Here is a 139521-nt window from a genome sequence, read left to right as displayed (position 1 = left end):
ACTAAGGAGAAACTTGCATTTTGTGTTGTAGAGACGTGTAACTGAGCAATGACACACCTCATCCCACAAATAGAAGTAAGATTTCGACCAATGAGCCTCTGATTTCAAGATTTCAACCTCTCTTCGCAGGGAATTTTTCGCAGCATCAGTGCTGTTGTGAATAAGAAAAATGAGCCAAAAACATATATAGCAAATTGGTATAAAACTTGGCAGAAATTTGAGCAATACCTTGATAGGATAGGTGCATATGGTACAGCATATGCTGCTAGTCTTGGATCAGAGTAATATTCTTTCGCCTTTGGATGGTCAGCTATAATAATAATAAACAAGTGAGAAAAAAATCACACTCCATAGCAGCAGATTGTTTTACCAACAAAGATGGAAGTGTTACCAGGCCAAGGGCATGTGTATGCTAGAATGCGCATGCTATCTCCCCATCTGCAGAAAAATGGACTGATTCTGTATTGGAGGAGCCACCTGAAGTGATGATCGAGTGCATCATACCAACCTTTGGTCCCATGCTCCAAGCAAAACCGATCTTCAATCACAGTTTCAGATATCTGAGTATAGTCAATGATGAACAAATCCATAAAAGTACAGTGAAAATGCAAATTAATGATGACTACAACGCAAGGACAGCATAGACAATTCAGTCACAAATTCCCAACTGTAGGTCTACAAAGTATGTGCTGCACACCAGAAACAAGCATATTGAATCCTTATTATATCTTAAATTATCCAAACATAACAGAATGAAAGAGAATAGTGCCAGGATACGCCAAAAACAGCAGGTAAAGAAGGTGTCAGTGGGAGAGTAAAATCCCAAACAGTGAGGCTCAACTTCAAACGAACTGCCACATTGTTCATAATATCTTCATCCATCATATCTCCTAATCCATTATTCTCTTGGCAGTCCTGGAATGATGGAAGAGCTAACATCCTCCTCAGTGTGGTTGAAGCAGATGTAAGTCTTTGTACCTAAAAGTTGTAGAAAGGAATATTGATATAAAAATGCAACATAGCATGTCCGAGAAAATATAGCATCAGAATAAAATACCATTTCCTCTGATGACGAGTAGTCTCTGGGTTCAGTGATGTCAATGCAATTTCTTAATTCTTTGTAAAGCTGGTACCTTTCAGATTTTGTCAAGGATTCTCCTCTGGACCTGCCACCATAGTTAAAAGATAAATGCCAGTCAAACGCAGATGAACATATGGGTAGAAATAAAAGAAAAATATCACATGGACAGTTGTGACCACCTCCAAGCATCAAAGTGGACACTGGACATGCATTCTGAATATCGATGTTTGTAACTTAAGCTGTCTTGTTTCAGGATGAGTGTATAAGATAAAATGATTGTTTCATAACCCCAACCACTTCTAAATTTTGCAAACTATTTAAAGTTATATAAGAAGATTACACTAGTTTGCTCACACTAGACTCTGAATTTAGCAGCTCAAGACATACAGTAACAGTGTAACATGGAAAGTTCAATGACTTGGGCAAATAAAGGAGTCTCAGATTTCAAGACACAATAGGAAATATAAATATAAAGCCTCTGATTATTACATAGTTTTCATGGGAAACATGCATACAAAACATTGGTTTTAACTCTGTATACAATAGTGCATATTACTTCGAATATATGCCGTGCTTTTACTTTATTATATCAACCAGAGATACAGAAAGCATGCAATATGGACACTGGTGTCAATAATAGAATCTGATGTTTCTTTTTCATGCCCAAATAATACTAAATACTAATCAGATTATACAATCACTTGTGACAGAGGCACTGAACCAACTTAAAGCATGCAAGCAGCATAGTCAAGCTTACTCTGCTTCTGCCCTCACAGCACTAATAAATATTTCACCCTCATATAGACCCGGCTGTTGTCCGCAAGGAACATTTAGTGAGACCCATATTGCACTTGTCTCTCTGTACAAGCAACAGTAAATTAGCTATCACGAAAAAGAGAAAATGTTGCTGTGCATGAATCATAGTTGCCTAAATCACAGAGGCAATACCCTGGAAGCAGGTTTATTTGTGAATTGAGTGGATCAATTGGCACAAGAGCATCTGGTACACCTAACATAGGCACCACACGTCGCAAGGTTACAGATTGACCAACCACTAACCTGGTACAGCACTGTCATAATCATCCAATGTAGAAGTGTACAAATGAAGGTATCTCTCAAAGAATGGATGCAAGATTTAAATAAACAAACCTGTCTCCAGCGGAAGAGCAAAGATCAGTGCACTGAACCTGCACAGATCCCGCAATACCAGAAGTGGCCCATGATACCTTTGGACGTAAAGCAATTTGAAAACTTTCCCTTTCATTTCTTGCTGCCAAAAGGTTAACCTAAAAGAAAGTAACTTTTAAATACTTTTGGAATGAACTGTGGTCGAAAAATATGATAAAATCATGTACACATCAGCCTATAATGAGTAAATGCTGGAAGAGAAAAAAACACTGCATATCTGATGGAACAGAGAAGTGGTATGGCCTTAAAATATTCTGCATATTGAAGTGTCAAAGCAAGAGGGTTCTTGCACTTCTAGCAGTGCTAATAAATGCAAGTATAACTTACATGTTCCAGAGGTCGAGGTGCTTCTTGTTGGCTAACATTTGCTGTGCTCGGCATAGACCAGACATGCAAAAGATCTGCTGAGTGTATCTTTGTAGGATCAATAGCACCATTACCTAAACTCGACGCCTGTAATCCTCCATCTACCCATCCATAACTAGTCCCTCCTCCAGCTACACCTTCCACAGGTGGTACAGAACTGTTCTGCGTCTTATCTGCTGCGGTCAGAGGAAGGAAAAGGATTAAGTCACTGGAACTTAAGCTCCAAAGATTTATCTCTGATGCATGTAAGTCAAAAACTCAAAATCCTAATAAATAAATAAAATATCTCTCTGGAACATAAAAAAATCTGTATATTAATTGTTATCGACCAGCAATTCTAAAGATGTAGAGGGCTTTTCCAAGCCATGTGATGTGATGGATTCACAACAGTCCTGGTTCTTCTAGCCTGACCGATTTCTTATTTTGCAACTGTCTTCCTATTATGCATTTTCTCATACCTAATCCATCATCCCGTGTGTATGTAGATATGACTTCCAGGCAGACGCAATCACTGCAGAAACTACCAGAAAAGTCTCTTCACTTAGCTCAGAACTGAAACTAGAGATGGGCTCAATCAATTCCATCCATGGGTGAGCTTGAGCATCTCCATCCAAGTTGTGGTCACTCTACCGTTTAACAACACAGAACGGCCAGACCAAAAAAAATCTCAGAACCCTATCCGATTGCCAAATGACAGTCTCGGGTTCCACCGATGACCGATTAACCCCCTACAAGCAAATGGCGAGCAGACTGGCCACATTGGCCCCGAGAACCGCACAACGCGAGCTCAACTGGAGCTCCCGGGCACCTATACCCCCACCTGCCCCCCTACACAACCCGAGGGAGAGCAGCGCTCCCGCTCAGCACGGGCTCACTCGGCAGCACGCGCCAGCAGCTCAAGCGGAGAAAATGGGCAGAGGATGATCCGGGCGGGAGGATCCAATTCCACCCCCGGGTTGGGGGGCGATCGGGCCGCTGTTCCGGACGGCAATCCAGTTCGATCGGGCGGGGGGGGAGAGCAGCGAGGCGAGCACGCACCTGCGGCGGCGGAGTTGGGTTGGCCGGATTCCATGGCCACGGCGGCGCGGGAGGGGGAGCGATCGATCGATCGGGGGGAGGGCAGCGACGACGGCGAGGGGAGCAGCGCTGGAGTGGTAGTGGGAGAGGAGAGGAGAGGAGAGGAGAGGATGATGAGGCGGAGGCGAGAGAGAGAGAGAGAGAGAGGGAGAGGCGGTTTCTGTGCGTGGCCCAAGTCCCGAGACCCCCTCACCAGTCACCACCTCGCCTCGCGCGCGGGGGCCGCACCGGTGAAAGGCGAGGCGAAGGCGATCGACTTGGGGACCCCGACCCCGGACCCCGACCCCGACCCGGGCGGCCGGTCGTCGCACGCACGCCGCAGGATCACGGTGATCAACCTGGCGCGCGCGCGCGTGTTGTGCGGCCGTGTGGTCGTTGCCTCGTTGCACCGTGGCATCGTGGCAACGAGGGAAATGTTAATAGGAGAAAAGAAATCGCGGAGGCGCGGACGTGTTCGCCTCTCCAGAAAACTCATTTCGGTTCGAGTGTTTGGTTTGGTTCAGAGTTCTTTGGATTTGACATGCGTGCTGGAGACCTGGAGTATAAACATTGCAAGTACAGTGTGCAGTTAGAAGATCATAGTCGACACGCGGCTGCTGCATCGCACGGACACACGGCTGAACACCTGTTGTGACCTTGTGAACAAACGTAGCCTTACTGCAGTTTGTCAGGAACGTTATCTTGTTCGGCTCAATCAGACCATTTTGTTTAGTGCTTAGTACCTAGGGCACCTTTTTAACGGACCACACAATCTCATGAGTAACGAAAGACATTAGCAAAACGCATAGCAGCCACCCAGACCACACACTCCTACTCTGTAGTGAGTAGTGACACAAAGATATACTATTAGCGAACGACTGCTCCAGGCCAGGAAACGACAAGATACATTCAGTTCTGAAATCTTAGCTACAGCACTAACACAGTTCACTGCAGCCACAGAGCAATGTTTGTCAGGGTAACTCATCTTATGCATACCACTATTCATCTAAAAGAGCAATGAGTACCAATAATGAACCGTAAAACCAACTCAACTGTAAGCAATACGAGTGACCCTCTCTAGCGAGAGATCGTGAGGCCTCCCTTTGTGAGTTCGGCCGGGGGAAAAACGCGATGATCAAGAGCGTACCTCCACCTGTGACCTAACTACTAGATCGCTCGCAAGTCCGTGTGGAAGACAAGGGATTACAAGGGTTCGGGCCGCTGGAAAGCGTAACACCCTTCTCCTGTGCGTGGGATTATGATGAGTTCTTACAAGGGGTCTTGAGCTCTTGGGGAAATCTAGCTGTTCTTCCTCTAGCGCTCAAGCTATTGAGAGTCGTCCCTTTTTCACAGTGAGCGAGATCATCCTTTTATAGTTCAAAGGGATACCACATGCACCGTTTATACCTACCCCTCCACGGGAGGGGGGCCCACATGACCCTGGTCATATCACTATCCTTTGCTTCAACTGGAAGCAATGCGGTCGCCTCGCTTTAGGTGGGGCCCAGCGCCGTCCCCCGCCTGACACGGGGGACATCCCCGTCATTCCTCATTCATTGTATGGAGACTTTGGCGGCTCACCATGCGCGGGGAGCGCTCCTGGCAGTGTACCGATGGGACGGGGCATACCTGCCCCCACTCCACCTGACACAGGACGGAACGTGGGGGCACTGCCACCCATCTAATCGCCTATGACCAGTCACAGACCGGTCAAGCTCGATTGATATGGGTCAATCAGGCAGCGCCGCCCGCCCGCCCACACCGCATTATACGATTGGGGCGCCGCGCATTGAAAACGCTGAGCGGCGCTCCTGCTCCGCCGCTCCCCTCGCCACGTGGTGGCCGAGCGAAGGCCTCGGGGCAGCGCACGCTGAGGGCCTAGGGAGCGTGACATGGCACCCCGAGGCCCCCTGACCACCTCAGCGTTACCTGATCGCCCCTCGAGGGACCGGGGGAAAGCCAGGCCGCGCGGCCACGTGGCCAGATGGGAAGGTGACTTCCCTCTAATGTGCGTACCCCCGGTCCCATATCACCGACAAATACTCTATCCGTTTCAAAATGTTTGACACCGTTGACTTTTTAGCACATGTTTGACCGTTCGTCTTATTAAAAAAATTTGTGAAATATGTAAAACTATATGTGCATATAAAAGTATATTTAACAATAAATCAAATGATATGAAAAGAATAAATAATGACTTAAATTTTTTGAATAAGACGAATGGTCAAACATGTACTAAAAAGTCAACGGTGTCAAATATTTTGAAATAGAGGGAGTATCGTCTAAGACTGCATGGCATTATCTCCTCCTTCACCTGGCACTTCATTGAACATGTACTGGCTCTGATACTCCATCAAGTACTGCGCCGATCTCTTCACGTCCAGGAAGAGCTGGTAGACCCTGCTTATATCCTCCATCTCCACGATCTTACCCATGTGTTTCTGCCAAGCTAATGCAGCCGAAGTGATCAGGTGGATTGCATACCTCAGGGCCGTCTCCACTCCAATCTTTGTGAGCAATACCTTGGCATATGCAGTAGACATTTCCACATCTTCTTCATCGCACCTGATGTCTAGGACCTTCGGGATATCATCCTCGGTGTAAGGCTGTGTCGTGATGATTAGGAGCCGATTAAGGAAGTCAGGTGGTATCCCATGTAGTGATTGGTAGTTTATCCCACGTATGGATGTGATCCCTCGGTTGGTTGCAATGACTAGAATTGGAGTCACGTCATTTTCCAATGCACGGTTTAGGAAGGAGAAGTATTCGATATCTGCATGTGGACTTCATCAACAAAGAGAACACCAGGGACAATCTCAGCCTTCCCTTCCTCCCTCCACTCAGCAACTTTTGTATCAATCTGCTCCCGAGCCTCTGCACGAATTTCACCAGTGTCACCAGTGAAAAGTGCAAGAAAACCCTGTGTCCTGGACAGCAATAACAAAAAACAAAAATGAGTTTGCGCAAACATAGGCTCACTTAAATTTTTTCTATGGTAGTTAGAAAACCACATCTGAAAGCCAATAATCTTCGTCTAGTGACCAAAAAACTACCAAGCCAGTTATAAGTAAGATTTTTTGGTGATTACGAAATGGAATGTTCAAAAAGATTCACCAAAGAATACTATTTAAAACACATCTGATAGTTGTTTGGTTGATAAGATACTTACAGAGACACAGAGAGAGAGAGAGAGAGAGAGAGAGAGCACATCACAATCACGATCAGTTCATGTCAAACTGGTTGAAACATATTCATGTACCATCTTGGAACATGGTTCATTTATGTGCACATAATAATTGCTAAGTTGTACCAAAGTACCAATAGGCTTGACTAATTTTCATCAAATTATACCCTTAGCAACATCGTGCAGGTCCTTTTTTCACAAGAGTTACAAGAGGAGGCTGCTCTCCATCATTATTTTTCTATGGGCCAAAAGAAAAATTAGATCTTCCGTTCAAAAAAAAAATCTCCGTTCAAAAAAAAAAAGGGAAAAATTAGATCCGATTTGGACGGCTGAATTGTATTTCAGCTCCAAGCCCAACAAGATCATATATGCCATCCAGTAGACCATCTTTTCTTAGTATTAGCTAACTGAGTAGATGTGGCAGTTAGTAGGGACAAACTGATCCAGCTAGGGCTGTCCAAATCCAGTTTAGCCATTTTTTGTCAACCTGCCTTTGACATGTCTGCAGGTGAATGAATGAGATGGCTAGGTGTGATGCAGTTGCTGGAACACTATGGTTAGCTATGATTTGGCCAGTTTTGCTGATGCAGGAATGCTCACCCCTTTTGATCTAGTTCTAGCGCCATTCAATAGGATCTGGGTGGGGCTGAGAATGGGTCAGGGGTTGTACAGTACAACGCAGGGACTGGCAGCTAGGCAAGATTAACCAATTTCAAATTTATTATTTGATTCTCATCACTGCATATACACGTGACACATAAATTATTTTCCATTCAGGCTCGGAAGCAAAATACAAGATTACAAGACAGTTCTTAATTTGGATTTTTGAGCGACAAGTTGACAAGTGATCCTTTATTCCTTTGTTCAGATAGTAAGTTCTAGCAAACGTTAGAACAGATTTTTCAAGACTGACAACAAAAAAACTTTGGTGGCTAAGCTACCACAATGGTAATTAGCAATTAAACATACAAGCAAGCACACAGCACATATGTCCAGGGTAGCTGAAAGTCAATGTGAAATACCAGGGCTGATAGAATTTGAAATACTTGAGTTGATTGTTTCAGTTGTATCTATTTTTCAGTTGAGTAATATGTGACACCAAAGCTCACAGAGTTTCACCCTTTAATCTCTAGTCCTCTACTATGTCAAAACTCAAAATGGTTCAATACTTCCTTGTCAGGTATGAAATATTGCTTTATTTTATGAGATATCTACTCTAGTTATGGAGGATTTTTTGGAAAGGGAATGTGAATTTACCGGCTATTGATGACATCAATTTCATGTAAGGTTGACACAATGCACGACCTCCTCGCGCTTCTGGAGCTCGCCCTCAGGGCACTTGACGGACTTGGTCTGAGGACAAACAGCATCGTAATCCCGGCATCCCGCGACCTCCCAATTGAGCGGCCAAGCTTGGTCACCTTTCCGAAGGCCTTGTCAAGAGCAACCACATCCATCCCAGCTCTGCAACTTCTCTTTCCCCAGGGCCTCAATCATCTTGCCGCCGAGCTCGTCCACGGTCTCCATGTCCGTCGTCTTCAGCGTGAGCCGCCCAATCTTCCCAGCCGCGGCAACACAGGAAGGCGCGGAGCTGCCGCCGGAGACTGGGCGGTCGATTGAGATTTCAACGACCTCGCCCTCGATTATCTCCGCCTCCGCCTTGATGCGGACGCCGATGGAGCGGTGGAAGGCCTGGGTGAGCGCCTCCTCGGTCTTGGAGAGGTCGAGGGAGAAGAGCTCGGACGCGGCGACGGAGGCGAAGGGCGTCTCGGCGCCGAGGGACTCGGCGATGCCCATGGCGAGTGCGGTCTTCCCGGTGCCGGGCTGCCCGGCGAGGAGCACGGCGCGGCCGGCGATCTTCCCTGTCAGCCAGCTGGATGGATATATGAAGACGAAGACGAAAGGGGAAACACGGAGAGGTGTTGCATACTTGCACTTGTGACATATAATGGGCTGTTACTAGTTGGGCCAGATGCAATTCCAATCCTTTTTTAGGCCTGTTTGGAACCAGAGTTTTTTTTTTTTGTTTTGAAAAGTGATTCTTAGAGGTCCTTCTTAGAGTCGGAGGTCTGCAATACTTTGGTATTTTGGGCTTGTTTGTGTTGATGCCTAAACTAGCCGTTCCAAAGAATTGGCAATGCCAATAAATTTGGATGGCATTTAAATTTGTTTGCTATAAAAAAGGGCAATTTTGACAAGAAAATCAAGCAATAATTTAGGCACTTCTAAAAATTTGGCATCAAACAAAACCACTGCCGAAAAAGATGGTAGGGTTTAAAATGGCCATGAACCAAATAGACACTAGCTTTAGAGGAATGGAATTATTGTATTTGGATTCCTTTGTAAAGGAAGCAATTCCTCATTTTCATATGAAAATGAACATCTGGTTTGACAGGGAATTCTTTTATGAGTGGGGACAAAGTAAATTATTTTCCTCTGATTTTTTTAATCGACATTCGATTAGCGTCGATACGCAGCATGTGCGTACACGGGTAACTATATCAAATGCAATTAGTGGAGAATGCATCTATTTAAGCATGTATATATAGGTGTGTTCGGCACCACATGTTCCCAACTCTTCGACCTCGTGTTCCGCGCACACGTTTTTCAAACTGATAAGCGGTGTGTTTTTTGCAAAAAAGTTTCTATACGAAAGTTGTTTAAAAAATCATATTGATCCATATTTTTTAAAAAATTAGCTAATACTTAATTAATCACGTGCTAATGGACCGCATCATTTTCCAAGAGAGGATTGACGATGTTGGTACATTGCATTAAGCACATTTACAATGGCGCCACGATCAGTAGGTAAGACAGGAATATTCACTGCGAAAAGGAAAAGCAACTGGTACTACTAATTGTTACTAGCAAGGTTTCGGTTTAAATGGTTCAGACTTTCAGTACATCCTATACATGGTTAGACCGCCATAGTTGTTGGGATCATTAGTTGGTTAGGTTACTGTCTTATTGATCACTAATTAGTTGAAAATCAAACTTCTCGGCGTCGTGTTCATGGAGGAAACCCAGCTTGATCGGTGAGTACTGTACGACCTTGGTGCATGCAATTTAACTAGTACTATATCATCTTCTTTTGGTCAGTACAAATTGTACCAACCGTTGTCATCAGTACGCACCTCTGCTTCTAATCAATATCTGTCCATCACATGCACTGTTACAATTTTTTTTCCTCTCATTGTCACCATATATATTACTACAAATCATTAACTAGCCAAAGAGTAAGCATATACCAATATGAAACAACCATTTCCTTCGGTTTCCATGAAGTTGAACCATAAATATATTTCCTCTTGCAACCATTTCCTTTGTGATCACATACCAGATTCCAAACGATTGTAATTTACAAATCAATCACCAAGGAAAAAGGCTCGCAGTCGCAGGCTCGCAGCCCTTCATGATAAGCGGAGTTGTGTTTGCAAGCTGGCCGGTGTTCGGGCCAAGCTGCGCAATGCGTGCCAGCCTTTGTACCCCTTTCCTCCCAAAATCTTGCCAAACTCAACCGGCGTCTCTTCGCCGTGCACCAATACACCATGCGCCGACGCGACACATCGTTGCCACGGTGTGACCACTGACCAGGGCCGGCCGGGTCGGCGCCCGGGCGTGCATGCCCTTCCAAGATTTGGAACGTGAACGATACGAGACAAAAATCCGCTTGTCCGCTCCGCGCGAGAACCCCGCCACCCACCATGTCCCACGCCACGCGCGCGCAACACACACGCTGCTTCCGCCAGCGGCGGGGGGCGCCTCCCCCCCCCCCCCCCCCCCCCCCGGTGCCCCCCATGGCCCCATCACACCATCACCGTACGTCATCCACGTCCCCTCCGGCGTCCGTCGGTGCCTCCGTGCCGTGGATTGGAGTATGTATACTAGTACTGCCTACGGCGAGGACCGCATCACCACGGCATCGTTAATCACGGCGACATCACGGGTGAGACCTCAGAGCACCCGTAATGTTAGAGTAAGATGTTATCTATAAAATATATATATCTCAGCAGTAAACTATATTAATATTAATAGTAAACCACTTTAATGGCATGTCTACATGGGTATTTATAGCTCTCTAATTCATTGCCTCTTTTTTCTCTATAGACTATCTCCAGGTCAGTAGATAGCTTTGCTCTCCCTCTTCATTTAATCTCTTCCAAGTAGGAAAACTAGCATGGTGGCCCGCGCAGATTGCGCGGCTAGCATCATTATATTTTCTCTCATATAATAGCATATAGTATGTTTTCTCATTATATTATTCAAATATATTAAAATGACAATATAATTTTAAATTTTGCAATAACTTTACAAAACTATTAAGGTGTAATATTCATATTGTATTTTATATACGTGTTAGTTATTAATTATTTTTAATATCAAATTTTAGTTATTTGTAAATTATATATATTCCTATATGGACTCTAGACTCTTTTTTAATATATTTTTTTCTTTAATTCCGAATTTTCTGTAAATTGTATTTCTAAGACTCTATGCTTTTCTTCCAATATTATTTATTTTTATTTTTAAATTTTTATTATTTCTAATTGTATTTCTATGTGGACTCTAAACTAATTTTGAATTTTGAATTTCAGTTACTTCTAAATTTCTTCCCATGTTTTTCTTAATTTCGAATTTTAGTTATTTGTAAATTATATTTTTATACGGACTCTAAACTCTACTTTTAATTTTATTATGTTTATTCCAAATTTTAGTTAGTTTTAAATTCCTATTTGGACTCCATACCCTACTTCTAATATTCCTTATTTTTTAATTCCGAATTTCTATTTTTTTCGTAATTGTATTTCTATATGGACTCTATACTCTACTTCTAATATTCCTTATTTTTAATTCCAAATTTCTATTATTTTATAATTGTATTTCTATATGGACTCTACACTCTACTTCTAATATTCCTTATTTTTAATTCCGAATTTTAGTTATTTCCTAATTTTATTTGTATATGGACTCTATACTCTACTTCTAATATTCCTTATTTTTAATTCTGAATTTCAGTTATTTCCTAATTGTATTTCTATACGGACTCTATACTCTACTTCTAATATTCTTTTTTTTAATTCCAAATTTCAGTTATTTCCTAATTGTATTTCTATATGGACCCTAGTCTCCTCTTCTAATATTCCTTATTTTTTAATTCCGAATTTCAACTATTTCTAATTTGTATTTCTATATGGACTCTGTTTTTCTTTTTCTCCGATTAATGTGAGAATTTCTAGACCATGAGAGCGAACGTGGAGGCTTCTTTTTCTATTTCTTTAATAATATAATAGATAAATATACTGACATATATCTCTTGTAGAGAGCCTATAGATAACCATTGCGGGTGCCCTTAGTAGCACTTGTCACTACCGATAGGTCGTAACCAAGCAAGCTACCGATGGCTAAGATTTTAGGTTTATTTTCTGCTCGTGATTGGGACATTGTACATACCGATATCTGAAAGTGACGGGTTGTGCATGGTTGGGACTTTGGGAGGGACCTTCTCCTCCTCTTCTTCTTCCTCATGTTTTTTAATATTTGGGCCATTGACTCTTTCCACATGGATCACCAACCACCGAGCGTGTAACAATGAATAAACTGATACCTACCACCGGGATATTCCGTTGCCGACGTTGATTATGTAAATTTGGTGAAGAAAAAACCCTGTTGTGCTGGACATGCGGCTATATATCGGAAAGCACTCCCTCTGTCCTAAATTCGGATAATCCTTTGTCTAGATTCGTTGTATTAGAAAATATCATATTTTTTTCTAAATTTAGTTTTTTTTGAAACGGAGGGAGTAGTCTTGTGGGCAAAGATCCCTGTAGATGCAATCTTTTCTCTGAAATTTTACTGATTGGAATCAACTCTTAAAAATAAACTAGTGGGAGTATAAATAATCGGCGGTAGGCACTTTTGTTAAGGCAAGACATGCACTCGACATGTATCCCTTAATCTACCGTCATTTCAGTTCTGTATGCGTGCAACATGCATGTGAGCTTTTGCTTGATTAAGGAATGTGCTTGCCAAGTCAAATGAACTGGCCACTACTTCACGCTGATTAAGCTAAAATCTGGTCAAAAGGCTCACGGAAATGGGACTCGATCCGAACGAACTCCAAAGACTTTGCTTTCGCAGGTTCTGTAACTCTTGCTCCCGTGTACACGGTCACCGGCCTAACAATTGGTGAAGTGTAACGTGCCAGAACTCTCTTGCCGTGAGAGTAATGGTGGGCCACCACCGTGTCTACAATTCAATCATGTTGGCCATGCATGTACCTGTCAGCTGGCCCTGTTGCTTGACAGAGTGACAAGTGCTCCCAAACGCAGATAATTCCAGTACTTTAATTTGATCTCGAAAGCCATGTTTGAATTGTCGCTCCAATCAGTCCATTTGTCTGATTGGTTTAGATCGGATGACGAGATCCTTTCACAGATTAGCACGCATCATATGCCATCGAAATGGACACCCAACATCCAAGTTCAGAGCCCAATTTGCACACTTTGGCCTGGTTTAGTTTTTAATTTTTTCTTTAAACTTTAAACTTTTGCAATACATCAAAACTTTTCTACACGCATAAATTTCTAACTTTTCCGTCAAATCGATACAATTTCAATTAAACTTATAATTTTAGCATGAACTTAACACACCCTTGTTAAACTGAGGAAGCCGTCGAGCAGGGCACCGGATCTCGAGGGGAGTAGGGCTCACTATGAGCAAATGCTAAAGTAACGGACCGTCTAATATATGAGTATCATATGTGATGCCCCCTTGACAAGAAAAGACTCGAGTTCTTTCTAGCCTTGCTTGCCATGGCAGGAAAGGTTATTCAGTGGCGTAGTCCTAAGCTTCCTGCGGACTAGTATGTGCTACACAATAACACTAAGTGTATTATATCACACAAAGCGCACGCTGAATGGCACATGTACAAGTCATGCATGACCATGACGATGAACGGATTTGTCTAATCGTAATTACTGCTTGGTTGCTGGTGAAATTCAGTCAAATATTTGCTGAAAATTTTAATTTAGTTCAGTTTTTAACTTAGATCGGTTTACCAAGTGGTTTCTCGATACATACTGCTAAATCCCCGACCCCTAGCGGTATAACTTTCAACCAAATTTTGATTGATTTTACTGTTTCAATTTAAATTCTTGAAAACCATCTAAATTTTTACTCAGAGTCTACTTTTGTCCCAATCGAAACTTCAAAATTTCATGGTGTTCGATCGGTTTTTTCCGAAAACGTAGACCCAAAGGCATCTGTCAACTTGTGTCAGATGAAGGTGGAACCCATAACGGTTTTGCTATTTCACTTGTGACATGTTTTTGGACTCTTGTATTTTGATTTTTTGTCCATAGGATCTTACATTAAGATTCGTGTTTGTATAGATCCAACTTGTAGTTACACTCTTACAAAACACTTATACTTGGTTATAGAGCATTTATACTCAGTTACAATGCACCAAAATTAGATTTCACAGCTGCATTTGTTTCCAGATTTACGATTTTGACATATTTATCCTCTTCTTCTATTTAAAGCACTCCATCCATTAAAAAAAAAAAAGCTAACCTCACAACTAGTATAACGAATCTGGACACACATCCTAATACAATGAATCTAAAACCTAGATACACTTTATATACAGATTCGTTGACACATCTTAGTAAGAGGTTGTTTTTTTTTTGACAGAAGGAGCAGACTGTATCCATTAGTTGAAAATTTTAACTCCCAACCTATCCAAAAATCAATAGGTAGGTGATGTTCATTTATCCTGAAGATAAAGATGAAGATTAAGTTTTTTTTGCAAAACGAGATGGTATTAATATATGATTGATTAAGTTTTAAATATTACAAATTTGAAAAATAAATTAATATGATATTTTTTGAGCAACTTTTATATAGAAAGTTTTTACACGAAACACACCGTTTAGCAGTTTAAAAAATGTGACATGAAAATCTTAATATTCATCCAATTTTTATTGGAGAAAAGAACAGGACCGTAGTCACGCACAAACAGTCTGCAGCTGCATTGCACCGCGTGGCTGATAAGACGAAGAGAGGAGAGCCTTGGGCCCCTTTCACCTCTTTAACCCCAGGGGCGCTTTGAATTGAACTGGCCACGGGGCGAGAACTCGGCGAAATCCATCCACAATCCCGCACGGCAAAACGCGCAAAAAGAGGGGAAACTGCAAGGAAAAAGGGGCCAGCATGCGCGCACGCACAGCACCCGGCCGCGCCCAGATCCCGCTCTGTCGCCGTCGCCGCTGGCTGCCACCCTTCCCCCTCCCCTCCTCCCCTCCCCCGCGCGTCGTCTTTCTCCTCTAATCTCTCCTTCTCTTAACCCGCCTCCCCTCCCGTTCTCCCCGCAGATCGCAGTTTTTTCACCGTCCTCCGCCCGTGCAGTTGACGCTTCCGCCTCCCACACTGCGTCTGCGTGCGCACACAGCACCAATTCGAAACCCCTCCCCGCACTCCCTCCCCCTCCCTTCCTTGCCTTGCCTAGGCGGCAACGCCTCCCGTCCTTTATAACCCTGCGGCTCCTCCCGCGTGAGGCACCGAGGCCCGGGTGGTAGACCGCGGGACCCGAGCCGAGCCGTGCCCTGCCCTGCCCTGCCCTTCCTCCGCCCAGGGTCGCAGCCAGGTCGTCGTCGTCGTCGGAGGGGGAAGAGAGCCGCGGCGGCGTCAGGAGGAGGAGGAGGAGGAGGGGCGAGATGGAGGCGGAGAAGAAGCCGCCGGCGGTGTCCGACGTCGGGGCGTGGGCGATGAACGTCGTCAGCTCCGTCGGCATCATCATGGCAAACAAGCAGCTCATGTCCTCCTCCGGCTACGCCTTCTCCTTCGGTACCCTTCGCGCCTTCGCGCGCTCCTCCTCCTCCCCTTTCCCCTCTCCGCAGATCTGGATCCGCAGGTTCGGGTTTGTTCCTGGTGACGCCGCCGCGGGATCTGATTTTTTCTTCTTTTTTTCGTTTCCTCCTTTGGTCGAATGCAGCCACGACGCTGACCGGATTCCACTTCACGGTCACGGCGCTCGTCGGATGGATCTCCAACGCCACCGGCTACTCCGTATCCAAGCACGTCCCGCTCTGGGAGCTCGTCTGGTTCTCCCTCGTCGCCAACACGTCCATCACCGGGATGAACCTTAGTCTCATGCTCAACTCCGTCGGTTTCTATCAGGTATTGTATATTTACTAGGTTGCCCATTTGCCTGGAATGTTTGTATATGCCGTCTTGTGCTCTTGTGTGGCTGAAGGTGCGAAACCTCTGCAAACCTGTAGATCTCGAAATTGAGCATGATCCCGGTGGTTTGCTTGATGGAATGGGTGCTCAACAGCAAGCACTACACCACCAAGGTTATATCGGCCGTGGTCGTCGTGGCGGCGGGTGTTGGGATTTGCACGGTCACGGATGTGGAGGTCAATGCCAAGGGATTCATCTGCGCTTGCGTGGCTGTCTTCTGCACGTCGCTTCAACAGATTGTGAGTTTTTCTCCCCCCTTAATCCTGATACTGGACCTGTGCTGTTATGCATTTCAAATTCCCCTTCAGGATGTTAAAAATACTAGTTATGGATACTGTAATTGCCAACTACTCAAGCGTTTTTTTGTTAACACTATAGGCTTGATACTCTTTTGAAACTGAATCATGTTGCTGAGGATGAAAAAAATCAGTTTTTTTTTATTGAACAATGGTGTAGCAATGTTTTTGTGGTGGCACTTGTTTTTCAATCTTCTGTTAATTTACTTAGGACATTCTGATGTAACACTATTCTGAATTGCGATAGCATTCAAACTAAAGTGTGGATGCTAGAACCTTGCCAATGAGTCCTCAGAATACAGAAAACTCAGAAACAGCCAATCTGAACTGTAGAATAGTAATGCTGGCCATAGAATTGTACATGGAATGTTTATTTTCGCATCATAAGCTGTAGATTTGCAATTCTCACGAGTCGTGATAGACTATTTTTATGTACCCCTTCAGCCTTGATACTTTACATTGTGGAATTTACATGCTAGCTGTGAATCACTTTGAAGATTTATGACCAAGCTGAAGCAACTTTTGGACTATTTACCAGTTTCTAAAACTTGGATCAGGCTGTGGTCCAACTAGGGCAACCGGGGACGGCTCCTTTTAGGATACCACTAGAGATATTTTTTGGGGGTGAAATGGACTATAAATTATTTTATTAGATTGTCCAGCTCAGGATTTGACTTAGAATACGACCTGCAAGCTGCAATATCCATCATGGGAACATGTCAATAGGCAAAAACCAAGCTGGGCAATCACCCCTCTATTGCTAGGATGGGACTATGGGAACTAAAGCCTATATAAGTGTTGAACAGGATCATATAACTATGAGTTGAGATTGGATTCAACATAACTCAAGTGATAATAACTACTATATTATTGAACCGTAGACAGACAGTTTGAAGTGGCAGTCGGACCTGTGAACTGGACTGCAAGTGGTTCACCGGCCAGCTTTTAAAAACTATGCCTATGATGTTTATATTCCTGTAATCTTATTGCATTGGACAGTGATAAATATTTATGGCTCTTCGTACGGTAATAATTTTGATACATAAGTTGGTTTTTGAAATTTGTGGAAGATGATTACTTAAATCTGAATGCTGATGGATCCTTCTTTGTAAATTGTGTTCTTTGGCAATGTCTACGCAGTTTGATAAATTATATCATGTGCTGAGTTCTGACAATGCGTTACTTGTCCTTGTCCCAGACAATTGGCTCCTTTCAGAAGAAGTACAACATAGGGTCATTTGAACTTCTCAGCAAAACTGCACCAATACAGGCTGTGTCTCTTATTATACTTGGTCCCTTTGCTGACTATTACCTCAATGGGCGATGGTTATTAAACTACAACTTCTCAACTGGGGCAACTGTAAGTTCTCTCGCATGTGCATGTCACAATTTTCTATTCATGACAGCACTCTTTCCAAATGAATGATACCTTTGCCATGTTATTGTATCTTCTACTCTAGATTTGTGCTAGTACTATTGAGTATTTTATTGGAATGTTTCATCAATGATTTCTCCCATTCTTCATGTTGAGTGGACATCCCCGCATCAGTACACCACTAGTAAATTGTCAACTTTGTTTCCCATTGAAATATTATTTGTTTTGCCTAATGTTCATCCCAAGAAAATTGTTGAACGATTAGTTTCTATTCTATGACTACAGCACGGTGAAACTGGAATTTACTGCTAACCAAACAGAACAGTTCCTATCATGCAGTTTTCGTGCTGTGGTCTGTTTTAATCATTATGCACTTCTCCTTGTTGCTTTAATACTCCTACTGGGAATTCTTAAAACATGTTCTAACAACTTGCTATGTTAATAACTCTGCAGTTCTTCATATTGCTTTCTTGCTCCTTGGCTGTCTTCTGCAACATGAGCCAGTACCTCTGCATCGGCCGGTTCTCTGCAACTTCGTTCCAGGTCCTGGGCCACATGAAGACCGTGTGCGTGCTGATTCTTGGCTGGATCCTGTTCGACTCGGCCCTCACCGTGAAGAACATCCTCGGGATGCTGCTCGCCGTGATGGGCATGGTGGTCTACAGCTGGGCCGTGGAGACCGAGAAGAAGGCCTCCGCCCCAATCCCCCGGAACAAGAGCGACATGCTGGACGACTCCGAGGACGTTCCCCTCAAGGCCAGGGTGAGCGGCCTCCCCTCGTCCGACCTCGAGGAAGGCGAGATGAAGAGCTAGCTAATGACATATTATTTATTCATTCTTCTTGTTCCTTTCTTTTTTGTACGTGTTCAAATCCATATATTGCCCCCATTCTGGGGGAAGTTCTTGAAGCTATCGGCACTTGTGTTAATTTTGCCTCCTCCCTTGTTCCTGGGGTTCATAGATGATGATGATGCTGATGAACCCCAGCCGGTCTCGACGTAGATGACCATTTTAGAAGCCATGTTCTTGATGGCGTGTTGTTATTATAGATGACAAGACTTATAATGGAATACAGGTGTTTATCCGTTGTAGGATGATTCAGTTGAAGCTGTCGATATTTTTTTTCTTCTTTTTTGCTTGAGGTTTGGCTACCTGTCTGCTTGTGCTGCCATGGTGGTGGTATCTTTCGCCATGAGTGCTATGCGCATCGGCATCGTGCATTTTGTCGGGGTTGCCTGCCTCACATGGGAGATGGTGGGATTGGACAGTGGCACGTGGCGAAGGCCGGCAACGAGGATGTCGACGGCGGCCGGCTGCCGGCCCAGCGAGGAAAAGCCACGGCCAATGACGGGAATACTACCTTCTTGTCTTTCTCTGCATGTGACGTGTGAATAGTTTTGAACTTTAGATGTTTTTATTATACTCTCGGTTTTGGTAGTTCTTTGTCCAATCAACTTTGTAGATATAATTGGAGAATATTCGTAATTTGATGGGTAATGGGTTCTGTGGAGTTCGATTCAGTTGGCTTCTTGTAAAGTATAATCCGCCTTTGGGAGTTTGGGCGTGACAAGTGGCGTAATCATCAACCTTAAAACGTGTAAATGAGTCATGTGTCATGCTATACATAGGGTTCAACCTCTATGAGGGTAGGATAAATTTCAAGTCGAGTTGCCTAATTTTCCAGTCAGGGTACTGGGTAACCCCACCTTCATAAACACCATGATAAAAAGGAGTACTAATTACAAGAATGCACAATCACACACCAGTCCATGCACGCTTTGCACCGGACGATATCACCACATACATGTTCCCCTCTTTTGTTTGCCATCAACTTTGTCCAAACTGCCACCATATGCATTGGAAAATCCCTTGCCTATCCGGTTAGTCTTGTAGACTCCAATCACCTGGCTGTCTTGACACGGAACTCGGATCAAGCTGCTGATTCCGAACATAATTAACTTATTTTAGCGAAAAGTACAAAAAATTAATTATGTTTCACAATACAATTGAAATATATATACACTCTTCGTAAAAAAAAAAACCTAGAAGTAAATGTGATATGTCCGGATTCATTGTATTAGGATATGTCATATACAGCTGTAGGTTTGTATTTTTTTTTTTACGGAGAGAGTATGTTTGATTGAAAATAATGTTAATCATCATCCTATTGAAAATAACAAAATGGAAAGAACTTCTCCAATTTGTTTATTTCTAAAGGAAGACCCCCTTTTTGTCAGCTTCCTTCCTTACCCTTGAATGTTCTCATCAACTGCTCCTACAGTTCTACTGCTATTATACTGCTACCAGTACATTCTTGACAGTCTTTCCACCCTTTTGCCTGCATGTGTTTTGAAATTCTTCATTTCTTCCCGGGCCCGTGGTCTGTGAAGTCAAATTGGATCGTTTAGTTCATCTGTTTTACTTATCATTCACCTGATCTCCTAAACACTAGTTGGTCCACGCATGTATCCCTTTAACTTGCACAGTCGCGGCACATGATCTACCCACTGGGACTTCCAAATGCACACACATACATGTGCTTTGAAAACGAATAGGCGAATAACTAACTCTCCACGACCACGTCTACCAGTACGTACTACTTGATGTTTTTTTTTGCTTTATTTATTTTTCCTCGTGTGTGATAGGATATTGAGCAATCTCATCGTCGGTACTTTGCAGAAATAACAAGGCAATATATATACACGCCGTGTCGTACCCAATTGCTGCCGAATAAAATCGTTGGCAATATCATAAATCGATAGTACTCGAAAATGTGTGATGTGTGGTTGGTGGCTTGGTGCTACCGTGCTAGGATGATGCCAAGAAGTACGGTTTTCTTTTTTTGGAAATCTATTGTTCTATCTGACAAATCGGATTAAATCAAGATAAATTATTTTTCCGACAATTATCACATCCCACGAAATTTCAACTATTACTATTTTACAAATAACATTACAAAGTGTAGCACCCTTACATTGTTTCTTCGGTATAAGAAGTTTTGGCCCTCGATATTTTTTTTTTGTCTTTCTCTTAGCTCTAATTAAAAAATATATATTTTTTGTCTTTAGTGGTTTGGGGTTTTGTGCTATTGGGCCGCACCATTAACTTTTTTTTTACATATAACATCAATGATACTCCAAATCATTTGAAATTCTTTTTATAAAGGTTTTGTGCCACGCCATTAAGCTTTTTTTACATACATATAGTCAATGTTAGCTTATCTGAAATTCTTTTGAAGTGTATCAAATTATACCATCATTTGCACCAAGTAGGTATAATGCGACATCAACAAAAAGCACCATTAAAACCATCCATCATCCATGCGTCAAACATGGTTTGATGGTTTAAGTATCTCACGGGTATTCAAAAGTTTCTTAAACAATGTTACCATACACTATGCAAAATTGCAAATGAAACCAAACTATATAGAATTCAACCATCTAAATTAAGCTGGCCACTCGTATACTCCCTTCGTCATAAAACAAACCAATAGATATGATATATTATAATACTATACAGATTTGTGGGGTTAGATTTAATAAGTCTCAGCACAGCAACTGAACTTTCATCCTTTCGTTCCTACAGTTCTTCAGTTCGTCACTTGTCGCCGAGGGCGACTGGAATGCAAATCAAACGCACACGCCTTGCACGACGCACTCATGCGCACCTGCTCCCCCTATAAATCGAGCACAAAAAGCCTGTGTCTCTCCTCCCCACAGGTAGTGGAACGGAGCCACCGCCCAACTCGCCCCCAAAGTTGCCCATCTAGATAAGAAGAAGCGTCGCAACTCACGGTCGCAGTGCCACGCCCCACTTCATATCCTTCCCCTCCCCCAACTGAACGAAAAAAACAACAAGAAAAACTCCTCCCTCCTCCTCCCCCTCTGAAGCCATGGCTGCCTTCCACCCGCTCGCCGCCTCCCGCGTCCGCATCTCCCCTCTCATCCCCGCCGCCGCGATGGCTGGGACAGCAGGGGCGGCGGCGGCGTCGTACGCGCAGCACCGGCGGAGGTTCTGCGCCATCGTGGCGACCGCGGCGGCGTCACCGGTGCCGGCCGCGGCGGCGGCGGCGGCGACGGGGTTTGATTTTAACGCGTATATGGGTGAGAAGGCTGCGGCGGTGAACCGGGCGCTGGACGCGTCGATCCCGGCGGACGAGCCGCCCGCGGCGCTCCACGAGGCGATGCGGTACGCGCTGCTGGCGGGCGGGAAGCGGGTGCGGCCCGCGCTGTGCCTGGCGGCGTGCGCGGTGGTCGGGGGGCGGGAGGCCTGGGCGATGCCCGCCGCCGCCGCCGTCGAGATGGTGCACACCATGTCGCTCGTCCACGACGACCTCCCCTGCATGGACGACGACGACCTCCGCCGCGGGAAGCCCACCTGCCACGTCGTCTACGGGGAGCCCATCGCCGTGCTCACCGGCGACGCGCTGCTCTCCCTCTCCTTCCACCACATGGCCAGGTTCGACTCCTACCCTCCGGACATCGACGCTGACAAGCACCCCGCCCGCGTCGTCCGCGCCATTGGCGAGCTCGCGCGCTGCATAGGCTCCGAGGGCCTAGTCGCCGGCCAGGTCATCAACTCGTCATTTTCTATTCGATTCCTTATTCGAGCTAATTAAGAAAATACAAATTAAGCAATGCACTAATTATGTGGATCATACTCTTTCCTAATTGCTATGTTTTGTATTGCTATCTGCATACTCCTTCCTAATTACGATGTTTTGCATTATTATCTGCATCGTTTTGACTAGATGTTGTAAATACTCTTAAAATAGAATGTGACTTCGAGTTGTGTCGTTGCTGAAAATTGTTTGTTAAATTTTGGATAGGTTGTTGATCTTGAGATGACTGGATCGACCGAAACTGTACCTCTTGAACGTCTTGAGTACATCCATCTCCACAAAACTGCTGCATTGCTTGAGGCATCAGTGGTTATTGGGGCAATCTTGGGAGGTGGCTCTGATGAGCAGATTGAAAGTTTGCGCATGTATGCGAGGTCGATAGGATTGTTGTTCCAGGTTGTTGATGATATACTTGATGTGACCAAGTCTTCTGAGGAGCTCGGCAAGACAGCGGGGAAGGACTTGGCGAGTGACAAGACGACATACCCGAAATTACTTGGGCTGGAGAAATCACGGGAGTTTGCAGAAAAGTTGCTTTCTGATGCAAGGGAACAACTTTCAGGATTTGATCAAGAGACCGCAGCACCACTTCTGCACCTGGCCAATTATATTGCCTATCGGCAGAACTGAGGTGATGGGTACTCCATTGATTATTGTTGATTTGTAACTTTGTAAGCTCATTAAGATTCAGATTTGAGGAATATCTGAATTATCTTGTGATACGTGCTAGTTGTAGTTTCTTATCTTGAGAAGAATATCTGGTTGACAAATGTCAATTTCCTAGTTAGTCAGTCAAAACGGAATAATGAAAATCAGCCTCTCTGCCCTATACCCCAATTGCTTGATTCTTGACAATTGAACACATCATATCATAAAGGAAGAAAATATTTTATCTTCATTGTTTTGATTGATTATCATAGTTCATGTTCATACCTGTTTTAGTGTTTATCCTACGCAATTGATTTCGTTTTATGTGATTGTATCAGGTTCGTTTTACAATGAGTGTCAATGTAAGCTTTGATTCAGGGATGAGCTTGTCTTGGAAATTGTTCTGTTGAACATGTGTTTCAGTGATGTTCTTCTGTTTACAGCAATTGGGATCAATGTTTCTCTAACAGCTATATATATGTATATTCTTGGTTCCAAGCATGCAGAAAACTTCAATCAGAGAAAGTGTTTAGTTACAGTGCCGTAGTAAATAAATCGGTTATATAATTGATTCCTGTCTATAGGTGTGCATTCAGTCTTTTGGTCAATTCGCTTTGTAGCAAAATTCAGTTAGTCAAAACTCAGGAATGAATTGTTATTGGGAAAAGGCAAGACCGAAATTCGGTTAATCCTGTCTATTGCTCAAAAACCTATACAAGCCTTTCATAGTGAATGTAGCCCCTGCATAAGGTTTCCTGTACAGGTACAGTAGGACCTTGACTAAATGTTTTTCATTGGAATAATGGAATGGTTATAAGCTGCACCTTTCTTGTTCTTTTCTAGCTTCTTGCACAAACTTATTGCTATATCTTCTTGTCTTTGATCTCATTGTTTTACTGAAAGTACTGGGATTCAGGTGATATGGAAAGCACAAATGGGACTAAATTTGGTTCCCCGGTCCAGTTTGGCTGTCCATATATGGTTTTAGTTTCCAAGTTGTTTGAACTGAAAAGAGTAGTCTGAAAAATTTCCCCATCATGCATAGAAGTTGAGCTGCAAGTCAAATGGTCACTGGTCAGTTTGAGCGTGGTATTCTTTTTCCTACCATGTGCTGTGGTGGTCTTCTGGTCACTTTGCCAGTGACCGCTGTAATTTGTAATTTTGTATCATGAGCTCCTTGGCATCCCAGTCCGAGTTCGCTTTCAAGACTTTCCAGTATCTTTGGTCGGAAGAAGAAAACAAAATCATTTGTTCTGACGTTTCCTAGTACTGTCTTCTGAATTTAGTAACCTGATGGATGAAAAAATATGAATCATGTGTTTTGACGTCGAAACATGAGTCCTCGGCACCCCAAGACTGAATTTGCTTCAAGAATTTTAGCATCTCGTTGGAACGAAAAACGAATCATGTGTTTTTGACATTTCCTAATTGCTGTTCTTCTAATTTCGTAACTTGATGGATGGACAATACGAACCATGTGTTTTGACATTTCGTAATGCTGTTTCGTGGAAAGGGCATCGTGATTAGACAACATCTTGGGAGAGAAGTAGGGAGTAGAAGCAGGCAATTAACACTTGATTGAACGTTCTTAATAGTTGACACCTTGATACTAAGTCTGAAAGTCTCCTCAGTTGCCCTAATAAATCAAAGTAAAAGCAAAAATTTAAATTCAAAATTGATTTTAAGATATTTTTAACATAATTATTTTTAGTGCTGAATTTTAAGTTGCTACGAAAATTATATAAAAATTTTACCAATAAATCCATCATGAAACTTGTTCGATGTCCGTATCTCGAACTCTGTACCTTAAACTATTTCATACTCTGGTCGTTTGGTGAAGTTGACCTACTGCAGCAGCAGCACCACCATTTACGGTGAACATACTACTCCTACAAAAGAAAACTAAGAAGTTTTAGGCTGCTTTTCCACCCCCCCCCCCCCCTAACTTTCCCAATTTCTACTCACTTATTTTCTGGGATATTTAACTTTTTATCATTTTAAGATGCGGCAATTAAAAATTTGCCACTCGCAGTAAATGCCATGTTGGTCCAGTGGCAAGTCCTTAATTGTCACTTGTAACCGTGACAAATAGTTCATATTCCCTTATTTTTCACGGGCACGCTCCACAAAGTGTTAAACGGTGCATTTCTTTTAAAAAAATTGCTATATAAAAGATGTTGTAAATAAAATCATATTAATTTATTTTCAATTTTTTAAGCTAATAGTTAATTAATCATTTTCGTGCGAAGAGAAAAACTTCCTGCATCTTTTCTCCACTTTCTTAACTTCTCCTTCATCGTTTTTCACACACACACTTCTCCAATTGCTAAACTGTTTCTTTTAAAAAAATCCATTGGAAATTTGTATAAAAAATTAACATATAGGCAAATTTTGCTGTATGACACTGTGGCTTTATGGTTTTAGGTTTAGGACATGACAAAATTCGATCTTTGGGGAAGACATTATTAAAATATGATTATTTGCTGCAAGACGCCGCATGTATTAATATATTATTTTTTGGTTGAATAGGAGAGATAAATAGCATGAAAAGTCAAAAATGCCCCTGACCCTACTTTATATACTTTCTCTTCATCTTCCTCTTCCTCCTTATTTCCCCTTCCTGACATCGCTGCACGGGCACATCACGAGGGACATCCAAGTTAAAATCCATTAAAAGGAAAACCTTTGAAAGTCTAATATTTCGAAGAACAAATACATGGAAATCTAGAAGAGGAAAAAATAACAAAGCACTAATCTCATTTAGGCCCCAAATAAACGTTGGATTTAAAGTTTGTATGCTAAATTATAGTGGTTTAACATTTTATATTATATCTAAAATAAAAGCAAAATGATTCATCCAAATGTTATTAAAGCAATGACACATCCAGATCTATAGATTTGTGACACTAGAAATATCCAACTTCAAAATAAATCCTAAATCGAAGTTGTGCCAAATAGGTTTACCGTATCTATGGCCATCAAGGAACAAACAGGGTGATGAGCAGCACTACCATCGACTCGGATGATTGGGGCCTGGGGGTACTGGACTACATCCTCCCTCTTACCAGATGAACTCTTTCCAATAATGTGATTGCCGGTGTTGTATCTATATCCGGAGGCTCGTGTCAGATCAAAGTAACCTAATGCTCAACATCATAAAAAAGAAATTAAAATAGTACTAAAAGCCTTTATAAAACATGTGGTTTTAGAAGACCATACGCGAACTAATTGGTGGATGCATGAACCGACGTGTCGATTTTCAAGTATGTATAAAATCAAATGGCCCAACTCAAAAGACGGCGGCCAGAGGTGCGGGCGGCGCGACGGCCTTCGTGGATGGCGGCGGCGGCGCATCCTGGCGAGGGCGGCCGGGATCCGGCCTCCCTAGGCCAGATCTAGCCGGGAAGCTGCCGGGCTAGCGGCGGCTGCGGCTGGAGGTGGCGCAGCGCGGAGGCTGCGGTGCGTCAGCTGCGGCTGCACGGCGTCGGCATCGGCGGCGCTGGAGGTGGTGCGACGTCCGGGCAGCTGGACGACAGCGGTGGTGCCGGTGCCGGATGCGGTGCAGTGGCCGCGCTGCTGGACACCGGTGCCGGAGGCGGCGAGGCGGCCGGGCGGCTGGAGGCGTGACCGGCGATGCTGGGCGGCCCGGGTGGCCATTGGTGGGCGGCGAGGTGGCGGCGGAGCGGTGGCTTCGGCGAGGCCGCCATTAAACCTGGCGGCAGGGTAGATCGCGCTGGCGGCGAGGTCGTCTTCCTTGTGGTTGGCTAGGCGTTCACTGTGTTTGGGGAGCTCCTCCCCTTCTTCGTGGGGAGCTTTTAGGCACGGTGGAGGCGTTGGCCGGCATACAGGGAAGACTCAGTTTGCCAAAGCGAGCTTGTTCCCGTTCCGGTCCCATAGGTTGGATTCGACATGGAGGCCGACGGACGGCGTGGCGGAGGTGGCCTGGGTCAGCGTGCAAGGGAGTGGAGGCAGGGTAAGGGCGCTGGCGGCGGGGTCGTCTTCCTTGTGGTCGGCCAGGCTAATCCTGTTTGGGGAACTCCTCCCCTTCTCTGTGGGGAGCTTCTTTGCAGGCTGGAGGCGGTAGTCAGTCTACAAGGAAAACTCAGGTTGCCGAGGCAATGTTGTTCCTTGTCTGGACTCCCTTGGGCCGGATTCGACGGGGATGCCGGCGTGCAGCGTGGCGGAGGCGGCCTGGGTCAGCGCGCTGGCGAAGGTGGGTGCTGTGGCAGTCTTGTCATTGGCAGGACGGGAAGCCGGCCGGAGGAGGGGCGTCGGTCGGGTGTGGCGGAAGCCATGTGCCGCCGATGTTTAGTTGGTGGTTTCGGATTTGGCGACGGACCATGGCGGTAAGGGGTTCCGAGCGAAAGCTTAGCCCAATTTCTTTGGGCCAATAATGACTTCGCTTTCGGGCGTGGTAACCCTCCTGAGGGCATTGTTGAGGTACCCCTTATCCCTCGACAGGGAGCTCTGGGTGAAAACCTTGTCCCGTTTTTGGGACGGATGACGACGGAGTTTTTGGCGTCGCAACCCTCGTGAGGGCGTCATTTTAGAGTCTTCGCGTTGTGGTGGTGTTATTGGCCCGGTGGCGATCGGTCTCGCATAGCGACGGCCGTTTCGGTGCTCGGCTTCCCTCTCTGTAGCGTGTGTTTGGGCGGTTGGCACACGTTCGGGGTGTGTGCTTTGGTGCACTTCCTTCCTCGACAGCCAACTGTAACCTTTTCTTCCAATCTTAATTATATTGAATGATCTCCTTTGGTCATTCCGGCAAAAAAAGATGGTATTTACTTAGCCTCGGCAGCCTACAAAATGTTCTTTGAAGTCATCTTTTCGTAAGCTGTTTTGGAAGGCAAGAGTTCTAGGAAAGTGTAAACCATTTATGTGGTTGGTGAGTTAGGGAAGGTGCATGCTTGATGGCAGATAATCTGCAGTGGCGCGGCTGGCCTCACCAGGCCCTGTGTTCGTTGTGCCAAACGGACACCGAAACCTGCAATAGTGCAATGTCATGGGCTTTGAGCTGGGAGTCCTAGGCTCAATGGGAACGATATCCCCGTCCCCGACGATAAGTACTTAGTGGATAGAGTTAGATCACTGTTAGGATCAGATTAAGGAGTTTGTTAGGATTAGGTTAAGGAGTCCTCCATTGATATAAGGAGGGATCATATCCTAGATCAGTTAGGTATTAAGGGGTTGTTTGGTTTGCAACTAAATTTACCACATCTAACCTTAGGCAAGCCATACTTTTAGTTGATAGTGTTTGGTTCCTACCACAACTTTATATTGCCTAACTCTTAGCCACCTAGTCCACATGTCATAAACTCTATTTTCTTGCCTAATTTTGTCTAAGCTTAGTTTGTCATTCATCTTCATATTGTTTGTCACAAAAGTGTGGCAAGACTATTAGTCACCTTAGTAAAAAAAGAATGTGTGATAATATTAGTCCCCAACCAAACATACTCTAAATCAAGATTTATCTTAGTGTCCATTGACCCTGTCTTCTCGGTGCGACGGAGAGCATCGCGCTGTTTAGGTTATCTGTTTCTTTCTCTATTATAATCCAATCTATTCCCTTCACCCCGTCTCATCCTAAATAATCCCAGCACATGACAACGTGGTACTAGGTCGCTGTGCCTTCTCGTTGCAAATTTGGTTGAGAATCTGCCAACGGATAGGAACGGTGATGTTTTCACAGGAGATGGTCTCTTTTGCTGGGTGATACGAAGTCCGGAAGAAGGTTCACAAAGAACAGAGAAAACTACTTGACTCGATGGTGATCCTCGTCGCATGGGAGATTTAGAAAGAGCGAAATGCCAGGGTACTCATTCGTATTTGGAAAAGAGTTCAATACGTGGAAATTAGCTGGCTTAATCCGGTCTTGAATGTATAGCATTAGTAGTTAACTGTTCTCACTACTAGGACCGGCTACTCCTGGTGATCAGCTTGTATATATTTTGTTGTTCGTAGCACCTATTTTGTGATGTACCCTTCTCTCCTTCCGCCGTTCTGGCGAAAAGAGAAGGTAACACACCATTTATTTTCAGAAGTTGTCCATACTCCTTTGCGAACTAGAGCAACTTTATGTAATCCTTGGAAATAATATGCCCACTAGAAAAATGTTGTACCAAAAGGTACGATGACTGAATCACGCCATTCCTGTTCGTTCCTAAGAACCAATATACTACGACATTGACAGGAGCTCCATTTCATATACAACACAGAAACCTCAAATGAGTGTTATAGTCAAGCGATCAGGTAATACGTTGAATTTTGCTGATAGACGACTTCTGATGTTTGGTATATAATGGAGAGCCACAGGAGATCACAGCACATCAGTATCCAGCTTTCTGTTTAATTATATCAGGTGCTATCTCTGAAGATCTTTTAGCCTTTTTTTTTTTTTTTTATCTTTCGAGTCACTAAGTCAAGTTTGGTGGGCGGCTTTCTTGCTTGTTATCCTGATCTGAGCACATTTCATCAATTCATCTGTGTGTCTGAAAGTCTGAATGTCTGATTCGATTCTGGAGATACACTGCGCAGGGAGCACCGGCGGGATGCCCTCCAAGACGGGTCCAACAAGCACATGCGCACATGCCGGCTGATTTGCCGATCAACTCCTGGACTTCGAACCGTACTGCCATCGAATATTGTTCATAGCCACTGACCACTTCAGTTCTTCGCTAAGTCAAATGCCAGCAAGTCCAATCCTGGTCGTAGGATAAGAGAAAATGATGGAACCCCAGCTCTGCTGTTCATGTTACTTCACTTAACGTTCGCTCAGGAAGATGAAACAGCGAATCATATGTGTTTCTCCTGTCCGTTCGCTCAGGCTTTCTGGACGCAGATCAACGTTCAACCGCAAGCTCAAGACGTCACGCAGTTCCATCGTTTGGGTCCAACTACGCAAGTTCCGGCGCTACACTGGCAGGTCTTCTTCCTGCTTTGCATGTGGGCTATTTGGAATCATCGACACCATGTTGTTTTCCGGGGGAAAAGCCCCTCGCTAAGAGCCTGCCTACAACGATGCATCACCGAGGCAGCTCTCTGGGCAGAGAACTTAACGGAAGATGATCGATTTGTAATCTCTGTTTGGAAACAAATCTTCTCCTCCCCCTTACAATCTATCAATCTTTTGTAATGAACTTCGTACCTCTAATTGCAATGACAAATTCAAGTGGGGAATCTCTCCACCCCCCCCCCCCCCCCCTATTTAGTCAAAAAAAAAAAACTTCACTTAACAGATCTGAGACAAGACAAGTGACTCATTGCAGAATCGTTGCAATTCTCACACAAAGGATTGCAGGGAAAAAAAAAATAAAATTCTAGGTTTTAAGGTAAGTCGATTGGGGTTGCAAAATTCTAGGTTTTAAGGTAAGTTGCCTCGTTTTAATTTTCCTTTCTATGTTTGGCAGCAATGGCGGCTGCCAAGGTGGTCGCCAACTTGCAGATTCTTGGCTTGTGTTTGCTCCATCTCTGCCTCGCCGCGTCCGCCGCCGCGTACTATCCGGACATGTTGCTGGAGACGTCGTTCATCCCACGCGACTACGCCCGCTACGCCGACGTCGCGCGGCGATGCCGGTCGGCGCTTGCCTCGGCCGACGAGCTGTCGCCGTTCGATCCCGTCGGCGCCGGCGTGCTGGCTCGCGATCTGTCCTTCGCCAATGGCGACTGGGGCCAGGACGCCGGCCGCGCGCCGCTGATGCCGTCGCAAGGTGGCGACTCGCCGTTCCTCCGCCTCGCGACCTTCGCCGTCACGCACATCGACACCGACGCGTTGCGGCGGCGGCGGCCCGCGATGTCCGCCGTCAACGTCAGCGGGGTGCTCAGCTTCACAATCACCCGCAACTGCTGCTGCTCGTCGGAGTATGCGGTGCCGCACCGGCAAGTGTCGCCGGAGTTCAAGTTCCTTCCCGGCGCTTCGAGGCTCACTATACTGTTCGAGGGCGTGTACACCGAGACGAGGTCGCCGGGTAACGACGACGACATCGGCGGCGGCGAGAGGGTGCTGTGCATGGTCGGGAACGGTGTTCTCCCCATGCGCGGCGGCGACAGCGCGGACCCGTGGGCCTGGGCGAGGAATGCCGGCGACGGCAGCTTCGAACCGCCGGTCATGGCCGACGGCAACATGGTGCTCATGCTACGGTACCCGAAGGTGCACACGTTAACGACCCGAGCGGTGCGTGGCGAGCTGACGAGCACGAGCGCCGCCTCGCACAATGCTTACTTCGACGCAGTCCGGCTGGTGTCGCGGATTGGCCAGTACTCCAGCTACCTGTTCCGGCCAGAACACGGCGAGCTCGCGGCCAACGGGTGCAGCACCAGCACGACGCGTCCCTTCGTCTGTGACGACGGCGTCGAGGGCAACTGCGCCGGCGACCTGCACGGAGGCGCCTCGTTCTGTGACATCCTCACCGAGTTATCTCCCGGTGACCATGGCGTGCTCGCCGTCGTCCCAAACTGGAACTGCAACTCCACCGACGAGTTCTGCAGCCGGCTAGGGCCGTTCCAGACCGGCGGCGGAGCCACGAACACGACGGACAGGATGCTCACCGGCTTCGCCATCGCGATGCAGGACCTCCGGTGCGAGCCGCACGGCGGCGAGAAGCCGGCCGCGAGGGTGTCGGCCGTGTTCCGTGCCGTGTCGCCGTGGGAGGACCAGCAGCTGGCGGTGAGGCGGACCGGTCTGGGCGGCGCGACGCTGTCGGCGGAGGGCGTGTGGAGGGCGTCGACTGGGCAGCTCTGCATGACGGGGTGCCTCGGCGTCATCGACGCCGCCGCCGTCGGCGACGAGGCGTGCCACTACCGCGTCTCGCTCCACGTCCCGACGACGTTCTCGATCCGCCGCCGCAGCATCATCGTGGGACAGATCACCGCCGGCGACGGCAGCCACTTCCCGCTCTCGTTCCACCAGAGCGTGCCTCCCAAACATCCATGGAACCGGTTCGGCCGCTCCGAGGCGTCGCTGCGCGTGGCGTACGACTACACGAAGGTCGAGAACGCCGGCGAGCTCCTCCGGAGGAGCGAGCCGTCCGGATTCCGGAGCAGCTCCATTGCAAAAGCACTAGTAAGCTATCCAAGGCAAGCCGGCGCCGCCGCCGCCGCCGCCGATGAGATGATGAGTCTCTCCGACCTCGCCGACGACCTGAGCCTCCACTTCCAACCCGGTCCAAGGCTGCCGTTCTTGCCGGAGCAGAAAGTGTGGCCGCAATGGCCGGTGTTACACCTCGATATGCTCTCTGTCGGGCCGCTCGTCGGAAGCTACTCGCCGCCGTTGCGGACATTGCCTAGTACGCCGGTGGCACGGGCTGAGATTGACGGCGGCGTGGAGCAACAGCAGCATCAGCTTCTGAACGTGTCCGCCGTGTTGAGCTTGTCCGGGAAGATGTTCGGCTGGAGTCCGGTGATGTCGCTGGAGGGCGTGTACAACCAGGAGGACGGCCGAATGTACCTGATCGGCTGCCGGAACGTCGAGGCGCCATGGCGAATCGTGTCGACGAGCAGAGACCTCGAAGACGGCATGGACTGTTCGATCGAGGTTAGGGTGGAGTACCCGCCGAAGACGACGCGGTGGCTGTTCAGCCCGACGGCGACGGCGTGCATCTCCAGCACGAGGGACGCCGGCGACCCGCTGCATTTCAACACGACCGAGCTGCGCACGACGCCGATCTCTTACCGCGGCGGGCGCCGCGACGCGCCGCCGGACACACTCACGGAGCAGACCATCGAGGGGCTCGTCTGCATCGCCATGCTGTCGGGCACCATCGCCGCCGCCGTCGGCCAGCTGCGCTACATCGCGTCCCACCCGGACGTCGCGCCGTACGTCTCCCTCGTCGCGCTCGGCGTCCAGGCCGTCGGCTACACCGCGACGCTGGTCACCGACGCCAAGATGCTCCCGGCGTGGCCGACGTACAACTACCGGATGTACGTCGGCCACCTCCACTGGAACATGGACTCCACCGTGAAGGCCCTCACCCTCGCCGCGCTCCTCCTCACGCTGCGCCTCGCGCAGAAGGTGCGGCGGTCGAGGGCCCGGGCGAGCGCGCGGTCGCCGGCCGAGCCGGGGCGCGTCCCGAGCGACGGCGCCGTGCTCCTGCGCAGCTCCGGCGTCTACCTTGCCGGCCTCGTCTTCGTCCTCGCCGTCCATGCCGTGGCCACGCACACCAGCTCGACGTCGAAGCAGGAGGTGTTCTTCGTTGAACAGAAAGCGGCAGCGGCGTCGCACGCGCCGCCGTCGTGCATGCGCACGAGGGGCGCCGTCGTGGAGCGCTACGTCGGCCTCGTGAAGGAGTGGTTCCTGCTGCCGCAGGTGATCGGCAACGCCGTGTGGCGCGTCAACTGCAAGCCCCTCAGGAACGCGTACTACGGCGGCGTCACCGCCGTGTGGATGCTGCCACACGTCTACCGCTATCTCCGGCCGCCGGAGGTGTACATCTACCGGCCCGAGGTGCAGGACGACGCCATGGCCTTCTACGCGAAGGCCACCGACGTGGTGGTGCCGGTCGTTGCTGTGGCGCTCGCCTTGTTGATCTACGTGCAGCAACGCTGGAACTACAAGATTGTTGGTTGGTCGTTGCTGAGAACGGAGCAGACAAAGGTGCAGCACGTCTACTGATCATGACAAGAACAGTGGTCTTTGTCGCTGTAGATTGTTTTAAGAATCGTCTAGAAGTAAAATAATTAGTGACTGTTTTTTTTTGTCGGGAATGCTAGGGGACAGGATACCGTTCCCCAACGGGATAGCTCCTCTCCATACGCGATTCTTATCCATACACTCACTTGCTACCGTCGTCGTCCCCCGCCGCTGCCGCGCCCGTCCCCGTCGCCTCCTCTGCCGCCGCCGCCGCCGTGCCCGTCCGCCACCGCCGCCACGCCCGTCCCCCGTCAACGCCGTCGCTGTCCCCCGCTGCCGCCGCGGCGTCCGTCCCCCGTCGACGCCGCCGTCACCGCCGCACCCATCCCCTACCACCGCCGCGCCCGTCCTATGCCGCCGCCGTCGCCGTCCTCGGGGTGCTCCTCTCCCAACGGGATGCCCAACTATATTCAGTAGGAATCACCTGATACCTGGTAGGTATCATCCGATACCTCGCAAGTATCACGTGATACATGGTAGAAATTATCTGATACCTCGCGAGTATCATGTGATACGTGGTAAAAATCGTCTGATACATAACAGGCATCGCATGATACCTCGTGAGTATCACGCGATACGTGGTTGAAATTATCTAATACTTGACAGGTTTCACATGATACCTCGCGAGTATCACGTGATACATGGTAGAAAATCGCATGATACCTGATAAGTATCACATGATACTTGCAGGTATCACATGAAACGTGTGTAGAATCGTCTGATATCTGATAGGTATCACACCTGATACCTACTCGGGATCATCCTGTTATGTAGAATCGTCTGATACCTGATAGGTATCACACCTGATACCTACTCGGGATCATCTAGTTCGAAAACAGGATACCGTTATATAGCAGCCCCTTTTTTTAAGAAGAGAATTAGTGACTGTTAACGACCCAAATTATGTCTAGATTTATGCCGCTATAGTAACCTTAACTTTGTCTCCTTCCCACCCCTCACAATAAGCCTTCGTCACCCTTGACTTGCTAGCGCCGGCAAGATCACAATGTCGGCCTCCGTCCCTCCCCCTCCCCCTCCCTCTCCCAACTCCTTCCTAACCTGGCAGTGTTCGATACTAGGAGTTGGGAACCATCACCTCCGCACGAAAAACGGAGCAATCCATTAGCGTATGATTAATTAAGTATTTGCTTTTTTAAAAAAATAGATTAATTTGATTTTTTAAAACAACTTTCGTATATATTTTTTTTAAAAAAATGTACCGTTTAACAGTTCGAAAAACATATGTGTAGAAAACGATTGAGAGGGATTGGGAACCTGGTGAATCGAATGCGGCCTCAAGCAGCAGTGTCAAGGTGTCCCTTCCCCGCTATCTTCCCATTTTCGGGCAGCTCTCGCCACTAGAGATGCCACTACCACCATCACCTACTATATTATAACCATATACTCTGACTTCTGTGCCAATACCCACCGCTCTCGTCTAACCCAACAGCTCTGGTAGGGCAACGCGCTCTCTATTTGTAGTATTATATTACTTGGGGGCCTCTGCAACTCTCGTTCCACTTCGATTCTATCTTTACTCCAATCAATTTTTTTTTGGAGTGCGTATCGCGTGGTTGAGTCTTTAAATATTGGCTAGAGACGATCGTGCAGCATGTGGTCAGAGATTGATCATAACTATCTTCAATCTCGGCTTAAAGATTCGGAGAAGATCATATCAGTAGCTCTTCTCGTTTCCAAGGATAACATGCTGCAGCCTGGAGAAGTCATAAGACAGCTTCAATCTTTCTTGGTGAAAGATTTGGAGCAGATTATGTCAATGTTCATTTGTAAGGTGTCCAATTATCCATTGTTATTTTCATCTCTCATAAACCCCAAAAAAAAACATCTTGCGGTTGCAGCAACAAGATCTCCGGAGCCGTCGATATGGGCACAAATTTGCTGTTTCTTCCAGAGTTCTTGCTGTATACGTGCATGATGGCATCATCATGTTTTGCTTACCAGTTCAACCCAAGCGAGGAAGCAGAGCACAGCTATCTTCGCTTTGCCGACGTCGAGCGGCAATGCCGGTCCGTGCTCACCTCGGCGTCCGAGCTCGCCGATAACGCGTACCGGGTCAAACGCGTGAAGCGTGAGCTATCCTTCGAGAAGGGCGACTGGCGCCAGGACGCCGGCACGGATCCGCTGGTGCCATTCGACGGCGGCGACGCGGCGGAGGATGGCCGCCGGCCGCCGCTGGACCCGCTCCGTCTCGCCACGTTCGTGGTCACGCATGTCGACGACGATGACGAGCGCCGTGCGCGCAATGCTGTCAACGTCAGTGGCCTCCTCGTCCTCACGATCTCCCGGACGAGCGCTTCACCGGAGATCGGGTACCACGTGCCGGTCGTGTCCTCGCCGGTGTTCGAGCTTTTGCCCGGCAGCACCAAGCTCAGGATTGTGTTTGAAGGCGTGTACACGGAGGCAGCGAGGTCCGGCAATGGCGGCGGCGAGAGGGTGTTGTGCATGGTCGGGGCCGGCGTTCTCCCAACGCGCGGCGCCGACGGTGCCGATCCGTGGGGCTGGGCCAAGAACTCCGGCCGTGCTGGCTTCCAGCCGCCGGTCGCCACCGACGAGAGCATGCTGCTCGTGCTACGTTACCCGAAGGAGCTTACACTGACGACCCGAGCGGTGGTCGGCGAGATGAGGAGCACACGCGCCATGTCGGACGCCGCCTACTTCGACACGGTGAAGCTCGTGTCCGGGTCCACCTGGAACCGCCAGTACGAGTTCCGGCGCCCCGAGGAGCTTGCTGCGGCCGCCGGGACGTGCAGGCCGCTCACCTCGAGCGACGACGGCGGCAACCGCGCGAGGGATCTGTACAAGGGCAGGCATCTGTGCGACGTCCTGGAACGCTACATCCATGGCGTGATCACCGCGCGCCCAACCTGGCGCCACTGCAACTCGACGGCGACGGGCGCGCCGTGCCCGTTCGAGATGGACCGCGCAGAGGACGCCGCCATCGTCGGCATCGTACTGCACGACCTCCGGTGCCTGGGGTACGACCTCGACATGGCCGGCAACCCCGGGGGCGTGAAGGTGTCCGTCGTGTTCCGCGCCCTGTCTCCACGGGAGCACTGGTACACGGCGGTGCAGCGCACGGCGCTGAGCGGGGCGACGCTGTCGGCCGAGGGCGTGTGGAACGCGTCGGCAGGGGAGGTGTCCATGGTGGCATGCCGCGGCATCGGCGGCAAGGCGTGCCACTTCCGGGTGTGCCTGTCCTTCCCGGCGACGTTCTCCATCACCGGCCGCGACATGATGCTCGGAGAGATAACCACCGTCGACGTCAACGAAACCGGCGGCGGCGCACGCTCCTCGCTGTCGTTCCGGCAGCGCATGCCTCCGCCACGGCTGCAGAGATGCGTCTCCGGTATACTGCCAGTGGTATACAGGTACAACTACACGAAGGTCAAGCTCGCCGGCGAGTTTCTCCGGAGGAACTCGTCGCCGTCCGACTTGAGGGAGATCATTGCGAGGTCTCTACCCTTGAGCTATCCAAACTGCGGCGGCAATGGCGATGGCAAGAGAAGCCTGGCCGACCTCGCCGACAGGCTCACGCTCCGGTTCACGGCGATGCCAAGCTTGTTCTCCCCTCCTGGATGGATGGAGCGGCCGGTCCTTCACCTCGAGGTCTTCTTCCTCGGCCAGCTGATCGAACGATTCATGCCAGCATCCGACGATGCCACCACGAGATCAAGCGCAATACCCGGCGATGAGCCCTGCTAGCAAGAGCAGCGGCTACTGAACGTGTCGGCGGAGCTCACCATCTTCGGCGACCTTCGTGTTGCGAGCTCTGCGATGTCGCTGGAGGGCGTGTACGATCGAGAGGATGGCCGGATGTACCTGATAGGCTGCCGGGATGTCCATCATCTCCCATGGCGAAGCTCGTCGGCGAGAAGGGAACTCGAGCTCAAAGAAGGAATGGACTGTTCGATCGAGGTGAAAGTGGAGTACCCGCCGCCGACGACGCACTGGTTCGTCAGGTCGACGGCGAGGGTTCAGATCGCGAGCACAAGGGTCGCCGGCGACGACCCGCTGCACTTCGATACGGTGAAGCTCAGGGCCCAGCCGGTCCGATATCCGCGGCGGTGGCCGGACTTCGTCTCCAGAGCAATCGTCGACAGTGTCCTTTGTGTCGTGTTGCTGATGGCCACCATCCCCGCCGCGCTCTGTCAGCTGCACCACCTCAAGCACCACGCCGACGTCGCGCCGTACGTCTCCCTCGTCATGCTCGGCGTCCAAGCTCTCGGGCTCGTCATGCCGCTCTTCGCCGGCATGGAGGCGCTACTGGCACGGGTCACCTTGCAGCCGGAGCTTGACACCACCAGGCCGCTGCCTCCCCCGGGTTCCTCCTACATGCTCGATTACAACCCGCCGTACCAGGCCGTCGACCGGACGGCGAAGATCCTCGCCGTCGCCGCGTTCTTGCTCACCCTGTGCATCGCGTGGAAGGTGCGGCGGTCGAGGGCGCGCCTGCTGGCCCGCTCGTCGGGCGAGGCGGCGCGCGTGCCGAGTGACGGCAAGGTGTTCGTCTACTGCTCCAGCGCGCACCTGGCCCTGTTCGTGGTCGTCCTCGCGCTGAACAGCAGCCGCGACGCCACCGTCGAGCAGCACGTCGGACTGATGCAGGACATGTTCCTCCTCCCGCAGGTGATCGGCAACGCCGCGTGGCGCGTCAACTGCAAGCCCCTCGCGGGGAGCTTCTACGTCGGCATCACCGCCGCGCGCCTGCTCCCGCGCGCGTACGACCTCGTGCGCCCCACGCCGGTGGCGGACGTGTTCTCCGACGACGTCCACGCGTCAGAGACAGCGAGCGCCATCAGCCGGGAGGGCTTCTTCCCCAGGGCCGGCGACGTGGTGATGCCGCTCGCCGCCGTCTCGCTCGCTGGCGCGGTGTTCGTCCAGCAGCGGTGGAACTACGCCATTGTCAGTAGGATGGGCAACTCATCACAGCAGCAGAAGTTGCATCACATCTTCTAATGCACAGGAGACATCACTTCTTGGGCTATATATGAGCCTTAATGGGCCCAAAATTACTGATGGGCCGTAATGAGCCGAATAATACTGATGGGCCAACAGATTACAGTATGGGCTGGGGTGACATGGCATGTGTTTTCCATGGTCTCCGGTCAAACCTCCGAGCGGGGGATCCGGCACACGGTCAACGGCGGACTAAAAGCAGGTACAATAACGTGATTAAGCTGGCTCCAAATTTTCTCTCACCTTTCTAATTCTAGATTAAGCTAGCAAAATTGAAGAGAGAGAAAAGAGCAGGCGCTTAACCTGGCGCCGGGCGATAGCGCTGCATCCGATGCCGTATCGCTCGCATGCAGCCCACGAAGGCGATTAAAAACGCGTTATGTGGGTTCCACAAGAAAAATCCCTGATCCCCTCCTCCACCGCAACCACCGAAAATCCCCTCGCTCCGCCGCCCCTCCCTGTGCGTTCCTCTTCTCTCCCTGCGAGCGCATCTTCTCCGCTCCTGCGCGCGAAATCTTCTCCACCCCCTTGCGCGCGAAATTGCCGGCGACGCCTCGTGTTCCTCTCCCTCTTCTGCTTGTGCGCGCGAAATCGCCGGCGCCTCGTGTTCTTCTTCTATAGCCCCGCCGCACGCCAGCCCTCCGCCATTGCCTCTCTCTGATCCCGCCAAATCTTGCCCCCGATGCGCGCGAAAATGCCTCCCTCCTGCCAAATCGAAGCCAAATTGATGCCCAACAATCTCCCCAGCCGGCTCCACGAAAACCCCCATTCATCATCCACCCCTCCCAATCTTCTAGTTCTTCCTACCCCTCCCAATCTTCCTATCCAGTGCTCACAAAATCACCGCCCCCAGGCTCGCTGCCTCTTTTGCTCCGCCCGCACGCCAATCCCTAGTTCTTCAACCCATGTCTCGCCGGACAAAGAGGGAGGTTGCGCCGCCTCCTCGAACCACCGCAAGCTCTTCTTGTACTCGAGGTGTTCCTGCGTCATCGGCAATACCATATCCATATGGAGGTCCTGTGCCATCTGGAGTGCCATATTCATATCAGCCGTCGAGCTCCTTTCCGCCTGGTTGGTTTGCCACAACACTGTCACAAGCCATGGCCAGCTCATCCGCTGATCTGATTGGTGGTGGCATTGGTGCTTGCCCTCCCCCTGCAGCCGGCGTGATGGATGTGCATCCTGATCTTGAAGGATGGTAAGCAATTTATATAAGACGAGCCCTTTTAATTTTATCTGTCAGGAATTGCTGTTGTTTGTATGTTTGGTTGTCATATATAGATATCAATAGTTGGATTTGTTGACTGTGAGATTGCAACTGCTATTAAGTAATGTGGATTCTCAAGTTGATTAGTATTGACAGGGGCGGATCCAGTATTTTTGATCAATGGTGTCAGCATAAACTCTAATAAGAAGCTTGATTTCTAAGTTATTGATCGATTGTTGAAATTAATTTATACTACACTGAATTAAATTATTGATCAATTTCTAAGTTATTGATCGATTGTTGAAATTAAATTATACTACACTGAATTAAAGTTATTAGATACACATGTAAAAAAATAGCACCGCCACTAATTTGTTTTTACTTAACCTGATGCGAGGAAGAAAATTAGAAGCTCCAGGCCCTGGCAAGCAGTTGCAAACAGCTAAACTGCTAGCTGCAGCTGCCTACCTATGTGGGTGTGTGGCCAACTAAATTAGTTAGAGTAATTTATGGGCAGAACAAATGGTGGCTCAATTACTGGCTACTGCTGTTTTCGTGTGAGTGTGATGTCAATTGGTAAGGTGCACTGGTGTCACTCATGGTAGAACAGAATTGGTGTTAGCTGACACCACAGCTAACACACTGGATCCGCCCCTGAGTATTGATCAACTTTCTTATACATACATACATAGATATATTTGCTGGTTGCTGAATATTTTTGCTTGGATTGAGTTGCCTGTTGGACTAACCTGGCAAGATTAGTGAATATAACACCTAATTACAAAGGAATAAAGTGAACTGATAATATTTGTAATAGTCGGTAGACAAATTTGCACATAATTTGATCAGCATTTGCATGTTCATGTTTTTATACAGGGGAAGGGAATCTCGCCCTCCCGGTGGTTTTGTTAATTATATCAAAAGCCCATCAAACTTTGTACAACATGTGTTAGACGGGAACCAATCGCAGCCAATCAATGTTGACGATGCTGAAAGTGAAGGTGCCACTAGGACTGAGAAGCGCTTGGCATGGACTAAGGATGAAGACTTGAGATTGGTAAGTAACTTGTTCTTTATTTGCTAATGGATAAATGTCAATAGCATTACTAGTAACAATAACACACTTTTGTTAAAATTGTAGGTCAGCGCTTGGCTGAACAACTCAAATGATCCAATAGAATCAAATTACAAGAAGAATGAACAATATTGGGGGGATGTTGCTGCTGTTTATAACAGCACTACCCCAAAAAACCGGATTAGACAAGTTAAGCAAGTCAAGGATCATTTTGGTAAAATCAAGAAAAAGGTCGGCAATTTTTGTTGTGCTTGGAAGGAGGCTAATTCGTTATATGCTAGTGGGGAGTCTAAACTTGACCTGATGGACAAGGCATCGAAGATATATGATGATGACTTCAAGGATGGGCCATTTATGTTTATGCATTGTTGGAATGAACTAAAAAACCAACCGAAATGGCATGCATATTTGGACCAGCTTGACAAGTCTAAAAAAAGGAAGCTAGATATCAATGATGTCATTCCCCTTGATGATGATGAAGATATCCCACGACCAATTGGAGCCAAGGCAGCTAAGATGCAGCGGAGTAGCAAAGGAAAAGGCAAGATGCAAGACTGCAAATTTGAGTTAGAAGATGACATCCGCAAATTTATGGATGCACATGAAGCAGCCAAGGAAGGGCAAAGTGAAATGTTAGAGACTCAAAGACGTGTTTCTAGTGAGAATCTTGAAGCTAAGAGGCTTACTCGTCAAACAGCTATGATTGAAACCTATCGGGAGTTAATGAACAAAGACACAAGGGAGATGCCTGATGATGTGAGGTCTGAGTTTCTGTTCATGCTGCAATGCATGAGAGAAGAGATATTCACAAAAAACAAGTGAGGTATGCATCTTTATATGTTATTTTTAGTAGTAAATCATGCATATTTTCAGCAGTTCAGCAGGAATTTCTCCATATTAAAATGCAGTCAAATGGATTTAATTTGAACTAGTCCAAAAAACCATGTAGTCAATCCAATTTTCTATGCAATATTAATAGCAGCCAACCCAAATTAATAGCTAGTCCCCTATTTCATGCTGATTAACAGCAGTCACTCCAAATAACCATGCAGTCACTGCAAAGTTTCATGCTGATTGCAGCTGGTCCAAATAACCATGCAGTCAACACAAAATTTTTATTGCAATCAATCTAACTGCAATCAGTCTAACACATCCATCTATATATACCATTATCTTCTATTCTGAAACTATCAAACCAATCCATCCTATTCTGAAACTACCATGTCAGACTCATCCTCAAACGCATCCTCTTACTCAGATGACCTAGACCCATCCAAAATTCTTGAGAAATACATTTCTGATCAGAATGCCCTAGATTCCTTTGCTACTAGAATCATAGAGAAGATCAAGACTAAGTTTGCAGCCGGGCTCCTCAAGCGCCAAAGTGGATCAAGGAAGACCATTGCAAGGGATCATGGAGAAGGTCACCGACGTTTGGTGGCTGATTACTTTGCAGATCATCCACTCTACCCTGAGAGAATGTTTCGCACACGATTTCGTATGCGAAAGCATCTCTTTTTACGTATTATGGAAGCCCTAGGTCAGTGGTCTCCTTACTTTACCCAAAGAGAAGATTGCTCTGGTCGCACAGGCCTTTCTCCACTTCAAAAATGCACAGCTGCGATCCGTATGTTAGCATATGGCACTCCTGCTGATGCCTTAGATGAGTACTTACTAATTGGTAAGAGCACTGCCTTAGAGTGCTTGGACACTTTTGCACAAGGGGTGATTGAGGTCTTTGGAGGGCAGTATTTGCGACGCCCTACAAGTGATGATATAGAGCACATACTGCAGGTTAATGAGTCTCGTGGCTTTCCGGGTATGCTAGGGAGTATTGATTGCATGCATTGGAGGTGGGAGAGTTGTCGGAGAGCTTGGAGGGGGCAATTCACCCGTGGTGACTATAAAGTCCCAACAATTATCCTTGAAGCGGTTGCTTCTCATGATCTTTGGATTTGGCATGCATTCTTTGGTGTCGCTGGTTCTAACAACGACATCAATGTGCTGAATCAATCTCCTTTGTTCCTTGAACAAGTGAGAGGGGAAGCTCCTCGGGTTCATTTTTTCGTCAATGGGAATGAGTACAACAATGGGTACTATCTTGCTGATGGTATATACCCAGAATGGGCAGTCTTCATGAAGACTATATCACTTCCACAAATAGAGAAGCACAAGTTATTTGCTGAACGTCAAGAAGGGGCAAGGAAAGACGTGGAGCGGGCTTTTGGGGTATTGCAAGCCCGTTTCAACATTGTGCGCCGTCCAGCAAAGAAGTGGAAACGAAAGAGTGTTGGGAGAATCATGCTAACTTGTGTGATTCTCCACAATATGATTGTTGAAGATGAGAGAGAGGATGCGATATGTGACCTTAACCTCAATAGAGTTCCTAGGACATCAATAGTTCTGCCTCCTGAAGTAACTACCGGTGATAACCCATGTTTTACCGATGTGCTACGTAGGAAATCTGCTATTCGTGCTCGTTCAGTGCATACCCAGCTAAAAAAAGATTTAATTGAGCACATTTGGAATCGGTTTGGAAATATGCAACGTACATAATCATGGTAGGCTAATAAGCATATCATCACTTTATTTTTTTTGTCATATATAGAGCATTTTAATTTACCTTTGTATCTGTTTTTTTCAGGATCACTTGTGCTCTGTTGTCTACTGAATGATGATGCACTTCTTTCAGGTAACCATCCTAAACTCATAGAAAAGGGGTCAAACAATCCAATGATATGTTTTAAAACCTGAGAACTATGATCCAAACAAGTAGCTTTCTTACTTTGTCCACTTCCTGAATCATCTAAAGTTCTGTGCATCATTGCCCCAAGCAACAAATTGTTGTGGTTTGGACTATTTATTTCCAATGTCTATGCTCCAAGCATTTCCTTTAACTTTCTTGTTTGAGCATCTTGATTTATTCAACTCTATATTTCAGGTGGATGCTATGTCCTAGATGCTGATTTTGGTTGTATTATTTGCAGGTATGCATTTATAAATGTTGATTTTATACGTTGTGCACCGAATCAAATTCTTAGCAATTCATCACTTCTTCCATCAAATTAGTAGTACTGGATTATCATATATAATGGCGACCTGAACAACCATAGCGTGTCATTGTTGCAAGAATTTGTCGTACATTCGAATTGTAGCTGTGTAGATCATTCACTTGTTCATACAAAGTTATTGCTATGTTGCACAATAGAGTTATTAATTTCACAAATACCTTACTGGAATTAGCAAAACAGTATTACCATGACAAAAAAAAAAGACCAACATATTAACTTCCTAGAATTAGAAGTACACTTGTATTTATTTTTACATATATAATCTTATATTCTGCCACTTGTATTTATTTTTACATATATAATCTTATATTCTGTTCAATTATTCCCTACAGAGATGGCAGTTATTAGAGTCGTTGGCGGCAATAGAGCAAGATGGCAGTTGTTCAATGGAGACCAAGAACTTTTATCTCATTTTAGTTGTCCTTTTGTTAAATGTGACGTTGTCAGTATTCCTGCAAATTTGGCCAGTGTGGATATTTAGTCTTTAATTAGATCAAGAACTTTCATCCAAGTGTGACTTGTTTTCAGTATTCTTTTTGTTAAATGTTATGACTTTTGAATATCTGTAACTGTTTGGTTTATTGTCTGAAACCATTTTCCTGAGTTAGTATTGATCATGTTGCGTGCATTTGTTGGTGCACCAAAATAGCCACAAAGATAGATGTTACTACTGATCACAACAGTTGTTGTATCCATGCAATATTTAATGTTTGTATGCTTTAACCAAGGCAGCTTATAGCTAGCTTGTTGTATGAGTTGGCTCCTTAAGTTAGCTCTACCTTAACATGACAAAATTTTGGAGCTTGCTGCTAGCTGTACTATTGACCTTGCTCTAATGGTCCCGTCTGCAGCCTAAGAGCAAGGATAATAACGTAGCCAGCAGCCGGCTGAAAGCCACTGCCATGTCATTTAGCCATGCTCTAAAAGCTCACATGTATAATGGGTTGGCTATAAGCTAACTGATACATTACCTAATTGAAACATCTAAGCAATAATATATGCATGTGCAAAGCATCTGTTGTGGAGCAGGCGCCGGCTCAATCGCCAGCAACGGGCTGGGAGCGAGCGTTTCGCCTCGGGTATGGCGCTCCGAGCCAGCGACTCGCGACTCGCCCATTTCCTTCTCTTTCTTGGTTTCTCACTTCTCCACGTTGGATTCGGATAATGTAGCTGTTGATTTTGCCAGCTGACTGTACATTACTATACTTGCTCTAATTACCCCCTCACTATCGCTCGCACGATTTTTATTACCGCCACGGACGGCGTGGCATAAATAAGTGGGGGCTTATAGCGTGTACAGTACGTGAGTTCTCCTGCTACGTAGCAGTAGATCATGAGATTTAGCACCGTCCAGTCAAAGCAAACCAAACGCAGAGCTTTGAATCGTGGCTACACTGATGATCACTGTCACCTGGGCGACCTCCTGAGCCCCCCCTGCCGACCCTGTCTCCACACCCATTCGAGTATAGTATAATCGGATTAAGCCCCGTGACTAATTAAATCGCACACGTATATTGCACTAACGTCCAACACATTGTTGCGGAGCTCCAGGCGCAAGATGAACTTCCACGCCGTGTGCCGCTGAACGCTACGAGTACTAAACCGTAGCTGGTACTATCGTATCAGCCGGGAACGAGAGCGTCATTTCATCCGTTAACTCCCTCCAACGCCGCACTGAAACACAGGCGTATAAAACTACTGCGCCACTAGTAGTAAAAATAATTCTACTCCACACTGTCCACAATTACTGCGAGCCCGCAACGCACCAAAAGCCCCTACGCGCCACTCGCAGTTTAGCACGACTACGAGATGAGAGCACGTAGCATCTACGAGCACATGCCACGCATGCACCACAGTCCACAGTGCTACGTACTACTCCCACCTCACCCACCCGACGCACGCAGCGGCACAGAGCCAGCCAGCCACCCACAACACACACATCACACTGGCCGTCCTCCTCAAAAGCCGCGCCCTGCCTGGCAAGGCGGAGGAAAACGTGGGTCCGAAGGTGGGGACGCCACCACCACCAGTAGAATCTAGCCAATCCAGTTGCAATAAAGTATGCCCCTCCCGTACCCTCCTCGTGAGCTCGCCCACTGCGTCCCCACCACCCATACACACCGAAGCCCCACGAGAGGGAAAGCACGCTACTGCTACTCGTCACCGCAGCGCACGCCACTAGACTAGCTAGAGCTAGCTGGCTACGCTACTCTACTCTCCCCCTCCCTCTCATTAGTCAATACTGTAGCTGTAGTAGTGGTAGCACCCAACACCTCGCCATTAAAGAAACTTGAGCTCGCCAAGTGGAGAAAGGAGAGGTGGAGGAGAGGAGGGGAGGGGAGGGGAGGTGAGGGACGGAGCTGGTGGGTATGACGTCCGGGGCGGCGGCCGCGGCGGCGGCGGCGGGGAGGACGCCGACGTGGAAGGAGAGGGAGAACAACAAGAGGCGGGAGCGGCGGCGGCGTGCCATCGCCGCCAAGATCTTCACGGGGCTCCGGGCGCTCGGGAACTACAACCTCCCCAAGCACTGCGACAACAACGAGGTGCTCAAGGCGCTCTGCCGCGAGGCCGGCTGGGTCGTCGAGGACGACGGCACCACCTACCGCAAGGTCAGTTCATGCTTGCCCGTCTCGATCTGGTCTGGTCGTGTTGCTGTCCATTTCTTGGATCTTGGATGTGTAGATCTGGCCGGAGCTGAGCTGAGCTCGTGTTTCTTGTTTTTTTTTTGGTCGTTGCAGGGATGTAAGCCGCCGCCATCGTCGGCTGGGGGAGCGTCGGTGGGGATGAGCCCCTGCTCGTCAACGCAGCTGCTGAGCGCGCCGTCGTCGTCGTTCCCGAGCCCGGTGCCGTCGTACCACGCGAGCCCGGCGTCGTCGAGCTTCCCGAGCCCCAGCCGGATCGACAACCCGAGCGCCTCCTGCCTCCTCCCGTTCCTCCGGGGGCTCCCCAACCTCCCGCCGCTCCGCGTCTCCAGCAGCGCGCCCGTCACGCCGCCGCTCTCGTCGCCGACGGCGTCGCGGCCGCCCAAGATCAGGAAGCCGGACTGGGACGTCGACCCGTTCCGGCACCCCTTCTTCGCGGTCTCCGCGCCGGCGAGCCCCACCCGCGGCCGCCGCCTCGAGCACCCGGACACGATACCGGAGTGCGACGAGTCCGACGTCTCCACGGTGGACTCCGGCCGGTGGATCAGCTTCCAGATGGCCACGACGGCGCCGACGTCGCCCACCTACAACCTCGTCAACCCGGGCGCCTCCACCTCCAACTCCATGGAGATAGAAGGGACGGCCGGCCGAGGCGGCGCGGAGTTCGAGTTCGACAAGGGGAGGGTGACGCCATGGGAGGGCGAGAGGATCCACGAGGTCGCCGCCGAGGAGCTCGAGCTCACGCTCGGCGTCGGCGCGAAATGACGGCCATTATTGCCGAGCAAAAAAGATGGTTCCTTTCGTGGACCTCGAGCACCAGCTGATCATGGTTGTTGTTAGATCAGTACTGGTCAATGTGTATGATCATGACTACGCATCGATGCTGCGATTTGGGCGATTTCATTCTAGCCTTAGGTTAATCTTGTTGTTCAATTCATTCTTCCTGGACTTGGGAAAAAGGAAGCAGGGAAAAATTTTTCATCACGGCTGATTTTATTCACGGCTTCACTGTTCATCTCTGTGTTTCTTCTTCCCGTACCTGTCATGTGCATCTCCACAAAATGTGTGACATCTTAGCTTGTGAGTAGAGTGAGGTAAAAAAATGCGGGGGGAGATGATGTTCAACTTTATGGCATGATCGCTTTGACGTACCGTTAAACCAGTACAGTGAGCTCCCGGTTTACTGTCTCTTTTAACTTATTTTCGCTTACTTTTGCTTTCTTTACAGTTTAGTGCTACGTAGAAATGTACGACGGCCAATGGGACTATACGAGCAAATTCAGAACGAATCCATCAGATTCGCCACCGTCACTCCAACGCAAACAATGGCATGTCTGCCGCAAGCACGGGCATTTTGTCCGCTTGCATATCAATATTCACTGGCTGGGAACAAGCCTTGCAGGTAGTTCGTCTTTTATCTTGAAGGGACAAATTTTGATCTAACTTATCCATTATCTGCTGCACTACTACTAATTAGACTGGCCAGTATTACTGCAGGCTGTGGATGGTTATTGGAATACCAATTAGGGACAGGAGGTATTGCACCAAGCACTCTTGCATGCTTGATGTGGCCGTGGGGATTGGAGGTGCCGAGGGAGGGGTATCTCCAAATAGTGCCATTGTACAGTGGCGCAATGGGCACACACGGTCGCACGGACGGCCGCTTTCTAGGGGCTAAAGCTGGTCACCTCAAATCAGATCCCATCCACTGCGCCTAGTGTTTTTTTCTCTTTCTGCGACGCCATGCGCTTCGGTATGGACTCGTGGTTGCTCGTTTCGTATCTACAGTGACCATATGTGGCAGACATAATTGGCTCGGGCTAGTACACATCTGTAATAGCGGACAGGGCCACGGATACACACACGGTCTAGCTAACCAAAGATCAAATGGCCCAATGATTTTTCGATATAAAAACGGCTCGCGACTGCCTAAAATGGCACGTTCTGTAGTATATCGTAGTACACCATACGCGTCCGAGTCCACGGAACCCCAACCAATCTACTACACCGTGGTTTGTGCGGTGTCCGCGCGTGTGTGACAGGGCACCCACCCGGGTGTGCGCATGCGTGCGCGCAGGGAGACGAGACGGGGACGGGGAGCTCGACGCATGGGACCCTATACCCCATGTCGACTTGTCCCGGCGATGCTAAGCCATCGCGCGCAGCCAGCTTGCAGCACGCCGCACGCACCGAACGGTGCGGCGCGCGCGCAGCGGCGCAGGACCATTTTCTCGGGGATACTATTTGGCAACGCGTACTACTACGTGCAACGTACCGACCGTGTTCAACTCGCCGCTCGTGCGTCGGCGGCGACGACCCACCCGCCTGCGGTTGGGAGCGGCTGTTGGAGACAAAAATACCGGCTTGGAGTGTAGCAGCAACGTACGCGGCGCGTAACGACCGGCGACTAGTTTAGGTCCCTTTCTTGGTGCGTTGTCTATTCGGTTTGTTTGTGTTTTTGCAGCCTTGATCCATATACGATTCGAGTACACAATCATCAGCCAATTACAGCCCTAAAGATTCCGATTTCCTCCGTTTTTTGAATTTTTTTTAGGCTAATCCGTTGTTTGACACGTCGCCTTAACAATTTTTATACTCCTTTCGCTCGTTGATGTGACCGGCTTCAGTTGATTATCCGGTTGATGGCTCCGCCGGCTGTTTCGTGTATCCCTCTTGTAGCCGGTTGATGCGCATCTTGTTCCTGGTTTGGGTAGAGTGTTTTTTTTTTGTTGCAAAGGGGCCCTTGTGTTCTTACATAATAGCGTGAAACCCTTTTAACACGCTGAGATTGTGAGTGGTTATTTATGTACAACTCCTTCGATTTCTTACAAATATAATGTGAAAAAGATAAAATTCCGTTTTATAGTACAATCCGGTGTGATCAGCAGGCTAGCAAGAGGGTAGCTAGTTGATTGTGCGGTACACGAAAACATGCGAGTGTATGTATTCAAGATTTAGAGTGTGAATGTAAATGAAGTATAGATTGATAGGGAGAGAGATATATATTGAGCGAATGATTCATCTTTTTTATAATAAAATGTATTCCACTATTCCAACCTTTGCGAGTTACAACTAATTGTCAAAAAGTTGTAGTTCAAAATGACTACAAATTATAAAACACAGTTAAATGGGAAAAATATAATTAACTGGAACACCAACCTAGGAACAAAGCTAGCATCCTGTTGCTAAACCTGTAAAATCTGAATATAGTTCTCACTACTACAGAAAAAAAATTGACGAGAGCCACTATAAGTTACAGGCGGACCGTAAGACCATAACTGGTTGCGCATGTAAAAATTAGCATGTATTTTCGCATTCGGCTCATTAAAAACTCACATAAAAAAAATCAATTTTCACGAGTGGGTCTCTTAATGGCTAGGGTCTAGGCTGGTGACTGGCTATGGTTTGGGGATGAATCGGAGAACTAGGGTTTCGATTTTTGAATTTTTGATATTTTTATTTTTGCATGCATGAAAAAATCGTTATGTTCGCAAACCTTTTTGGGCAGACAGGCAGTCCAAACGCATGGAAAAGGAGGTTTTTGGCTGCGACGACGTACACTGAGGGATGAAAAACCGTACATGATCAGTGAAAAATTGTACTCCCTCCGAATTTTAATGTATAACGCCGTTGACTTTTTGATCAACGTTTGACCATTTGTTTTATTTAAAATTTTTGTGCAAATATGAAAATATTTATGTCATGCTTAAAGAACATTTGATGACAAATCAAGTCATAATAAAATAAACGATAATTACATAAATTTTTTGAATAAGACGAATGGTTAAACGTTGAACAAAAAGTCAACGGCGTCATACATTAAAATATTGAGGTAGTATATCTTTTTAAGTAGATTAGGTTAGATTAGATATCAGTAATATTTGAAATCAGTATACCACTGTTCTCTTTTCACGATTGCAACAAATTTCTGTCATGATCCCGTTTACCACTCATGAGCTTTCAATTATTTGGGCCAAACACTACATCATCAGGCCTTTCAGCTCACCAGGCGCAGTGGCCGGCAATCCTCCGGCGGCCCATATGCTTCCAGGCCGCCAGGGCGTGGCGCTGTGGGAGGGTGCCACCTAGGGGCGCCACGGCCATTGCCTGGAAGCGGGAGAACACTTTGCCGGGAGTAGGAAAGCCGTGTCCGTGAGGTACTCGGATACGCGAGTATCTATATATTCAGATTGAGCCGCGGCGGCAGAAGGCAACGCGCCTTCGAATCCCTAACCCCTCAAGTTCGCTGTCTTGACTCTGCTATCGAAACCCGCATAGCTTTCGCCTTTCGGATTCGAGGGCGAGGCGCGCGCAGGGAACGCGATCGATCGTAGCCATGGCCGCCGCCGGAGAGGAGAAACCGTTGCCGGCGGAGGAAATCCAGGGGATCAACGACGAGGCGGAGCCGCATCCCCCGAGTCGTAACAAAGACTTCCTCCACAACGAGGAGTTCCAGCGTGTGATGCGCGACGTCGTCGTCGGCCCGGATTACGTTCCCGGAGGTACGTGACCGCTCTTCGATTGCCCCCTCCTCTTTGCCATGTGAGAACCATCATCCGGCCGGTCCGCGTAATTGGCGAATTAGTCTGGCTAATCCTTTGCGAATCCGGCCGGTCTTGTGCAGGATATGCGTTGAGGATTCTCACAGACCCAGCTACTGCGTTCGAAGAGCTCCTAGAGTACTACCGTAAGGCCGGTCTGATTGAAGGTGATGTACCCTTTTCCCGTCTTACTCTCTCTGTCTCTTTATTTTTCATCCCCGGAGTTTAATGCTGAGTCCTTGCTTCTTCTTCTTCTTCTTCTTTTCTTAATTCCCCAGGCCAAGTCTGAAAGCGTTATAACATCTTCGAGGAGGTGGAGGGGTTGGATAACTCGCAGTATGAGATAAAGATGGAGGAAGAGCCGACGAAAGTGGAAGAGGCCGTTCGCTGCCGAGGCAGAGACGCGACCCCTGATTGCCCCAATGAGGTGAAGAAACGGCGCTTGATGGACTCAGATCGCGAAGCGGTGCCATGCAACCTCCCTCAGGAGTGCCTCAGCAACTCTTGGTATGCTGCCGTTTGAGCTGTATTAACTCGATAACTGATGATTTGTTATCGATGATTGTGACTTCTGTTAGCATCCACAGATAATATTTTGGTATATGCGTCTATTCCCTATCGTATGATTATATTTCCAAAACAATTTCTTTCTATACTTACCTATGTTCCAGACTGACCCATAATTTGTACTCTGTTTACAACTGTGGTTTATTGGGTTCTTGTGTGGAGTAAACTGATTTCTAGTTCACAAATCACAACGACATTACTAACTATTTTTAATCCAATGCCATTGGCCAGTTATTGTGAAGCTTAATTTGAAATGTAAACTTAATTTTAAGCTTGTGAGGATGAGTGAAACCAAGATACGTGGAGTGAACTTTCTGCTTGTTTGAAGTTGTTGGGTTGGGCAGGTGACAAATCACAATGTAAGTGTCGGGCGATTCCTAAGTATTTGTCCTTTGCATGCACTGAAATGAGATCATTGGTAGAGTGAGCTGATGTGACTATCTGGTCTCGTGGCTTAATTATCAGTAACTCAATAATAGACTTACAAATTTAGTACAAACCAGGAAGATGAACACAAATTGTGTAGATTGTATTGCGTGACTTAATTTTTCATGTTTAATGTCCTGAGCAAGTTGTGTCAGTTACTCCTACCTTTGCTCCGCTGTTAGTTTTTGAGTAAGTCACACTAGGTAGTAGCCGTTGTTTATTTTTCTGATCAGTGAGCATCTGACAACAAAATACAGTCAATCATTATTTCTTTGGTTAGCTTCTCCTGTGCTTTTTTGTTCGAGATGTAAACTTTTATGATCATTTAGGAGCTCTGGACAGTAATTTCGATATTGTGTTTAACTTCACTACATTTACATATAGGCAGTACATTTACAGCTAGCCCCCTACAACAACGAAGAGTGGTAAAAGAATTGTAATTTGCCCCTTCGTGTTACGTACCACCCTAAAACCCACAAAATCTCCAAATTCCTCGCCTCCCTCATCGCTATTCCGTACTTCACCACCACCCACCGCTCCCTCATCGCTACCCCGTACTTCACCGCCTGAGTCACTAACCCAAGCCATCGGGGGAGAAGGCGAGGGATTTTATGGGTTTCAGGGTGGTACTGTAGCGTGAAGGGTAAATTGTAATTCTTCCACAACTCTTCACTGCGGAGGGGCTAGCTATAAGTGTGTTGCCTACGTGGAATGCCACATCGGCCACATCGACGGTCAGCTCTAGTCAAATGAGGTTTGGACCGGCTATGGTTCATTAAACCAAGATGGTGGATCTAGATGTGTAATTTTTAAATTTACGGGCCTAAGTGACACCGGCTCTCAAATTTAAGGAACGGCCATGTATTTTACTTTAAAAAAATCTGTCATGATCCCGTTTACCACTCTTGAGCTGTCAATTATTTGGGCCAAACACTACATTATGAGGTCTTTCAGCCCACCAGGCATAAAATGCCCACCACCACCAGGCCCAGCGAACGGCAATCCTCCGGTGGCCCATGCTTCCGGGCCGCCAGGGCGTGGCGCTGTGGCAGCGTGGCCATTGCCCATTGGCTGTTCCCCCTATGGCCTGGAAGCGGGAGAACACTTTGCCGAGAGTAGGAAAGCCGTGTCCGTGAGCTACTCGGATACGAGCCGCGGCAGAAGGCAACGCGGCTTCGAAGCCCTAACCCCCCAAATTCGCTGTCTTGACTCTGCTATCGAAACCCGCGTAGCTTTCGGATTCGAGGGCGAGGCGCGCGCAGGGAACGCGATCGATCGTAGCCATGGCCGCCGCCGGAGAGGAGAAACCGTTGCCGGCGGAGGAAATCCAGGGGATCAACGACGAGGCGGAGCCGCATCCCCCGAGGCGTAAGCGTAACGACGACTTACTCCAGGACGAGGAGTTCCAGCGTGTGGTGCGCGACATCGTCATCGGCCCGGATAACGTTCCCGGCGGAGGTACGTGATTGCCCCCTCCTCTTTGCCATGTGAGAACTATATATCATCCGGCCATTCCGGCCGGTCCGCGTAATTGGCGAATTAGTCTGGCTAATCCTTTGCGAATCCGGCCGGTCTTGTGCAGGACATGCGTTGAGGATTATCAGAGACCCTGCTACTGCGTTCGAAGAGCTCCTAGAGTGCTACCGCAAGGCCGGCCTGCTAGAAGGTCAAGTCTGGAAGCGTTGTAACATCTTCAAGGGGTTGGAGGGGTTGGATAACTTGCAGGATGAGGTGAAGATGGAGGAGACAGTGAAAGAGGAGGAGGAGGAGGCGACAGGTTGCCGAGGCAGAGACGCGAGCCCTGATCGTCCCGATGAGCTGGCGAAGAAACGACGCTTGGATGGGCCTTGAGCTGGATTATGGATGCAACCTGCCATTTGAGCTGAGCTGTATTTAGTAACACTGTCAATTTTTACAACAGTAGAGAGATTCATTCAGTAACTAGTGATTGTTCTGCGTGATAACGACCGCAGTTACCATCCATAGATAATACTAGTATAGCTAGCAATACTGGTGAGCCACAATCAGCAGTAACCCATGTTCCAAATTGACCCTTAATTTGTAACTTCGTTTACTGAAGACTGAGGTTTAGTTGAATAGTTGATGTCATAGCTGGTCTTGTGGCCTATCGAACCTTGTGTGTGTTTTGTTTTCTTTAATGAAAGCGGGAGGGGTGTGGCCTTCTCTTTGGGAAAAAAAAAGGGTCTTGTGGCTCACTAGCTCTCTAGTATTCTAGTAGTTACAAATTTATAAATCAGGATGATGAGCACAGCACATTGCTGCATAGGTTTCATCCTATTTGAATTACTTTGGAGTATTGGGGATGGTTGGTTCACTTGAGAACAGGGATATTCCAGGTAATAGGCTACAATTTGTGTCTATTGCGTGACATAAATTTTCATGTTGAATTAAATTTCGTGCCATGAGAAAATTGTGGCAGTTACTCCTACTTAGAGCAGGTACAATAGCAGGCTATTAGCCAGCTATAAACATATTTTAATGAGATAAACGATGAGAGAGAAGAATAGCGGGCTACAGATTTGTAGCCAACCGTAGCACGGACTCCAAGACGCAATGTGTGTATGACAGGTGGGACCATATATTAATAGTATAGTAAGCTACTATTGTATGAATTGGCTATTAGATCGGCTATAGATGAATTGGAGCTAGTAGTGGGCTATACTATTGAACTTGCTCTTAGGCTGTGTTCGCACATAGGTGTTTCCATCCTGAATAGTGATTACGGAAAACGGAGCGGTCTATTAGCGCGTGATTAATTAAGTATTAGCTATTTGTTTTTCAAAAATGGATTAATTTGATTTTTTAAGCAACTTTCGTATATAAACTTTTTGCAAAAAACATACCGTTTAGCAGTTTGAAATGCGTGCGCGCGGAAAACAAGGGAGAGGGGTTGGGAAGAGGGGATACCGAAGAGAGCCTTAGCTTTCTTGCTAGCCTTTGGGTAAATCGAGTTTTAAGGCCCCGTTTGGCATAGCTCTAACTCCCAACTCCAACTTACCTGGAGCCGGAGCTATGCCAAACGGTTCATATCCTCCGTTTTTAGGAGTGGAGTTAGCAGAGCTACTCCTGAAAAATGAACTATGGGGGTGGAGCTGGGTTTTTGCTGCTTCATAGCTCTACTCAATCTAAGACTCACTACCCTCTAATTTTTTAGTGTATTTACGCAAAAATGCCATTGAACTACCCCTTCCTACTCCTCTCCTCTTGTTCTCTCTCCTCTCTATCTTCCTCCCTAACCTCCTCCCGACAGCCACTTCATCTTTCCTCCCAACCTCCTTCTGACGGCCGCCCGTGTCGGCGCCTGCGGCGGCAGCATACGGTGGCGGGGGTGGCGGCGCGTCGGCGCACGGTCAGCAGTCGACGCGCGGCATCGGCATGCGGCTACGTCGACAGTGGCAGCGTCATAAGGCGGCGCGGGTCGGCGATGGGCGTGCGGCGGCACGTGGGAGTAGCATCGGCGGCGGCAGCGGAGGGCAACGCGCGCGTGCTGAGCAGTGGCGTTGGTAGCGCGAGCTGAGCGGCGTCGGCAAGGCGATGCTAACGAGGTGTTGGATGAAATGCCAACAAGGGATGTGGTGGAGTGGAGCTAACCAATATAGTCAAACACTTTTATATCCACTTTAGCTGCTATAGGAGCTACTTCCTCCGTTTCATATTATAAGACTTTCTAGCATTGCCCACATTTATACATATGTTAATGAATCTAGACATATATATGTACCTAGATTCATTAATATCTATATAAATGTGGGCAATGCTAGAAAGTCTTATAACCTGAAACGAAGGTAGTAGCTCTCACTGGAGTTGAAGTTTAGAGTTAGGAGTTGGAGTTTGGAGTCCTACCAAACAGGGCCATAATTTCACGTCATATCAAATATAATTTCGCATATCAAATACACAAGCTGCGTGGTGACTAAGGTGCTAAGGGCAGCAGGCCCATTTGGCTCAGGTGGAGACCGGCTGAGGAGCTGTTCCAGACTTGCAGTTGGGGGCTGGGCAGATGGCCCAGCCGGCCCAGTGAGGAGACGTGCAAAGCTGGCCCATCTATAAGCTAGCACGTGCGCGAGGAAAATTGGATATGAATTTTTGCGCGAGGACGATAAGAAAATCGGAGATATCCTTTTTTTTTTTAATCTCGGACGAATATTTTTTTACGGACGAAAATTTCTAGCCATCTAGGTCAAGCCGTCAACTCCCGTGTCGTCTCCCTTCCTTCCGAGTTCGCCCACCCCTTACGCCGCCGATCTATCTCGCAAGCAGGCCGCGACGCCGGCCGTCGTCCCGCTGCGCCATATCCATCCTGGTAAGCAATCCCATCCGTTATGCACATCCTCCCTCTCTCATTCATCTCTCTCTGACACCCACTTAACCCTAGTGTACCAAATCCCAAGTTAGACTGGACCCAGGTCCCAGGTTAGATCCGCCTGCTGATATTTAATTAATCAATCTAAGAAAGACATATCGATGGTGCTGACGAGTTAATTCTATTTGCTGTTCTATTTGAATTATGTCGGTCTAGTTAACTACTACAGTTAATTCCTCACGCTTTGCTGCAGGATATATGTAGATGAATACATACTATACGTTATAAAAATAGTAGATGTATATGTTTAAAAAGTGTGAAAAAAATATGAAGATAATGATTTGATATTGTTTACCTATCGAGTTCTAAAAATATAACAAAATTATAAATGATATTTCAAATATTTTAAATAATAATTGCTAGTGGATGATGGTGATAATGTGACACACTGTCATATTAAGTCTTAGGAGCTAGTGGACATCGATCATATAGTAAGATAGGACTGATGTCTCAAGTAGAAGATCGGTACGCATACTCTACTGGAGATAGAGATGCAACCGATCTGGTATATCTTTCTTGTATCATTGGAATGCTATCTTCACTGAGTGAGACCAGTCTCATGGGAGATTTTTTATTTCTGTAGTGGCGACTGGAGCGTACTTCGTTGGGTAGCTTTGTCATCACAATTTTTTCCACCTAGTACTTGATAAAATCAATTCGCCTAATGTACAACCTGACTAGAGGGATCAAGATAGGATCCCCCTAGCTTTTTTTTTTTAATTTTCGATTAAACTAAATGACTAGTGAAAGAATCTTAAAGCAAGTCTTTTTTTTACTAGCAAAAATACATGTCCGCTGCAATAGGTGAATATAATTTTCATGATTGATAAAAACTCGGCCAATTCAAATGATAAAACGGAACAAGATAAACAAAACAATGAAAAACAAAGTTAGAAATCATATAGCATTGAATCCAGTTGCGCTCGCTTCATGCGTCATCATACGAAAAATCCCTTATATACACCTTTTAATAGCCTCACAAATCGATCGGGCGGCTAATCCATAAATTGATGCATGGGTATTTGCTATAGATTGCTAAAGAGATATTATCATCGACCAAAGATTGAAATTTTGATCATTCAATTTGTGAAAGGTTTTTTTTACTGTAGATTGGGCATTTGCAAAGTAACATCGTACCTACCTTAAACAACGATAATTTCAAAAGGAAAGTATTTATGAGAGATATTGGGAAGAGAAAAAAAAGAGGAAAAAAAGAAAAAGAGGATAATGGAGAGAAGATCAGAAGAAGAGGGACATGATCAGGATGATTTTTCGATGATTGGAAGAAAACGGAGATCAGAAGAAGAGGGAGAGGATCAGGATGATTGGAAGAAAAATAAAGCGAAAAAATGAAGAGAAAAAAGGTACTGATTGGGAGAGGAGCGCAAGCGGAGCGGCACTATGGTGTGGGTCGGTTGGGCTAGGCTAGGAGGAGGATATATAATAGTTATTCACGTTAAACTGGATACAGGCAATGCATCAAACGGCTGATAGAAATATCTTTAATTTTTATAAAGATAAAGATTTGATGGTAAACATCTATTATTGTTTCTCTTTTTTTTTTTGTTGTTTGTGGCTTTCGTCTTGTTATTTTTCTATTATGTAAATGTTTAGCATTGTTTCTCTCTTTTTTTCGCTTACTCACTATAGTAGCGTCTGTATATATGAATTTTTTTCTATGAGAATAGTAATGCGAACATCCAACATCAGTGTGAAAAAAAATGCATCTGTGCAATGTTCAATGGATGTCATGTGTGTTCTTACCAAGGGGACCTTTTAGCTATATCAAATATTGAAGCACATTGCTAAATTATTATTTTTTACTATGTTTTGGTTCAAATGGCCCTACACTTCATAATGATTCACTTCAACGCGCGAGATCTTACAACGTGAAAATCTTAGAGAGTAAATGGTATTGTTGGTACACAATAACACAAAAACTTATCAAGTGGGTGGTAATTTTGTACATAATCTTGCAAACGATAGTTTTGGTTCACGAATTCGTCTGATGCGTGTTGTTTAAGACTTCAGCTCATGCCCAGATTATTATTATTGTTTTTTTTACCATGCAATGGTTATTAATTAATCGATCTCTCTGTAAGGCATGCTGATGGAGCATGGTTAATTCTAATTTTCTGTTTGATTTGAATCAGATTGGTCTAACTGTTTGCACATTTTTGATGCCTCGAGTTTGTGATCGGACGGCGCTCTCGGGAGGTAGAGTCACCGCCGAGCTGTCATGTCTTTCTTGCTTCGGTGGGGGATGCTATCTTCACCGAGTAAGATCATGGGGGCTTCTTACTTGTGTAGTGGCATCTGGGATTGTACTTCGTAAGATCACTTTGTCATCACATTAACTTTTATCACTTAGTGCTTGATACTATCAATTCACCTAATGCACGACCTGACCGAAGGGCGACAGGTTACGTCTACTCTTTTTGATTTTTGACGAAATGAATGACTTGTGAAAGAATCTTAAAGCGTCAGCCTGTTTTATTGGATGGTAAACCTCTAGTATTGTTTATCTCCATTTTTTTAAGGCTTCTGTCTTGTTATTCGATTATAAACATCTAAAATATTTGTTTCTCCATTTTTTTTGGTTGTTGGCTTACTTGCTTGTCCGTATATATGGAATTTGTTTTCTGTAATGCATCCATGATCCATCCAATGCCATTGAGAAAAGATATTGCGTATGTCCAATGTTGTTCTTTGGATGGATATTACCAAGTAGATATTACTCAAGAATGGAAAGGCACTTGGGCAATTGGGCTTGGGACAGTCTATGAGTGCTGGGGTAGATCAGGGGCTAAGGGCATCTGCCTCAGGTTATTGGACGGTGTTCCAACAACATCCAAAGCATGATGTTGTTATTAACAACATCCACATCTGGATGCCCTGAAACATATACATAGCACCCATCCCACATTTACAAATTACTTCCTCCATAAGAAAGTATGTGATATGTACTTTTAAAAATAAAAAGGTATAAATCTTTTGACCAACAATTAGTTAGATTACAAATACACTTACCAACAATTAATCAGATTATTAACATATCTAGATGCCCTCGCTCTGCCTCCCATCCCACCTGCCATCGCGCGCTCCCCCCTCAAGTTGCGTTGCCCCGCACAACCGCTCAGTTCGTTGATGCCTTCTTCCTCTTGGACCCTCCGCCACACTGTTGAGTCACATGATCTGGATTGGAACGTCCTCTATCTCCGCAAAGCAATAAAGGCCATGGCTGCCAACCTACTAGCCTTGTGGCACCCCAAGTAACATTGTTTGTCTTCCTCGGCTCAAATGAGGCGAGCAAAGGAGAGGAGCACTGTTTGGGTGATAGTTTTGGTGATGGAACAATAGCAACGTGATATGGCGGGACACATCTCATGGTGCGGCTCGCCAAGGAAGGCCACTCCTAGTTCAGGGAACAATGGAAAAGCGGAGAACAGCGTGGCGAAGCTTGAGATCTGGCATTGGAAAGTATCTTTACCCAGTCTTTTTACAGCATAGCTCTAGCAAGCAATGGCGTGTATGTCAACCATGGACCAGAAGTCCCTGAACTAGTCGGGGATTTCGAAGCCATTGGTAGAGAAGAGCGCAACGACGAGCCTACCGCTGCTGTGAAACAGCAACTTCGGAGACGTCGGGACAAGAATCAGGCAACACCAGGGCATCCTTTGGCTTGGTTTGCCATCGAGCACCTGGCGTGCGTGGTGAAACAACGCCTCCGGCCTCTCTCCGCGGCCGCTCTGGCGTGACCTCAAGCGTGCACAAAGAGTACAACTCGGGAGGTGGAGATAGATGAATAAAGGGGAGTTGGGGAGAGAGGAGGAAGAAGAAGAGGAGGGGTGAGGATAACATGTGGGGCCCATGTGGGCCTCACCATTTTTAAAATATTTTTTGTGTAACTGACATGTGGGCCCATAATTTTTATTATCTTCCAAATCAGATTGCCATTTAAGCTCCACGTCATTGTCACGTCATATGAAGACCGAGTCAAATTAATCACATAGGCGTCACGTCACCGAAAACCGTTGTCCATACCGTCATGGGACCTGTATTGCATTGGTTTTGACTGTTGAGGGACCCGTTGTATCTGGTTTTCGGTTGAGGGACGAACATCGGATTCGTTGACAAGTTAAAGGACCTCAGATGAACTTATTCCTAGGTGCGCCGATTGAGTTGGAGGGATGGAGGCCTTGTCAGAAGCCCACGTACGTATGCCGCGCCGGGCCAGGGGCGAAATGGGCCTGGCCTGGCAGAATCGCGTGGTGGTGTGTTGGTCCAGGTTGATCCGGAATTCTCTTTGGTCACGAGTATGAGTTGGATTTTTCACATTCTGATCGTTTTAGAAAACTTATTCTACAAATAGATCCTAAAAACTTATTCTTGAAATGACGCGACTCCAACATCATTAGTGTCAGGCAAATTTTGCTATAGGACATCGCGACTTCGTGGTTTTAGCTATGAGACACCGCACGAAGTCACTTTTAAGGGAAGACACTCTCAAAATGTGATTATTTGCTAATGGACACCGCAGACAATAAAAAATAATTGCTGGTTCAATAGGAGAGAAAAACAATGTAAAAGGTCAAAAATGCCCCCGGGCCCACTTGTCATATTCTTTACCCACAACTAACTCCCTCTCGCACTCCGGCCATAGCACCACGTCCGGTCGTCGCAGGCGACCACCCCGAACCTTCCTCCTTGCCTCATCTACCCCCACCGGCGACGTCGTCCTCACCCCACGCATGGCCACGAGCGACGAGCTCGGCGCTGGGATGGAGACTGGAGACATCACCTCTGCAAGGAGACAGGAGTCAGAAGAGCGAGAGAAAGAGAGAGAGAGAGAGAGAGAGAGAGAGAGGGAGGGAGGGAGGGAGGGAGGGAGGGAGGGAGCGCACGCCGACGGCGCTAACCTGTGACCCCGAGTAGCCTCCGCCACTGCCCGTTGCCATCCAGCCGCCAGTGCCGTCCAACGCCCTCCTCGGCGCTGCTCGTCACCGCCGCATCCTCCCAGCGCTTTGCCATTGACGCAGAGCCGCGGAGCTCGAGGGGGCGGCAGACTCGTCAGCATAGCCCACCTCCTCCAACACCCTTGTCGGCGCCACCCGTCCCCGCACGCCGCCGCCCACACCCATCCCCACGCACCGCCGTCTTCCGCGTGTCCCTACGCGCTACCGCCCATCGCCCGCGCGCCGGCGTCTTCCGTGTGTCCCCGCGCGCTGCCGCCCACGCCCGTCCCCATGCGCCGCGACACCTTAGTAGCCAACCCCGTCGTGTTCTTGACTGCTTCCCTCACTGGGAAGAGTGAAAGGAGGGAGAGAGAGGAAGAGAAAGAGAAAGAGAAAGGAGGGGCAATTTGGTCAAACCATGTAAAAAAGTGGGCCCCTCTCGCTTAGTCAGCACAAAAATATTAATTTAATGGATAGAGTATCCCCTGGCAAATAACCACATTTTGAGAGTGTCTTCCCTCAAAAGTGACTTCATGCAGTGTCCTACAGCTAAAACCACGAAGTCGCGATGTCCTGTAGCAAAATTTGCCTTAGTGCCATGGTCCAACATGACAACGCTAATGACGTTAGCGCTGTCCCCTCTGCCTCTCCGCTAGAAGCTAAGTTACCAATGAACAAGAATGGTGTTGAGGATTACAATATTATGCTATAAATTTGATCAAACTTAAAAAAAAAGTTAAGAGAAAAATTAAATGACTTATACTATAAAATAAGGGAGTATAAGCTAACAGTTATATAAGAAATCCAAAATAAACTCGTACATATAATGATACCTTCAGACTTGTATATATACCACGTAACTGCGCCGCCATATATTATCAAATTTGTCATCTACTAGAAAAGATGCCCGTGCATTGCAATGGGTAGAGCCAATTTAATTTGTACATATGTGTAGTGGATAAATAATCACGCCCATTATTTCGTTTATCATGTGCCTATCCAAATTACTTGTTACCAAATAAAAGACTATTTATGTGCAAATCTCTTATATACATGTTATTAGCGACGCAAAGTAAATGCTGTAAAATAAAGTATGATAAAAAAAGTCATTCCGCCAAGAAGAAATTACTACCGGGTTCGTTTTTTCATTATAGAATCGGAACCAAAATGTCGAAATCAAAATTAATTTCTAAAATTTAAAATTTGGCTTAGAAATAAGCATAAGCCAAACAATGAGGCCTTCAAACACGAGCTTGATTTGTCGTTAACCTTTATCTCAAGTCGGGCAGGAATTGATGACAAACGGAATCAACAACTTCGATCGTCCTTTATTTTGATTAGCATGTTCTTTTCGAAAGTTGTTGACGAAAAACACGAGGCCTGGGAGATCTGCTTAATTCCAATGCAGGTCCAAAACTCGCATTCGGGTATGCTAGCGTGCCAGTTGATTTGATCCTGCAATCAACAAGAAATAAAGACAAAGAAACCGTGGTTAAATCCATAAACGATAGCCGATCGGCTAGGTGCTGATGACATATCATTTATCTTTGAGCCGATGTCATATATGCATCGATCGACAAGCATTAATAAATAAAACAGAACTAAATCTACTCGATCGGCTGTAGATATTAACGATATATAATCCTTATATCGATATATACTTAAATCAAGTGATTGAGATAGATCGGTCGCCATGCCGAGACAGTATAAATCACTTAGATCGAAATATATATTAATAATGAGATTATATATGTTCATAGCATAGCCGATCAAATAGATCTAGCATGTATCGGCTAATACTCCGATACTGCTCTATACTAAGATATCAAAGCAAATAGAATATATCAAACAAAAGCCTAATATACTTAAATGCAACAAGATCTTAACATAAAGAGCGGATTCAACATATCAATGAAGCATATAAAACAAATATAGTTAAACTAGGTAAGATCGGCTGAAATCCCGATACTACCCTAATCGGCAACCAAGAAGCAAGCTAGAGATTGAGACTCTAATCACGACTCATAAGATCAAACTCAACTGATGCAGCTATAAGTATGAAAAGAAAGACAATATCTAGACAATTAAGCCATTGGAAGTTTCATAGAGTGGTGGATATCATATATAATCTAAGCCAATATTGATATTTAACCTAATCGGCTGCCCTCTATTAATAGACGTTAGCCGATTGTAGATTAAATAGCGATATTGTCAGAGATTATATAAGATATATGATAGCTCGACGAATTACATAAACAAGATTAGAGTATCATAAAGATGGAAGCACTAATCCCGAGAACGCAAGCCGTCATAACAAGTTTTACCTCTTGTTGAAAATCGAAACCGATGCAGCTCAACCCGAAAGCAAGAACTCGTCGAAATAAAACTAAAGCAAAAAGGGTGGTGATGCGCCGAGATTGTATTGAACGTGTGTTAAATTGATTACATAGGGCTTGGGGTCTATTTATACCTGAGAATTACACAACATATCCATATCGGACACGACTCTTATCCCTAACAAACTCTAAGATACCATAAGCCTTTGTGGCAGACTTTTGCCCAAACATATCTCTAAGGAAATTACATCAAATATCCTAATTAATAGATACAATTGCCTTCTCAGGACTCTATCCGTGCATGGCAATCATCTTGAAGCATATCAACTCAACCCGATGTCGTACACCAAGTCATATTGTCGGAATCGGCTGTATTACCCAACCCAGTCTGACTTGGACTTAGCCGATCCCGATCGTAACCGATTTGGACCCCAGCCGATTCTTACTCTGTTTCCGCGACGATCTTCATCTTTGATTCCGCTTCGATCTAGTCTTCTTCTCCGATACTGATATTACCAAATTTGGTCGTTAACAAAAGTATAACTGATTCTTATGGATTAATGTAACTAGGGGTGAAAACGGTACCGAAACTTTCCGGATTCCGGGCCTGTTTTCAGAAACGGAATCAGCCGGTCAGAGTTTTTTCAGAATTTCTTGGAAATAGAATTGAATATGATATTAGCAGTTTACGTTGGAACTCGGAATAGGTCGTAAAAATTCTAGAATATTTGTCGGAATTTCCGAAGTTAAAAAAGGCCCATAGAATCAATAGTCTATAAGTGTCCCCAAGTTCCCAGCCCAACCCAAAATCGCGGCATCTACCCAAATTAGAGCAACTAACCCTAGAGAGGAGAGAGACATACACATGGGACACGGCATCGCCATCGCGAGACCGCGAGCCGGCGGCGAAGCAGCGCATCCAGATCGGGGCATCGCGCTCCGCCCACCGCCCGCGCCCACCTCCTACGCCCATCGGCTCCTCGGCTACTTGCGACCTCACCCCCGCTGTCTTCGCCGTCTCATACCGCCGCCGTCCCGCCGTCCCACGGCGCCCTCCCGCCCTCCCGCGGCGCCGTCCCGCCGTTTCGTCGCCACCACCATCACTGACGACGACGCCACCGCCACACCGACGAGTCGACGACACCTCAAACCCCCCTAGCGGCTCTTCCTCACCGCCGCCGATGCCTCGCCTCGCAGTCGTAGCAGCCAGCAGGTCTGATGTGTGTTGTTGTTCTGTGATGACTGATGATTGATGAACTATGTGCTGATGAATGATGATGGAGTGATAGCAGTATAGCACTGAATAATAGTGTATACTGTACACCTTATACCATGGTGTTTTGCTGTAATTTTTTTAGAATATGTGTTATGCAAATTATTGTAGCGCCCGTTCTGTCGTGGCGCCTAGCGAGAAAATTAAATTCTAAAAACCCTAATTGCGAAATCTGTTTCTTTGCTTGTTGTCAGTCTCCGTGCCAATCTCTGATCTCGAATCCCCGATCCACCGCCAAATTCAAATTCCAAATCCAAATCTCTCCCAAATTCCGTCCCCTCTAAAAAAGTCTAGTTTGCCTCCCTCAGGTTCGGTGGGCCGATTTCCCTCTCGACCCATCTCTCTTTCTCTCTGTCTCTCTCTCCCTCAGCTTTCCCCTCGCTCTGCCCGTGCGCCGCACGCGCGTGCGCGTGAGCCGACGCCGAGCCGAGCGCCATCTCCTCTCTCTCATTCTCTCGCTCTCCCTCTCCCCGTCTCTCTCCCCGGCGACCCCCCGTCCGCGAATTTCGAACCCGTGCGCCGTTGCTTCGCGCGCGCGTGCCCGCGCGTCGCCGCCGTTGTCAGCCACCTGCTGCCCGTGCCTGCGCCGTCCGGCCCCGCGCCCTGCCGCGCTGCGCCGCCTGCGCCGCGCCCTGCCCCGCGAGCCAGCATGCGTGCCCGAGCCGCGCCGCTCGCATCCGTCCAAAACCCGGAGGCAGCGCCTCCTGCTCCCATCTCTCTCCCTCCCCAAATCGGCATAGCGAGAGCTTCCTTTCTCCCCCTCCATTTCCCGCCTTCCTCTCTTGGACCGACGCCTCGCCCTCCCTCCGTTCCCTCGCTCAATTCCAGCGCCTGGACGCAGAGGAGCAGTCGCGCCGCGCCAGCCGTCGCCCATGCCGTTTGACCCCGCGCCCGTGAGCCCATTCCTTCTCCTCGAAGCTCCCTCGCCCCAGCACTGCCCCAAGGTCGGTTCCCGAACCGACATAGCCACCCCTTAAAAGCCGCCCCTCCCCCTCTCGCTCGATCCCCCTGTTTCGCTCCAAGCCGCCGCGCCGTTGCTGCTCCCTTGCCCTATTTCATCATCGCCGTCCGTTGCTGAGCGTGCCGGAGGAGCCGTCGCGTTCGTGGACACGTGACGTGGACTCCGGGCGCTCGTCTCCTTCCTCTTCCTCGGCCCGAGGCCGAAACGATCACGTTTCGCGCCGTCGGCCATCGTCACAGCGCCCTCCTCTGCAGTGGTAGTGCATCCTCTCCGTTCTCCTTCCTCGCTCCATCTCCTCCCCTTAGACTCGGGTAGTAGCACGAGTAGACCCCCCGTAGCTAGCTGGCGCCGCCCCAAGCCTTGTCGCCGCTCGCTGTGTGCTCGTCGCCGTCACCGCCCGTGTTCGGTAGCCGCCTCTCGTCGTCGGCCTCTCCCGTAGCGTTTCCGATCAATCCGGCGCAAGGTATGGATTCCTGAGGTTCCCTAGATGCTCTAGCCCCTTTGAATCCAACCCTAGCCGTCTCGTCGCCGTTTCCCTCTTCTCTCACCGCCAGTTGCCCCCACCGCAATCCACCGCCGTCGATCATCCCCCGGCGAATCCGAGCCGTTGGCTCGTCCCCTCTCAACCCGTGCTACCTCCCGGTGTGCTCGCTTTCGCCTGTATCGCCGTGGTTCGCCCCGCCGTTCGCAGCCGCCGTCCGCCGTCCGTTCCGGCCGACGCCTTCTTCAACCTCCCGCCGGCCCGCATGGCAGCCACGTAGGCGCCACGTCGGTGCCACCTCGGCCGTGACCGGGTCAAGCTGACCCCGGTCCGCCGCTCCCCTCCGCCCCGCTCGGGCACGTGGTCCACCGCGAGTCGTGAGGCTGCGCGTGGGCCTGCCGCATCCGCACCCACCGCGAGCCGCGCGCGTGCACCGCGTCCCTCCCCCAAACCCTAGCGCGCCGCCGCGTGCTCCCTCCGCACGGTGAATCGTGTCACCGATAAGCGGGTCCTACTCGGGGCCACGCGAGGTGAGCCCGGTCCACAGGCTCCCTCTCCCCTCCCCTCCCGTGCGCCCTGATGGGCCGTGTCCTCTCGGGCTGGCCGGCCCATTTAGCTCGGCCGAGCCGCCCTCTTCTCTCGGGCCGCGCCCTAGCCGCCCGAGGGAAGTCTAATCTCCCTCCCTCCTTCTTTTCTTTTTCAAAAGGGTTTAATTAAATCCTTTTTCCTTTAGACCAAAAATCCAATAATCTTAGAAATTCAATAACTTCTCAACCGTACGTCCGTTTGACTCCGTTCAACTTCCAAAAATCCTCAAATCTCGAGATCTATCTAATGGCATGCTTAGAGGTCAATAATATGGCTTTATTTTCGCCGTTTGTTGAGTTGTACCGTTTCACGTGTAGTTTCGGAGCCCGAAGACCCGCAGTGCGAGGATTTCGAGGATCAAGCTCAAGATCTCGAGCAAGGCAAGTCACCTTTGATCATCTTGCACCTATAATTTAAATCTAAGTATTTCTTTTCTACAAATATTGCATGAATAGGATTAACACGAGTAATTCGGCCACGGCTTGCGAGATAGCCTGTCTGCCCCAATCCTAATTGCTGCAATTACCCTCCTTGAATTATTGAACACTTAAACCTCCTTTGTCAACTGTTGTGCTTCGATGCACGGGCCTTCGGACACGCGCATCGGAACACCTCTCCTCAAATTTAAAATATCCAACGGTGGGTAAAACTTGGGGTTTTACAAAAGACTTGGAAAAACCCGACACCTGGGTCGGTGCTTGCGAACTAAAATGAATTTCCAAAACCGCGGACCGGGGAACATACCGGGAGTACGGTTTCCCGCTCTTGCACTTAAGGACCGTTTCCTTGGAATTTCATTCAAACATAAGGCAAGTGCGACCATATGGGTGGAATGGGACACCCCTGGCTGAGTAATTAGCTAATCGGGGGAACCATGATGCCAAGAGACATGTGGATTCAACGGGGTGGTGCCGGGGAGAACCCCCGGGTTTCCTGGCACAGTATGGTCTGGGACCTAACCTGGTGTTGGTCTAGGACCCCTCTCGTTGGCATATAGTGAACCTGTGTCGGCTTTCGAAATGCCTTGTCATGAAAGCCTCAAGGTCTCCAGACGTGGCTGTTCTGCACGGGCTGGGTGATCCGGGTTAGTAATGTCGTGTGGGTAAAGTGTACCCCCTCTGCAGAGGTTATTAAACTGTTCGAACAGCCGTGCCCACGGTCATGGGCGGATGTGAGGTGATTCCTAGCGTAGTTTTGTTTGACTACTGCTTGTGAAATTACTGTTGTGGAATGAGTTCGATGTTTGGAAAATCTGCGGCTGATAGGATCAGCCAGGCCCGGGTGGCCGTTTGAAAGATGTTGGCCGGGTGCCAACCTTGAATCAAATCAAAGACTGATACATTGCACATACTCCGACCGGACGAGACGCACTGTCTCATCCGTGTCGTTGAGAAGCACTCACTTAGTTGTTTCAAAAAGGAGTTTAGATAAAATCAATTGCAAAGACAACAGCCTTTCCTTTGAAGCCCGCATTAAACACTTAATTCCCATGACTTGCTGAGTACTCCTGTACTCACCCTTGCTCTATATAAATAATCCCCCCCATTTGCTGAAGAAGATGAAGTAGATCCCGCTGATGAGGAGTTCTTCCAGGAGCAAGTCGACTACGATGAGTTTTAGGGTTTCGGCCTAGTTCCCAAATCACGCCTGTGATGATTGGTCCAAGTCTTGGCTTCCGCTTTCCCTTTTGTAATGCAGTTATGAGCTCGGGATCTGTCCGCAGCCCAACATGACTATACTCCTACTCTGTAATAAAGAGACCTCTGTTGTTGTGATATTCTGTCTTCCTGTGATACCAGCATTGTTTCCTAGGACTGGTATCGATTAACAGGTTAATTTGGAGCGTCACGGGCTAGTACCGTTCGGGGCTAGTTCGGGGCGTGACAATTATATGAAGTTATAGAAGAATATATTTTGCTATTGAGACTTAACAATTACACTTGATATAATTGTGTTTTATGATGAATTGTTGACTGCTGAACTTGAGAATTGGACTTGACAAAAGTTTGAAGCTCAGTTTGAGGGGTTTTTGTATTTCGATAAATTTTCGTTACCGTATCCGTGCCAGTTCATTTTCGCTCCATTTTCGGTTTCGATAATATTCGTTTTTGTTTTCGTTTCCGGGGTTTCCGATTCCGATTTTGGAATAAATATGAAAACGAAAACGAAAACGATAAAGGTTGTTTCCGTCCGTTTCCGTACCATTTTCACCCCTAAATATAACGGTATCCCTGGGAGTATGTACGAGCATGTGTGAAGATCGACATGAAATCATGCTAACATATCCTAGGAATCGTGTTGTGTAGTACGAAGAATCATATGATCTGGGCAACGACGTACGTGATATCCACACGGACTCAGCGAGTTTCATTCACTTGGTATCCACATCAAACAGAGTCTCTTTCGTAGTTCACTCTCGAGTCGTGACTTCGCAAAGAATATTATGCATGACGGGAATCGGATACGGACGACATACCATAGTTTTGACAAAACATCTTCAATTTTTAAATCGCGGGCGAGGGCGATGCAGTCCCAAGCGAACATGCAGCAAGGGCAAATCACACGCGCGAGGGCGTCGCGGGCCCAATCGAGCATGTGGAAAAATCGCGTGCGCGAGGACGTTGCGGGTCTAATTGCGGCGGCACGCAAATGCGCATGTGGAAAACGGACTCAGGCGCGGGCCTGATTGCTGCATGCGGCAAGGGGTGCGTGAAAATGTGCGGGCCCAATTAATTCGAGCGTGTCTTAGATAAGGACACTCTAGCGTAAGAAAAAGAAAAGAATTTGACAGAAATATAAAATTGAAACCAATTCAAACATGGATGGCATACCAAAATTCTAGCGGAAACATCTTTAATTTTTATAATAGTAGAGATTATGAGAAAATATAAATATAGAAAGAGTAGAGAAAAATTTTATTTTTAAATCACCAAGAGAAGAGAATATGGTTGCCATTGTTTTTCGTCGCTTTTCATGCTACGTTTCTTGAGCTGAGGCTGATCTGACAGCAAAATACATGCAAGAAATTATTTATTTGGTTAGCTTCTTGTGCACTTATTTGTTCTTCACCTTCTTGAGATCTTTTAGGAGCTCTGCACTCTAAACCAAAATTTTGGTTAGCTTCTTATGGGGTTATTTGTTCGTTCTTCACCAATTGAGATCTTTTAGGAGCTCTGCACTCTAAACCAAAATTGCGCTAAACTTCACTGCATTTTCATATGCTGTTTGTTGACTTCATCCCTTATGTTGATACTGATATAGTTCTGCAGAAGTTACTGAAAGTAGAATTTGTTTCTACCTGAATCTCTGGATGGATGGGAAATTTTGTGTTTTTGTATTGATATGATTATGTCAGTATCAAATCAGGATTTCTCAAGATATAATATATCCATCTAAAATGTGTTAGTCTAACAAGATCGATGTTGAGGGCCGAAAGTCACTGAGATCAGTGCATGTACTAAAACTCTTGGCTGTTTGTGCAAGGGAGAGAGCAATCTAGCATATCTCGGAGACGACCGCACAGGTTACAGTGGGATCGCGCTATTGCGAATTGGTACACGAGGGGTGATTATAGACGAATAACACCACAACGCACAAATAGCATATGACGGATGAAGGAACGAACAAATACGACACCGATCAAGATGTGATGGAGACGGATGCCATAAACGTTATGAATCTTTTAAGTAGGTAAAGATTTGGGGAACTTAAATTAACAAGTGTATGCAATTTATTGTCATAAAGTTTTTTGAGTCGTAAAAGGACATATATGTATTCTATAAACTCGTTTATTTATGAGTAAAGTGAAAGGTCGGTCCCTAAACTTGTTAGCCTTTCTAGATTTCCATAATTTTAAAATGCAGATTTAGGTCACAAAATTTAAAGTATGTCATTTTGGTTAGGTCTGTAAAAAGCTCGAGGCTTGCGAGCTACTCGAGCTCGACTTGTCCTAGGCTCGATTCGAGCTTAACAATATATGTGTCTTTTTAATCTTTTATATAATAGGTTAGTTGGGTCCATGCCGATATAAATCTCATCGTTTTGAAATCTACCAATACTATTCGCATAATGAGAACCATGTCTCAAAAAAACGTCCAAAATCAGATCCATGCCACCCGCCTGATACGTGTGAAACACATTTTGAGGCCCTCACAGATCTTGACGAGTGCGGTAAAGAAAATCGGGCGAGTCAGGCGACGAGCTTGATCGACCACACCGAGATCATCATCAAGGGCGTCAACATCTACAGCACCTTCGGCACCGTCCATTGCGTTGTCTATGAAAGCCACGCCGCCCTCCATGTCTATGAAGTCGATGGCCGAGCAGATCCATGCTGCCCTTCGTCCTCCACCACCAAGATCTTGGCCTCTTCCCACATCAGTCCGGGGAGTTGTGGCCAAGCCCATTGGAAGACAACCGCCCGTGCTCCCCCTCGCCATCTTCCTCTCTTTGCCATCCGAAGCCTCTCTAGCTCGCCTCGCCATGCTGTCATCGCCTTGTGGAGCTCAGCCTCCCCGACCACACCGGTGAGCTTGCATCCTCCGCCACGTCGTGCCATACCCAGCCCCACAATGGAGAGGCGGTGATGGCCTTTTCACCAAGAGCCCAAGAGAGAGAGAAAGAGGGGAGTGAAGGAAGGATAATTACATGTCGGCCCTATTAATTTTAATGTTTTATCTCTGAGCTTGCATGTGGATCCCACCTATATTTAAAGTTTAAGTTTTATTTTCTTCATTATGGAATGTCATGTAAGCACCACATATGCAACATACCATATTAAAAAAAAACTACTCGTTTCATATTATAAGTCGTTTTGACTTTTTAATGTTTGTCTAAGTTTATAGAAAAATATATCAATATTTTTAACACAAAACAAACATATTATCAAAATATATTCAATGAAGCTAATTTGGTGTTGTATAAGTTACTGAATTTTTTTTTTATAACTTTGGTCAAAAACAACTTATAATATGAAATAGAGGGAGTAAGAGACATACGCGCTCTCGCGCCGCTCTCATGCGGGTGGCTCGGGAGCGAAACCCTAGCCGCCAGCGCCGCCCCCTCCCAACGCCTCCAGCTGCCTCGCCGTCGCCTGAAACCGTGCGGCTGGCCAGGAAGGCGGCGGCGGGGAAAACGCGCCGGCGGCGGAGCATCCCCTCGGCGTGGGAGGCAGCGCGACGCACGCAAGGTGGAAGGCGGCGGCCAGAGCGGCCGGCAGGGCGGATCCGGCCTCCCCGGTGGAGGATCTGGCCCCCTGGCGGCCAGATCGGGAGAAGTGCGGCGGCGGCGCTGTGAGACGGAGGACGGCCTCGAGCTCGCGCCGATGGTGGCGCGGCAAGACGGCGGGCGGCCTCGCGCTCGCGGTGACGGCGGCGCGACCTCGAGCTCGCGGCAGCGGCGGCGCGCCTCAGAGGGACAGCTTGCGACGGCAGCGGCCGCGACGGCACGGCATCGCGACTCGGAGGAGCAGCTCGGCTGGCACGCAGCGGAGGCTGACCGGCCAGACGGCAATTGGCGATGATGGCGCGGACGTGCCTGCCGTGGTGCTCGTGGCATTTGGCGGCGGCGTCAGCTGACAACAGCGGCGGAGGACATGGCGGTGGCGTCGGGCTGACTGCTTGGTGGTGGAGGGCGACGGCGCAGCGGTTTGCGGAGGCGGAGGCTGGCGTCGGTGGCAGCGGCGACTGCGGCCGTGGCTGTGGAGGCGGTGGCGACGCCGGCGGATGCGGGTCGCTAGCGACAACAACTGGAGGCGGGGAAGGAGTCGGGTGCGAGATGAGGATGGCGGTGGCAAGGTGACCGTGTCTGCGGTCAGCGGAGGCATGGCGGACTCGGATGGCTAGCCGAGGGCGTGGCAGACGACTGCTTCTGGCCGGCGCGACATCGTTTGGTGGAGGGGTCGGAGACCGGCTTGGCGCAGAGAGGCGCAGCCGATGGCAGCGGAGGTCGGCTCGGCGCGAGAGGCGCAGGCGGCGGAGATGGAGGCCGGCTTGGTGCGAGAGGCGTGGCCGATGGAGGGAGACCGGAATGGTGCGAGAGGCGCGTCTAGTGGAGGAGGCCAGCTTGGCGCGAGAGGCGCGGCCGACGGTGGAGGAGGCGACCTAGGTGTGAGGAGGAGTTGCCGGAGGGTGTGGCGCAGTCTTCGGCGCACGAAGGCTGGCTGGCGGGGGACGCCGGTGTAGGGGTTCCACATGTCAGCGGAGCTTGTGTGGTGGTAGAGCATCGATGCGTCAGCCGTGGATTCGCAGGTGGTGAGCGGCGGGTGAAAACCTAGTCTGGCCTCGGCCGGACCGACAATGATTCCCCTTCCTGAGGGCGTTGTCGTGCTGTCTCACCCCTCAAGGGTGGTTGCCGGGCAAAAGCCCAGTCTTGGCTCCTTTGAGCCCCGATGGACGGCGGCGGCGGTTTTTCGGTCGCTTGTCTTCTTGAAGACATCGTTTGGCATCCCCTAGGGGAGCGATCTCGTCTGTGTCCCTTTGTTGGTTTAGTGGCGGTCGGTCACGCTTAGCGGCGGCCGGTCCGGTGCCAGCCTTCTCCTGGGCTTATGTGTTGGCGATGTCGGTGTGTGGGTGGTGGTATTTTTTTTTTCCTGGTTACGACCCTCCAGGTTGTAATCTTGTATTTTTTTTTCTTGCGCTATCAACAGAACTTCGTACCGTCTTGTGCGAGTCGTTCAAAAAAAATAGAGGGAGTAGATTAAAGTGACACATAGAACGAAACCACCATCAAAACATCGAGGGATTAAAATGTATCTCTTTTTTTTTAACGGTTGAGGGAGCCTTTACCTTTACCCAATTTTACACCCTGTTTTGCAGTGGAGGGACATGAATCAAACGTGCCTATAGTCGAGGGAGTCTAGATGGACTTTTTCCTAATAATCTCGGTGAAGCATCAGCAGCCCACGCAGCCCGTATTGAAGCCCACCCGATAAATCTGGCGCGAATCATAAATGGTGAGAACTCGGGTAGATTGAGCCGCGCGCGGCGGCAGAAGGCAACGCGAAACCCTAATCCCCAAATTCGCTATCTCTTGGCTCTGCCATCAAAATTCGAAACCCGCATAGCTTTGGAGCAAGCCGAATCTGCAACCAATCCATCAGATTGGAGGGCGAGGCGCAGGGAAGGCGATCGATCGATCGAAGCCATGCCCACCACCGCAGAGGATCAGAAACAGTGGAAGGTGGTGGAAGTCCAGCGGATCAATGCGGAGTCCCATCCCCCTCCTCGGCGTGACGATAGGTGTGACGACCTCCGCAACGACGAGGAGTTCCAGCGTGTCATGGACAACGTCGTCTTCGGCCGGGGTTATGATCCCACAAGTACGTGATCCGATCCTCGATGTCCCTTCCATTTGTGCCATGTAGAGCTAGCTCTTCCTGCACAGTGAGATCAAGTCTTCCGATCTGGCTGATCCTCGGTATGTTTTGTGCAGGAGATGACCTCAGGATCAGCACTGACCCTACTGCGATGGTCGAGCTCATAGAGTACTACCACAAGATGGGTCTGATAGAAGGTAATTGAACCCTCTTCTCGTCTTCCTCTTTTGTTTTTCATTCCAGGAGGTCAATATGAATCCTTTCTTCTTGTTTCTTTTTGTTCGCTCAGGTGAATGGGTGGCTTACAGCTTCTTGGAGGGGGTGGATGGGGTGGAATTGGAGGATAAGACGGCGATGGATGAGAAGCCAGTGATAGAGGAGGATGATCCACTGGTAGAGAAAGAGTTTTTCCTCCCGGTTGGTAATCCCCTATACTTCCGGTTTTGTAATCGGGAGTAGCAATCCGGGACTAAAGATACTCATCTTTAGTCCCGGGTGAAATAACCGGGACTAAAAATGTATCTTTAGTCCCGGTTGGTATCACCAACCAGGATTAAAAATGGCGATGGCAGCGCCAGTTCCGGTTAGCAACTGGGATTAAAGATAGCGATGGCAGCGCCAGTCCTGGTTAGCCACTGTTTTTTTCCATTATTTTTTCCCAAATTGAGTTGGAACTACACAAATCTCTTCCCAAATCAAGTTGCTCCCTGTATCCCCAAATCAAAATCAAAGTATCATCACAAACATAGATTCACATCACAAATTCTCAAGAAAAAATACATCAAGAAGAGTTGGAACTGCACAAATCTCTTCCCAAATCAAGTTGCTCCCTGTATCCCCAAATCAAAATAAAAAATATCATCACAAACATAGATTCACATCACAAATTCTCAAGAAAAAATACATCAAGAAATACATCATGTTTGTACATCACATAATGAATCACAACTTCTAAAAATTCTCAGATCCAATGAATCACAACTTCTAAAAAATTCTCAGATCCATCACAAATTCTTAAAAAAAAAAATCAAGTTGCTGCCGGCCGGCAGCCGCGCGCCACGCTGCCGCCCGCCACCCGCTAGCGCGGCCACGCCGCCTCCCTCCCATCCGCCGCCGCCCGCCCGCCCTCCGCGCGGCCCGCCGCGCCAGCCGCCACCGCCCGGACTCGGCCGCCTGGAGAGGATGAGGTAGGAAGGGGTAGGAGAGGTGAAGGGGGAGGAAGAAGGAGAGAGGAGATGGGAGACTTCTGAGATGGAGATCTCTAGAGAGGCCGGCTGTTAATTTAATGCAAAGAGGGGAGAGGAAGGGAGAGGGGGATAAGATCAATGACGACGACTGTGGACTGATACAGAGGCGGGCGGCTCGGGGTGAAGTTTAGTCCTGGTTAGTATAAACAACGGGGACTAAAAATCAGTCCCAGTTGTTTATACCAACCGGGACTAAAGATAATTAGGGCCCTGACTCGTCCTGACAATTTTTTGAACCGGGATTAAAAAAATGATCTTTAGTCCCGGTTCGAATAGGAACCGGGATTATTGTGGATTTTGGACGACCGACCAAAAATGGTTTCTCTACCAGTGATTCTGTAGTTGACTGCGAAGGTAGAGACGACGCCACCCCTGATAGCGCTGATGAGCAGGTGAAGAAACAGTGCTTGATGAGCCTCGAGCTGGATATCAACCGTGACTGGGGTGCCTCATCAACTCTTGGTACGCTGCCATTTAAGCTGTATTCACTTGGTAACTGATGATTGCTATGGATGATTGTGACTTCAGTTAGCATAAAAGGGGAGTGGATTTTCATCCCTGGAGGGGATATCCCCTTCGTTATTTGCATGTCGCCCAAATAGTTATGAAAAAAATAGAAAAACATTGAGAAGATATATTAACATGTGATATATCACTCTACAAACATGCAAGTTCAAATTCAACTGCTACATCTGTTTCAATTTGTTTTTTTCGTTGCGAGATGTAGAAGTTGAATTTGAACTTGCATGTTTATGGAGTGTCACATGTTAATACATCTTCTCAAATTTTTTTAATTTTTTTCATATCTATTTAGTTGACATGCAAACAACGAGGGGATAATCCTTATCCCCTCGAGCGATGAAAATAGTTTCCCACAAAAGTACTGGTTTCCTTGTGTGCTAAAATTTTTTCAATTCACTTGCCCATGTTCCAGACTAACTGACTGACCCATAATTTGTAGCACTTTTTTTTAGATATCGGATTAAACCGGCCTCGGGCCTCTACATGGATGTATACAGCCAAATAATTTATAGCTAAAATTATTGGGTTATTGTTCTACTAAACTGATTTTTGGCTAGCTATTTTGAAGCTTAATTTGAAGCCTAACTTAATTTGAAGATTGTGAGGATGACTAAAACCAAGAGGCTTGGAGGGAATCTTCTACTTGTTTAAAGTTGTCGAGTCGAGTAGATGACCAATTACAATGTAGAAGAGATGGGCAATTTTCTGAAGGAAAACCTTTGCATGCTATCTGGTCTTAGTCTTATGGCTTACTGGCCCTCTATTCAGTAGTACACTATTAGCTAAAAATTACAAACCACGAAGATGATTGTATTGTTTGACTACATTTTCATGCTGAATTAAATTTAGTGCAATGATCAAGTTGTGGCTGGTACCTCTAGCTAGCTTTATCGCTAGTTTTTGGGTAAGTCAAGATTTAGGTAGCAATGGTTTGTCGCTTTTTATGATACTTTTCTTAAGCTGAGTCTGACAACAAAATACAGATAAGAAATTATTACTTTGTTTAGCTCTTTGTGCAAAATCTGCTGAACTTCACTGCATTTACATCAGCTGTTTGTTGACTTTGATTTGTGTTGATATCCTGCAGAAGTTGCTCAAAGAGGACTGGCAATTGGCACCTGAATCTCCAGATGGATGTGAAATTTGGTGTTTCAGTATGTCTGTATCAAACCGTGACTCCTCGAGTCTATCGTATTAGCATAAAAATATATATATGTAGAGTATATATATCTTGTCTGGGATGCTAATTGAGATCGATGTTGAGAACCATGTATAATCAATCATTATAAAAATATATGTATGTGCTGTTGAATGTATTTTGCCAAGGCAGAGTGAGCCTGAGACGTAAAACTAGACAGCCACGAAAACTGTTATCAAACAAACGGGAGTGAATTCTAATATTCTCTCGTATACCTTTTTCTTCCAAATTCGATGCAAATAGTTGTGAAAAATTCTGAAAAAAATTGACAATGTACAGTATAATGATACCTACTAGTCCACCAAAATTCAAGTTCAAATTTAATCTACACATCGAGAAACAAAAAATACAATTTTAGATATAAACAGTACGCTACTATTCGTGCGCTTAATTTGTCTTTTTTATATCTCGACGTGTGAGTTAAGTTTGGATTTAAGATTTTGTGGAGTTGTATATATGTATTGTATGAATGTTGTTAAATTTTTCCAGAATTTTTCGTAGCCGTTTAAATGGTTTTTAAGCAAACGAGGAAACATCCCCTCGAGGGATTAGAATAGTTTCCCTCAAACATTTCACAAGATACCACTACTGGTGCAGTTAGCCCATTTTGGTGCCTGTAGGCAGTAGTAAATATCCTTCGGATGCCCATATATATATTCTTCCCTGTCATTTTTTCATTTGCGCAATTCAACTACTTGTAACAATCAGAAATAGGTTCCCTCTTACCCTCCTGGTTTTACCCATGCTCACAAAGCTTCATTAACTAGCAGACAACACGGGATAGAAATCACCTGAACTATTTCAGGCCTAATTAAGCGGAATACATGACACTGGTCCATGAATTGAACTATTTTGGGACTATACAGATTGGGGGCTCCGGAGGCAGGTTGTTGATCCTAGCGTAGTTTCTTCACCAGCTCATGCTGTCTGCAATCAACAGCCTAGTAGCCGTGAAAGTCTTTCTAGCACCTAGGTGCTGCGGCACCTAGACTAGAAATCACACGATGGTTTAAAGATTCGTGCGTCAGATAGTATACGGAGATGTTAGGATCGTATTTCTTTTTTTTGAGCGCACGCTCGAAATACAGCGCTGGCCCACCTGAAGATTCATATGGGAGGGGGGGGGGACCAATACGTGTGTACGACGTCTCCTATTCTCGTCCACATAATGTTCGATACATCCCCAGAGTCATGGGGACCGAATCGCCACCCGCCGCCGCCGCTGTTCGCCGGCCGCCGGCCGCCGCCAGCCGGCCGCATCCCTGTTGCATGTTCCTTTGGCGGAAGCGGTGCTCCATCCAGTCTCACCGAGCCTCCGACCAAGGACTTCCATCAGGTATGCTCTAGGAATCCCCTCTTCCCCAACCCCCGCTGCCCCCATCCCCCGTCCCCTCCTCCATATCACCCTCGTTGAGTCATCGTCCTGGACTCCGACGAGCTTCCATCGCCGCACATGGAGGCCCTGCTGGCTGCGGCGGCTGCGTGAAGCCTCCCGTGTCAAGAGTTGCCTCCGCTCACAGACACCGGCGAGCTATCACGGGCCAGCAAACAAGTTATACCGCCCCATTCGCCATTCTTGAGCTTCTTGAAGTGCAGTTTTTCATCCGTGCCGTGAGCGGACGCCGGCGAGCCGAGACAAAGAAACAGCACGTGCTTCGTGAGCGGACGCCGGCGAGACGACACGAGCTGAGCCGAGGCAACAATACGTTAAGGTCAGCAAAACAATCGATGTTTTCTTCTCCCCTGCCGCACAAGCACGCATTCTTTCGTCGCCGCCGCCACGGAAGAACTCCAGGGCTTTCAATTCTTCTTAGCAAACGGCGAACGATTTTGTCCATGGTTGTTTTTTTTTCCCTACATTTTTCTGGAGGAAAGAAAGAAACCACACCAAATCTTATTTTTTTTCACATTTTGATCTACTGAAAATGATTTTTCAATTTCTTTTGCATGATTTATATTCTCATTACATGTTTTGTGGGGAGATTGGCAGGTCTTGAGAAGAGTGGTTTACACCAACGGATCCATGCAGCTGTGCTAGCAGAAGCTGAGTAGCCCATAGGCCATGGCGGCGACGAAGACTGTTTTTTTTTTTGTCATGGAAAAACTCACACCCCTTTTCTATTCTTTTTTATAAAAATTAATGATTATAATTAAGACCAAAAGAGCCAATTTTTGGGATGAGGAAAATTGGTTCGAACTTAAAGGAGGTCTTGTTTTATCTGAGCTCTGGGCTTCGCGGAGTACCTCTGTACCTGCTTTCTCTGCTAGCAAAGGAGGATAGCAAGATGAAGTTGGTAGAGGAGACTTCAAACCAAATACCTCTTGCTTCTTTTTGGATGTAACTTCATCTAAGTTTTCCGATATTTTTCCTCTCTCGAATACTTTTAATAGCAAGAATGTATAGAAAAGCTGAATAAGATACAAAAATTTGGGGACACTATGGACACACTGCAGAAAGTTGCAAACTTTGTCATTTAACTAGCTTTTGTTCAGGTAGGAGGAACTAGGATGTACTGATGATTGAACAAGCAGCTGCAATAGCTACTCCAATGGTATGGGATGTTAAGCTCGACCATTTGAGGTGTCAGCCTAGCATGTTTTTTTTGTAAAGTGTATTGGCACACTATGGCTGTTGTATAGTATGCACTTATCTGAAAAAGTGACATTTTTGGAGTACATTAGAACAACAATGGGGCAGCGCACAGATGTAAGCTGTTCGAAATTCAAAATCTTACCAAAACAACAATGCTTTTTACGTTTCATGGATTAATGTCAATGTTCCAGTGCCAATCTTTTTTGTGGCAGTGGATGTTGGAATTTTAGTCTTTCTTTATTACAAGCGATTGATGTTGTCTGGGGTAAACAATAGTATGAAGAAAAAGTCCAATGATCCGATCTTTGCTTTGATCAATTACACACGGAAGATGGATCCAATAACTGACCAATAAATAGTCTGTTTGCTCATCTAGTTCAAGCAAACAAAAAGAATCCAAATACAAACAGATAATAGAACACCTCTGTTATCTCTCAACCGATCATGAACAGAAGATCTCTCTCCTTCTCCCTCCCTCTCTCTGTCGTCTCTCTCTCTCCCCCGGTCCCCCCTCTCTTAGGCTTTTGGCAGATCATGAACAGAGAAGAAGCACTTGCATTGGCAAAGCGAATCAGAAAGAAATCATGGAAATTACATGTGCTCCACTTCTATGTTGGTCAAATCTAGTACATTTTATGAATTGTACTCCCTCCGTCCTATAATATAAGGGATTTTAAGTTTTTCTTGCAACGTTTGATCACTCGTCTTATTCAAAAAATTTTGAAATTATTAATTATTTTATTTGTGACTTACTTTATTATATACAGTACTTTAAGCACAACTTTTCGCTTTTTATATTTGCGAAAAGAATTTGAATAAGACGAGTGGTGAAACGTTACAAGTAAAAACTGAAAATCCCTTATATTATGGAACGGAGGGAGTATACTTCTAAATCACCTTGTATTACCTCTAGGCCAAGTGAGAAAAGCAAGTAGCACTGTGTAGCAGAGCAACAGCAAAGAAGCGACTACCCTAGCAACAGCAAAGAAGCGACTACATACGCTCACAGTAATTAATTAGATATTTAGATGAAACACATCCTAATATATTTCGATCCAAAAATTAATTATTTTGCTTTGAGATTAATGAGCAATACACTAAAACATGAAGAGAAATTTGAAAAATTGATGATAAATACTTGAGCTGGAACATGCAGAACAAGATCAGCAACAATAACACTAGCAAAGGTTAATGGAAATCTCTAACAGCTCGGTATATAGACGTCCTCTGCCCGAAGGTGTCGATGGATTTCCTCGGGACGGCTCCGCCCGGCGAATCCACCCGCCTGTTCTCCGACGACGAGCTCTCGGCCGCGACGACGACGCTGCCCCCTGCAGTGGATGCCACCGACCACGTGCTCATCGATAGCGCCAGGCTCTGCCCATGCGAGCTCGCCGTGCCCCCGGCGCCGCCGCCGCCGCCGTTGCAGCTCCCCACCAGCACGTCGGAGCACGCGTAGCTGCTCGCGCTCGCATCGGTGCTCATGTCCTGATCAGCGTGCTGCGGCGGCGATGGCTGCGGCTGCGGCTGGTTGCTCCAGAGCCACGTCTTAATCATGGACAGTTCTATGGTTCCGCCGCCGCATCCGCCGTTACTGTAACCACCGGCGCCGTTGACAGTGCTTCCGGAGTAGAGGTATCCGCCGGCGGCTTGGCCGTGCACGTCGGAGAATAAGTTGCCGTCGAGGAAGTTCTCCAGCTTCGGCGCCTCGCCACCGCCGTCGCCCACCGTCCTCCTCCCGCCGCCGCTCGAGCCGACGAGCATCGAGAGGTCGGAGGAGCCACCGCCGTAGTCCAAACCCCTCAGCGCCCAATCTGCAAAGCACGCCAGGGAGATCACCATGCACGACTCCCCCAAAATTCGCTGCTTGCGGCTGCAAAATCCCCATCAAATAGCTATACGGGTATTCTCCCCTGCCAACAATTAATAAAACAGTTTTCTCTGCTCACCACCAAGAACGGAGATTGCGAAACGAAAGAAAATACAAGAACCACCAAAAAAGAACACAGCTCGCTGGCTAATACGGAGACTCATTCGAACAGCACGGGGAAGAGAACACTTACGAGATTTCCACCATGGGAGATCCGGAGGACGAGCCGCAGCTGAGGATGAGATCTGTGTAGGACATCGAGCTTGCAAGGTGGTGTGCGGCTGTGCGCGGGCAAGTGGTTGGACACACCAATCACATCTGCCGCCGTGTTTCCATCGCGGATGGGATCTTGGGGAACAGACGGCTTCCAGTTAGACTGCCGATTGAACGCCATGGCCGCCGCGTCGGCGAGCGGGGCGGGTGGTGGGTGGGGGGAGAAAGTGGCCATTGAGCTCGCACGATCTTGTTGCGCGAGCATGTTGTTGGTCACCACACCCCCATCCACCGTCGTGCATACCTCGCCGGTGGGATGTTGGAGAACTGCCGGCGTGCACCCCATCGCCGCAGGAGCGGCGAGGCGGCGTGGTTGGGGCGGGGGTGAAAGGGGGAAACAGCCGGCACTGCGCGTCGTCGAACACACCGGCGAGATTTGTGTTCGGCAATAATTGGGAGGGGCCAATAGTACTCTCTCTCCAACGTGACGCGCTGGCCCACGGATCGTAAAAGTAGTACTTTGTATACCCAATACATACGGTCAGCGCAATATATAGATTGAAATACGTCCCGACCACTTTACAACCCGCACCAATCGCGGGATGCATCTGACGGCTCCCAGCCTACTCCTCTTTCAGTTTCACCTGCTGCTCCTCCTCTTTCACCGGCTCCTCCATTTTCATCTTCATCTTCCTCCATTTTCATTTTCATCTTCATCTCACATTCCAACTCCAACCCCTCCACACATCCACTCCCTTGTAGTCGTAGTAGATGTCATAAATCTTCCATTCACTTTGGGATTTTTTTTTAAAAGACTCAAGTATATATGAACCTCGGCAACACGGTTTATCCTCTCCGGCGGCGGCCATGGCCTTTGATCGATCGATCGCCTCCCCTGCGCCTCGCCCTCGAATCCGATTGATGTATTGTCGATGCGGCTTGCTGGATCGAATGCTATTGGATTTGGGGATTAGGGTTTGGAAGCCGCGCTGCATTCTGCAGTTTTGCCACCACGGCTCAATCTAAAGACAATCCAACGGGTACTATACATTGGACTTCCGAATTCCGATCGGACGACGGACGAGATAAACCTATTGACTTAGTCAAACGCGCATCTCTTGATCTCTTCTCCCGCCTTCCCCCGTCTCCGACATGGACATCGAAGTACGGAATACGGATCAGAAACGACTTGAAGCGCCTCCTCCTCCTCCTCCTCTTTTAAGCAAACCGGCTAGCGACCGAGCGAGCTCTGACCTCTGAAATCATCGCGTAATCAAGTGCAACTACTTCCTAATAAACCCTATAACGATCCGATCCCCTAGCGGGAGCAAGAACACGTGAACCCTAGGGCGATCCGATCCCCTAGCGCGAGCAAGAAGACGTGAGGACGATGAGCATAGCCGTAGTGATGAACAAAACGAGCACGGTAGCCATGGAGGATCGCCGCTCTTATGCGATCCACCGCACTCCGGCGTTGCCACGCATCGTCAGCAATTCATCCTCTGTCGCGACGGCAGAGGACGCCCACAGAGGAGGTAATTACAAGCAGCGGCCGATATGCCGGGGGGACGAGCGGTTGCCGATGCCGCCGCTACACAGCAAGCGCCGCCGCGACGAACACCACCGCCGGGACTACCACTACGACGACGACGACTACGCCTATCGTGCGAGCAAGAAGAAGAAGCAGCAGGCGGCCGCTGAACAGGCGGCGCGCATGCCGAACAACAGGACGACCAGACCGACGACGCGGCGCGCGTCGTCGTCGCGCTCGCGCGCCAAGGAAGAGAGCCATGCCCGCGGTGGTGGCGCCGCGCCGCGACGCGAGAACAAGGATCGCAAGGACGGCGCCGGCGGGCGCAGCTCGCAGCGGCGCGCACCGACGATCAGCGGACCGCGCGTCCCGCCACCGGCGCCGCCGCCTCCGGCGGCGCTACCGGACTCGTTGACGGCGCAAGACGCGCTGAGCGCGGCCGCGGCGAGAGCGAGGGAGATCTCGCTGATGCGGGAGGAGGCACGGCGGGAGCTGGCCAAGATGGTCAGGACCGTCGAGTTCAACGATCCGTACATCTCACCCATGGACGCGCTCAAGCCCTGACCATGGCGTACGTACGCCTGACAATTTGTTTTAGCTCTCCTTAGGTTGTGTTTGGTACGAGGGGTGCACGTAAAACAGAACTACTCATCACCGATGATTAATTAAGTATTAGCTGAAATACTTAAAATTAGATTAATATTATTTTTATAACATTTTTTATATATTTTTTAATAAACATACCATTTAGTAATTTAGAAAATGAATGAGTAGCGCTGAATTCAGCCTTAGTGTTGGACACGCGTATATGTTAATTCAGCATATCAATTTGTTTAGCCAATGGCAAAATTTAGAAGTCCTCTGTTGAACAGCTGTACTATTTTTGTGAACTGAACGATTGGTCTGATCTATCTTTGAAAGAAAAGTGCCGATTTATTTTTGTGAAGCTTAATTAGGTTGATCGATTGGTCAGAACTCGGGTGTAATTCAGCGTAGAGTTGAATTAGGTGATCATCAGCATCACTAGTTCAGTACTTAACACCACGCACATGGCACATGCTCCTCGAATAAAAACCTGCATGAAAATTAAAGCACATCAATGGTGGGGATTAAAAGTGGATTAACCGAGCTTCCGATCGAACGGACGAGATCAAATCAACCAACGGAAATTTGGCAAACGCGCTACCCCCCTCATCCAATTCTCCCGCGCGCGCGAGACAGCGAGACCGACTCCGACTCGAAGCGCCGCCTCCTCTTAAGTCTTAACCCAACTGGTTTGAGATCTGCACCATCCTTCCCTTCGCTTCCCATCCACTGCCCAACTCCCTCTTCCTAAACCCTGGAGAGCTCGCGATCCTCCACTACTCCGATCCCCTAGCGCTAGCAAGAAGCAGCCATGAAGATGATGAGCATGGCGCAGACCATGAGGAAGACGAGCGTGGTCGTCCTGCAGGAGGAGGAGGATCTCACCTCCTCTGCGACCCACCGTGCTCCAGCTCCGCCGCCTCGCGAGGTAGTACGCGTCCGCCTCCGCCTCACCCCCGCCCCTGTCGCCACGGCGGAGGACGCCGCCAGGGGAGGCAAGATGCCGCCGCCGCCGCCGCTCCCCACCAAGCGCCGCCGCGAAGTCGTCGTCGTCGACGACGACGACGCCTCTCGTGCGAGCAAGAAGAAGCATGTGTTGAGCAAGAAGGAAGAGGCGGCCCTTGCCCGTTGCTCCTCCGCCGCGGCGCGACGCCCGATGATCAAGAATTGCAGCGGCGGCGGCGAGCGCTCGCAGGAGAGCGCGCCGGCGCCGTCACCGTCGCCGGCGAGGCTGGGCTCCTCGACGGCGCAAGACACGCTGAGCGCGGCCATCGCCGTGGCCCGTTCGGTCATGGACAAGCGGAGGGAGGTCTCGCTGTGGAGGGAGGAGGCCCACGGCGGGAGCTGGCCAAGATGGTCAGGACCGTGGAATTCAACGACCCGTACATCTCACCCATGGACGATCTCAAACCCTGATCGAACATGGTGGTGCCAAGAATTTTCTTTCTTAAGCTCTTGTTGGGGTTCGAGATATGAAATTATTAGCCATGTGTTTATTGTAGTGTTTAATGTCGAAATCATTGGCAGTTTTGTTGTGAGCCAGTGGTTTAACCTAGAATTCTTTTGTACATTGAAAACAGAGCAAATGCTCTGCTGTTAGTAGTAATTATGAACTGCATGTAATATCAGATGTACTTAACAAACATTATCTATTCTGAACTGAAGAGTACTACTAAGTTTTTTTTTTCACGATTGCAACAAAATTCTGTCGCGATGCGGATTACCACTCATTATGAGCTTTGAATTAGTTGGGCCAAAACACTTAGTTCGTGGGCCTCTCAGCCTACAAAGGCAGGCACAAGCTGCCCAGAACCAGAACCAGAAGGCCCAGTGGCTAGTCACGCACAACCCCTAAACCCGGAGGGCCTCTCCTCTCCGACGGCGGTAGCGCGGCGTGGGCGGCGCGCGCGGTCCGGCGGCCAAGGCTACGGCGCCGGGTGCAGCGGCGCGGGAGGATCTGGAAGGGTGCAGCGCGGGAGGAGCACAGCCGCCGAGCCCTTGCTGCGGGCTGCGGCGCGGCGGCGGCGAGGCGGCGAGCCGCAGGGCAGGCCGGCAGGCGGCAGGCGGCAGGCAGCGGCTGAGCGGCGGCCAGCGTCGGCGTGTGCGGCGGCGGCGGACTGCGGCCTGCCGCCTGCGGGTCTGCGGCGCGGCGGCGACTCGGCGTCGACGCGGCTTGGCGGCTGCAGCAGGCGCGGGCGCGGCTTGGTCGCTTGGAGGCTTGGCCGCCATCTCGCCATCTCCGTCGACCGTCGGCCACCTCGGCACCTCCTTGAATTGTAAGATTTCTTCCCAATTTATTATTTTCTATCATTTTTGTATTTCATATGTTGGCACTTTGATATGTTTACCAATTAGTATTTCTACATATTTACCAATTCTATCAATGTGTGAACTTATGATCAATTTTATGTTATATACGCTAAATATTGTAATTATATGTGAAATATGTAAAATTATATGTATACATTAAAGTATATTTAACAATGAATCAAATGATAGGAAAAGAATTAATAATTACTTAAATTTTTTTGAATAAGACGAATGGTCAAACATGTTTAAAAAAGTCAACGGCATCAAATATTTTGGAATGGAGGGAGTACTATACAAGCTAATTTTTAGGCTATTAGGTGTATGAACAGATTTTTTTTACCCCCTTGTCATTTTGAATACACAAGTTCAAAAAGCTAGGCCCGCCGCTGAGGAGGAGCCGGCAAGCCTTCGTTGGTCCAGCCGTCCAGCCCGCTAGGGCGCGGCAGCGTGGGAGAGGGGTGGGGGGGGGGGCGCCAGGTATCAACTCCTAGCTGCTAGGGCGCGGGCGCTGCGGCGTGGCCACCGCTCGGAGCCCAGGACGTACCTACGGCCGAGGACCATCTGATTGTTGTGAGAGTTCTGAGGTGAGTGGATGAAATCCGTGAATCCCCCCCATTCTCCAATTGAAAATTTGAAAAAAATGTGTAGTCCCTGAATGAATGTTACGGTTGTTCATCAATCCATCTATCTCCTGTGATAATTTTCGTGTCATTGTGGACTGAAATTTTGATCGGTGGTGTTGATTGTCAAATTGTGCAATTTTAGGATGATGACATCATTTCTAGATTACAATGCATGACAAAACACAAAGTTAAACGGTACTCTCTCCGTGAATTCACAATGTAAGACTTTCTAGCATTTTCTACATTCATAAAGATGTTAATGGATCTAGATATTCATATGTGTCTAGATTCATTAACATCTATATGAATGTGGATAATGCTAGAAAGTCTTACATTGTAAAACGGAGAAAGTAGGTTTCTTAATTATTTTGTAGTTTGTTAATATTAGTTGAGATTCCACTGATACGAACTGTTTGTATTTTGATGTATGATACTGTGAACTTTTCATATTGAATAATACCTTGTTACTTCGAATACCCAGCCGTGCAATTCTACATCCACTACTGGCTGTTGAGAAACTTGGTAGCAATCACAAGAAAGAGCATCAAGAGGCAGTTGCTGGCACTGAAAGTGAAAAGTAAGTTCTGAAAATCAATTCGGTTTTTCTTACTAGTTTGTTTTGGAAAAATGTGGAGGACAGAGGACAGAGTTTAAAGTTGAATTGAATCACTTGTTACCATATCATACTCACAATTGAGCCTCTCACTCTGCACGAACAGTAGGTAGCACACGAAGCTGACAACTGGGCCTTGCCTTCAAGTTTTCTCACCGGATGCTTGCCACCCCCACCCACTGCCTGAGCTGACACTCCGGTTGTAGAACCTCGACCTGCTCTTCTGATTGCAGTCAGCTCTCATCGGAGCCACAGCAACTGCTACATAATGTCTCTTGCTGCGGTTGCTTCTCCACATTTCCCACCGTCATGGGCCTATCAGATCCGTATGGCTGCTTCCCAGGGCCAATTTCTCCACGCCATCTCTCTCTTCCTACAAATGCGTGCCTCTGTTGCGCCCCGATCATCTGTTCCGGCCTCCCTCCCTGCTGCACTCAAGTCCTGCGCCGGCCTTGGCCTCTGCACTCTTGCTGCATCTCTCCATGCTCTCGCCATCCGCTCCGGTTCCTTCGCTGACCGCTTTACCGCCAATGCCCTCCTCAACCTCTGCATCAAGCTCCCAGGTTTTCATCACCCCTTTGGGACAAATGGGCCTTCTGGGGAAGGAGGCCTGGAATCAGCTGCATATGAGAGCATGCGGAAAGTGTTTGATGAAATGCTCAAGAGGGATGCCGTGTCTTGGAACACTTTGATATTGGGATGTGCAGAGCACAAGAGGCACCAAGAAGCTCTGAGCATGGTTAGGGAGATGTGGAGGGATGGATTTATGCCTGACACGTTTACACTGTCAACTGTGCTGCCAATCTTTGCGGAGTGCGCTGATATCAAGAGAGGCATGGTGGTCCATGGGTATGCTATCAAGAATGGATTTGACAATGATGTTTTTGTTGGAAGTAGCTTGATTGATATGTATGCTAACTGCACTCAAATGGATTACTCTATGAAGGTGTTCGACAGCTTCTCAGACTGTGATGCAGTTCTGTGGAACTCAATGCTTGCAGGTTATGCACAAAATGGGTCAGTTGAGGAGGCTCTTGGAATATTCCGTCGGATGCTGCAAGCTGGAGTGAGGCCCGTGCCTGTGACTTTCTCAAGCCTAATACCTGCCTTTGGCAATTTGTCATTGTTGCGTCTTGGGAAGCAGCTGCATGCCTATTTGATCCGTGCCAGATTTAATGATAACATATTTATATCTAGCTCCCTTATTGACATGTATTGCAAGTGTGGGAATGTTGACATCGCTCGTCGCGTTTTTAATGGGATACAATCACCTGACATCGTATCATGGACTGCGATGATCATGGGTTATGCATTGCACGGTCCAACAACAGAGGCTTTTGTGCTGTTTGAGAGAATGGAGTTGGGAAATGTGAAGCCTAATCATATAACTTTTCTAGCAGTTTTGACTGCATGTAGTCATGCTGGGTTGGTGGACAATGGATGGAAGTATTTTAACAGTATGTCTAACCAGTATGGATTTGTTCCATCCCTTGAGCATTGTGCTGCACTTGCAGACACCCTTGGTCGTGCAGGAGATTTAGATGAAGCATATAATTTCATCTCTGAAATGAAAATAAAACCAACTTCAAGCGTCTGGTCCACCTTGTTAAGGGCTTGCAGGGTCCATAAAAACACTGTTTTAGCTGAGGAAGTGGCCAAGAAGATCTTTGAGCTTGAACCTAAAAGCATGGGATCTCATGTAATTTTGTCAAACATGTATTCGGCTTCTGGGAGATGGAATGAAGCAGCACAGCTGCGGAAATCTATGAGAATCAAAGGTATGAAGAAGGAACCAGCTTGCAGTTGGATTGAAGTGAAGAACAAATTGCATGTGTTCATAGCTCATGATAAGTCCCATCCCTGGTACGATAGGATTATTGATGCACTGAATGTTTACTCAGAGCAGATGATTCGTCAAGGATATGTGCCCAATATGGAGGATGTTTTACAGGACATTGAAGAAGAGCAGAAGAGAGAGGTGTTATGTGGCCATAGTGAGAAACTTGCAATAGTATTTGGTATTATTAGCACGCCACCTGGAACAACAATACGTGTGATGAAGAACCTCCGAGTTTGTGTTGACTGCCATACAGTAACAAAATTTATTTCAAAGATAGTTGCAAGGGAGATTGTTGTCCGTGATGTAAACAGATTCCACCGATTTAAGGATGGGAATTGTTCATGCGGAGATTTTTGGTGATTCAGGATGTCTTCAAAAGATTGAGTGCATGCTTATGGTCGATATCATGCTTGAGCACCCCTCTCCAGGGCATTATGGTCGATATCATGGTTGTGTTGGGTCTTCTTCAGTCACCATCTAGTGCTACATGTACTACTCTGCAGCTCCCATTTGCCATAGGCACATGTTTGCAAGTGATCTGAATGCCATTGCCATAAGCAGGGGCAGCCGCCACTCGACGCCTCTGCCATCTACAATTCTTCTCTCCGCCACTTCGAAATCAGGTAAATCTTTTCTTTATGCACGCAAGATGATCAGCTAAATTACCAACTGACATGCACAGGAATCTAACTGACTCTGATTCTTATTTCCCTTGACCTCTCCCAGTGATTCCAAGTTCCCCTTGCATTCTATAAGCCTGTCTTATGACAACTTGGCATGGATGTTGGCGCTGGTGGAGATCAGCGCTGATCTTTGGTCAATACGATCGGCACTCCAAGGGACGGAAGAGATTGGCTGCCTTGTTTATTTCCCTTGTGTGATCAAGCTTTTTGTTTTGGAGGAATGAGACTGTGGGGGTGAAGTTGGAGATCAGTTCATGTACACTTGTCCATGGCGCTATCACCTGTACTGTCTAAATTTGGTAAGAGTATTTGCAATCCACTGCATCACCTCCTGTGTAATCTTCTAATTTTCTTCTGTTAGATTGAAAATTTTGCGCGACACTTGCATCTGTTGTACGCATGGAATTCATTTAGTTGAGCTTATATAGTAGTATAAATGTTCTTATATAGTCAAATTTGTTGAGTTTGATTCATTTCAAATAGATCTCATGAAACACCGGCAGTGGTTTCAGTGATTGGGTTTATTGTGCCCTTTTTCATATGAAATTTCTCTTACTGTTTAACTTGATTCTTCAAACACATGGATGTACAACCAAACAAATTTGAAGCCTACATTCCTTCTGTGTTTCTCCCATTTCAAATTCCAACAAATGCCGATTTTATTCATAGTCTTGACGAAAAGATGCCAAGATGCCGTTGAATTTATCAGAACGGTATTTCTCCCGCTTTCCCCTGCTCTTCTCCGCCTCCCCGGCGACCGGCGACGCTGTCAGCCGTGTCTCCGCGGCATTCCGTCCCGTGCTTAACGACCACCATGCACGGCCTGGATGAGGTACCAGATACCTCGTGTGGCATATATGATCAGAACAATTTTTTTGATCATGAACAGGAAAATGAAGGAATTCCTATATTTTGATCACCATCTGTAGGCACGAGCACATGATCATCTGAATTTTTTTTTCTTTGGTAAGATACTAATTGCGTTCAGACAAAACAGGACAGAAGTGAACTAATGCTCAAGCTTGTCAGAACAAAGCAGACTTTAGAGTTTTCTTTTAAGGGGTGTGGGGGTAAAGTTTTAGCGTGTCACATGGGGTGTTCGGGTACTAATAAAAAAACTAATTACAGAATCCGTCAGTAAACAACTAGACGAATTTATTAAGCCTAATTAATCCGTCATTAGTAAATGTTTACTGTAGCACCACATTGTCAAATCATGGAGCAATTAGACTTAAAAGATCTGCCTCGCAAATTAGTCGTAATATGTGCAATTAGTTATTTTTTAGCCTATATTTAATACCTCATGCATGTGTTCAAACGTTCGATGTGCCAGGGCGTAAAATTTAGGGTGGGATCTAAACAGACCCTAAATTTCATATATTCTTCGTAGCTCATTTTCTTTGACGTGTATTTTTGTGTCTTACATGTAAGGTCGTAGCTCAATTCACAATCCATGTTTTCTTCTCTCTTCAGACCGGTGGTTTGTTACTCAAAAAATATGCAGTGCTAACTTGGCAACGCTTCCATAGTTCCATCCGGAAATGGAAAGCGGCAAAGCGCCGACTTGAAGCATCAAACGTCTCCTTCCCTTGTATATAGGCAAAGGCGCAGGGGTGGCAGCCATCTCTACATCCATCAATTCGCGTGAGCTCCCTAAACCCTCGAGAAAACCCAGAGATCAAGAAGCGAGGAGCAAAAAGCCTTGGCTAAGAGAGACACGAGCATGGCCGCGCCGGCGCCGCCTCCGCCGCCACCTCGGCCGCCGTTCAAGGTGCGCATCCGCATCAAACCCGCCCGCGCCGCGAGGGCGGAGGAGGACGCCGGCAAACAGGAGGAGCGGCTTCCGATGGATCACCCGCTCTCCACCACCACCACCAAGCGCCGCCCCGAGGGCGAGGAGAGCTCCGGCACGGCGAGCCAGCCGGCGCCGGAGCGCGTGAATCCCTCCGGGACAACCACGCCGGCGGCGCGGGCGGCGGCGTCGTGCTGCGTGAATGAAGAGGCCCTGGCCAGCAGCTCCCACGCCGGCGGCCGCGACGACGGCGCGAGCGCGATCAAGAAATGCAAGGACGGCGAGGGGAGGCAAGAGGACGCCAAGAACGCGCAAGAAAGCTCGGGGATGACAAGCCCGGCCGTGCATTCCGCCAGGGCCACCTCACCGGCGCCGCCGCCGTCGCGCACGAAGAAAGAGACCCCGGTCCGCGCCCATGCCGCCGTCCGCGACGACGACGCGACGCCGCCACGCGCGATCAAGAGCTGCAAGAACGGCGAGCGGGGGCAAGAGAAGGACGCCGAGAGCGCGCAAGGATGCGCGAGGACGAGAAGCCCGCCGGTGCGTTCCGCCAGGGCCACCACACCGGCGGCTTCGCCGTCGCGCTCGAAGAAAGAGACCCCGGTCCGCGCCCACGCCGCCGTCCGCGGCGACGACGCGACGCCGCCACGCGCGATCAAGAAGTGCAAGAGCGACGAGCGGAGGCAAGAGAAGGACGGCGAGAGCGCGGGACAGTGCGCGACGACGAGCAGCCCGCGCGTACAGCCCTCACCGACGCCGTCGCCGGCGCCGGCGGCGCGGCCGGATCCCAGTGCGGCGGAGAACTCGCTGCGCGAGGCCATTGAGAGGGCCCGCCCACACATGCGGAGGGACATCGCGCGGCAGAGGGAGGCGGCGCGACGGGAGATCGCCAGCATGGTCAGGACCGTCGAGTTCAACGACCCGTTCATCTCACCGGAGGACGTGAACAAGCCATGATCATGGCGTCCTCCTGACAAGGTCTTTTGTAGCTCGTTTTAGGGTTCGTGATCTCTAGTTGTTAACCATGTGTTAGGGTTGACGCCATTGGCAATCGGCTGTTTTTGTTGTAAACCAATGCCTCAGTTCATGATTCTTTTGTCGAACCGAGCAAATTGCTCTGCTGTACATTGCCTATTCTGAACTGAGTGACGTAATTTCAAAAGATGAATGTCACTATTTCCGTTGAGATTGATTGTTCAAATCAGTAGACATCGTGAACATTAACTGATTAACAGGAGTGTTTCGTCCGACCAGTTAATACAGTATCTACAAACAAATTTTGCATGCGCTGAATTCGGTGAAGTATCATGAACATGTGGGCTAGAGTTTAGGGCTTCAGAACTGCCTGAGGGGAGCAATGGGCCAAACCAAACTGCACATATTCAGGTCCATAGTCCTCTATGAATATATATTGAACTTATTGTATGTTTGATCAAAGTTGTCATTACAATACGCAGACAAAATCAATTCATATTCAGAATACAGATACATTGCGTAACAAAATCACTTGATCGAAAAATTTCTCAGCTTTGGTGAAGCATTATCTAAAAAAGTGTTGTTCAGGGAAGAGAGGTTGACTGTCAACGCAAAGCAGAAACCAATCAGCTCAATTATATCCTCGCCAATGCTGCAGGACTGATTGGAATGATGCCAGAGGATGAGACCAGAGCATCAATAGGAACATCTGTTGAGTTGACTGGGATGATGCCTTCCTCCAAAATTTGCACCGAGTATGAAAGCGCGACTTCAAATAGAAAATCAGGCCATTAGTCAATCATTTAGCAATAATAGTGCTAGATCGGATTTCATCATTTAAATGTAACTATGAACTGCAACGCACAAAAGTGTGCCCACTAGGTATACGTATTTCATGGGCATGTAGAAGTAAATGAAATGCAATTACAAGCTTTGGTTCAGTTAAATTATAATGTAACTTCTAGTTGACTTGTTAATTCACCACGTGATTAAGGAACTAGTCACCACAATTTAGTTTCTGGTTGGACCAAGAATCCCTGATACCCTTCATAAAAGAATCTGAAAGCTTGTTGGGATCTGATTATGAAATTTGGTTCAGTATTGCGGGCCAAACCAAATAATCATTGTAGTAGAAAATACAAAATAGCATGTTACATCAAGGAACCAACAGAACATATTAGGCTACCAACAGGTTGGCCCCTCTGTTCATGGTGTTGGTGCTACTTCAAAACAGCTCACTTTGGTCCTGTTTTTGACGTTAAGGGACCAATAGTAAACTTTCCGTAACTATAATCAACTAAAATGACATAACATGTCAACGATGTGTAATAACAAACAAAAAGAGTCTAAAGTAAACAAAAACAACTGAACTTCTGGAAATCTGCACATCATACCTAGAAGAGGCTGATCCCACCCTTTCTCTTTAGCAAGTTCTTGATATCTCATCAAGAATGTGTCATAGTACCTTCGATGAACAAACATACAAATATATAATTTAGATGAAGGAAAAATTTCAGGCTTTGGTCTAAACAATACTAAGTCAAACTGGCATAAATGAACTATTGGTGACAGGATGGCATTAAAAAGATTTGAAGTTCATGTGCCCCTTGCCATTATATGCATTTTAGATGCACTTGACGAATTGTGGACCATTAAGCAGATTGTGTTAAATCAAATGAGATACAGCCAAAGCACAAAACTAATATGCAGAGACATCATATACTTTCTCCCTAACAGAGGAAATAAAATGCACATCATAGAGCTGTGGAGGCTATACAATCTAAAAAAGAAAGCAAAGGCCGCACCCACACGAATAGCCTGAGTTCTTCAAACTAACAGCGAATAAAGCACAGAAAGTAAGTTATGAATCTAATTGTCAAGATGCCAACCCAGATTCCACGACTTATGTTTACACAGTTTAGTTTCTAAATCCACACGCTACACTGCAACCATTCAACTACCAGCTCTTACATTTCTTAGATGTTCTGCAGATGTTGTGACAGGTATTTGATTTGTGCTGCTAGACCAAGAACTTTCATCCATGTGGATCACCCTACAACGAGTTTCTGCATCTATAAAGTATGTTTAATTTCCACTGTGGTAGGTAACTTTTCTCTATTACTTGGGTCTGCTAATACACTAGAGCATCCTTGGACTTCATTTTGGAATGCTTGCATGCCAAATATTCAGAGTTAGCAAAATCATGACATGAATAAGTTGTTGAATAGGACCCAAAGTTAGCAATTGAACCACTGCATAGATATTGGATGAAGATGACACTAACAGTATTTGGCAACTTCAATACAGGCAGTTATTAAAGTGAAAGATAGAATAATGTGTAGACCTACCCTCCACCACGTCCTAATCTTCGTCCAGTCCTATCAAAAGCTTGTCCTACATGAATAACAATCATTATTCAATTGAATGTTCAGTGATGGATGCAGTGTATTAAGAGATTGAAGGGCTTACCAGGCAATAGAAAAAGATCGACAGGGGAAGAGGTTGACAACACTGTAAGCATTAAAAGAGGATCAGTGTAATGCATATAAATCATATTAGCTACCCAGTGATGCACTAACTTAATCAACCGAGGAAAAGTTTCATTGTATCACCTAGATAAACTTCATACCTTCTTCACGAGCATTCCCACTAGCATCAAGTGGTGATGGTTCTAGAATGTTCATTGAATTTTTAACTAAATCATCCATGGTAGTGATTTTGAGCATCCGCATATTGCGATTCTTATCTTCCACTCGAGGAACATAAAGATCCTTTGCATGTCCATGTTCTGAAACAAATCAAATTGTTAGAAGCAGGAGAAATCAAGGGGGCATATCTGTATATAGTACTCACCAGAATTTGGGGATAAAACTTCTGACAGTACTTTTGATGTATCAACTTCCCGCAATTGTGCACAGCTTATATAAGCACATAACCGCTTGCTTTCTTTGAACCAAGAAGAGTTCAAAATTGCATTTTGAATAGCCTGGTCTGGAAATATAAGAAAAAACACATCCATAAACTTCGCAAATCAACACAAACAACACCTGTTGTGTTCCAGCAACAGAAGCATAAGTAGCACTGACGTCCGCATTACACTTCAGGTCTTTGAAGAGAAAAATTAACAAAACAAAAATCTACTTCGTTGCAGTTACAGAAGATGGGGGGGGGGGGGGGGGTGGAAACAACACAACCAAATATAGTTGGTCCAGCTACAGAAGCAAAGGTAGCAACCCTTTTGTCTTGGTGTCCTTCTGTGATTTTCTCATGACAGGCAGTTCGATTCAATTGTTAAACGACGCCTGCCATCAGGTTGGAATGTCCCTAATGTGATCCTTCTAATGCTAGCTACTGATGAGAGATTGAAGTGTATCGCCAAGTTAAATTTTGCTTGCCTAATGCTTATTCAGACATGATTTCATCATCCTTTTCTGTGAGCGCCAATACTAATAGCCAACACAGTAAAAGCAGCAGCCCTTGTCGGCAAATCGACGAGCAGCTGGTGGCCAACGGCTCAATCGATTTACATCAGGGACAGCGGAATCAGATGCTTGGGCCATATGAGCGAGAAGGGGGATCACCTTCGCTGGCGCGCTGCTCGGGGGTGAGGGCCCTGAGCGCCCTCCGCACCTCGGACCGCAGCGCGCGCTTCTGGTCGGCGACCTCCTGCGCCGCCGCGGCACTCGACATGGCGGCGGCGGCGGCGGGCGCCGGCACTCGTAGCCGGAGCGAGGGGAGGAGGGCAAGGTGGTGGCGGCGGCGGGGGTAGGTGGGGGCGGATGCGGCGCGGGGCAGGTGGAGGAGGCGCACCATCAGCGAGGCCGCGCCATTTTTAATCATTGCCAGTGTGTGTGCGCCTCTGCCTTGCTGCCGTGTGTGTCTCTCACCGCGCGGTCATCTCTGCCGCCGCAGCGGGTGGAGTCGGAGTGGGCCGGGCCGAAGGTAAGGCCCAGCTACGCTCGACGAAACCTGATTAGAATGGAAAAAGTACACCAAGGTCCCTCAACTTGTCATCGAGTTACGAAATCGTTCTTGAACTGCAAAACCATATACAACACATCCCCCAACTTACAAAACCAGTGCAAACAATATCCCACGATAGTTTTAACTCCGGTTTTATCCTATGTGATGGCTAAATCAGCGTAGGATCCACGTGGACCCCACATGTCAGGGTGGCCATGTCATCGTCTTCCCTCTTTCCTCCCTTCTCTCTATGCCTCTCTATGATTTTCGATGAATGACCCTATGGTAATGCTTTTATCTCTATTCTATGGACCAGTCAACTTCACTAATGAAAACGGATTACATCTTTCAAAATATTATTTAGTACTACCTCCATCTAAAATTCTTTATATTATTGGATAAATGGAGTATAAAATTAGGTGATAAACATGAATAGTATTTTATGTGTGACTAATTTTTAATTTTTTATAAATTTTTTAAATAAAACGGATGGTCAAATGTTAGACACGATACCCATGACGACACTTATTTTGGGACGGAGGTAGTAGTAGTAGTAGGCTTGTTCTATTAGGGCAAGTACTATAAGCCCTTACATACTGCTCCTAAATTTGCTACATAAGATTAGATGATGAGGTAGAGGAGAGAAGTTAGGAGAGAGAGAATGAGCCACGCCTCATGTAAGGAGTAACCTCTACACAATCTCCAAGAAAAGTGCAAGATGATGTGAGAGTAGACTAATATTGGAGTTTATGTATTATATATGATATGTTGTATGTGTTACCTCTTAATTAATAAGAATATGACATGGTCTAAATTAGATATGACATCCACCTCCACTATAAAACTTGCCCTAAGCTCAACGATCCCCACAACGGATCACGCTCCTATGACATAAAGTCATAGGGACGTGGGTCCCTGACATGTGGGCCCAACCCTTATGGGTCCCATATGTCAGTGACAATGTCCCTCTGACGTAAGTCAGAGGAGACTCATCCCACAACAACATGGACTGGGGTGTGGAAATTCCATTTGGATTTCTTTACTACTAGGGCCTTGTTTAGTTCTTAACTTTTTTTTTCAAACTTCTAACTTTTCTGTCACATCAAACTTTCCTACATACACAAACTTCCAACTTTTCCATCACATCGTTCCACTTTCTTTAAACTTTCAATTTTAGCGTGAAACTAAACACAGGCTGTGTTTGCAACCCCTTGTTCCCAACCCCTCTCCCTCGTTTTCCGCGCGCACACTTTTTAAACTGCTAAACGGTTTGTTTTTTAAAAATAAATTAATACTTAATTAATCATGCGCTAAGAGCAAGTTTAATAGTAGTATAGCTAATTACTAGCTACAATTCATCTATAGCCAATCTAATAACTCATTCATACAATAGTTACATACTAGACTATTAGCTACAAACATATTTTAAAGAGATAAATGAGAAGAAAGAAGAGTAGCGAGCTACAGATTTATAACCAGCTGTAGCATGGATTTCAAGACACAGTGTGTATATGACATGTGGGTGATTCGATTTCTGGATCAATATCCACTGCAGTTACAGTACATTTCTTTTGTTATGGTTAGCTATATGAACATTGGTCACTGCTATACTAGTTGCAACTGTGCCTACCAGAATTTCTTTTGTGTTGTAGTGATTTTAAGTCCTCTGTGCAATTATACTGATCTGTTGGGCATCCTTTTGTGCAACAATATAATACTAGTCCCTGTGGCTTAATGGTTTTGTTTCTAGTTCAATGCCCATCAGCCCATTACCATTAGTGTGCATCTTTAATTTTGATCTATTTTGTGGCTTCTGTGATTTTAAACCCATGCCTAACTGAACAATTGATGTGATTATCAGTTTGTTCATGTCTCAGGGGCGGGCGCTTCTAACAAAGTTGGGGCTCTCTCAAATCGGCGTCATGTCTTTGGTTTCGGTTTCAATCTTTAGAGTACTTCTCCTCGGCTACGGTTGTGTTACTTTGGCTAGCTGTTCGCATGTTCTGATACGCTAACGTTCTGGTCTTTTACTCTTTTGCAACAACCCTTGATGGAACATTATATAGGAAGTAGCTGCTGGAGTAGTATTAAGAGGCACTTAGTACCATCTGAGATCTGAGACCACCTTAGTTGGAACACTATTAGGAAGTACCTGTCGTAGTTATTACACTATTACTCCTAGTACCATCTGATAACTGCGATATGTGACTTTACCTGTTTTGATGCTTGTCAAAACTAGTAGTAGTACTCTATCATATATGTGCTGAGATGAACCATTGCACCATATATGGTGCAAGCTAAACAGAACATTGGAGTGCAGTCTGCTTTTTCTTATGCATTTTTGTCAAGCTGAAATGATGCATGTTCTCCCAGTTGTCCACACCGCTCAATGTACTTGCTGTTGTCGCTTGTGTAATCAGATATTACCATGTTCTCCCTTGAAATTAAGGAATTAGTCGGCCATATCATTTATGTTGGTTCAAATGTTGAGAGGGATTGAAGCGGTAACACTTTGTTTGGTTTTGTCACTATCCACAAACTAATCGGGGGCTCGGGGCATGTTTGGTTTGTACTATATGTTGTGTTACAAAATCTGTTATTCTTTAGGGGAAAATTCTATTGAATTGCTCTGTGGTGTTTAGTACACGAACTATGTTTATACCGGTCCAAGCTCTAGGTGGGCCTATGAAAAACCTGGTTTGTTTTGGGCTAAAATCCCTGTCTGAAGTAACCAGGAATAAAGGTGTCGCGTACAAATGCTGTACTAAAGTAGAGAAAACTAAATCATTTCTTTAAAAAAACACAGTATAAATCGTTCCCAAACGCCCGTGTGTTTATCCTATAAACATATACTCTATCCCTATGAGCACCTCTAGAATATTGGACTGTTATATTTTGAGATTGACGAAGTTGCTGCAAGCGTCTCATTTGGACTCATTTGGATATGTTTGGGCAGATCCTAGTTTATTTTTCTCTGTTTTAGGGTGGGTATTAAGCCTTACATAGGATATGTTGAAAAGAAAAGAAGAATAACAAACGAAAAATAGTTCAGAAAACGGGTCATCGTTGCGATCGAACTCATGACCCCTTTTCGCATGTATAAAGGTACGATCATACGATAAATTCGTATGTTATATATCACATTAAAATATTAGTACTGATAAATTCTACAGGTCTTTTAAATACTCATGAAAAATCTACAGTTAGACTTAAATCCTATTGCCCTACAAACGAAGCAAAAGGTACCACAAATATCGGGTCTCCGCTCGGTAAAAAGATATTTAAACACGATTTCCTCGGTTCACAATTATAAGACCAATAAAGAATATATTAGAACGGAAATATTTTGGAATTTTATTACAAGACAAGTTCATCCACGCTATCTTTAAAAGTTTAATCGAGAAATTAGAAGATACATTGATAGTCAAAGTTTAAACACCTTAATAGTTCGCGAAACGATACTTTTTAAGAGGAAGTATATATGGGATCCGGCTAACAAAGAACTACTCCCTCATTCCTATTCAAATTCGTGGTACTAAAAATGTTACACCCGATCAAAATTATTATAATATGCAAAAGAAAATATTAAAAAAATATTTGATCTAACCATGCAACTAATAGGTGTGACATAACATAGTAAATGCATATTTGATCAAACCTTATAATCTGATAGTATGTTTTTACAAACTAATGATTATAAGTTTTTATTTCGACGATACAGTACTTGAACAAACAAAACAAGTAGATGGCTTGCCACAGAAGCAAACAACCGAATTTTTCATTTGTAGTAATATTCTTTTCCAAAATTAATTAAATAGTAATTCTAAATAGGGATTCTGAGAAATAGGAAGGACGCCAGTTAGAAGAGCGTCCAGATGCGGACGCTTGGGAGGATAGCGTCCAGTTCGGGACGTAGTTTGTAACAGCGTCCAGCTGTTTGGGCCAAACACAGCATGGGCCTGCGTCCATGTGCATGGGAGCACACAGTAAACACTTATATAAACCAAATCTTTGAACATCCACGTGGTGTTTACTGTTTAGCTTATAGTCCATATAATTTGTTTAGAACAATCTTATACTAACAGATATTGAACAAATTTAGTACTTCCTCCGTTTCACAATTTAAGTCATTCTAGCATTTTCCACATTCATATTGATGCTAATAAATCTAGATAGATTTATATGTCTAGATTCATTAGTATCAATATGAATGTGGAAAATACTAGAATGACTTACATTGTGAAACGGAGGGAGTAGTTAATTTCAGTAGTATGCATATTGGCTTCGGTCCTTTAATAACGCAGTAGTCTAATAAATCCATGGATAGTTTGTAGCCATTTTCAACCAACAGATAATGTCAACGAGCTAGCTATCAAGAAATTCCACCAGCAACACCACATGACAACAATAGTATAAATAAAAAACCCAGGGTTTTTCCTCAATTGCATTAGCATGCATTTCATTGAATTGTGGTGGATTATCTTTTTTTTTCGAACGGTCAGGCCGTTGCCGACGTTTTATATAAAGAAGAAGGTGTCTCATTTTAAGGAGAAAATGAGACCAAACCTTACAATGCATGGTTAATTAGGGAAAACTGGGTGAAAACCTCAACACTCAAACCTAAGCTACCAACACCGCGAAAAAAGAAAAAATGGCGGAGCCCAAAACAGCCATCGATAAAGAGCTTGTTGAAAGCGACACAAAGGCTTCGACTTCGCGAGGCAAGTGTTATCGTTGCCGAGCTTGTCGCCTAGCGACACAGCAACTTCGACTCCACAGCTATCACATCATCGTTGCCAAAGGCATCGCAAAAAACGAGCAAGACACCGAATGTCCACTTTGAACATCAGCCCAAGCCACTTGAGCACTACTACTTGTAGATAGCTAACACCAACCTCCCTCGAAAACTGCAACGTGTTATCGTTGCCAAGCTTCATCGCATCCCAATAAAGCAGCTTCGACTTCACCTTGAAGAAAACGAAGAAAGTTGGATGCTTGCCACGTCCAAGAGCGGCACCCAGGAGACGAAGGCCTCGCCGAATAGCTAGGCTTATAGAGCTTCGACATGGGGGTCCATTGTAAAATCAAAGGTGTTTTTGATTATTATTCTGTGATGAACAATTGGCATCGGAGGTTATTGGTTTTGTTATTTGGAATTTATTCACGAAGTGGTTTTGGAGATGATTGGATTTTACAGGTGAATGGCTCCTGGCTCTCCTCAAGCTAAATACCTGCCAAACTCTTTTTTTTTTTTTACCAAACTCTTAATTACAGTCCAAAGTAGCACACAAGAGTTAAGGGTGTGTTTGGTTGGGCGGACGCGCGCGGCGGCAGATGCGAGCGGTGGCGGCGGCGGACGCACTGCGGCGTGCGGCGGCAGACGCGGGCGGTGTGGTGAGGAGGAGCGGCGGCGGATGCGCACGGCAGCGGCGGCAGACGCAGGCGGCGGGGCGAGGAGGAGCGGCGGCGACGACGAAGTGGGGAGGAGGAGGAGCGACGCCCGTGGGAGAAAAAAGAAACGCGAACCGTTTTTTGTGTAATGGCAGAGGTGGGTAATTTTTCCCCCAAAAGCAGGTGAAAGCAGGGGGTAGAGGTGATTTTGATTTGTACTACCTTAAAAGCTGGCTTTGGGCAAAAGCAGCTGTAGCTTTTGGGCGCTTTGGTTGGCTTTTGGCTTTTGCAAAACCAAAAGCAGGTTGAAAAGCCCAACCAAACACACCCTAAGGGTGCATTACGAATTGATTCTCGGATTGGCTACTCCCTCACCTATCATAAGCACATTATCCGAACTGCTAAAGGATATATTTTTTCAAAATAGCATTTTATATAAAATTACTTAAAAATTAAATAAATCTATTTTGTTTGTACTAGTTAAGTTTCGGGTGTCATTGAAAATATGATCCGAAAACTCCAGGATTTTCGACTCTGCACTCTCTTTTATCTCAATGATTCTGGAGTTCATTCTCTTAGAGGGTCATCTGTGGTCTTTAGCTAGGGTTGCCACTTTTGGGAATTTCTTGAGAGCGTAGCGTGTCTCTGCCCCTTTCTGTTGTTATGAGTTGCGTTTAGCCGCCTGTTAACGCCAAAATTTGGTAAGCCCAAAGTCATCATCGGTTTAGAGTCAGTATCGGCTTTAGAGTACTGAAATCAGCCGATGGGAGTCATCAAGTCGCCAGCAGTCGTGTTCTTGATGGAGTCGGATCAATTAAAGGAAGCTTATTTAAGAAGAGTCCGAGTTCAAGGAGGATGCGGCATGGCAAGTTATCTATTAATTAGGAATAGTTTGTTAGTTTTCTTTTATCTTTAAGAAAGTGTGTTTAGTGTCCGATAAGGACTTTATGTTTTCCTTTTATCTTTAGGAAAGTTTTTTTTATTGTCCTGCAAGGACTAGTATCTACCCATGGGTATAAATATGTACACCCGGGGTCATTGTAATAAATCTCTCGATCAATACTACTCTCAGCGCATCGCCACCCTCTTTACCGAGGTTTTTACTTATCTTCCGGCGGAATATGGCACCTGACGTGGAGCTGCATCGGTTCAGTTCGATCTCCGGTGAAGGGGTAAGTCCTACGTTCCACCGGCCCTGGTGAATCTGTCGGCTACATTAGTGTTGTTCAAGGCTGCATTGCTTCGATCTCTTAGATCCCTCTGGTTTGGTTGATATATTTGTCTACATAATATCTCAATTCTATTTCTAGTTGCATTGTGTTTAGAGACGCATCGACTTAGTTGTGACTGTCTTGGTTAGGTCCGATCTTCTGTCTTAGCCGATATATCTCTACAATCACAATGTTGTTGTAAATAGATTTGTTATATCCATCACATTAGACAAATCTATCGGCTCATCGAGTATTAGATTATCATATACAATTTCGTGCTGCATCGGTTAGGTTCGACCTACTAGATTATTGTTGATAATATAAATCTTGTTAAGCCGATAGGTTCATACTAGTGTTTTATCGGGGTGCTAGCCGATAAGTTATCCGGACGTTGCATCGGTTTATAAGGATCGCATGTACATATAAGATATAAGTTGGATTTAGCCGATCACAACAAAGGTTTCATTGATCTATCTAATCTTGTGGATTTAATAACATCGGACCTCCAGCCGATGTATGCTTTAACCTTCGGATCGATGCTCATCTATAGTATATCACATTGTTAGCCGATTGGTTTCTACCGGATTATATTATTGTTATATTGCATCATCATCAGCCGACTGTCTTTATATCATTGGACATATTGCTGATAGCTCAAAACCCTATCTCTATCGGCTGACATCGGCATCGGCTAGAATTACTCCATCGGCTTGTCAGCCAATCGGTTGTTTGATCTGTTGTTTACATATCTTGTCAGTTGCAGGATCAAACTGACGGGCACGCCCACATCTCATCAACGTCTTGGACCTGCACTGGAGCTAAGCAGATCTCCCAGGCCAGTGTCTGATTTTCGCATCAACACCGCCATAGTAGTTTTTTCCTAAGCTTCAGTTTCTGTTTTGTTTTTTCTCCCTTCCCTTGGCATAAGTTGGTATGGCTGATTGTGTTGTGTAACAAAAACTCCTTTTCTTTTAATATATTGACGTGCAATCCTTTTGTGCGTTCGCGAAAAAAATATGATCCGACATGCATATTTAAACGAGAAATTTGCATATATACCACGGTTAAAAACCGGCTTCACTATAATACCATCGCTCAAATGGGATTCACCCAAACGCCATTCTCAAGATGTGGGCGTTCTCTACAATGCCATTTTCACCATTTGTTGCATTTCCAAACCATTTTCCACCAAAATAATATTTTGGCGGACCGTTTTGCCCCTGGAATTGGTTGAACCGAACCACACACACGAGGGACGCCGCTGCCGCTGCCCAGACGTGCCGCTCGCCTCTCAGCACGATGATGCGGCCTCCTCCCCCGCCATCCGCGCCACCGCCTTCCCCGCCTCGCGCCGTCTTCCCCTCAGCTCGCCGCTGCCTTCCCTCACCTCACCGCTTCCTTCCCTCAACTCGCCGGAAGCGGCTAGTGACGGTGGCCAAGCTGGCGTTCCCAGCCGAGTTGAAGGCGCACACATTGCATCTCGTCGACAACGGCGGCGAGCTCATGCTCGTGCACCACTGCTTCGGGACGACGCGCCGAGGTGCGGGCGGCGGCGGCTTCAACCTATTCAACGATCGTCTTACGAGTTTCTACTACACGCACCGGGTAGATCTAGACGCGAAGAGGAGGAGAGCGCTACGCGTCGGACGTACAGCACGAGACGAAAAATCGGACACATCCACGAGCAGTCCGATCCGCGCGCACGCCATCAGCCATCCAACATCATCAAGCATGCATGCATGCAAAACTATTTTTACCTACCTTTTCTCTTAAATTATTTATTCAAATTACGATCCGATTGTACCATTAAATTCGTTGCAATTAAATCTTTAAAACAAGACCACATATGAATATATTCCGGTGAAAAAATATTAGCTTATTATTGAATTATTTTTAAATGTTGCACGCTGTTCACCAAGTATATCGGAATTGTTTCACTAGGTAGATCGAATCATCGAAAATGTTTCAATCGTTTAAATCGGACGTTGTTTCACCTTATATAAAAACATTGTTTCAGCAAATAGCGAAAGAATGTTTCAAGTCACTGCAACATTTGATCTATATAAAGTGAAACATTTTTGGTGGAACAAAAAATAAAACGAATTCTCTTAATAGATTTCCATAATATGTGGGTGATTTGTTGCAAAAGAATTTTTTAATTCACTACAACATTAGATCTATACATAAATATTGTGAGTACATTAGGTGAAACATTTTTAGTGGAACATTGTGAGCACACTAGTGGATACTTGTTGAAACACTTAACCAACATATATATGTAACATTTACGAATAAACCAGTGAAACACAATAAACTACTTACTAAAACATACAAATAGTACCATGAGATATATTAAGGAAAGATATATACATCGCGACACTAAATAAATATGTGCAGCATAATAAAATTTCAGCTGAAACATCTAATTTTCATATGTGAAACATTAAGTTTAATTGGTTGAAACATATGTGTGTTTTTTATTATAATATAGTCATGTGAGATCTTGTTGTAAAGATTTAATTGTAACGAATACAATGGTGTAATCGGATCGTAAATTGGATGAGTAATTTAGAAGAAAATCATTTTTCAAGTTTGCTAAAAGGGTGTTATGTACATGCAAGTAACCTTGTATCATCTCTCTGACGCATATTAATACCCAAAAAGAAAGCACATGTAACAGAGAGAGAGGATCTGACAGCATGCAGCAAAGTCAAAGAAAAAGGTGTCCGATTTTTTTTCTCAAAATCAGACGACCGGATTGAAGCATTTTCCCGAAGAGGACGGTGTCTTGCCGTGGGCTGGGCGTCCGCCGCCGCGCCGCGTTCCTCGGCAGGAACCGCACGCTGTCCGTGTCCGCCGAGGTGTTCCCCGCCATTCGCGCTGACACCATCTATCTGCAGGGGATGCCTGAGCAAGAAGAGGCTCACCTGAGGTCGTATGCCTGAGCGCTCCATTGATTGGGCCAACCCGGCTGGCATTGTTGACTATCTGTGCAGGTACGTCTCATGCTTCAGCTGTGGATGAATTCATTCGTTTGTTCGCAGCGATTCTCTGTCATCGCCATGAAGAAGCAGCTGCAAGACGAGATACAGCAACATGAAGAAGCACACGCAGGTGCTGGGCTGGAAGCCTGGAAGTGGAAGGGAAGGCCGAGGGGAGCTCGGGCTGTTAATTCCAAGTATCGTGGGCTGGAATGGGCCATGTAATAGCTAAACAATAGGCCCAGTAATGTGAGAGAAAGAGTGGTTATCACATCCCGATCCCGCACCACCGTACAACAACAGCAGGATGCACCACAGGATAAGGGTGTGAGCCGTCACTTGCGAAACAGCAATACCAATCCCTGTTTCAGGGTATCAGCCCAAACGTCCTGCTTAGCCTTTTGTAGCTAAAACTTCCATTATGCGCCAGTTGAACACCAAAGTGAAAGCAAGAAAATTATTGCATGTCCAATTATATACTCCTAGGTTGGAGACTTGAGCATATAACCACTCTGAACCTGAAGTGTGACTTGAAACTTGTACCAATACTAATGCCATCTGTGCAGTGTACATGTTATTTTAAGTTCTACAAGTGCCATATGCCACAAGCTAGTCTTCTGATGTGTTCCTACTGCTGTCAGTAAATGGCCAGCATACTACTAGTCTTGGTCAAATTTTAGTCACGTGGTTGAGGTTCACATTTGTTTTAGTACAACCAAAACAAAAATGATACTTCAGGTTTATTCAAGAAATTCTGCCATTGGCTGATGCTGATAACTAGTGCCTAGTGGCTCGGCAGTATTATATTTTCCTGATGTTAACTAAGAGTTCAGCATAAAGAGCATATGGTATACCTTTTGCAAGCAACACACAATCGAAATAATATCCAACCAAACGTATTCTAGTTTTTCTTGTACTGATTGTGATACATGCAAGTATAATCATGATATGACTGAACAGATCAGTTTGCTGTTCGTGCAGATTTGGCGAATCCAAGGCAGGAATTTCTTACACCTACACAATGCCCTTTCCTTAATAAATTCTAATTGTAGAGATTTTGTTCAGATCATGATAAGATCTGCAAGTGCCACTCTGTCCGTTGATCTTTTCTATATAGTTATGATCAAGACCATTTCAGATGTGGTATTTGGCATCTAGATTGACAGAATTTATGGGATTGACTGTGTTTCTGACTGGTCTAACAGTGGAGTGGATAAATGTTTATGCTTGGATCTATTGCATGACAGTGATATCTAGGCAGCAATGCTTCCAAGTTCCAACTGTCTCAGAAAAGAAGACAAGTCAAAGTCTGAAACCCAGTCTAAAGAAGCAAAGGAGCCACAAGAAAAGATGCTCCAGCAATAATGCCCCATCCCAGCAGTCAATACTCAATAGAGTGGAAAACTTGAGGAATTCTTGACAAGAACTAATACAGGTATCGAGGAACAACTCCAAAAATGATATTTTTCAGCTGTAGTATATAGATTGTCTGAAATAACTAGACAAAAGGTGAAAACTGTTAAGTCTTTTGTCCATTCTGAAAAGCACAGACTTTTCTCTTAGCACGTTTTCTAGAAGTATGAAAAGGATGAAGGGCTGCATCCACATAGTACTCCTTTTCTCTTCCTTGAGGTGCATGAACTTCTATATTGGGCATGGCTCAGACTTAAGATGCTGTAGAAACTTTTATACGTGTGTTTTAGCAATACAATTGCCAATGCTGAAAAATAAAATAGAAAATGTAGGATTGAATCACAAGAACTAAGCCAACCAGAGGGGGGGTGAATAGTTGGTATACCCAAAAACCGAAAACTTTTAGCGGAAATAAAAGTTATCCTCGAAATCGACGGATCGCGGTCTGACCGAAGTTGTCCTGCCGGTCTGACCGCCTGGTTGCCGTCGGTCTGACCGCGGTTATATCTCCGGTCCGACCGCCGAGATCAGCTGATGCTCGCTGTCGCCGCCGCCGGTCTGACCGCCATGCTCCCGCTGGTCTGACCGCCGAAACCCAGTAAACACAAATCGAAGAACTCTTAAAGTAGATGATGACTTTATTGATTCTCTCTGTGTTTACAAAGTGCACCAACAGCACTCCTTACAAAAATTTCGACTAAACTCGAAACCCTAACTCAAAACTCAACTCAATTGCTCTCAAAAGCGATACCGGGAAGCCTCACGCTCCCCCTCTATTTATACATGAGGTAGGCAGCCTAAAGCCACGAACCAAACTCATACTAAGAGTCCTAAACACCTTAGGAAACCCTCTAGTACAAGAAAGAAACTTTACATAATCAATCGTACCAAATTTGGACTCCTTCCAAATTCGACTCCGCATCCCATACGCACACAATAACTCCATCGTATGCCATATGGAATCTCCATCAACCACGTGCATCAACTCTAGCCTAAGTATCTCGCATGATCTCTGACCACCACGGACGTCGTCTTATCCCCAAGCCGACTCCCGGTCCATCACCGCAAATACTCTCCCGAGACATCGAGTCACCTACACATGGAACAAACAAAGAAACCATATTCCGAGACCAAGCTATCTCCAACTTGACTCATTAGCAGCAAACAATAGTATTACATACGTGTAGTATCCATCTAGAAGTCATAATCATAAAATAAACTCGGATATCCAAATAAATAACCCGAAACCGAAACCAACACAGTGTCGGCCGGTCAGACCGCGGGCTGCGCCAGTCTGACCGCGCATTACACGCCGGTCTGACCGGCTACCAGAGCCCGGTCTGACCAGTCACATGAAATAATGAATCCTGCGATCACCTGTGAATCCAATCATCTCCAAAACCTCTTTGTGAATAAATTCCAAATAACAAAACCAATAATCTCCAATGCCCAATTGTTCATCACAGAATAATAATCAAAAACACCTTTGATTTTACAGAAAACATCAAAATCAACTTTAAAATTAACTTTTAAAATTTAAATTTTGGATACGGCTGATAGAAAAGATGGAACTGACGATGCAATTGCCGTTCTTGCCTCTATCCCTATATAAGTGCATTTTTAACACTCTAGTTTTTTGTCAAAATAAGTCACTTCTAATGTACTACATATCCTATCAATCACTTCTTATTTAAATTTCTCTTCTTTTACCCCCAACCAACCAACACTAACATCCCTTATTTAATTAAAGGGCATATTAGTCATTTATTTTATCTATTCCCTCTGTCTCAGAATATAGCAATTTAGAACCGGATGCAGGGGCGGAGGTAGAGTATGGAAGGGGGGGCACCGAGGAACCCGGTTAAAAAAATTTTTTAGTTATAACTCACCGATTTTCACCATGTGTGCACCCCCTCAATATAAACTTAGGCACACGCATCAACTTAAACTTGATCTAAAGTAAAGTAAATTAAACAAGAGGCACCATCCTCCATTTCGTTCTAGCTCCGCGCGGATGTGACCAAACAACGTTGAAGATTCAGACTTGCATGCTGACATTTGCCTCATGACATCACATTACCCGGTTCAATCCATCACGTGGTGATCCTCACTGTCACCAATGATATGCAAGCATCTAGTAATCATTTTCTTCTCAATCGAGTAGAAATGGTACCAATCAACCTCCTAAATCCTGCCCTGTGCATGCATACCCCCAACCACCAGTAAGTACTAATTGTGAATAAAAATACTTCTGAATAAAACCATTTTCAATATGGCAAGACTAACTCAAAGAAAACAGCATAAACATTACATTATTGCCTGAAGATTACATACATGATTGTGAAATCCAGCCATATCCAACAGCAATATCATTCATTTCTGTCCTCCTAACCAAACTAGCATTACTAAGTCTTTGGAGTGGTCAAGTTCATGAATGTGAGGTACGGGCTGCATTATTAATTGAGAGGCCCTTAATTGAGACGATATAGTAACAGTAGAAATTTTTCTGATAGACCAAACAAATGAACAATCAAAAGCTACTAGGGAAGAGAAAAGGTAGGAAAAGGGGAATCAAAGCAGAACAAAAGCTTGAAAAGATAGTCGAGTCATGGTGCACGAGGAGCAACAATTATTTTCCATCCTTCGTTAATCCTCACGCAGAATAATCGTGTAAGAAAAGACCAAGGCGTAGAACACCAGAATGGCTCTTCACCTCGTTGTTGAAACTCTAAAACATTTTTTGATAGTGTTCAAACCATTTGAGAGGAACAGGTCGATCAAACCTATATGACAGCACTAAAAAAACACTTATTTTCTCGCCGGACCACAAAATTTTACTTTTATTACTACCTTTTCAGCCATGTTTCAGTATCATGTAGGGAAATCAAAGATTATGAGATGAAACAAAAACAGTTTCGTCTGACAGGTAGATAGGCACAGCGTTGTTGACCATGGACTGCTGATTTGTCACAACTCACAACCCAGCGGAGAGCCTTGCTCTATGCAATGAACTGGACACAGAGCGATCAACAATTAACAAAAGAATCTAAGGCAAAAAAGAGACGAAGCATCAAAACTTGAGGAATCCCAAAGCCAAAATGGACACAAACAAGAGCAGAATCCAGAGCGCAGAAAATTATCGTGTTCACAACCCTCTTGCATTTATTTTTTGGAATAAGAACAACCCTGTTGTATTATCCATGTACTACATGTTTTATCTAACATCGTAGTCTCGGTTAACTGACAGGCATTGACCTGCAGTTTAAGGGTTCAGAGCGAATGCATGAGCTTTGGCCGGTCAAAGCCTGTCAGTGTCAGATCATTGCATACCAGGTTGTCATGGCTGGACGCTACTTTGCCATCCGGTGTGAATACGCATCATCCATCCATCATCACATCAGTAGAAATGGCCGCCCCTTCCTCCTCTCCATCCTCTATATAAAGGCATGTATGTGACTGCAGATTGCAGAAGCACAGAAGAAGATACTACTACTACATAGTAGTACATAGCACTAGTATCTTCAGAGAGCAGGAAGAACATAGTAGATAGAGACATAGAGTGCGCTATGTATATCTGCAGTCTGCAGAGATGAGGGAGGATGTGTGTTCTTGTGGGGGGTTTGGGCCCTGTGATCAGGAGAGATGACACCGACATCGCCGGAATTCGTTCTTGGTCTTGTGCCATGATGAATTGATGGTCCGTTTGATGCAGGTGTCATCTCCCCTGAACATAGGACTGACTGACCCTGAATGGATGTGTACCTCGATGATTCTTCGGTTTCTTCTGTTCTGTTCTGTTCTTGATTTGCTTTTACAAGGTAATGCCTGATGCTAGTATGCAAATGTCAGCTTGTCTCCTCGATTGGTTTCTCTTTCCATGATTATCTGCAGGTGATAAGAGTTGATTATCCAAGCTCTGACATAGACGTGTGAGAAGGACATAGGTTGCGGAGTCAACCACAAGGTTTGCCATCCACTCTTGCCAGGGCAGACAGTAATTTAGGCGTCACTTAGCTGTAAAAACGGGAATACCATTAACTACTGCCCAGAAAAACTCGGTGTCTTCATTGACAACACATGGTGCATTCTTTGTTTGCTGCGTGGTCAAATTTTTTGTGTTACCTCATACGGTTTATCCCATCTTAGGTAACTTCATATCCCTCAAGAACATGGCGCTCTATCTATTTCGTGTAGGTTGTCTGTTAAATTCTGATTTGGTTTTGCACTTCTGGTTGCAGGGAAGAACAGAATCGGAGAATCCGCAGGCGAGACCGCACCAACCCGAGCGCTGCTTCGGTTTGGGCCGAAACGATTGAGCGGCCACCGTTCAGCTGCGGCCTGCGGGCCTTCGGGCCACACGGCGAGGCCGAGGCCCAGCACACGCGTTCTGAAGACTTCTCACGGGCTGTGGCCTGTGGAGGTAGCAAACTGAATGCCGCACCGCACTTTGTACTGTTAGCGCTGATTAATGGTGTGTCATGGATAAGTGAATATTTTGTAAAAAGAGATTTTTCTGCGAATTCAAAAATCGTACTGTACCACGTTATGTTTGTTAAGTGCAGAGTGCACCTAAAATCTTTAAAACATATGGTAGAACAACATGAATGAAACTACTGAATTCAGTGGAAAACCATAAACGTCAAATCCGCCGTGCCCGATGGCCTGATTAACGGGTTCTTATTTGTTTCAGAATAGTGAATCAGTTTGAATGTAAGAAAAACATTTTTTTTAACCCCGCAAAAAAAACATTTTTTTTTAAAAAAAGAGTGGTGAACAGAAGTTAGCTGCCAACATTTAGAATTCCCATTGATAATTCATTAATTCATCTCCCACAAGTATATTATTCTTCATCTCTCACGACAGATCAACCCATCAACATTTCATCAGTTAGTTCCACATGAACACCACAGGGCTCCTGACCTGATGCTTCCGATTCTCCCACGAGATGTGCCCGACATCCCAGCTCTGGTTGACGTGTCCTCCCGCCACGCTCGTGAACTCCACCGTGTAGCTCTTCTCCTCGTTCTTCTCCTTGAACTCCAGCGTCGCCGGCCTCACGGTCACCTTCACGCCGGCCGGCGCCGACACGGCCACGCTGTACGTCTCCGGCTTCTCGTACACCTTGGTCACCGTCCGCGTTAGCGTGCGGACGCGTGTGCTGCCGTTGAACGCGACGACGAACGACGGGTAGTTGAGGTTGGCCGGGCCGCCGCCGGGGAGCGCCGGCGCGCACCCGGCCGTGTCCGGGACGAACACCCGCAGCTGCTCGACGGTGTAGTTGAGGCTGCAGAGGAATTCGACGTAGTCCTCCACGCCGGCGTCGTAGACGAGCCCCGGGTCCACGGCGAGCTGCGGGCGGACGTGCCCCGCGCCGGCCGCCAGCGGCGTCGCGCTCGTGAACGTGGCGTTGGCGGCCTCCTGGACGCCCTCGTCGGTGATGTCGCGGCCGGTGTTGTCGAGCGTCGCCGCGGTCGTCATCATCGCGGAGCGTATCATGGCCGGCGTCCAGTCGCCGTGCCTCTTCTTGATCAGCGCCGCGACGCCGGCGGCGTGCGGGCACGCCATGGATGTCCCCGAGAGGATGTTGAATTCGGATCTCCTCGTGTCCATGTTCAACATCGACACCGGGATGTCGCGCGGCCAGGCCGCGAGGATGTTCAGCCCCGGCGCGAGAACGTCGGGCTTGAGGAGCTCGGGGACGACGCGGTTGGGGCCCCTCGACGAGAAGCCCACCGCCGTCGGCGCACGGTTCTCGCCGGTGACCGTCTCGCAGGCGAAGCTGAACGACGCCACCGGGCTCGCCGCCGACTCGAAGTAGTCCATGAGCTTCTCGGCCTTGGAGTAGCTGAGAGTGAGAGCCGGGAGGGTGAAGGCGTCGGCTACCACTCCGTCGCCGTGCCATTCCTCACCTTGCATGGAGACTAGCCCGGCGCCACCGGCGTTCTGCAGCAGCATGCCCTCGTAGACGCCGGCGAGGCACACGACGATCTTGCCCATGACGACGTCGGGCGAGAGACTCCACTCGTCACAGGAGTCCAGCAACACCAGCGGCGCCATGGTGGTGCCCGTGGCCATCTTGGTGTACAGGGACTGGCCGACGAGCACCTCACCGTTGCCGAGCGTGAGGTTAGCCGGGAACAGCCGGTCCACGGCGCCGGCGCCGACGGTGGTCATCCACGGCGCCACGTTGGTCACGGTGTACGGCCGAGGGCCGCTGTTGCCGCCGGCGAGGGCGACGAACACGCCCTCCCGCTGGGCGCCGAACGTGGCGATCGCGAGGCTGTCCTCGTAGAACGGGATCGGGAAACCGCCGAGGGAGATGGAGATGATGTCCACGCCGTCCTTCACCGCGGCGTCGATCCCGGCGATGATGGCGGCGTCGCTGCAGCCCCAGTTGCCACCGCACTTGTACATGGCGATCCTCGCCTTGGGCGCCACCCCCCTCGCCGTCCCCCGCGCGAACATGAAGAGGCCGGCGCCGTGGACCTCGGAGCCGGCGGCCGTCGACGCCACGTGCGTGCCGTGCCCTACGTCGTCCCTCGGGGAGGAGGCGCCGCCATACTCGGCGGCGGAGAAGTCCTTGGCGCCGACCAGCTTGTTGTTGCACAGCCTGGCGCCGAGACCCACGCACCCGCCCTTCCAGCTGCGGCGGACGGCGGCGAGCCCGCTGTCGTTGAAGCTCGGGCTCTCCGGCCAGATGCCGGAGTCGATGACGCCGATGATGACGCCGTCGCCGAACTCCGTGTCGCGCCACAGGCCGTACTCCGGGTCGAGGCCGATGAACCCCGGCGACCTCGTGGTCTGCGGGTAGTACATCCTGGCCTGGTGCACCGCGGTCACGCCGGGGGCGCCGCGGGACAAGCTCCGGGCCTCGTCGGCGGCGAGGCGCACGGCGAAGCCGTGCATGACGGTGTCGTAGGTGTACAGGATGCGGCCGGCCACCGCGGCGGCGGCGGCGGTGGCGTTGGTGGCGGCGCGAGGGGAGTGCGTGGCCACCATGGAGATGTACCAGTGCTCGAGGGTGGCGAAGCGGGACGGCTTGAGGAGGTGGTTGACATGGACGATGTAGGTGTTCGACAGCTGATCAGGCTTGTGCTCGGTGCGGTTCTTGGGCTTGGGGATGAAGGCTGAGTGGGCGAGCTGCGCGAGGAGGAGGAACAATGCCAAGCACTGCAAGGGTTTGGAGGTCGTGGACGCCATTGTTGATGGGTGTGTGAGCGAGCTTGTGGTGAAGGAATGCATGCGTAGTAATGGCTTTTATAGAGGCGGGATGAAAATCATTTAGGGCTTCTTGCCAAGTGCCAAACTGTCACTAATCACTGTCACACATCCCTCAGAAAAAGGGAAAAGAGGACACTTGAAAATTGAAAAATAGTGTGTTTGTTTCACTGAAACTGCATGTCAGTATGTCACCAATACTTCTCCATGCATATGCATGTGAAACAACTGAGATATACTATTATCAAGGGGTTAAATGATTTTTAATTAGAGCATTTAATCATCTAAGTGAGAGCTGAGACAAATTAAAAGGCACCTAGCGTTGAAGTATCTACTCCATGAGAGAAACTAATCAGATCTATATTGTTTGAAGGTTTTTCAGACAAAATTAAGGGACCTAATGTTCAACTGTCATTCTTCTGAAACAACCTAAAATAAACTTTTGAAGTTAAACACCCAGAAAATTTGAAGTTAAGCATTCATAAATTGAGATTGTGGAAGTTAAACTTCTAAGTATTTATTGCATGTTTGTTGTCTTGTCAACTGCAGGCAAAATTTGAATTTTATAACTTGATTTTTAAATTAATTTAGGTTTTTTCATCATAGACTATTTTCGAACATGGCTTTTAAGCCACTAATGACATAGATATAAAAGCTATCCATAAATTATTTTATTTGCTCTGTGCTGTTAATATACTTGCTGGATGAATTGGAGGAGGAAGCAACGGTGAACGCTCTGGGCTGTGAAACAAAGTCAGTTGGAACTAACTACCACACTTTGGCAGGGAACATGGCAACAGAAAACCAGGCCATGCTTGGCAGATCATAAACATTTAGATAGCTCTAAAAAACTCCAACAATTTCGATTATATCATGGTGACTAGGCCACATGAAGCAAAACTTCTGTCATTTTCCGTTTCCTCCTGGGATAGATAGAAATAAGCTTGTGAATAGCAACTTCTGCTCCATTATTCAGGACGAAACGGGCTCTCCATTGTTCAGAATGAAACGGCTTTCTCCATCCTTTTGTCTTTTCTTAAATTTTGACATGCTTCAGTTGTATTGCGTTCAACCAGTTGCATAAAGTATGTACATTCCCAGTATTCCTGTGCAAACTGACTTTCTGTTGAGATACAGGTAATCTTCAAACAGCCAGCAATAGCACCTCAAAGCTGTTTCAGGTGCTATTTACCACAAGAAAAAAATTAATTGGATTCTATTCGTATCTACATTCTACAGAGTCTAAGACCATAGTTATGTAAGTCTCATAGTGATGTTGCAGTCTTCCAAAATCAAAACCCCAAGTGAAATGCGAAGCAATAAAAAGACCAATTCATTATCTAAGTAAAAATAGCTAAATGGTAATTCAATTACATCCAAAGTGAATAAATATAAAATTAGCATACAAGCTATGTATTCTTGTGAACAATGCGGCTAGGCTACATTTGTAAGGGGATTTTGGATTAACTTACACAGGATTGTACTCCCATGCTACTTTTGGTACATACTCAACTCGTTGCTGAGTACCTTTCACTGTGTCATCTATAACTTAATTCAGAATTTCAGACCAAGTCAAAATGAATTGACAATGTCCGAGTTTCTTTCCTTCCGAGTCGTATAACTGTACTGTTGTTAATAGCTCCAGCCTCCAGCAGTGGAGTCATTGGCCGTTGGACATATATACAGTTGCAATGGAAGTGCTACCAGCAGAGTTATGCGAGAAGAGGTTCAACTAAAGGTCTTCGCCGAGTGTCAGGTAGGTCCATCGTATAAGCTATTATGGCTGAGAGCAGTGAACAGGCAGCTGGGACTAACCCCAAACCAAGTCTTGTAACTGAATAACCAAATGCCAACTCTAGGTTCTGTCTGGTATTGGTACTTCCTGCCATGCAAAGTTTCAAACTCTCAGCATACTGTAAAAGTACCATCCCAAATTTTTTTGATGTATCAGTGCCATGATAATAGTAACAGTCATTACCTTGATAGGACTCAAGAATATACAGAGCTAGTCCGCATGACACTTTGTCAACAAAACTTAATGAGCCATACACAAAAGCACAACCATTTAGATCTTCACCTACTAAAATTCCTTCCATGCTGATACTTGTTACCTAGTATCAAGAGAAACAGTGAAAAGATGTGAACGATGAGAAGAGAACTCCCAGGCATAACATGATTATGTATGGCATATGGAAATTTGGACAAATTTAATCACAAATTTACATGATAACACGCTACTTAAAATCAAGCAGCTGAAATGCTTCCCAATAAGCTAACCAAATGCAGATGATTGACATACAGCTTTGCAAGGTTAAAAACTACACGATGGAAAATACTTCTAAGCTATATTATAGGCTAAAAATTTGCCATAGAAATGTTTTAGTATATTAACTCTTTAAAATATAAGCAGAAACTGAAGTTTAACAACTTACTGTCATAAGAGCATTGGCAACTCCTATTGTGATTGATAGTGCATACATGAAGTTGTGCATTCCACTTGGTAGAACAACAATTCCAACACCAGACAATATCCAAAGCATGGCCCCAGCAGAAAAGTAATTTTTTAAACGCCAACTTGACCATCTAGTTTCCTAGAAACAATAAAAATTATGTTAAGTTGAGTAGCAAAATAGATAATTAAATACTAAGGACATGCTCTGACCTGTAATATGACAGATACTATCAAGCTGCAGACATAGATAATAGCAGGTACCTGAAATATGAAGAGCAGCGCAAATTAATTCGTGAAAATCCATATTATGACATTGAACACAAAATCATCTAAAATGGTTAAAGTAATAAATGAACAATGGTCTAATGTCGATATAATTCAGATTATTTTTTCTAGTCTCAACCATTGAAGTCCCAGGATTGACCACCTAGTGAACTGGAGTTTATACATAGCTAGCTTAGTTATAGCATATGCAGTGAGCTTCAGCCAGATTAGACTATTCATAGTTCAAAAATTTGGCACATTAATTAGTTATATTAGACTGATTTTACTTATTTGGGCTGACGGTGGCGGCTGGACGGTGGTGGCTGGACGGGGGTGTCCGTGGCGGTGGCGGTGGCGGTGGCGGTGGTGGCTGACGGTGGCGGCTGGCGACGGTGGTGGCTGTGGCTGTGGCAGTGGCGGTGGCGGCTGTCGACGATGGTACCTATGGCGGCGATGGTTGAAGGCCATCATCCGGCTGACGGTGCGTCGGCGGCGGCGGCGGTATGTGGAGGCGGGGAAGGGGTCTGGCGGCGGGGAAGGAGGAGTCCGGGTGCGGACGCGCCGTCGACGGCGGGAACAACTGTGGGCGGTGGCCTTGGCCGAATCGCTGAAGGGACAATGTTGTTGACCGACGACGATCCTTCTTGTGCGGATTGGTGGTGTGGGTTTGGACAGGGAATCGCGGGCGAAAGCCTTGCCGAGCCATTTGGCTGGCTGACAACCGCGACGCCATTTGGCGTCATTCCCCTCCTTGGAGGCGTTGTTTTAGCATACCCCTTTCCTTTCCCTACCATATTCTCCGGGTGAAAACCTTGCTTCGGTTCCGAACGAGCGGTGGCGGCGATCCACGTCGCATCCTCCTTGGGGGCACCGCTTTGGAGAAACCTCTTCGTGCAAGGATATTGTCATTGGTCTATGCATTGGCTTCGAACTTCAGTCCTAGGCCTTGACGAGGCCTTCTAGCTCCACATTTTGTTTTGCTTTTCTCAGTTTGGGTCCTCTCTTCTCTTGTTTGGTGTGTTCAACTTGTCTTGAACTACACTCTCTTCTGGAGTGGATCTTTGTAATAATTGGTTGTAGTTCTTTTTGAGCAAAGGCCGGGATATTATATTCCATTATCTAAAAAAAAACTTGTTGTACAATTGCATGCGAACAACCATCCCAATGACATATTCAACACCAGCGCTAGTGTAATACATGAGATAAATTAAATAAAACAACATTTACAAAGCAAATATATGAAAAAGAACCTTACCAATGCTTTGGATGATTGTGGCATTTCCAAATCATTTATGACGTAGAAAGCAAGAAGTGCCTGACCAAATACAGAAACGTTATAGTTGATGTGTCCTCTAGCTATTAGTTCAAAGCATAAACAAGAGCATTGTAGTTTAAACCTAGTGAAAAAGGTAATACGTCAATATACACAAATACTGCACAAATAATCAAACAAAATTCCCATTATCCAGTAAACATATTAGAAACAGAAAAATGCTAATGCATCGTGAGAATGTGCTTCTATAGTATGTCTCAAAATTAGTATGTTAGTAGAGAATTTCACAGAAAAAAGAATCTAGGAAAAAAAGAAATATATAAAGTTCATATATAATATCCACCACCATATTTAAGCATGAACTAGTCAATATTTCATCCCAAAACATACAAAGTTTTTGCTGCATAATAACCTATGCGTGAATTTGGAATTACATGCAAAAGAATTTACTATGTTCCACCATGCCATGGTCCATGGAACACAGTTAACAAGGTAAACTATTTTGGAGTACAATACATTAGTCTCTACGAGATATCCTTTGTCATACAGAATAACCATATGCTTGAAAATAAACAAGTGATACAAGGCCATTATATACATGGAACTAAAAATGCATTATATTTTTATCAAAGGAAAGAAGATTTCAGTCCCATAAGAAAAATAGGAAAAGATTATAGATACCTGTGAAACATTGGTAACCAATCTAGTAAACATGTATACTAGAGCAACTTGGTAGTACAATACTTTCTTGAACCAGTGGGTCCATGAAATCCTGGAAAGTCTCTTATTCTGGCAATGCTGATTTAACCTAAAAAATTAAAAGTCATTCAAATACTGCAAAAATGAGGAAAACCTAGTGGAAGAAAAACCATCAAAATTATATGGCCTTTAAACTATGAACTCCACAAGTGTTTTTTATCTTACCCTGGCTCTTCCGTTCCAATCAAGAACACAACGACGAAACAAGATCCAAGGGCAATGGACACATATGCTATCCATCGATACTGAAATAGGATTCCAAAATTTAAGATAAATCCAAAAGATCAGGCAAATAGTAAAATATTATCTTAAAACAAGAGAGTACCTGAACTATCACGCTCACTGACTGACGTAGACTAAATATCAACAAAGCAATGCCATACAGGCTAAGATTTGCGATCTAGCATGAGCACAGAAAAGGATCATCAGATTCAGCTCTTTTGTAATACCTGAGTTAAGAATAATTAGATTAAATTAATGTTCTAACCATTGTGAAGGCATTACGGCAGCTTACTAATGCAACCCGACTTGTTGGGTTTGATGTCATGCAGTTCACCATCGACCTTAGAAAATACGCAGATGATGTACACAAGTCAAATGCAGGAATCACAAGAAAAGAAAATGGAGATAAACAATGAAAGGAAGAGGCATTACATATGAGAGACCTGAGTAACTGCCCAGCCAACATTGAAAATAGCAGCGAATGTGCTATATCCAACAGTCTCCATTGTAGATGAAATAGTTCCCGTAAGTTTGCAAGGCAAACAGCTACCAAAAACAGATGAGAAGGAAATTGCTACTAAAATGGATCCTCCTGCATGCCACAGTTTAAAATGTCCAAAGCGATCAATCTGGATAAAAAAAAAAAGAAGATAGAATTTACATATCTAGTTTGGAACTATACACAATAAACACAGGAAAACTAGTAGCGAACGTCTAAGAGAAGATAAGCCATGAGAATATGATGTCACAGCTTTATAACAATGCTTTAGTAAACAATCATGTTCTTTCTTAGGTCGTACCAGTTCTCCAACGAAGATTGTTGCGAAGCCATCTGCCAATTGACCAGAAAGCATGACAACAGCAGCATCACTGAAAAGGTGAATAAAAGGTAAAATGTCTAAAAGAATCCTGAAGCAGCACGTAATCCTTTCAAACTTCCAATGTTTCTCGTAGAAAATTTCTTTCAGCATCTCTGATAGAACATTTCTCGAGATACGAATACAAGTATAATGTTCTGATGATCTGGTCCAACAATTCCATACTGTATGCAGTCTCTACGGCATGTCTTTGATCATAAATGAGCCAATAATTTCCAAAAAAAAAAAATCAAAGTTGCTAACTTTGCTATAGCCGCAACAGTTGCTTGGACATCATGAAGTTGTGGCTAGTCTTAACTCTTAAGTGGCACAATACCAATAATGATGCAAAAAATTCATCCGAAAAAAGATGACCAATCGTTACATTCATTTGCAGGATATCCCGGTGAAATATCTATTGCACCACATTTAGGACATCCTGACTTTAAATATGAACCTATGTTTTTGTACAATTCCTCATCAAGCAGAGTGGATTAAGTGTTTGAAAACAACTAAAAAAAGTGCACTAATGGCTTCATTCAATATGATTTAGAAATATGTGTAAATAACATGATACAAAAATTAACAGAACAAATGGACAACAAAATCTATCCCTCAAAGGCACATACCTTGGACTAAGCCCAATATCCGTCAAGAAAACCAGCAAATAAGTAAACCAACATGAAGAAGTGATGTCATTTAGCATATGCCCAGAACCATATGAAAGTATTGGAACTCTCCCTAATGGTTCATCCAGTTCTTCAATCGATGACTGATTATCCATTATCTTAACCATATTTTATGTTTGCCAGACTAAAGGTATCACCTACACAAAAAAGGAATACATGTTGATTTCAGTATGTAACTAGCAATCTCAATCCCAACTTTGAATAAACAAAACAATAATAAAATGCCATTTTGCCAAAAGTTAAAAGTTTTGAAAAATAAAAAATGCCTACGGTCCTGCACACTATTTTAGAGGCTTGAAAATGAAGTTGCTTAGCTTACAATGAGTGTAATAAGTCAAACCGACAGACTTTTTATTCAGAAACATCAACTGAAGTTATAAAAGAAGATAGTTGGTACGTCATGACTGGCAGCATAACAGTTGCTTTTGTAGTGCTTATAACAAGGCTTCAAGCTATGTCAGATGGATTTGAGTTTTATTCCTTAACTAGAAAAAATGTCTGTGCGTTGCAACGGGTGAAAACTATTTTAATCATGAGCTGCAATTAGGAGTCTGATCGTATCAAGTTAGCATGCGAGTTTTTTAAAGAGATATCTATACGGCTCCTTCTGTATTTACAAAAGCGAACGAACTTAAAAACCGACTCATACACGGATGATGTACCAAAGTACCGGCAAAAACATCTTCAATTTTTATAATAGTAGAGATGTATGACTGGTTTTTACTGACTGCTGTAAAACACATTACATGGACCATCTTAAAGCAGCAATTGATATGACTACTGTACTTGCTAACTTCCAGGAAAAAAGTTCAAGTTGTATTAGTTCTTACATATATGAGAATCATGAAATGAATCAAATGCCAATCTAAAGTGGTGGGCACAAGAAGATAAGGAGATAAACTGAAGGTTCCTTTTGTTGTTGTAAAGTTTTTTAAAAAAAAAACAGCAAGCAAATTTCAATCACAATGGTAATAGATCAGCACCTTCAGAAGGTTGGGATGATATGGATATGATCAAGAATCCCCAAAGGCATTATTGTAGCATATATACCAGTTGACTAAAAAGTTCAGATTTGAGGTAAAAGCAACTACTCTGCACACAACATCAACAGCCACCCAAATCAACGTGTTATCGCTGGGTCCCAACTCGAATCATCAACGAGGAGTATCGCAAGTGCCCGAAAGCTAAAGATAAAAATGCAATGGCCTACAAAAGAAATATTCGCATTTCCACTAACTTTACGAGACATCAACCTGATCCCCCTTTCCTCTCTGCCTTTCCTTCCAAAAATTGATCCTAATCGAACACAACGCAGGAGCCCACACATACTCTCCGCCTGCTCCCCCCACCCAACGTAGCAACTGACATTCGAACCGTAACCAAACAAAGTTAAAATTTACCAAATGAAGAAAACCCAATTTTCGCGGAGCCCCATGCCCGTCGGAACTCCCTCCAAACTCTGCTACACCCCCCCAAAACAACACAGAGCAGCACTTCCATGGCTGGCCCCAACTCCATGGCGAGCAACCTCTGTGCCTTAAGCCCGCAACAGACTCTACCCATCCAATAACCCCGGAACAATCCAGTCAAACAGATGCCGCACATGCTCACCTCGCTGCTGCTGCTACGGCGAGGAACCGGAGCGAAACACCTCCCTCCGCAAGAGCAGGACGTACGGGGAAGGGCAAGGCGGAGGAAGAACGAAGGCGACGCTCGGTGGTGTCGCGTGGACGGCAGCAGCAGGAGGAGAGGAGAGGAGGAGGAGTGGGCAGGGAGCGAGCCGTGCGGGAGGAGGAGACGCAACGCAAACACGGAGGAGGAGGAGAGAGGAGGAACCGAGGGAAATGGAAGGAGACTGGGCGAGCGAAAGGCGTGGCTGACGCGGGCCCCCACCACCGATCCCATGGAATGGAGTCTGGACTTTGGAGAGACGAGAGCGACGGAGATTTGATTTATTCTAATCCTTCTGTTTAGTTTATTAGTGGCGTCGCGCGCGCGTCAATTCCTCCGTCTTCGTGGCCGCCGCCAACACGCGGGACGGCGGGACGGGGACGTTTTGCTCTCGGCTCGTGTTCTCCTCTGCTCCCTCCGTCCCACGAAAAAATCCATTTCTAACATTTCAAAATAGAATTAGTAGAGAATAAGACTAACTAAAATATCTTTAATTATTAAAAAACATAATAAGACTAATATGTAGATAAATGGTATTAAAGTAAAAACCTTCTCGTTTTACGTTGATGATAGATAAGATAGTAGAAGTTGATTTTTCTAGAATAAAATTTAAACTCTATAAATTAAGTTTTTTTTACAATGGAGGAAGTAAAGCTAAAGAGGTGGCCGTGACCGTGAGTTGCCTTGATTAAAAAAAAGTCTATCTATACGGCTATTAGTATGCGTCTCGAGTAATTAGTACTCCATAAACTAAGTCATGGCTGCGTCTCGATGGTGTTTTCTTCCGAATAATTTTGTGTGGTGATCATGTTTTCTTCTGTCTGCAAGAACATGGGGTGGGATGGGAGAAACGTAACGTACGTAGTGCCCTGTAGGGCTTGCTTTGTCAACAAGTGAGGTTGTTAGTCTTGTCCTATTCTTAAACAATGAATTTTCACAAGTGCAAAGCACATGAATTTTCTTAGGACATGTACAATGGAAGACACCCATAGAGTACCCTCACTAACTGAAGGCACTCACGTGTAGGGGTGGGCAGATTTAGACCGAACCGAAGAATCGAACCGAAAAAACCGATACCAAGAAATTCGGTTAGCTGTTCGGTCCCAGCCATCAAAAGACCAAATTTATTTCGGTCATTTTGGTTATTAGGCTCGGTAACCGAATTGACCGAAATTTTGGCTCAATAGATCTAGGAAGCCCGATAAGAAGTGATACAACCCTACCAGTCAGCTACCACCGACGCACGCCCGCACTCCCATCGCGTCGCCTCCCCCTCCACCGCACCGTGCCCGCCACCTCCAGTGCATTTGGTTGTATTTTTGTGATATATATATATATATATATATATTTGTGTGTGTGTGTGAAAAAATGTCTCAAAAGAGGGGAAGTGCTGTTAAAATTTTTCATTCCAAACTTACTCCTGAAAAATTTCGGTCGGACCAAGACCGAGACCGAAAAGACTGAGATTGAATTTGCCGGCCCTGTGTTTTTTAGGATGAAATTCGGTCCTAAGTTTTCAAAGACTGAAAGGACCGAAAGACCATAAACCAAAGACTGAATTTTTCAGTCTACCTGAACGTCCACCCCCTGCTCACGTGGACACTCGTCTCTCAATTAAGGCCACAACTAAGTGGGTTCTTCAAAACCCAAAACAACTAGATCAAGGTACTCTATCCCACAGTGGGTATCCCAACCAAAAAGCCACGGATATTAATTTCCTCTCCTACCTCTGCCGGTAACACCTCTCCCTGCTCCCTCTCGTTCTTTTCGCTGCTCTCTCCATCCCTCAACTTGCTCTCTGCTCTCTCCCTCTCTCTCAACAAAGCAGACGGCAAGCCGCGTGGATCGCTGTAGCGGATGGCCCCGCCCCACCCTGCCATCGGCATCGAAGCGGCGGCATCGACGGCGCGTTGGTCTCGGATAGTATTGTAGCGTATTGCCATAGGTTAAGAGTAATATTTTACTAAATCCTTTTAGAAAGCGGCTTTTACACGAAACCTACATGTGACAGTACAGTAAAATATCAGATTTCTGGACAGTGTGAGACACTGACGCAAATCATTGATTCAAATATTTGCTGCACAAATTTGATAGATAACGGGTGTAATATTTCGTTATTTCACTATCATTGCAAAAGAATGAAAGTGCTCACATAATACTTGATTGATTCTAGGGATAAAATGGTTTTCTGAAAGACTTAACTAAGGTCCATGGATAAGAACATTGATATCTTGTAGAACTTGCGTTTAAACTTATTTTCATCTATGAGACAAATATTTGCATTACCACATGCACACCTTCGCACACGCCGGACGCCCTGCCTGCTCTAACATCTCTAACATTCTCAAAATTGAGCACATCAGCACACACACCCATATCCCCCCAAAAAAGAAAATTACAAAGACCCATATTCACTGGAACTCCCTCCAAAGGTCAAACTCTACAGCCTCTGCTCAAGTCACCCTTAATACCGACCCATGCACTATCCATGCTAAGCAATCCAACAGCCATTAGACATTTAATTGATTATTAATTATCACAAACTTGAAAAATGACTTTATTTGTCTATTTAGAAAACTCTGTATAAAACATTACATCGTTTGATAATTCAAAAAGCGTGTTAATAGAAAATAAAAATAATGCCACCCCTAAACTCACTATCGAAGGGGTGGATTCTCCCAAAATCTCCATGCCCCCTAAACAATCCATATTCTTAGATTTTGTAGTTATAGAATATAGAAAATAAATTCTTACACAGTCATAATTCTTAAAATTTTAAGCTTCCCTAATATAGCCTTAATAATATGTATAGAATCACAGATTTCTAATTGGAACAAAACACATCCGTAGAGCCGTAAAGTAGGGCAGGGAAGAGCAAGGTCGAAGGTGGAAGGCACGGCAGGAGGAGAGGAGGTAGAAGACACGCATAGTAGTAGGACATGGATTTTCATTCCTCCACATCAGGATATTTCTTCGTTGTTTACCTATCATTTAAATAGTCATAAAAAATTTTAAAAAACTTAACAATATAGATTAATACGAAATATAGCACCCCACAAATACAAGACCAAATTCGACTTCTACATGTTGTAACAAACAGAACAAATTAAACTGAAAATAGCTATATATCGTACATTCGCATATATATTTATTATTTTTTTACAACTAGTAGAAGTTAAATTTTAACTTGTATGTTTGTGGAGTGATATACTTTATATTAATTTATCTTACCAAATTGTTTTAATTTTTTTTATAATTATTTAAGTGAAATTACTTTCCCATAGTAGCAAAGCAAAGCGGAGGAGATCGAAGCCGAGGAAACGGAGGAAACAGGGGGCTAGCGCGCGCGAAAGGCGTGGCTGATGCGGGTCCTCCCGTCTTGGGTCAGGTGTGGATGGAGATTTTGTTTATTGGTGGAGTAGTGGCGTCGCGCGTCAGCTCGATCGACAGGCTCGTCCGGTCGTCCCTTCGTGGCCACCAACACACGCTGCCGGGACGGCAGGCAGGACGGGGACGTTCCTTCCAATTCCTTCGCTTGTCTTTTAGCCGGGAGAGGTAGCGGGGAAGTGTTCGCTACGAGCATGCGTGCTCGGTGTGTACGGCGTTCAAATGGTTTATCCAACCTATGGTTGCTCCGTGTTTAGTTCCAAATAATTCTTCAAACTTCTAACTTTTTCATCACATTAAACTTTCCTATACACATAAACTTTCAACTTTTTCATCACATCGTTTCAATTTTAACCAAACTTCTAATTTTAATGTAAACTAAACACACGCTTGATCGTCCGCAGGAATTGAGGAATACGGGTGGAGTATGTGAGAAAAGGTAGCAGTGTGTAGAGCTTGCTTCGTCAACGAGTGCTTGTCTACTTGGCCACTGTTTGTTGTCACTATCCATCGAGGATGTCTTTTAACAAATACACAGATACTTTCTTACGCCTAGTTAGGAGAGTTTAGCCATGGTAGTAGTTTCATATTAGAATCTTTAGCTCCCAAACAGCGTGTATTCTCATTCAAATTATAAGAATATATAGTTACATAGTCTAAAAAGTAAACTGAAATCAGCTACTCACAGAATTTTAAACACCCCCCCCCCCCCCCCCCCAAAAAAAAACACCCAACAGGACCTTACTTATTAGTAGTTGAAGATATTAGACTATTAGTACATTGATGCGAGGTTATTATATTCCTACAACAAAATGAAAGTGTTGTGTTTACTCGGATGGGAGAAAAGAGAAGAAATATAAAGGAGGATGAGAATTGTTGTTGAGGAGTTGGGCGCAGTGACGGATCTATCAAGATTCTTAGCATGGACAAACACATATGGACAATTTATAATGTTATTTAACACTAAAAATATTAGTAAAGCCTATTAAGTGGGATACAATTGTTAATAGAGGATTTGTTGGTAAAATATATTATTTCCATTTTTAAATAATTATACCTGCATTATTTAACTTTGACCGCTAATAATGTTAGACTACTATGAACAAATGTTATATACTTCAATAAATATTTACAAAATATTAAAAAAGATAGATAGTCAAAGTTTAAATATAGATAGTAACCGTGGTAATCTATTTGGGAATGGAGGGAGAAAGTTACAGGAGAGAAAAGGTCACGTTCGGTGGGGACTCCTACTCAGTTTTCTAAAATTTCAACTTAGACCTGTCTAGATCCTACAATAAAATTTTTCATCATGTCATATCGAATATTTGAACACCTACATGAAGTATTAAATATAGGCTAAAAAATAACTAATTGTACAGATTGCGACTAATTTGCGAGACGAATCTTTTAAACCTAATTGCTCTATGATTTGACAATGTTGTGCTACAGTAAATATTTGCTAATGACGGATTAATTAGGCTTAATAAATTTGTCTCGCGGTTTACTGACGGATTCTGTAATTAGTTTTTTGTTAGTGCCTGAACACGCCATACGACATCCTATATAATATCCGATGTGACGCGCCAAAACTTTACACTCCTAGATCTAAACACCCCCTGAGATGATGTTTGTTTGGAGCAGTAAAGCAAATGAAAAATGTTTTCCCATTACGTGTTGAATGCGATGGGCCGAGGAAAAACCACACATTGTTTGGGTTCACATGAGAAGCGATATACAAATTGCTCTTCATATTTGCTCCTTATAAAAACAAGAGGGATGACATTTTGTACTGGGTTGGTTATGACTTCGCATTGGGCTGGCCAGTTCATAGTGCTCAAAGCCCACAAACAATAACGCAATTGCGTTGTACTGCAATCTAATTACGGAGGAAAGGAGTTGAACCAAAGTTTTATTATACTCATGGTGATTTTCTTAATAAAAAAGTAAGTGACATTCTTTTTAAAAAATATTTCTCATGGTATAACACAAGGTGTCACTTTCTTTTTAAAGAAGCTAATGAGTCATCGAAAACCCTCTCCGTCTGCCTTTCTATTGAAACTAGTCTTCAGAGCAAGCTAGACCTTTGCAATGCAAGAATTTTTTTCAAAATTTTTTCTATAAAAATTCATTAATTATTGTTTAAATATTATAAAATTTATATAAAATTCTTGTGTTTTAATAGGTGGCTAAATATATAATTAAATCAGTACTAAAATATCTCAAACAAGCACTCTGCCATGACATGTATGCCCTTAATCAAGAAAATACCAAATTACTAGTGTTAAGTTAAAAAGTTCCAAAAAAAACAAATAAGAATAGTAGTATGGCACTTCAAGAATAGTTTGAGCACCTCGCAAAAAAAAAAAAAACAGTTTTATTGAAGCATAAACTATTACTCACTCCGGTTCCGTTTAATCTTTTATAGCTTTAAGTACCAATTCTTCATGTTTTCTCCAACAATAATATAAATCCTAGTTATTCTCTTATTTTTGTTGTCCTTTTTGTGGACAGCAAATGACCCTCATAAAAGCTCAGGCTGGAGTGAAGCATAATATGCGAAGGATGAACAAGAGCATCATCCAACAGGGCTCGAATCATGTTGTGCATGTGGTCCTTTTTGCTCTGTTTTGCTTCTTCGTTGTCTATCTCTTGTCAAAGTTCTCTAGAAGATAGTAAATATTTAGAAGATAATAGTCAGGTTTTGTCACCTAACGATACCATTGGTTTTATGTCATACTTGTACTGCATATGGCAATGTAGTATCTGAAGTATGTGTTAGCTTCTCTGACAGACTGATATGGATATAATTTATCCTAATATAGGTACAATTATATTCTATGTTGTTTGTGGACACACGTTTTTTTTGTTTTAAATGATCCATGGAAGATGCGAGTTTTTTTTGCGCATTTACCAAATTTGAATTAATAATATATTTTTTTCATCATTATATAACACTGCCACATCATTCAAAACCACTTTAAATTGATCAGAGGATGAAAGGCAAACAATATGCAAAGTTTAGGGACAAATTTGGGCTTTAATGAAAAGTGGGGATGTAAGGACTTTTCTCCTTAGTCATTGAACATGTGATCATATTTACTGTTTCAACATGTAGCAATATAAGATAGGATAAGACAAATCTTAGAACTACGGATTTGCATGGAGTATGATCCATTCCCACCAAGATAATTTATTATAATTAGACTATCCCACCAAATTATTTTAGGTACACGATGCTACCATTGAGGAGCAAACTTTAATAAGAACAGGGAAACCGCAAATCACAAGTCAGTTGCAGGATGTTGGGTCAAACGGAATCGACGACAACAACACTAACTCCAGAGAGGCAAAAATAAATAAGTATATTACATTGCAATGGTTAATTCTCCTTTATTAATACTACCCCCGTTCCAGAAAAAACACAGTTTTGCGGTTTTCTCTAACGTTTGACCGTTCGTCTTATTTGAAAAAATATTATTGGTATGTTTATTGTTATTACTCCATCCGTCCCATAATATATGAGATTTTGACTTTTTCATACACTGTTTGACCACTCGTCTTATTCAAAAAAATTGTGCAAATATAGAAAATGAAAATTTGAGCTTAAAATACTTTGGATAATAAAGTAAGTCACAAATAAAATAAATAAATATTACAATTTTTTTTTTAATAAGACAAATGGTCAAACAGTGCAAGTAAAAAGTCAAAATCCCTTATATTATAGGATGGAGGGAGTAGATGATAAAACATTAATAGTACTTTAAGCGTGACAAATTTTTGTTAATTTTTTCAAATAAGATGGACGGTCAAAAGTTAGATACGGTAACCCACGACTACATGTAAAATGAGACGGAGGGAGTATCTTCCACCAAAAGGGAAGCTACTCGCGGCTCATCTTGATGATTGTGCTGGAGGATTCTTCTGTTTCTCTTTAAGTGCAAGTATTGCAAGGAAAAGTTGGAGGAATAATTAGACTCTCCACTCTACACATTTATATTTTCATACAAATCCTATATAATAAAACTTAACATGCAAAAATATCATATTATCCTACACTAACAATTATTACATCTTAAACCTCAAACATGTTGTATTATATCTATATAATTTATTAATATTAGAGCTTTGAAATGCAAGCATTTAAATCATCATTCAACATAATTCACATAATATTTCAATATAGACCAATTTATTTGACTTACATATGTATTTTCATTATTTTCTACAATATCCAAAGTACCTAACCGTTATCATCACTTAGTTAATATTATTTTTTTCTTCTCTCATTAAGTCATATTATCTCAGTTGCTTCTAACCCTTAGATGATTAATCTATGGTTCGAATTATCTTCTTTATTTTCTTTTCTCATAGCTACATCATCTTACTTTTATATTTGAATAACTATCTAAAAAAAACTTCCACAAGTTCTTTAAGGGAAAAACTTTTAAATCTAACTATAATATAATTGTAATATAATTCAACTATAATATATAAGTATTAAAATAATATATGCAACTTTATATCTACCTTATATAGAAATTACAATGTAGTTATAGTATAGTTACACTATAGCGTAATTACATTGTACTTACACTACAACTATGCTATACTATAGTTACATTTAAAAGTTATTTTTTTAGCAATTACGATATACTATTTAAAATATCAAAAACCACATCAACTTATATAATATTATGTCGTTTAGCTATCTTACACACTATTTTCACTTGTTATCATATTTCTCTTGCAGTAATGCGTGAGGTTTTACCTCTTAATAAATAAGAGGACGAAAATAAACAGCACATTGCAGGGGACAGTCTTGAGATGATGGATACAACTGCTGCATCGTAGCCTATTATTTACACCCACGAGGATAGATAATCGGCGATACTTACAGGGTGTTCCCATTCCTTGCCGGGGTCTTCATAGCATGAGTGTTCAATGGTTCCATCTGCCAGCTGGTGATAGGCTTCGATGTGCTCCAGGCCAGTTCTATCCCCACAGTCGAAGCCCGGGTAGACGGCGTCACCAACGATCGAGGGGAATGTAGCAGGGGACACGGATAGCGAGCAGTCATGGCCGATGAACACGGCCCGACCACCGAGACCACGGACAGGCACCGTCTTCCTCCCATCCAAATCCACCCGGTACGCCTGGTACAACCTCTTGTTACCACTTAGGGTACGGTGCACCAGCAACAGCTCGCCAATATTGTTGTCCACCAGGTGCGCGCTGCCGAGCATCCTGCTGAACCTGTGTTGCAACGTCAGGTCGGCGGCCTCCACCAGCTGCGGCGTCTGGCTCTCCCGGCTGACCTCCACCACCATGATGGCATCGCTGGTGACGCCGTAGAAGCGACCCGCGAATGACATGCTCGGCCGGAGACAATCGGTGAGGTTGACCGCCGTCCAGCACTTGTCGCCGGGCTTGGCGACGGCGAGGAACACTGTGTTATGGATCACCACCGTGCGGTCGTCGGCGAGGCCAAAGCCGTCCACGCTGAGATCACACAGCGGCAGAAGGAGGTCCAACAAAGTGGTGACCGGTGGGAGGTCGGTGAGCTGGTGGGTGAGTGGGTTTAGAAGGCGGGCGACATGGGTGCTCTCATGGAGCAGGAGGACGAGGCCCTCCGTGGAGGGGCTGAATACTCTGTGGCCACGGAACTCCGGGAGGTGCGCCAGGATGCACTCGCCGGTGGAGAGGTTGAGGAGGCGGCAGTGGTAGCGAATGCGGGGTTTCTCGGGGAGGATGAGCCACTACCGCGGGTGGAAGCGGCGGTCCAAGGCGTCATCCGCCGGCGGCGCCGCGCAGCACCGCCGCCACGGCTGGCACACGGACCGGAAGCGGATGTAGTCAGCCACATCGTTGGCGAGGACGCGCTCGGCGATGAGCCCCGCCGGCCCTTCACCGAGATTCGCCAATCCGTCCCATCAACCGATTCGGATTCAAATAAAGGAATCCGATCCGAAGATAGTTTAGGGCGAGGAGGAGGAGGACCGAGCGCGGTGCCGGTGCGCGCGCGCTTTGCGCCCCAACTACACCAAGACGACGGCGCGGCGGAGCAAGGGCGCAGGCGGCTAACGCTCCTTCGCTTCGCTCCCCTCCTCAAGGGGATCTGCGTGGAGGAGAAGGAGCAGCACCAGCAGGCGTCGTGGGTCCTTGACCGCTTTGCCCCCCCGCCGGGTCGCCGCTGGCTTGTCCATCCGATTTTCTGCCTCTACCACCGTCGGCCTGGGAGCGGAGGGGATCGTGTGGAGTGGCCAAAATGGGCGTTGAACCAGTTGGCGATGAGACGGCTGGCTGGGGTGTGGGGATGGGGATTTCTGGCTGTTCGGCTGGGCGGCAACGCAACGGGTGGGTGGGTTCCAACTATATATAGTCCGTCTGGGTTACGCTTACGCCTGCTACTAGATTACGTCTCCGATTATGTCTCTGCGTCCATACTAAAATCAGGCCACCTAGGAAACACATATTTAATGGAGGTATATACTAAAAGGCTATCCATCTAAGGATCTACTACCTCAGTTTCAAAATAAATACAGCTTTGGATATCTGTATTCAGCGTTTGACTGTCTGTCTTATTTGAAATTTTTTTTAAAAAAAATTAAAAATAGTCACACATAAAGTATTATTCATGTTTTATCATCCACTCCCTCCATTCCATAATATAAGACACAACCATTTTTTTAAGATGTTCTATAATATAAGGCATGCATGCATATAGACAATTAACTATAACCACTTCTCCAATAAATTATTTCTTTTTTAAATCCTACACTCTCATGCTCTCTAAGAGCAGGTACAATAGCAGACTATCATTCCATAATATAAGACACAACCATTTTTTTAAGATGTTCTATAATATAAGGCATGCATGCATATAGACAATTAATTATAACCACTTCTCCAATAAATTATTTCTTTTTTAAATCCTACACTCTCATGCTCTCTAAGAGCAGGTACAATAGCAGACTATTAGCCAGCTATAAATATATTTTAATGAGATAAAAGATGAGAAAGAAGAGCAGCGGTCTACAGATCTGTAGCCAGCTGCACCACGGACTCCAAGACAAAATATGTGTATGATAGGTGGGACCATAAATTAATACTCCCTCCATCTACTTTTGATAGTCATATTTCATCTTGGCACACAGACCAAGGATAAGTAATTCTACTTATCATTCATTTAAACATGCTACTAGTCATTCCTCGTAAACAAGCGATTCATTAATATTTACATTTCTCAATGCCCATGTAGCCAATTATGTGTGGAAGAATAGAGAGTCACGCATTAAATTCGAGAAAATCATTAAGAGGATAGGTTATTGGATTGAAATATGCCTATCAAAAATAAAATTTTCAGATTTAGAAATATAACTATCAAAAATAGATGGAGGGAGTAGTATAGTAAGCAACTATTGTATGAATTAGCTATTAGATTGGCTATAAATGAATTGGAGCTAGCAGTGGGCTATACTATTAAACTTGCTATAATTCTATTGGATGCATGCATTGTATTTATTAGGATGATCCAAACTACAAGATGATAATAATTATTTGTTGGTCTTTGGGTTAGGGGTGGTTATGCCTTATATTTTGGAATGGAGGGAGTAATAACAATAAAAATTCTAATCATAATTTTTTTTAAATAAGACGAACGGTCAAACCTTAGACGTAAACAGTGCAAAACATTACTTATTTTGGGACGGAGGGAGTAAGTTACATGTACTAATTTTCCCTAAAAACATTTATATACTAATTTAAGTTAAAAAAAGAATAGTATACACCTATTCCACCTATATAGTAGGTGGTAATAATTAATTTCTTATTTTGGAACTGGAAAATTAATATAATAGGGAAATTAAGATTCAAACACGTTACAAGTAGGTATTTGTTTGATTTGAATTTTGAAAAAAAAATAATGTATCAAATCTATAACTTAAATCCAAATGAATAGGTTTCACTGTAAAGAACCTGAACTCAGTTTCCAATTCAGGAACTATTGAACAATGTAAAATTAATTTGAGGCTTTGAACTGGTTGTGTTTGAGGAAAAAGGGAAAGAGAATATTGGGGAGATACATCAAGGTGAGCTATCAGTGCATGATTAATTTAAGTATTAATTATTTTAAAGTTTTAAAAAAGGATTTTTTTTGAATGCCTAGTTTTAAAAAAGGATTGATATGATTTTTTAAAAAACGACTCTTCTGTAGAAAAGTTTTGCAAAAAATACACACGTTTAATAATTCGGGAAGCGTATGGGTGAAAAAGAGGTGTTTTCTCTATCAATCTCGAGTTGAAACAAATTCTCCTGGGACTCTTACTGTTGCTAGACTACATTTCATGATTATTAGGAAATACTAATATGTAAAGAAAATACTAATATTCCACAGATTCTACTATGAAATATTCACTTGGTCGAATGTGGTATTGGCTCACGATCAATAATATATGAGAAATGCGTACTTTCATTCTTCCTACCAGTATGGACATTTGTACAGTTTAGTTGGTTCAAGTTCGAAACCAGTGGTCTTGGACCAGATTTTTTGTTGCATCGGATTCTATTGGTGCTTCTGCCTTCGTCTCCTATAACATGGTTAACATTAGGTATGATTTAAATTAAAAGAAGAGTTTATGTGAGATAAACCTTAGTAATAATATTTTCCTTATTTCAAACTGTTAAATTAATACTCCCTCTATCCCAAATAAGAGGGCGCCCTTTTTTTTTTTTAAAAAAAAAAAATTAAACTTGGCAATTTTTGACTAATAATTATACTATCAATATCTATGATAACACTAGATTTATATATTTTAAAATACTTTCATGTTATACTAATTTATAGTTGATGATAACATAATACGAAATGAAATAAACTAATGGTCAAATTATACAATTAAACCATAAGACCATCTATGAAATTCATAGGCTTTACAATTAAGATTCCAACGCAAACACAATTTGGTACTTCTTCAACCGGATTTCCAATGCAAACACAATTTGGTATATCTTCAACCGGATTTCTGGATTGTTGATCAATGCAAAACTTTTGATCGAGACTCCAAGCTTTAGGATGCGCTCGTTTCAAGTTATTAGGAACCCTTTCTCTTACCATGCAAAACGAAGCAATAGATCAGTGCATAATTAATTCAATATTAGCAAAAAAAACTTAAAAATAAATTAATATAAATTTTTTTAAAGCAACTTGTATATAGAAAATTTTTATAAAGAAAATACACTGTTTAATAGTTTGGGAAGCTTGTGCATAAAAGCTGAGGAAGTAAAAGTTGCACAAGTGAAGTATAAAAACACACCTTAAGATAATTTTGTATTACTCCATTAGTTAGGAAGGAACCAGAATTTTTTTTCCTAAAAATAATTATTCATTTTGAAGCCTCCCTTCTAGTGTCTTCCCCTCCCCTTCCTGTCCTCTCCTCTCCTCCATCCTCCCCTCCGGCCTCCACCCGCCGTCGTCCGTCGCCGTTGCGCGCGCGCCACCCCCTCCCTCCTTCCCGTGCGCCGCCGCCTGCGCCACCCCCTCCCTCCTTCCCGTGCGCCGCCGCCTCGTCGTTCCATCTAAGTCGCGAGGGAACGAGCTGAACCCCATCTGCGCTGGTAAGCGCGATGGCGAACCCGCTGCACGGCTCGGGTCCGCTTCGATCCAGGTAAAACCCGCACCCACAGCCAGCGAATTTTCGTTCGATCCAATCTTGCGCCGGTGGCGTCCGAATCCCTCGTCTTTGCTCCGGAGAACTGAATCGAGTCCCTGATAACTTTGGGGGGTTGTCGGGGTTCTTTCGGTATTGATTGCAGGAATGCGTCGAGCTCGGACGAGATCCAGCTGCGGATCGATCCGGTGCACGGCGATCTTGATGAGGAGATCGATGGGCTGCACTCGAGGGTTCGCCTACTGAAAGGCGTAAGATTTCCATTTCTCTCCATCCTTGTTTCTTTCTGTTTTTTTTTTAATTTCTGTTAGGTATGCTCAATTGTGGACTTTTTGCCATTATTTGCAAGTTAGAGGTCTATTGGTTTGTGTGTGCATTTGAACTTTAGACCTGCTCCCAATATGTTCAGGTGTTAATATGCAGTGCCTGTAAGATAAACTTTGTGCTTCTCAAATGTTTGATTCGCAATTTGATCGATCAACTATATTGTTTCTTGTGCGTCTCATCTTGTCAGTTTGTTTTATACTTGATATAATCTTCAAACTAAGGAGCAAGGGCTGCTTGCCTGCTTCTTTGATATATGTTGTTAATATCAATACCATATGTTAAGTTACAAAATGGTTGTTGTCTAGGTTGTTTCAATGATGTGATGGCATTTTCGACACTGATATGATGTCAAACTTCGATTAGGTGATCAGGACATTGTCTTCATCTATTTATTAGTTTACATAATTATTACATTGCAGTGTTCCATCTGCTCTTTTATTTTCTTTTGCTTGCTTGGCACTAGTGACCTATCAATTGTAAGAGCCGTAGTTTGGTCATCCCCTAAGTATTTTTTTTCTCTACAACTAAACATCTAAAAGAAATATTGTTGTAAATCCCGAACTCATGGAGAGTTAAGAATTTATAAAGGTTCTTTAGATATTTACTTTTAGCAAAATAAATCCTTCTTGTACGTCCAAACTAAGGCTCCTATAGTGACATGGTACTTAATATTGTCTTTGTTGTTATGAGCATTATGTAATTTCATTGAACCTTCATATGGAATTGCACCTTTTGTATTAGGCCGCTGTACAATCCCATAAATTATGTGTACATGTTATGCCAGATTTCAACCAGTAACGAGTATGACTTTATAAGAAAATCCTTCAAGTTATGATTTTTTTTTCCTTTGTTCATAAGCTGTTGATCTTGGGTTCTGTTCACATTTCTGGGCGCTCAGTTTGTGAGGCTTGATTGATTTTTTCCAGGTGGCCCAGGAGATAAATGCTGAAGCCAAGTTCCAGAATGATTTCCTCAGCCAACTGGTACTATGTCTTGCCTTTTCCTTTAAGCTTGTGGTCATGACATGTTTTCCTCTGGTAAATAAATATTTGTTGGCCTTATGGCTATGTCTTTTTTTACCTTGATAGTGGCATGCATTTAACTCTTCATTTCCTTTTCCTTTGTGAATTTGTCTAGCCTATCCATGCCTTATGCCTAACTATCAGGATGTATGCTTCAGAGATATTTACCTATACTATTTCTACATGCTTCTTCATGTGAAAGTATACAGATAACCATGTTTGGAGTTCCATTTGTTCTGAGTTCAATTGTTGTATATAGTCTTGAATCTATTTTCTTTCATGAGTTGTAATATCATTCTATAGTTGAATGATGTTACTGCAATCGCAACAGTGGATTTTCTTCATGTTTTCTCCAACAATAATATAAATCCTAGTTATTCTCTGATTTTTGTTATCCTTTTTGTGGACAGCAAATGACCCTCATAAAAGCTCAGGCTGGAGTGAAGCATAACATGCGAAGGATGAACAAGAGCATCATCCAACAGGGCTCGAATCATGTTGTGCACGTGGTCCTTTTTGCTCTGTTTTGCTTCTTCGTTGTCTATCTCTTGTCAAAGTTCTCTAGAAGATAATAACACTGTTAGACATATGGCTATAAGATAGTTGAGTTCTGTCAACCTAGTGACCATGAGGGTATACCATTGGTTTTAACTTGTATACTACATATGGACACATCTCTGGAGTTTATGTAATGGCTTCTGTGATATGGATATAATATATCCTGACATAGGTATGTTACTCTATGGATTAATGCATACAAGCTATACTCTTAATTCCAGTTTTTCTTGATCAGAATAATTTCGAAGTTCCTAATTAATAAATACAAATTATCTTAGGAACTGTTCTTTACTCCACTTTCCCTAACCTTTACTTTCTATTTTTGTGCGCACTCTTCCTGATCAGGTAAACAGTGCGTTTTTTTTTTCAAAAAAAAAAATTCTATAGGAAAGTTGCTTTAAAATATCTTAGTAATTCATTATCAAGTTTTTTTAGCTAATATTGAATTAATCATGCACTAATCCACTGTTTCGTTTCGCGTGACAAGAGAAAGGGTTCCCAACACCTTGAAACGAGCAGAGCCTAAAACTTGAAGTCTAAATCAAAAGTTTTGCATTGTCCAACAATCCGGAAATCTAGTTGAAGAAATACCAAATTGTATTTGCGTTGGAATCTTAATTTTAGTGTCATACTAACTCTGTCCCTAATTGTAAGGCTTATATATTATATATATAAGGAATAAGTTCACTTTGGGTCCCTCCATTTGTCGCCCAGTCCGATTTTCGTCCCTTGACCGCAAAACCAGCTATGACCCATCCCCCAACTTACGAAAACTGGGCAAACATGGTCCCTCGGTGGTTTTGGCTGACGTGGCGCATACGTGGCTTGTTTGACTAGGCCTCCGTCCCACGTGGCATTGACGTGGCGCTTACGTGGCAATTATCTCCCGGAAAAATAATAAAAAGAATGGCCCCACATGTCAGCTGCACAAAAAAAATAATTTTAAAATAGTGGGGCCCATGTGGGCCCCACATGTCAGCATCACTCTCACTTCTTCCCTCTCCCTTCTCTCTCTTCTTCGGTTCTTCCCTCTCCCTTCTCTCTCTTCTTCCCTTTCCTCTCTCTCTCTCTCCTTCCCGGGCAGAGGACGGTGCGGGTGGGCGGCGGAGCAAGCGAGCTCCG

The 139521-nt window shown here is 45.7% G+C and overlaps 15 protein-coding genes, 1 long non-coding RNA gene and 3 pseudogenes across 24 annotated transcripts in view; 12 read left to right on the top strand and 7 right to left on the bottom strand.

Moving 5' to 3' along the window:
• The window catches only part of LOC127779663 (uncharacterized), an 8035-nt gene extending 4152 nt beyond the window's left edge, over nucleotides 1–3883 (bottom strand). The window contains exons 1-10 of one of the 4 annotated variants that reach the window (XM_052306516.1): nucleotides 3674–3883; nucleotides 2597–2811; nucleotides 2231–2367; nucleotides 2030–2140; nucleotides 1839–1940; nucleotides 1058–1166; nucleotides 778–978; nucleotides 392–560; nucleotides 229–310; nucleotides 58–151 (exon numbers count right to left, since the gene is read on the bottom strand). In XM_052306516.1, the coding sequence (XP_052162476.1) occupies nucleotides 58–151; nucleotides 229–310; nucleotides 392–560; nucleotides 778–978; nucleotides 1058–1166; nucleotides 1839–1940; nucleotides 2030–2140; nucleotides 2231–2367; nucleotides 2597–2811; nucleotides 3674–3707 (1254 nt within the window). In that variant the 5' untranslated portion in view covers nucleotides 3708–3883. The remainder of the gene's footprint in view (nucleotides 1–57; nucleotides 152–228; nucleotides 311–391; nucleotides 561–777; nucleotides 979–1057; nucleotides 1167–1838; nucleotides 1941–2029; nucleotides 2141–2230; nucleotides 2368–2596; nucleotides 2812–3673) is intronic. The other 3 variants (XM_052306517.1, XM_052306518.1, XM_052306519.1) reach the window with 3 other exon arrangements.
• Nucleotides 3884–4578: 695 nt separating this feature from the next.
• On the bottom strand, nucleotides 4579–10499 carry LOC127780300 (uncharacterized; annotated as a pseudogene).
• A 4689-nt stretch (nucleotides 10500–15188) lies between these two features.
• LOC127779758 (UDP-rhamnose/UDP-galactose transporter 2-like) lies at nucleotides 15189–18893 on the top strand. Its single transcript, XM_052306653.1, has 5 exons — nucleotides 15189–15719; nucleotides 15868–16052; nucleotides 16154–16354; nucleotides 17610–17771; nucleotides 18240–18893. Exons 1-5 carry the CDS (start codon nucleotides 15590–15592, stop codon nucleotides 18597–18599), a joined length of 1038 nt encoding a protein of 345 aa, XP_052162613.1. The 5' UTR covers nucleotides 15189–15589; the 3' UTR covers nucleotides 18600–18893.
• A 2621-nt stretch (nucleotides 18894–21514) lies between these two features.
• On the top strand, nucleotides 21515–23902 carry LOC127780828 (geranylgeranyl pyrophosphate synthase 7, chloroplastic-like). 2 transcript variants are annotated; one of them, XM_052307799.1, is made up of 3 exons: nucleotides 21515–22356; nucleotides 22615–23038; nucleotides 23394–23902. In XM_052307799.1, the coding sequence occupies exons 1-2, from the start codon at nucleotides 21679–21681 to the stop codon at nucleotides 23035–23037; spliced, it is 1101 nt and encodes a 366-aa protein (XP_052163759.1). In that variant the 5' UTR covers nucleotides 21515–21678; the 3' UTR covers nucleotide 23038; nucleotides 23394–23902. The 2 variants fall into 2 exon arrangements, with proteins under 2 accessions (XP_052163759.1, XP_052163758.1); XM_052307798.1 differs by lacking the exon at nucleotides 23394–23902 and having other exon boundaries at nucleotides 22615–23238.
• Nucleotides 23903–30252: 6350 nt separating this feature from the next.
• On the top strand, nucleotides 30253–33772 carry LOC127778978 (uncharacterized). Its single transcript, XM_052305625.1, has 2 exons — nucleotides 30253–30383; nucleotides 30462–33772. The coding sequence occupies exon 2, from the start codon at nucleotides 30464–30466 to the stop codon at nucleotides 33659–33661; it is 3198 nt and encodes a 1065-aa protein (XP_052161585.1). The 5' UTR covers nucleotides 30253–30383; nucleotides 30462–30463; the 3' UTR covers nucleotides 33662–33772.
• A 1652-nt stretch (nucleotides 33773–35424) lies between these two features.
• LOC127780573 (uncharacterized) lies at nucleotides 35425–38656 on the top strand (annotated as a pseudogene).
• A 2565-nt stretch (nucleotides 38657–41221) lies between these two features.
• LOC127780921 (uncharacterized) lies at nucleotides 41222–44514 on the top strand. The gene is made up of 4 exons (XR_008018846.1): nucleotides 41222–41761; nucleotides 43583–43630; nucleotides 43880–43925; nucleotides 44342–44514. It is a non-coding gene; the product is annotated as an uncharacterized LOC127780921 (long non-coding RNA).
• Nucleotides 44515–46131: 1617 nt separating this feature from the next.
• LOC127778294 (protein BZR1 homolog 1) lies at nucleotides 46132–47632 on the top strand. The gene is made up of 2 exons (XM_052304874.1): nucleotides 46132–46618; nucleotides 46748–47632. The coding sequence occupies exons 1-2, from the start codon at nucleotides 46379–46381 to the stop codon at nucleotides 47414–47416; spliced, it is 909 nt and encodes a 302-aa protein (XP_052160834.1). The 5' UTR covers nucleotides 46132–46378; the 3' UTR covers nucleotides 47417–47632.
• Nucleotides 47633–50877: 3245 nt separating this feature from the next.
• LOC127780617 (uncharacterized) lies at nucleotides 50878–52204 on the top strand (annotated as a pseudogene).
• Nucleotides 52205–53253: 1049 nt separating this feature from the next.
• Nucleotides 53254–54323, top strand: LOC127780721 (uncharacterized). Its single transcript, XM_052307679.1, has 2 exons — nucleotides 53254–53643; nucleotides 53768–54323. The coding sequence occupies exons 1-2, from the start codon at nucleotides 53469–53471 to the stop codon at nucleotides 54034–54036; spliced, it is 444 nt and encodes a 147-aa protein (XP_052163639.1). The 5' UTR covers nucleotides 53254–53468; the 3' UTR covers nucleotides 54037–54323.
• Nucleotides 54324–74145: 19822 nt separating this feature from the next.
• On the top strand, nucleotides 74146–77546 carry LOC127780449 (uncharacterized). Of its 2 annotated transcripts, none has more exons than XR_008018789.1 (4): nucleotides 74146–74481; nucleotides 74595–74675; nucleotides 74768–75105; nucleotides 77335–77546. XR_008018789.1 is itself a non-coding variant. In XM_052307355.1 (4 exons), exons 1-4 carry the CDS (start codon nucleotides 74307–74309, stop codon nucleotides 77443–77445), a joined length of 495 nt encoding a protein of 164 aa, XP_052163315.1. In that variant the 5' UTR covers nucleotides 74146–74306; the 3' UTR covers nucleotides 77446–77546. The 2 variants fall into 2 exon arrangements, 1 of the variants encoding a protein (XP_052163315.1); XM_052307355.1 differs by having other exon boundaries at nucleotides 74768–74895.
• A 2823-nt stretch (nucleotides 77547–80369) lies between these two features.
• Nucleotides 80370–82241, bottom strand: LOC127778611 (AP2-like ethylene-responsive transcription factor PLT1). The gene is made up of 2 exons (XM_052305228.1): nucleotides 82102–82241; nucleotides 80370–81951 (listed from the first exon to the last, which is right to left on the bottom strand). Exon 2 carries the CDS (start codon nucleotides 81878–81880, stop codon nucleotides 81227–81229), a length of 654 nt encoding a protein of 217 aa, XP_052161188.1. The 5' UTR covers nucleotides 81881–81951; nucleotides 82102–82241; the 3' UTR covers nucleotides 80370–81226.
• Nucleotides 81894–82572, bottom strand: LOC127778613 (uncharacterized). Its single transcript, XM_052305229.1, has one exon. It carries the CDS (start codon nucleotides 82465–82467, stop codon nucleotides 82069–82071), a length of 399 nt encoding a protein of 132 aa, XP_052161189.1. The 5' UTR covers nucleotides 82468–82572; the 3' UTR covers nucleotides 81894–82068.
• A 3817-nt stretch (nucleotides 82573–86389) lies between these two features.
• Nucleotides 86390–90749, top strand: LOC127780899 (putative pentatricopeptide repeat-containing protein At3g23330). 3 transcript variants are annotated; one of them, XM_052307889.1, is made up of 5 exons: nucleotides 86390–86513; nucleotides 86913–87131; nucleotides 87652–87747; nucleotides 87893–90246; nucleotides 90350–90749. In XM_052307889.1, the coding sequence occupies exon 4, from the start codon at nucleotides 88052–88054 to the stop codon at nucleotides 89981–89983; it is 1932 nt and encodes a 643-aa protein (XP_052163849.1). In that variant the 5' UTR covers nucleotides 86390–86513; nucleotides 86913–87131; nucleotides 87652–87747; nucleotides 87893–88051; the 3' UTR covers nucleotides 89984–90246; nucleotides 90350–90749. The 3 variants fall into 3 exon arrangements, with proteins under 3 accessions (XP_052163849.1, XP_052163847.1, XP_052163848.1); XM_052307887.1 differs by having other exon boundaries at nucleotides 87890–90246; XM_052307888.1 differs by lacking the exon at nucleotides 86913–87131 and having other exon boundaries at nucleotides 86393–86513; nucleotides 87890–90246.
• A 1280-nt stretch (nucleotides 90750–92029) lies between these two features.
• Nucleotides 92030–93055, top strand: LOC127780299 (uncharacterized). The gene has a single exon (XM_052307210.1). It carries the CDS (start codon nucleotides 92030–92032, stop codon nucleotides 93053–93055), a length of 1026 nt encoding a protein of 341 aa, XP_052163170.1.
• A 416-nt stretch (nucleotides 93056–93471) lies between these two features.
• LOC127778487 (5-formyltetrahydrofolate cyclo-ligase, mitochondrial) lies at nucleotides 93472–96947 on the bottom strand. The gene is made up of 7 exons (XM_052305095.1): nucleotides 96655–96947; nucleotides 95927–96064; nucleotides 95703–95861; nucleotides 95543–95584; nucleotides 95422–95467; nucleotides 94468–94538; nucleotides 93472–93842 (listed from the first exon to the last, which is right to left on the bottom strand). The coding sequence occupies exons 1-7, from the start codon at nucleotides 96911–96913 to the stop codon at nucleotides 93709–93711; spliced, it is 849 nt and encodes a 282-aa protein (XP_052161055.1). The 5' UTR covers nucleotides 96914–96947; the 3' UTR covers nucleotides 93472–93708.
• A 15859-nt stretch (nucleotides 96948–112806) lies between these two features.
• On the bottom strand, nucleotides 112807–115274 carry LOC127780089 (subtilisin-like protease SBT1.8). The gene has a single exon (XM_052307039.1). The coding sequence runs from the start codon at nucleotides 115272–115274 to the stop codon at nucleotides 112920–112922; it is 2355 nt and encodes a 784-aa protein (XP_052162999.1). The 3' UTR covers nucleotides 112807–112919.
• A 1292-nt stretch (nucleotides 115275–116566) lies between these two features.
• Nucleotides 116567–123666, bottom strand: LOC127780704 (uncharacterized). 2 transcript variants are annotated; one of them, XM_052307657.1, is made up of 13 exons: nucleotides 123378–123666; nucleotides 121707–121903; nucleotides 121021–121090; nucleotides 120653–120849; nucleotides 120486–120561; nucleotides 120324–120398; nucleotides 120164–120243; nucleotides 119921–120047; nucleotides 119222–119281; nucleotides 117913–117963; nucleotides 117683–117841; nucleotides 117229–117361; nucleotides 116567–117132 (listed from the first exon to the last, which is right to left on the bottom strand). In XM_052307657.1, the coding sequence occupies exons 2-13, from the start codon at nucleotides 121871–121873 to the stop codon at nucleotides 116963–116965; spliced, it is 1365 nt and encodes a 454-aa protein (XP_052163617.1). In that variant the 5' UTR covers nucleotides 121874–121903; nucleotides 123378–123666; the 3' UTR covers nucleotides 116567–116962. The 2 variants fall into 2 exon arrangements, with proteins under 2 accessions (XP_052163617.1, XP_052163618.1); XM_052307658.1 differs by lacking the exon at nucleotides 123378–123666 and having other exon boundaries at nucleotides 120653–120812; nucleotides 121707–121768.
• Nucleotides 123667–136219: 12553 nt separating this feature from the next.
• On the top strand, nucleotides 136220–138610 carry LOC127778690 (bet1-like protein At4g14600). Its single transcript, XM_052305311.1, has 4 exons — nucleotides 136220–136489; nucleotides 136638–136743; nucleotides 137746–137802; nucleotides 138252–138610. The coding sequence occupies exons 1-4, from the start codon at nucleotides 136449–136451 to the stop codon at nucleotides 138411–138413; spliced, it is 366 nt and encodes a 121-aa protein (XP_052161271.1). The 5' UTR covers nucleotides 136220–136448; the 3' UTR covers nucleotides 138414–138610.
• The last annotated feature ends 911 nt before the right edge of the window (nucleotides 138611–139521 follow it).

The sequence above is a fragment of the Oryza glaberrima genome, chromosome 7 (genome assembly GCF_000147395.1).
Source record: "Oryza glaberrima chromosome 7, OglaRS2, whole genome shotgun sequence".
NCBI classification, from domain to species: Eukaryota; Viridiplantae; Streptophyta; class Magnoliopsida; order Poales; family Poaceae; genus Oryza; species Oryza glaberrima.
This window is presented reverse-complemented; position numbering and strand designations above follow the sequence as displayed.

Coding starts and splice junctions, on each gene's coding strand:
- LOC127779758 (XM_052306653.1), top strand. CDS start 15,590: ATGGAGGCGGAGAAGAAGCCGCCGGCGGTGTCCGACGTCGGGGCGTGG. Junction 16,355..17,609: donor GCACGTCGCTTCAACAGATT/GTGAGTTTTTCT, acceptor TCCTTGTCCCAG/ACAATTGGCTCCTTTCAGAA. Junction 17,772..18,239: donor ACTTCTCAACTGGGGCAACT/GTAAGTTCTCTC, acceptor ATAACTCTGCAG/TTCTTCATATTGCTTTCTTG.
- LOC127780828 (XM_052307799.1), top strand. CDS start 21,679: ATGGCTGCCTTCCACCCGCTCGCCGCCTCCCGCGTCCGCATCTCCCCT. Junction 22,357..22,614: donor AGGGCCTAGTCGCCGGCCAG/GTCATCAACTCG, acceptor AATTTTGGATAG/GTTGTTGATCTTGAGATGAC.
- LOC127778978 (XM_052305625.1), top strand. CDS start 30,464: ATGGCGGCTGCCAAGGTGGTCGCCAACTTGCAGATTCTTGGCTTGTGT.
- LOC127778294 (XM_052304874.1), top strand. CDS start 46,379: ATGACGTCCGGGGCGGCGGCCGCGGCGGCGGCGGCGGGGAGGACGCCG. Junction 46,619..46,747: donor ACGGCACCACCTACCGCAAG/GTCAGTTCATGC, acceptor TGGTCGTTGCAG/GGATGTAAGCCGCCGCCATC.
- LOC127780721 (XM_052307679.1), top strand. CDS start 53,469: ATGGCCGCCGCCGGAGAGGAGAAACCGTTGCCGGCGGAGGAAATCCAG. Junction 53,644..53,767: donor GGATAACGTTCCCGGCGGAG/GTACGTGATTGC, acceptor GGTCTTGTGCAG/GACATGCGTTGAGGATTATC.
- LOC127780449 (XM_052307355.1), top strand. CDS start 74,307: ATGCCCACCACCGCAGAGGATCAGAAACAGTGGAAGGTGGTGGAAGTC. Junction 74,482..74,594: donor CCGGGGTTATGATCCCACAA/GTACGTGATCCG, acceptor TGTTTTGTGCAG/GAGATGACCTCAGGATCAGC. Junction 74,896..77,334: donor AGAAAGAGTTTTTCCTCCCG/GTTGGTAATCCC, acceptor GATATCCTGCAG/AAGTTGCTCAAAGAGGACTG.
- LOC127778611 (XM_052305228.1), bottom strand. CDS start 81,880: ATGGTGATCTCCCTGGCGTGCTTTGCAGATTGGGCGCTGAGGGGTTTG.
- LOC127778613 (XM_052305229.1), bottom strand. CDS start 82,467: ATGGGGTGCACGCCGGCAGTTCTCCAACATCCCACCGGCGAGGTATGC.
- LOC127780899 (XM_052307889.1), top strand. CDS start 88,052: ATGTCTCTTGCTGCGGTTGCTTCTCCACATTTCCCACCGTCATGGGCC.
- LOC127780299 (XM_052307210.1), top strand. CDS start 92,030: ATGGCCGCGCCGGCGCCGCCTCCGCCGCCACCTCGGCCGCCGTTCAAG.
- LOC127778487 (XM_052305095.1), bottom strand. CDS start 96,913: ATGATTAAAAATGGCGCGGCCTCGCTGATGGTGCGCCTCCTCCACCTG. Junction 95,468..95,542: donor CGATCTTTTTCTATTGCCTG/GTAAGCCCTTCA, acceptor TTATTCATGTAG/GACAAGCTTTTGATAGGACT. Junction 94,539..95,421: donor AGATTAGGACGTGGTGGAGG/GTAGGTCTACAC, acceptor TGTTCATCGAAG/GTACTATGACACATTCTTGA.
- LOC127780089 (XM_052307039.1), bottom strand. CDS start 115,274: ATGCATTCCTTCACCACAAGCTCGCTCACACACCCATCAACAATGGCG.
- LOC127780704 (XM_052307657.1), bottom strand. CDS start 121,873: ATGGTTAAGATAATGGATAATCAGTCATCGATTGAAGAACTGGATGAA. Junction 121,091..121,706: donor GATATTGGGCTTAGTCCAAG/GTATGTGCCTTT, acceptor TCACCTTTTCAG/TGATGCTGCTGTTGTCATGC. Junction 119,282..119,920: donor TGGTTACCAATGTTTCACAG/GTATCTATAATC, acceptor GTATTTGGTCAG/GCACTTCTTGCTTTCTACGT.
- LOC127778690 (XM_052305311.1), top strand. CDS start 136,449: ATGGCGAACCCGCTGCACGGCTCGGGTCCGCTTCGATCCAG. Junction 136,490..136,637: donor TCGGGTCCGCTTCGATCCAG/GTAAAACCCGCA, acceptor TATTGATTGCAG/GAATGCGTCGAGCTCGGACG. Junction 137,803..138,251: donor ATGATTTCCTCAGCCAACTG/GTACTATGTCTT, acceptor TTTTGTGGACAG/CAAATGACCCTCATAAAAGC.